This window comes from Canis lupus, chromosome 4 (genome assembly GCF_011100685.1).
Source record: "Canis lupus familiaris isolate Mischka breed German Shepherd chromosome 4, alternate assembly UU_Cfam_GSD_1.0, whole genome shotgun sequence".
Lineage (NCBI taxonomy): Eukaryota > Metazoa > Chordata > Mammalia > Carnivora > Canidae > Canis > Canis lupus.
The window spans coordinates 39,329,595-39,473,773 of NC_049225.1; the positions used below are offsets into that span (position 1 = coordinate 39,329,595).

General features: G+C 43.3%; 2 protein-coding genes across 3 annotated transcripts in view; both read right to left on the reverse strand.

The window, feature by feature from the left end:
* Window positions 1-50,271: 50,271 nt before the first annotated feature.
* On the reverse strand, window positions 50,272-107,504 carry NSG2 (neuronal vesicle trafficking associated 2). Its single transcript, XM_038533742.1, has 5 exons — window positions 107,336-107,504; window positions 106,273-106,423; window positions 89,683-89,766; window positions 53,151-53,261; window positions 50,272-50,575 (listed from the first exon to the last, which is right to left on the reverse strand). Exons 2-5 carry the CDS (start codon window positions 106,399-106,401, stop codon window positions 50,384-50,386), a joined length of 516 nt encoding a protein of 171 aa, XP_038389670.1. The 5' UTR covers window positions 106,402-106,423; window positions 107,336-107,504; the 3' UTR covers window positions 50,272-50,383.
* A 22,786-nt stretch (window positions 107,505-130,290) lies between these two features.
* Window positions 130,291-144,179, reverse strand: part of C4H5orf47 (chromosome 4 C5orf47 homolog) — a 15,235-nt gene continuing 1,346 nt past the window's right edge. Inside the window, exons 2-5 of one of the 2 annotated variants that reach the window (XM_038534724.1) lie at window positions 136,237-136,322; window positions 134,810-134,909; window positions 133,300-133,338; window positions 130,291-130,694 (exon numbers count right to left, since the gene is read on the reverse strand). In XM_038534724.1, the coding sequence (XP_038390652.1) occupies window positions 133,319-133,338; window positions 134,810-134,909; window positions 136,237-136,322 (206 nt within the window). In that variant the 3' untranslated portion in view covers window positions 130,291-130,694; window positions 133,300-133,318. The remainder of the gene's footprint in view (window positions 130,695-133,299; window positions 133,339-134,809; window positions 134,910-136,236; window positions 136,323-144,179) is intronic. The other variant, XM_038534723.1, reaches the window with a different exon arrangement.

The following is a 144,179-nucleotide window of genomic DNA, read 5'->3' on the forward strand; positions in this document are numbered from 1 at the left end:
TCAACCCTCCCTCTGCAGGGCTGTTTTGAAGAGCTGATGAATTACACATTTGGAAAGGTTTGTCAACTGTGAAGCAGCTTGGGTGGTGACGAGATAATCGGAGATGTTGGCATCTCAGACGAGCCCCTGGCACAGTCCCTGCAGAGAGCTGGGAGCCCAGAACAACTTGGGTCCGCTCACGGTGCTGGGTGTGGGTGCAGGCTGCCAGAGGCTGCAGAGAGAATTCCCTCCTTCCTCACTGCTCCCTGCTCCTCCCCCATCTCCTTGTTATATTTGGGTTTGGATGTGATTCAAAGGAAGGGGAACAGAGATGGCTCTGAAGAGGGCCCTGGGTCCCCCCTGACAACAGCTTAGGCCCCCTAGTACCTTCTTCGCCTCCCAGGGCTGGGGCCTTGGAAAGACATAGAGCAGCATCTCCACCACCCCCACCCCCAATCTTTGCAGCCAGCCCTGCTTCCTGAGCAACGGGGGATAAATCTGCAGCCTTCCAAGGGCTAGAATTCTCGGTTCTCGCTGGCACCCGGTTCCCATGGCAACCCGAAGCTCTCCTTTGCCACCTTCGGGAATGTCATTAGGATGCATGCAAGGGGGAGCAGCAAACAAAGGGAGACTTGTCGGGCTGAGGCAGTGTCTGCTCAGAGCAGAAGTCCCGTGTGTAGCAGGGGCTTTTTCTTTCCTCGTAAAGAAAATAATACAAACCATTTCATTACATCAGATCCACCAAGGCTTTTCTTTCCTAAGCAGAAAAAAAAAAAAAAAAAAAAAACAACAACAACAACAACAAAACTAATAAAATGTACCTCTGAGCCCAGTCTGAGAACTGGAAAATACATGCTGATATATCAACCACAACAGCAATACAGACACAATAAGGACTTTACATGAAACCTACCCAACCTCCTCCTCACAGACGAGGAAACTGAGCTCAGGAAGGGCCAACAGCCCCCTGGGGCACAGAACCAGGGAGGGGAGGGCAGGGATGCCAGCCCAGCTCCGGGCCTGCTCCATCAGCACCAGCTGCCTCGCCAGCACGCCCTCCTGGGACCCTGTGATGATGTCATCAGTGCCTGATTTAGGAGCCAGTGGCCATGGAGGAAAGGAAGGGATGTTGAATGTCTTCTTGGCCCTCCACCCACAGGTGTGCCGATGCAAACCTGGACATAGACCAGATTCCAGATATCTCTGGAATCCACCCTCATGCCGTCTTCCAGCTGGATGCCTTGAGTTTCCTTCACTTTGGTCTCCCTAACTTCTACCTCTTCATTCCAAGCCCCCCTTCACCGAGGCCACAGAATCTGTGCAAACATACTCTGGTCATATCCTCCCACCTCTGCCTAGACAGCACAAGGTGAAGTCCAGTCTCCTTAGCATCAGCCTCTGGGTACCCCAGCGCATTCACCACAGACCTCCCGGTATCACACTCCCACCCCCCATCCCCCCCCAAGAAATGAGCACATTGCTCCAGCCACACTGAGCTCCATGTGGCTAACCAAATGGTTCCTGTTCCTTTTGACCTCTTTTCCTTTTATTTAAGTTGATTCCTCTGCCTGGAACAGTACCCTTCCCTATGAGCCACATACACTCCTGGTTGAACATCTAGTTTGCCTATGCAAGCCTATGCCATTTTCCTGGGGAGATCTTCCCTAATTTCTGGTCTCCTCTACCTCCATACAGACTTAAGTCCATCTTTCCTCTCAGCCCTTAAAATATTTTGACTCCTAGCACCTTCTTCATTTACTGAGATTACCTACTTAGATATCTACCCTGCCCCATGACTGAACAGTTTGAGGCCAGGGACTACAGCTGCTGCACGACTGGCATTTATTTCGGCATGCTGTACACACTGAGGGATTTGTAAATGCCCGACTGGCACCTCCCTGGACACGAACATGCAGACAGACAGTAGAGAAAGGCAAGCACGCAAACATGACTAAAACTTGTTTCAAGCTAAACCAACAAGAGGTAGGGCTGGAATGAGCTACTTTGTGATTTGAAACTCTCTTTGCAGTTGTTGGAACATGATTTGCATGATATAAACAAGTCTGATCTAATGCCGACCAACCACTCAGCTCACGGCATGGTTATCCAGGCAAGTGCAAAAATTAGCAGAATTAATTTTATCTTGTTCAGCATCGTTAACATCTCTGGCCAGTCAAACCAATGAGAGAAAAATCTATGGCCTTAAATGCATTTATGAAGAATTGCAAAGTTGGACAAGTAAAGGACTTAGCTTGCATCTAAGAAAGGCAGAAAAGAACAAAATAACTCACTCCCTAAACTGAAGGAAACAATTAAGAAAGATGACAGCAGAAATTAATAAAGCAGAATACAAGCAAAATGAAATTAGTATATTCGATCAATACAAGTTGACATGTTTTTTTGAAAGGACCAGTATAATAAACAAATTTCTGGCAACTCTTATCAAGACAATCAGAGAGAAGATACTAAAAAATGACTTTGGAAATGAAAGAAGTCAAAGAACTGTAGATAAGAGTGATAAAAAAATACATTTAGGAATGCTAGGAACAAGTTCATATCCATGAATGTGAGTCTCTCCATAAAATGAATGATGTTTTAAGAAAATATAAATTATTAAAATTGATTCAAGAAGAGGTAGAAAATCTAAATAGATCAACCAACAGAAGAAAAGCTTAAAGTAACCTAAGGCCTGTCCCTTAAAAAAAAAATAAACTCAAGTGGTTTATGATGAGTTCCACCAAATTAAAAAAAATGTTATCTATGATAGACAAACTGTTCTAGAACATAGACTAAGAGGCAAATTATTTCTCCTTAGTCTCTAAACAAACCCTGATATTAATATTTTGAAAAGGAAATAGTAGGCCATACTCATTCCGAAATGTACATATAAATGTACTGAATAAAATATTAGCAAATCAAATCTGGCATATTAATAATTCCAAAGATATTTTACTATTCACTATCTATTCAATACTAGAAAATCTATTAATATATTTTATCAGCTTAACAGATAAGAGAAGAAAATCGTATATGATTGTTTTAATAGATGCTACAAAAGCACAATAAAATTAAACACCTGTTTCTGCTGAAATAAAGTAATGATGTAATAGTTGATGTTTCACAAACATCAAAACTCTAAACAAAGAAACTTGTCATTATTTGTAGGCAATATTATTATCTCCCTAGAAAATCAGCTAATAAAATAACAGAACAAGAGACATCAATAGGGGAATAGGTAGATATTACACAGCATTTAGAAATTAACAATTTCCTTTACTACATAATAATCAACTCTAAGATGTAATTAAGCTTCCCATTCATAACAAAAAACAAAGACATAAAATATCTAGGAATAAACCTGATAAGAGCTGTGCAAAACCTACATAAAGAACATTATTAAACCTAATTAATTAAGTGCTAACAACAATGAAAAGCCCTATATAATGGAGATTCATGCCATGATCCTGGATAAAAGACAAATCTAAAGATGTCAATTCTCTCCATATAATCTTCATATTTAATGTAATCCCAACATAATTTCAGCATGATGTTTAATGAAACTTGTAGGTAGATTCTGAACTTGACATAGAAAATGCATAAGACTATAAGGAAACTTTTCAAAAAGAACAATGATACAGAATTTGCTATACCACAGATTAAAACACTCTGTAAAGTTATACTTTTTAAAACAGTGTGTTTAGTGGCTCTGAAATAGACAATAAATAGAACAAAATAGAAAATATGAAGACCAACCTATACATACTTGTCCATATGATAACATGTGGATTACTCAACAAACAAGTTGTCTTTCACAGTAGGAAAAAGTGAGGATGATATTTAAAAATGTATGGAATGTAATCATTAAAAAATAATGAAAAAGATACTTATGGATATGGAGGATTTCCAATACATATTGTAAAGCAAAACAAGGTAAGTTATGGAACAATATACCTGCTTTAATTGAATTTCTGATTTAAGATGCAGGTCATGTTGGAACATAAAAGCACAGAAGAGTCTAGAAGATGGATGCGAGCCTGTTCACAGCAGAGACTTTGAGGGAGGGAATTGGATTGGGGAAGGGGAGTGTGAAAGAATTTCCCACTTTGTTCTGTTTTCTAGATTATTTTAATCTTTCGTGATGAAAATGTATTCATGCATTTCTTGATTCTATGCATTCAATAATAAGTGTTCAGGAAATTCTTTTTAAAAGAACAACTCCATCATACACCATAGAAAAAACCCTAGAGCCAGCAAAATAGATCTGGAACTCTGGGGAGCTCAGGAAGCTCTCCCCCAAGCCTGCCAGCTGTCTGCTGCGCAATAGGCATGGCCTATTGCCTCTGGAGACAGTTCCAAGTCTCTGCCTGGCATTCTTGAATTTGGGCCTCACACAGACCACCACCCCGTTCCTGGAACTGCCTTCACCCCTGGGCTCCATTCTTCTGGCATCCCTTAGGTTTATTTCCCACTCCTAAGCTGCTCCTACCTCATCCAGCCTAAGAGGGGGAATGCAGAGCCTCTCAACTGAAGTGTGTGTAAAGTGGATGCCAAAGCCACTGAGCCTCAGACACTGTTCCCTTGAGGAGAAGCAAGAAGCCACACGGCAACCTCGGAGCATCCATCTACTGCGTGCTTCCCTTCCCCCTCCTCGACTTTTATGGCACCATTATTTAATACACCAAACTCTATGTTGCCTGCTGGAATGAGGGAGTGCAAGGACTGCATTTTGTTCACTGTCTGCCCTCTCTCCAGCACCCAGAAGTGTGCCCGGCCCCGTAGGCACTCAATAAATAGCCACTGGATGACTGTTCCTGTTAACTTGCCTGTTCGGGACACTTCCTTCCAATTGGTGACTTCCCAGGGTCAGAGGCAGACTCCCTTCTCTCCCCTGCAAGGCAAGGCTCATCTCTTCCTCCCAGAAGTTCTCAGCAATTCTTGAACCACCTAACGTGTGAGCCTGGGGCCATTTTTTTCCCTCTGGGTCTCAGTTTCTACTTCCTGAATAATGTAATCCCCAAATCCCCGCATCAAGGACAAGTCAGGACTGTGCAGCCAGCACCGTTCATGGCTTCTGGGACAGCAGTGATGGAATTTGCATTGTTCCGCAAGCTTGATCTCATAAATTCCCCCTGCACTCCCTGGCTGAAGATTCTTCAGACTAAAGATTTTCTATATCTCCTTTCCACAACCAAACTCAAGGAGAATTTCTAATTTTCTGCAGAGTGCCAGTGCTCAGTGGGGTTCTTCCCCAGGGTTTGGTCTCACCAAAAATATTGATTCTGATTTCTTGAGGAAAAGCCAAAGTTGATCCAGCCTTCCCAAAGGCATTAATGAGAAGTGCTTCTGTCAACCTGAGCCGCTGTCATTCTATGTCCCTGCAGGAATTTAGGAGAACTTTGTCACAGGATATGGCCAAACACAGTCTCCCAGGTGAGAGACTGGTTAACTGGACTCTCTGGTTAACTGGTTCCCTTTGCGCTGAGGTGACAAGGGAGGTGGGTAAACATGGAGAGAAGGCCAGGCATTTAGACTAGAGAATAGAATAAGGAAACTGAGGCACGCACCCAGCCCTCAGGCAAGGAGGCACTGCTGGCTGTAATCCTCAGAGGGATTTGCAAGGACCTGCATGCATTTAACTCCACTGCTTAAAGATTAGGACCATAATTTCATAAACCATGACCAGCAGTGATAATCATGATCACAGCTAACATTTCGGAGCATTTGCAGCATGCCAGCCATTCATGGGTTTTATCGTCTTTAACCCTTCCTGCAGTTCTGTTGTCGCAGGCATGATCACTTTGCCTACTGCACAGATTCGGAAGTGAGGTCAGCTCGAGTGCCCAGATCACCTGCCGTGCCCCAGGTTCCACTCTTTACACCCAAAGGACTTCGAATGGGGGAGGCATGTGCCTCCACATGAAGCTCTCTCACCTGAAGAAGGAAGAGAACGTGCCAGGGAGACCAGCACCCAGGCCCACAGTTGAGTGTACACTGAGACACATTGGAATCAAACGCTTGCCTTCAGCACCAACTGTATTCAGTGAAATCCAATCTAAAATTTAGCCTTGCCTAGGCCTTTCTGTGTTTAGTTATAGTCACTAAAAGTAAGAACAAAACAAAACAAAACAAAACAAAAACCTAGCTGGAAAGCCATTGGCCATACGCTCCACATCCCCCAGGCCCTGAAGGCATGTTTTTGCATTTTGCATTTTCCCCAGTTCAGTTAAAATAGTTGTTTCCGACAGTTGGTAAAGAACTTTCCCTCATCCTCAGAAATCCATTTTTTCCCCTTTGTATCTCCATGAAAACAGGGTGTGTAATTATAAGAATCTAATTATCCGCTTTTTCAAAAGAGTCAAGCTGCTCAGGCTGTTTGCAATGTTGGACTTCACTGCCCTGAAAACTCTACTTGCGCAATATTATAATTTTCATAATCAATCCCGCTACCCTCAAGGCACTAAGTGGGAACTTTTTTCTGGAAGAAGACAGATGAAACCCTTTCTCAATGACAAATAAGTAGCAGAACAGGAGGCAGTTAGCTCAGTGGTCTGACTCCCCCAGATGACAGTTCCAGTCCCGGTCCTGTCCTGACCAGCTTTGTGACCTTGGACAAGTCATGTGACTTTTGAGTCTGTTTCCTTATCTGTAGAATGGGGACCAAACAGCTTCTTTCGTACCATCCTAGGAGGTTAACCAAATAACTCATGACAAAGCACGTCCTGGCATGTCTGGCACAAGATAAACATTCACTCAATGGTAGCATTATTTCTACCTCACATCTTTGTGTTTGTATTAGCCCATCAAATTAAGATGATAAATTATGCATGCTCTGGGTACATTGTCAACTCCTCTCCACATGCTCTCCCCCAGGGTCCAGATAAGGTCACGTCTTGGACTTGGAAGTCACTCCCTTTGCCTGGGAGAGACTCAGATTATAAAGCACAAAGAGGCACGGAAAGACCATCAGCCTAGACTCCCAGACCTCAGATTTCCGTCTGTAAAATTGGCTGGTCACCTCTAGCTACCTCACCGCTTTGTTGCGGCTATAGTGAAAATATATGAAATGTCCTCCTCAGTTGCCAGCACGTGGTAACTGTGGCATAAATGAGTTTTCTTCCTTCTGGCACCCACTAAGCAGTGTACTCTGCACTTCTGGGAGGGAAGCAGGCAAGGATCTGCGTTCCCACTGGAGCACAGAGAGACGCTGGCCCATCTGTGGTCACTCGGCTGGAAAAGGCTGGAACGTGAACTCTGTCTCTGGGTTTCACTCCTGTGCTCTTTCCACTGCTCCACTCACTGACTCAGTAGAAGTCCACTGAGTGCCTCCTCCATGTCAGGCCTTGGACTGGGCTACTGCAAAGGTCCAGGCTTGATGTAAAGAGGGCCTGACCAAGGCCAGTGCAGGAGAGAAGGGCAGGGGGGCAGCTTCTGTGCCTCCTCCTCTCTCTTCCCTCTTCATGCCTCCTCTCATTTTCTTCTCTCCAGGGCTTCACCACCCACACAGCCAGCCCCATTCTCATGAAGTTAATAATCAGGGTGTCAGCTTTAAATACCAGTTAACTCAAGGGAGAAATCCTACTTGCCAAAAAAAAAAAAAAAAAAAAACCTAAGAAGAAAATTCCAATTGAGCTAACCCTATTACCACAGCTCACGCTGCCCGGTCTATATTACATGGTTACGTGCCATTCATTCACTCATTCATTCGTTCACTTATTCTTAAAACAAGTAGTTACCAGCATCTAGCACTGTTCTAGGACAGGAGTCAGCAAACTTTTTCTGTAAATGGCAAGATAGTGAATTTTGAAGGCTTTGTGGGTCATATGGTTTCTTGGCAACCACTCACGGCTGCAGTCATAGTGCAGACACTACAGAAACACAGGGGGGTGGCTGCGTCCCAGTCGGACTTTATTTACAGAAACGAGAGGAGGTGGGAGTGTGCACACCCCCCCTCCATGCACTGGGAGGCAACGCGGAAGACCCGGGTGCCCTCACAGAGGTGTGAGCGAGGACGTGAGGACAGACCATGGTGCACTGTGGTAAGAGGGAGCGTAAAGGAGGGAAGCATGGTGATGAGGAGTAGCTTGTTATGTACGGAGCACCTACTATGTGCCAGAAACTTTACCTAAGCCATTCAATGTATCCCCCAACAGCCCTGAGAAGGAGGTATGGTCCTTGCAAAAAGCGAGGCTCCGATGGAGGAAATGCCTGCCCGGACCACACGGCAGTGGCCAGGCACAGGGCCAAGAGTGAAGACAGGCACATCTGACTCCAAGGTCACCCTCCTGGGCGCTGCCTCTCTTGGAGGCTTCATGGAGGAAGGAGTCTGCTGATTTGGGCAGGTCATGGGAAGCTTGCCCATGTAGGTGATACTTAACATCTTCAAAGACTTGTTGAATGTTCCCAGACAGGAGGGCACAAGGAGTGGAGAGAGTAGACCAAGCCTCCAATGGTGAGGTACTTTTTTAATGTTACCTACCATGTACCAGGCTCTATTCAGAGAACAATATAGCAGTGAACAAAACAAAGTACCTGTCCTTGTGGAGCTAATACTCTTGTGGTGAGGGACATACAACAAATGAGTACAAATAAAATAGGTGAGAGGGTGGCACGTGCTTGTCAAAGGCAAAATAAAACTGGTAAGGAGGCAGAAAGTAATCAGAGAGAGCCTCTAGGAAGGGCTGACACTGGAGACACAACATGAGAAGGAGACACCTAATCCAGGCAGTGAAAACAGCATGTGTGAAGGTCCTGAGGTAGAAGCATGCTTGAGTACTTGAGCAGCCAGGAAGGGTCAGAGATGAGCCTGACCTTCCACTGCCCAGAGTTTAATCACAAAACCATGCTGCCTCCACCTCCAATACCCAAGGATACGCCAGCTGAGTTGGGCACAGCCAGGAATGGCAAGTGGCCCCAGCACTTCCCTGGACATCCCTCCACTACCCACAGGGTGCTGAGAGGGGAGCAGCCTTCATGGAAGCCCAAGGCAGAGGAGAGGCAGACGTGTGGGCCCTGCCCTCAGGACTAAAGGCTGTATCTTGGTTCCCCTTGAGAGGGGCCAGGAGCAGGGCATGTAGCCTGCATCAGTCTCTGCAGCCTTAGCACAGCTGTCAGAAGAGAGGGTTAGGGAGGGAAAGGAGACACACACACACACGCACACATGAACACACACACCAGAACATTCATTTCCTAGTAAATCCTAACTGGTAAAAGCCAAGTCAGCCAACACTTCCGTAAATAAAACATCACATTTGTCTTCTGTGGATCCATTCTGGCTTCACTCTTCCCCAGGACTACACACAGATTTGCATATAGTAGAAATAACCTTCTAGGTCTGCTTATTCCCTTACTTTAAAAAAATGTGCAAGGCACCTGGGTGGCTCAGTGGTTGAACGTCTACTTTTGGTTCAGGGCATGATCCTGGGGTCCTGGGATCGAGTCCCGCATCGGGCCCCCTGCAGGGAGCCTGCTTCTCCCTCTGCCTGTGTCTCTGCCTCTCTCTGTGTGTCTCTCATGAATAAATAAATAAAATCTTCAACAAAAACATGCAGAAACACAGGAGCCTGGGAGGCTCAGTTGTTTAAGCATCCCACTCTTGATTTCAGCTCAGGTCCTGATCTCAGGGTCATGGGATCAAGCCCTGCATGTAACTCTGCCTCAAGCCTGTTGTTGGGCTCCACACTCAGCAAGTCGGCTTGTCCCTTTCCCTCTGCTTCAGCCCTGCCCTAAAATAAATAAATAAAATCTTTTTTAAAAAAAATGAGCAGAAACAGTAATCAATTTTTTTACCAATTAGAAATTTAGCCTTCAAAAATTATCTTCACTAAGGTCAGAAATGAATGAGTCAGGTGAAATTACTTGTTTTTTTTTTTTTGTTTGTTTGTTTTTTCTGTTTTTCACCCTGCAAGGGCACTTTTGTGAGTTTCCTAGGCATGAAATGGAGTACCCTCGGGTCCCATTTCCAGCCCACGGCATTGATTATGGCGGAGACTGCTTTCCTGAGGCATGTGCCGTGTTGGGGTGAGTAGAGAGATATGCAGGAAGGGGGGGCGGTGTCTAAAGAGGGACACATTTTAAATCATTGACTTTGAGCTTGCTGCCAATCTGTTTCTGGATAAATTCATGTATATGTCACAGAAATCTGCAAGGAATTTTAAGAAGATAGAAGATGCTATATTCCTTTTGACAGTATCTGAATGCCAGAAATAAGTTTCTGGACCTTGTCTCAAGCAATGGGCCCGAAATATATCATTACCCTTCAGGACTCTTAGCTAAAGGGCTGTGTGCAAGAGCATGTGTGTGGTAGGATTTGGTCTGTATTCAGAAAGAAGAATGTAATGCATTCATTATCTCAATTCTTCTCTCTAGGGGAAAAGCAGGCTGTAGGGATGCCAAAAACTGGAGCTGTATCTGCTTGCGAGCCTTTTCTCTTGCATATTTATCCACGGAAAGCTATCGTGAAGGAGCCCTGAGCTTATCACATTTTCTCCCTCATTCTTTTGTACCCGGGGATGCTTTTCCCTCCAATGCTCTTTCCCTCCATTTGTACATAAAGATCTTTTCCTTTTCTTAGAAAATCCAGCTCAGAATTCTGTCTAGATTACAGTGAGTTAATTCCTAGTGGACATCAGTCCCCACAGAAATAGTAACTTTAGGCTGTGGACACAATACAAAAGCTATTCGACACTGAAGATCCTGGGGGTGGTCAAAGCAGCCAGTTTGGGAGAGGAGCCAAAGTGTAGCAAGGACAGGCACAGGGTGAGATCCTCGTGTTTGCAGCTTTGGTCTGAGGATAGGCTGGAATCTTAGAGTGGTCTGGGGCAACTGTAGCTCTGATTTAAAAACAAAAAACAAAAAACAACAACAACAACAAAAAACACAGGCACCCGGGTGGCTCAGCGGTTGAGTGTATGCCTTTGGCCCAGGGCGTGATCCTGGGGTACTGGGATCGAGTCCCATGTCGGGCTCCCTGCATGGAGCCTGCTTCTCCCTCTGCCTGTGTCTCTGCCTCTCTCTGTGTGCCTCTCATGAATAAATAAATAAAATATTTTTGAAAACAAATAAACATAAGCACCATCTTTATGGCCTGAGGAACAAGAAGACAGAGCCTAGGGTGGCCACAGCCACCAGAATGTGAGGGGAAAGTCAGGAAAGCAGGGAGCTAGGGAAGGGGAGCCCCCAGTTCTGTGTTTAACTGGAACCAACCAGGTGTCTGACCAACCCACGTGGACGAGACTTGAAGCAGCTCAGATGAGGCTTTGATATGGATGTGAGGATGGAGCAGCCACTGCCACAGACAAGCCCCCCTCTGCCTCCCCCCGCCCCCCCCATGTGTGCAGGCATGTGTGTGTGTGTGTGTGTGTGTGTGTGTGTGTGTGTGGCGATCACCCCGTCCACCATGGTCAGAACCCTGTCCTTGGCTTAGCAACCAGAAACATGAGCCATTGAGAGTACCTGCAGCCCTGGGCTCGAATCCATCAGACCCACCAGGGCTGGAGGTGTAGACCACCAGTACTCTGTCATCTCCTGAGACAGAGGAGCTGGGCCACTTGTGAAGAGACTCTTGAGGGTCATCAGAAGCCAACTTAAGGCACAGCAGGGCCAGAGAATGGACCGATCTCAGCAGTAGAGCAAGAGGAGAAAAAGGGCGAGCCGCACAGTGAACATGTGTGGAAGCCCTCCTAGGGCAGGAGCCCTTTCCACAGATTTCCTCACTGTTCCCTCACTCCAACTTTAGGAGGTGAGTGCTATTCTTTTTTTTTTTTTTATTTTTTATTTATTTATTCATGAGAGGCACACAGAGAGAGGCAGAGACACAGGCAGAGGGAGAAGCAGGCTCCCTGCAGGGAGCCCGAGGTGGGACTCGATCCCGGACCCCAGGATCACGCCCTGAGCTGAAGGCAGCCGCTCAACCACTGAGCCCCCCAGGTGTCCCTGTGAGTGCTATTCTTATCAACATCCAGGAGCACAGATGAGGAGTCTGGGGGCTCCGAGGGGTGTGTCCTGCTTCCCGCCGAGTGCCCCTCGTGGGTTCAGAGTGTGCTGAGATCGTCATGATGCCCTCCGTGCAGGCGATAGTCCGAGTCCACGCCTGGGCGCAAACTCATCTGTCCTCCCCAGGGTGACAAACAGATCTGAATTTTCTCCGTGGGGCCTTGATATGGGAATTGGCGGGAAGCAGCAGGGCAGTTTGTTCCCTTGAGGTCACTCACCAGCCGCGGTGGAGGGGATTCAAAGCACAGCGGGGCTCCCAGGCCCACCCTCCAGGGCTGTGTGCGCACAAGCCCGGCCCCAGGCTCTCTCCATGACTACTCAAGTCTCCTTGCCTCCGGCGGGAGAGGATAGTCAGCCACGACCCCCTCAGCCTTCGCACAGGCCCGGTGGGCCAGACGGGATCCCACTTGCTATGCAGACCAGGACACTGGGATGAGGGCACCCCCTCTCCCCACACACAGAACTTTGTTCTATGCTTTCTCTGCCTACCTGGGGCAGGGCGGTAGGGTTGAGTAGCTGATCCTTGATTCCAGAACCTCCTGGGGCCTTCAGTCAGAAGCTACCCCCTCACCCAGTCTCCCAGGTGAGGCTCAAATGTCAGACCCCTTTGTCTCACCATGGAAAGAGCTAGTGATTCTCTCCTCGCACCCACGCTCCTTCTCAGCAGCTCCCCCTGGAATTACACTTGGCTATGTGCCAGCAGCATCACCTCTTAGAAGGAGCGCAAGACCTGCAGGATGGGGGCCAGGCACAGGGCCGGGCCTCACTGGGAGCAGGATGCACAGAATGTGGAGATGAAGTAGACGTGGGACGCTGGAGCAAAGAGGCCTGAATGCTCCCAGCTGCGTGGTATAAGTTAAGGTGCAAGATGCTGCCATTTGCTGAGATGAGGTGAAAAAAGGCAGCTGAGAAGGGGACAACTTGAAGCCCCCTGAAGGCAGGAGTCCTGGCATCAGTGACTGCCGACAATCTCACAGCAGAGAGATCTGGACAAGTACGCAAAACCTTTGGAGGCGGAGTCACCCCCCTGTCCCCTTGCGCTCATGTCCAGGCTATTACGTTTCCAGGACCCTCATTGAGATGGTGGAAGCACCTGGAAAGAAGTGGAAACAAGGCTTATGGGAGCCCTCAGCTGGCCTCAGATGGCTGGGAAATCACCCTCCTTTTTGATCCCAGCCAATGTCTAGTGAGAGCCCAGGAAGGCGGAGAGATGAATATTTCAAACACCCGGGGCCCTGGACAAAGCAAGGCCATCCTCGAAGTCAGGGGTCTGGGCTCTGGTCCAGAGCCACCCCTAATGATCCTGGAGTCACCTTCTCCAGGCCCGTCCCCCAGAGTGCCCCCAGCCTGCCTGGAATCTCTGCTTGTTCCAAGGCCATTTTCTGTGACTCCCGTCCTGCTCTCAGCAGAGGTAGATGTTTTCGGCCTCATTCCTCAGCATCCTGCTCGTTCCTCAGTTACAGCAACTGCCCCACTTAGTTATGGTCATTCCCGGTCATTGTCACAAAGGAGAGAAAAGCAGATGAGATGGTTTGGGGCTCCCTTTCCTAGCGCTACACTACCTCTCAGTACGCATGACCTTGGGCAAGTCCCCTTTCTTCCTTGAGTCTCTGTCCCCAATTGTTGTGAGGTTTCAGATGTGAGAAGAAAATATACATAAACTGCTTGTCATCATGACTGACACATGTGGACTGCACAGATCAGGCCCCTGCCCCAAGAAGATGGCGAGCTCTGTCAGGACAGGGGCCCTCTCTCTTGTGCATCTCTAAGGACTTGGACTTTGTCATCAGACCAACGTGTGCTCATCTCCTAGCTCTGCCCCTGACTAGACAGGTGACCTTAAGAGAGACCATTTTACTTCTCTGAGCCTCCATTTCCTAATTTGTAAAAGGGTGGCTTTTGTTAGGAAAAATGTGGATTATATATATGTGAAGTGTCTGTTAGTGTCTGGTACTTGGTATCATAAAAGGCTCAGATTGTTGAATTTGGCCCATTAAACTGTACGGTGTGTGACATCAGGAATTGTTTCTTTCTTTTTCAGTAACGTATGCCCAGGCCTGCCAAATACAGTTGTATAAGTTGTGCACTGCACTATGCCAGAGCATCTTTCATACAGACTTTGATGTGAATCATGCTCCCTGGAGTTATACAGTCTATCAGCCCTGCCTGCGTAGTGCCTGGCATTGTTCTAAATGCTGTAAACAGGGCCAATTCCTGCTCTCATGGAGCTTATATCACAGTAGAGAAGGGGACTAATAAAGACAATAAGTAAATTCCCAATAAATAAAATAGGTCTATGTAATAGTTCCTAGGATAGGAATGCCCTCATGGCTACAGTGATACGAGCTGAGACATCAGTGTCAGCTGTGCGAAGATTGGGTGGTGTGTTACAGGAAGAACACAAAAGCAGGGGCTCTGGGGCAGGCATGAGTGTGCCAGGAGGTAGTCAGAAGGCAAGGCATCAGGGCACGCAGGCCTGGATGAGGACAGCACGCCTTTCTAAGTGCTTCCTGGAGCCATGGAAGATTTCCACCAGTGGCTGGACATGATTTGTGATCTCTAAAGGGGTGGGAGGAGGCAGAGGCCAATCGGGGGACTGATGCAGTCCCCTTGGCTGGGGATAGAAGCCACCGAGAGCAGGGAGGGGGTTTTGGATTCAGGGAGAATGAATCCAGGCCTTCGGGATATCAGACGTAGAGGGAGCCGTAGAGGCGAAGGGGCTGAGTGTGGAAGAATGACGAGCGGCCCTCAATCCTGGGGTTCAGATGGAGAGCTATGTGCGGAGCCCAGAAGACTGGCAGTGGGACAGGTTGGGGGAAGAGTCTGCAGTGAGCAGAAGGCACCTGAGTGGAGATGTCCAGTTGTCAGCTCATGTTCAGTAGACTTGTCAGATGCATGAATGAGTGATCAGATGAGGCTCCGGGTCCTCTGCAAATAGGAATAATAGGGTTCCTTTGGCGAAATTAAATGAGCTCATGGAGATGTTGGAGAGAGGAGTTGCCTCTTGATGCTGCCCTGAAGAGGCACAAAAGGTCCCTGTGGTCTGACCCATCCCCCTCTCCTCGTCCACCCACCCCTCCCCCTGCAGAGCCCCCTGGCCATCCCAGAGCCCCCCACCCCGAAACACACATAGACATGCTTCCCAGGCACCAGGCATCTCTGGCCCCACTTTCTGAGAACAGCTCCTGCAGCCCAGGGATGGCTTCTCAGCCGGGGTGGCCCTTCTCCATTCCTGGGGTGCAGGGTCAGAGGGCCCGAGGCTGCACAAGCAAAAACAGTGGCGCCAGGCCCGTTGATGGATCGTTGTGTGGCACATTTTCGTTGGGGTCCCACTGAGTGTGCTGGGTGGGAGGAGGAGGGTGCTCCTGGGATCTTGGGGAGGGCCAGCCCCATGCAGGGCCAAGCTGCACTTGCCATGCTTTTCCCAGAATCCCTCACCCTGCTCTTCTCCACACTCCCCTGCTCCCACCCTCAGCTGGCCTTTTCATTCCTGGCAGGTGTTGTCTCTAAATGGAAGGTGTCTGGGAATACCAGGGAGATATGAATATGTCAAGGCTCTTATTTCTGCACCGTTGCATTTTAAATGCTCTTCAGAGGCCTGGAACTTCACAGCCGAGCTATGGGACCAGATCCACTGGAGCTTGGATCCCCGGCTCTTTTAATCAAAAGCTGTGCTGTCTTGGGCAAGTGGCTTCCAGTCTCTGAGCCTCAGGTTCCTTGCCTGCAAAATGGGCTATTTGTGAGGCGTGAGTGCTTATCTAGGGATGTGCCCAGCACAAAGCCTGGCTCTAAACAGAGGCAGATTAACATTAATGCTCTGCTTTTTCCCAAAGGAAGATAAGACCAAAGACAGAGGTTGGGGTGGGGGCGGGAGCGGGGGTGGAGAGTCATTTCAGAATCAAATATCCACTTTTCATGTGTTAATTCTTTCAGAAAGGACTTTATTGGGTCAGGTGTCAGTAGATAAAGTAGAAATCAAGGTGGGGAATCCCAGTGCCTGGTGGAGCAGAATTGCGCATGGCAGAGAGGGTAAGAGGGGAGCAGATGTCCCCAGGCCTGGCCACAGGGAAGGCTGCTGGAGGAGAGAAGGGGGTCCAAGCTACAACCTGAGGAATGATTCCCAAGGTCAAGGTGGGGGATGTCACCTGCTTTGAGACAATAGAATTTGAAGCCTAGAGGAAAGACAAGTACAAGAAGGAAGGAGCAAAGAACACCCGGTGGCTCACGCAGTTTCACGCATCTGCCTTCTGCTCAGGTCATGATCCCGTGGTCCTGGGATCGAGCCCCTCATCGGGCTCCCTGCTTCTCCCTCTCCCTCTGCCTCTGCTGCTCCCCTGCTTGTGTGCGCTCTCTCTCTGTCAAATAAATAAAATCTTAAAAAAAAAAAAAGGAAGGAACAGGAAGCATGCGTGGGGAGGGGAAGCGATGCCACGGGGTGGCTGGGCTGCGTCAGGCAGCTGAAGGAGTGCGCTGAGGGCACCTGGCAGCATGGGTGGGCTGTAGCAGAAGCACGTGATCTGATTTCTGGTGGCTTTGCAGAGAATGAATTGCAGTGGACAATGGATGAAACACGCGATGCTGAAATCAAATCAGGTGAGAAATCAAAGCCGAATCCCACTTCCTCTCTTGGGCCTGGATCAGAGAGGCCCGGGTTCAAGTCTCAGCCACACCGCTTAGCATTTGGGTGGACTCGGATACGCCACTTTCCCTCTTTAGGTTTTGAGTTTCTCATCTATAAAGTGGGAGTAGTTAGAACATGCATCTTGGGGTTATTATAAAAATTAAATGAGCTAATTCATGGACAGAGGGTAGCATAGAGCAAGCACCCAATAAATGCAAACCATCACCGCTGCTGCCTTTTCACCCCTATCGTACAGGAAAACGCCCATAGCCCTAATATACCCTTGGACTTGCAGATTAACCCCTCCCTGTTTTTATAGCCCATTTCAAATCAACCACCGTCAGCAGCTCTGGGTGGAGGGGTGAGTGGCATAGAGGCCTCGGAGGATTTGTGCTGTAGCTCGGTTGCCTAGCAACAGCATCAGCATCTGCATCACTGCAGAGCCAGGCCACATCAGGCACTAGTCAAAACAAAGGCAGCAGCGATGACTCACAGCCAGTCCTGGGAACTGGTGGCAGAGGGGCCTTGTTTTGGCAGGGATCAGGGATACCCAGAATCTAGCTCTAGGCCGGGCCTAGCCCCCTCCTTCTCTCCTGCGAGGCCCAGCCCCTCACAATCCCCAGGGCCTTCTGGGGCAAGGAGGGGACCTGGGGTTGATTGTGTGCCCACTGTGTATGCCAGAGACACTTTGCAACATGCCAAGCATTCCTGCCCCCTCCCCCCAGCTGAGCCGTGGGCCCCTCCCTCAGGATGACCAGAGCTGGCCTCCTCATTCCCCCCTCATCCAGGTCCTCCTCCACCTGGGCCTTCTTCTCTGTAGTGGCACCGACACTACCACGTGGTGCCTAGTGAAGAAGCTGCTATTCTGGGCCCTTCCCATCCTCCTCGGCCTCAAAGCCAAATGGTCACGAAATCTCAGCAACTGAAGGCACCTGGGTGGCTCAGTGGTTGAGCGTCTGCCTTTGACTCAGATCATGATCCGGGGGTCCTGGGATCGAGTCCCACATCAGGCTCTGCATGGAGCCTGCTTCTCCCTTTGCCTTTCTCTGTGTGCCTCTCATGAATAAATAAGTAAACCTTTAGAAAAAAATCCCAGCAACCGTCCCCTTCCCTTGCTCTCCTACCAGGCCTTCTGTGCAACTCAGGCCTGAGCCGTGGCTTTCCAGGCAGAGTGCACTTGCCCCAGCCTCACCCACTGTCCTCCATGCAGTAACTTCCAAATGCTACACGAGACCTCAGCGCAGGACTCCTGGCTTCGACCCCTATGTGGCTCCACCTACCACAACCCAAAGCCTGATTTTTTCCAGGGCCTTACAAGGCCTCACACAACCCAGTCCCCATGGCTATCGCTCATCACATGCACACACACACACACACACACTCACACAGACACACAGCACAACCTCACCCTCAAAGACACACGTGCACACACACACACCTTTCCCTCTTGACAGCAGGTGACAGAGCTTCTCTTTGCTCCCTGGTGATAGAAGAGCTGAGCATAGCGGGGAAGCCTAGTGGCCACAGCCCAGCAGTCTTACAGTGAAAACATGTCCTAGGTTCCAGGTCAGGGGCAGCTCCTCCCTGATTCTGGACCCTCCTGTCACACTCAGAGCAATCAATACCCTACTTACCCCAGTGAGACTGGCCACCAGTGTCACATATGTTCTGTGGGGGTGGAGGTGAAGAAGGACCTCAGGCTTGGGGGCCCGTGATGACTTAGGCTTGAGTCCCAGTGAAGCAACTTGCAGGTACTGAGGACACTGTTGGTTTTAACATTCTTTGATAGTCCTTCAGAAGTGGGAACCGAATGCCCCTCCCCTAGTATGTGGGCTGGACTTAGTGATCTGCTCTAAGAAACAGAAGAATAAAAATAAAGAGGAAATGACAAGATGTGACTTCTGGGACTAGGGCATCAGAGGTGCTCCAGTTTTGCCCCATCCTTGGTCTTGGGTCACTTATGCCAGAGAAAGCTGCCATGTCATGAGCACAGTCAGTGTCCTGAGAAGAAGTCCCTTGAGCAGACGCTGAGGCCTCCTGCCAACAGCCATGTGAGTGAGCCACCCTGGAAACGGCTCCTCTGCTCCATCAATCCTTCAGATGATGAACGTTGATGACCGCCTTAGGAGAGACCCAGCTCAGACCCACCACCCAGCTTAAGCCAGTCTGGGACTCTTGACCCAAAGAAACTGTGGGATAGTAGACGTTTGTTGTCAACTGTCAAGTGAGGGGCAAGGCGGGGCGATTGGTCTCGCAGCAGCAGATAACTCACTCCTACAGTGTCTGAGAGTAAATCTCTTAACCTCACCCTAGTTCCATTTCCTCAGCTGGAAGATGGTTTAGTAAGAACATGTGTTCAGTGTCATTGAAAAGATGAAATGCGTTAACAATCAGGAAGTGGTTAGCACGGTGCCTGGCATGTATTAAATATTCAATAAATATCAGCTATTATTATTATTATTTCCTATAAATAATAATTTATTTTTTCTTTTTCATTTTCAAGTTTTTTCAAGTTTCTTTTTCATTTCCAGAAACTTGAAATTCAACCAAAACATCAAGGGCTTGCCCTGTATCAGCTGATTACGCCTGCTGCAAGAAGCTAGGTGCTGTGATCACTGCAAGTCAATGTGCTTGCTTTGTTAGTGAAGAATTTCAGCCTCATGATTCCCAAAGCTGTAGAGTCCAGAATCACAGTACTCCCCAATAACAACAGCAATAATCACAGGTAGCCACTACCAGGCACCACGCTCCTATGCTGCTGAGAGCCCAATGTACACGGATCCTCGCATACAGGAACATCGGGTCTGGTGACAGATGCGGAACAGGAGCCCAGAAGGCAGAGCGCTATGGCCAAGGTCCCCAGTGAGTAAGCAATGGAGCCAGGGCACAAACCTGCTCTGTCGCAGCCACTGCTAGGAATTGCTTGGAGAGTGAATACCCTCCTCTCACCTCCCACCTCAGGGATGTCCAGAAAGGCGAGTGCTGGCTGTGGCAGGAGCTGAAAGCCTGCCCTAAGGGTCCCACATCTGTAGAACACTCTCCTACCTGCATTTCAGGGTCATGGAGACTCAGGGACCCCCAGACGCCAGGGGTCCTGTGTTGCTGTAGGGTGCCAGCACATGGGGGTGCTGCAGTCTCCCCGATCCCCATGCCACCCACTGCCCTGTATTCATGGGAAGGCCTCCAGATCTGAGTAAGGCCAAAGGCCCCGAAGTGAGTGAGAGCGCCATTCGGTTATCTCTGGGTGACGCTGGTGCCTACCTCACTGAGATGTCACGGTGGCCCGTGGAAGAGGGAGCACCAGAGGGGCCTGCCTTCGTGGCTCTGTTCTTCCCATTCAGAGCACTACAGTGGCCACCCTCCCTGAACATACCTGTGTGACCAGTTCCACTACCCACCCCACCCCCCAGACGTCCCCAGAGGTGGCAGTCTGTAGCTGGGACTCAAATGGTGGCCAAGAAATCTGTCTCTTCTGGCCCTTTGTCCTGGGTCTTACCAGTGCAAGGATGATGGGATATGCTAGATTAACATGCCATCATCTGTGTGAGGCACATCAAACTCGAAAATTCAAAGGCTTCGGGTCCAGCTGCCAAAATGTGGATTGGTTTTCATAGACGTTATTAGTCCCTGCAGAAGGCCCGAGTGCCCCTCCGCCAGAGGTTGGCAAGGGGCAGGCTCGCTTTTTGGTTGATCTCCAGAAAGCAAGGGAAGGGTGGGGGGGTGCATTTTATGCACCTGGTGATACATTCTTTGCAGTGTCTTGGGATGAAAAAGCCAGCATCTGAGCAGGGTCAGAGAGGGCACAAGTCCCACCTCCTCTGTCTCCTTGGTGAAGGGATGCTCAGCCTCTCCTTACATACCTTTACTGATGGAAGTGATTACTCACCTCCCAAGACAAACCTTTCTAGAACCAGATTCTGGAATTTGAGCCCTGGGTTGGCCATCCAGTATAGTGTGTGACCCTGGAAATGCTGCTTCCCTCCTGTGAGCTTCAGCTTCCTTTTCCATAAATAGAGCTCATGATCTCACAGGTCCACAGGGAGATTCAAATAGGATATTGGCTGTGGATGTAATTTTTAGATGGCAAGCTGCATGCGGATGGTGAGGGTTATTTTTGTCATAATTGCCATTATTATGAGGTTGTCACACTAATTGTTCCGGAGCTTTCTCTGAAATTGAATCCATATTTGCTCCCCTCCGGTGCCTGCCTATGCACTAGGTCTTCCCACCCATGGGCTAATCACAGTGGTTGTGGTGAGAAGGAGAAGCCTTTGTCAGCTTTATTAAGACTCAAATCCACACTGAGAAAAATATTGACCAAGGGCGCACTCAGCACCCATGACTCCCCACTAATGAACTTGCTGCTGGTCTCAGGGCCATGGGCATCAAAAAGAGGGACGTGCTCCCATCCTCCCTCCCCCTCCTCTTGCTTTCTGTCCACAAGCATTCCAGTGCCTTCTATGGAGGATGCAGAGAGGCTTTACCAGCTTGCCCAACACCCCTCTCTACTCTATCTCCTACCGGCATATTTCTATCTCCGGTGCCTATCACCATCAGACACTTCTTACTCAGTCATTTGTTTACTATCTGCACTTCCCTGCTAGAACAGGGGCCTTCTCCATTCACCCAGTGCCAGCGCCAGCCCAGGGCCATGAGATGTTGAATCCATGTCTATTGAATGAATTTATAAATAAATGGTGAGCAAAGTGCAGCTTCCACCCCAAAGAACTTCTGCCTGACGGGGAACAACAGTCAAGTCTAAGGATGGTATCGGTTCCCTGTGATCAGTGCTGTGATAACAGATGAACAAGGAATGGTAGGAACAAAACAAAAAGAGGTAGGAATGCTGCTTCAGTGGGGTCCAGGAAGGCTTCCCTCGGGAAGAAGTTGAAATGGGCCTTGAGGGGTGCATAGGAGTTAGCCAGGTGGATGAGGAAGCTGTGTGTACAGAGGAGCAGTGTTGAATGGCAAATGCATTTGTGGTAGGACACATTCTGGAGCATAGGGTTCCCAGGATCCCACTGGGAGAGGAGAGGCTGGAGGGCTCATCTGAAATCAGGTCAGCACTTCAGCATGAGAGCCATAGGGAGCTCTGAGAGCTGGGCAGGAGCGTGGTGGGGTCAGATGGCCGGAAGACCACTTCCGGGAAAAAACTGTCCAAGTTTTTACACGTAGGCCAGGACTCAAACCCGGTTCTTTCTGACTCCAAAACTCAATTTCCTTACCATAGATCACCTCCCTCCCAGAAGACTCAAGGGGGACGGGTGTGAAAAGGAGGGAAAGAGAAGAGAATAGCAAGGGGGCAAAAACACGCTGCCTCCTATGGTCAGGATGTGTTCCCCCAAATTCATGTGCTGAGTTCCTAATGTCAACAGTAAAGAGAACAGGTTATCTTTTTTCTTCCATGCTGATTATGGTAACATCAAAGATTTTAAATTCTTCATTCCTGGGTTCAGGCACTATTTTCCTTTTTGTGCCTATAAAATGAGTTCGTGAAGACCTAAGCTTTGACTGGCTTTGATCCCTCCCTTCTGGCTCCAATTGTTAGAAAAAGCTTTGGATTTAAAATGAGGATTGCAGAGCAGAGGTCCACACTTCTTAGGAAGGAAAAGCCCAGTAACTGAACCCCCAAGAGAGCGCTACCTCTCGAGGTGCCTTCTGTGCAAGATTGCTGAATTGTGACGTATAATCATCTTCATTTTACAGACGAGAAAGCTGAGAGTCAGAGGTGGACTTTTTCACACAAGCATCACACTAGGAAGTGAAGACCGAGCGGATCAGATCCATCATTTGGGTCCATGTCACCATGTGGCACAGCCCATGGCAATTTCTTCATCACTGGGCCCAGCATGGGTACTCAACAAATGTTTGCAAAACACGTGTTGAGAGATGGATGAGCGTGATCCTGTTCACTGTGACATCAGCTTCTATGCCTGTATGTTCATTCCAAGTATTGTGTCTGTTTGCCCAACGCTTACCCCATAGAAGTTGATCGAGAAGACTGAACAATCCTGCCCTCGCAGTGCAGAGTGGCAGTACCCTCTCATGCTTGCCCCCACTGACAGACCCAGAAATGAATTGTCCCAGCCCAGCAGGACACAATTGACAGAGGGTCAGTGTTGTCAAGGTAGGCTGCATAGTGCCACTGTGGAGAAGACAAGCTGGGGGCTCCCCAGACCCTTTTCTCCCTTGCCCCAGGGTATGTAGGGAGGCCATTTGCACCCAAGCAGCATTATGTGACTGGAAGGGGGCACAACAGGGACAAAGATCGCAGAAATTAGCAGTATGGGTGTTTGAGGTACAATAAGAAGGACAGTGTGGCTGGAGTCTATATAGAAGTATCATGATTTTTTTTTTTTTTTTAACCTGACAAGGCTTTTGTGAGGGTGAGACAAGGGCAGAAAAGAAAGAAACTTCAGGCATCAGGCTTCTCTTTGCTTCCCTCTTGGACCTCTCACAGAAGGATGGACTGCCTAAAAGGATGGGCAAGAGCTTGAGCCCAATGGGAAGTTGAGGATGATGACATTGGACATGACTCTCAACAAGCACTCCACTGAGTGGCTTCCAGCTGAAGTGACAGAAAGCCATATTGGCCGTGGCTCCCACACTGAGGACATTGATATCTCTCTCATTAGAGGAAGTCGGAAGGTAAGTGGCTCGGGGTTGATGCATCAGCTCCACAATGTTAGTGAGCTACTACACCAATATCCCTTTGTTTCTCTTGTCCTCCTCATGGTTGCAAAACAACTGCCATGTACTAAGCATCATGGCCTCAGTTGACCATAGACAGAAGGCAGAGAGCAGTGGCGGCAGGGGCCAAAGAGTTTACCCCCACGTGCCTCCTTCTTGTTATGGAGAATATACTCTGCAGGAGCTCCCCAGCAGATTGACCAGACCTGGGTCTGGTCAGACATAGGGAAGGGAAAAGGTGAAGCAGCGGTGGTCACGATGCCTGTGAGGTCACTGCTCAGCCTCTAGAGTGATTGGTTGATGGAGGAGAAGCAAACAAAAGACACATTTTTGAACTAATCAATCAGCTCTCAGGAGTGACAACTCACCTTTGAATGGCACCTCACGATTACAGAAAGATTTACGTGCACTGGCTCATTATACCCTCCCAGCTGACTTCCAAGGAGAGAGTATCATCCGCCTTTTGTAGATGAGAATAGGGAGGCTCAGGGAGGCAGTGACTAGCACGTGGCAGAGCTAGGGTAGCCTGTTTTAAAATTCCTCCACCGCACCTACTCTTCTTCCTCCAGCCAAGCCCACAGCCCTACTGACTGAAAGAAGTGCTTGGTTCATGGTCCCCAGAAATCCTCGGAAGCACGGGGAGGGGGTCACAGGTTGTTGATCCCCTACTGTGTGCAGACAGCAGGGACACAGGGAGCAACCAAGTGATGTGTCTGAACAGCCATTCGGGGTGAGCTGACGCTCTGGACACCACAGGCCTTCCCCCAGACAGTGAGACGCCTCCACGTTGTCTCAAGGGGAACTGGGCTTGTTGGAGCAGGACACCCCAGAGAGCACCATGCTCCATGTGCACTTGATTCCCTCCCCAAATGGGCACCCAGGAACCAGCAGAAGAGGCCCTGCAGGAAGCTTGGTGCAGAGTTTATGGACTGAGATTTGGGACAGAGCAAGGAGGGACATCTAAGCCTCACCTGCCCCTGCCTGGGCCCCCAGCCCAGTGGGAGGGTCTGGAAGGGCGTGGAAGGTAAGGCGGAGTGCAGCCCTTAAACGGCTCAAAATGGAGGAAGATGCTGAGGCCCATCTGTTAAATTTTCTTCCCTTGGAAAGACTATTCTGAAATCACAGCATGCTCTTCTCATATCATCCATTTTACTTATTTATCATTATTTTCATCAATTATATATCATTGTGACTATATCTTCTTCACTTTACAGAGTAGTGGTCTTCCTTCAGGAATTAGGATATGCCAAAAAGCAAAGATACAGAGGAGAATAATCCAGTTTGCCTTCCTTTTCCCTAAATAGACTCTCAATCCTCAAACTCTTGAGGAAAGACCCAGAAGCCTGGGGGCGGGGACCACCTTCGTCTACAGCTGCCACGGCTGGATTCCTGCCCTTTGCAGCCTCCTCCCCTGGGGGAATGGCATTAATAATCTACTTTCTTTCAAATAAGAAAAACACACCAGCCTTGTGGCCAAACAGCGAAGTGTATTTTATCTGACAACCAAGTGGGTGAGCAAGATAGCCTCCGACTGCGCGCGCAGATCCAAAACACCCTCCGCCTCTTGCTTTTCAGGAGATGATCTTTGGACATCGAAGCTGACACCAGCCTCCCGTTCCTTTCCCTGCTCCCTGCCCTCAGAACCTGGTCGGCCTCAGGGACCAAACCCAGTGCCTAAGACAGAGAAAAGGAGCTTCCTTCTGGTCTTTAGCTTCCAACTTTCAAAAACCTAAACCCCCAGGGGAAGGGAAATCTCACAGCGCGGACCAAGTATTTAGGAGGAAACTTGAGGCTGTAATGAACAAGGTGTCCCATTTCTTTGTAGCTTGCCACCCCTCAGAGCTGAAGAACTGATTTCTTCAGACTGGGGTTGTCTCTCCCCCAGAGGGAAGATCTCAGAGGAGGAACACAATGCTTTGGCTGGGTCCTAAAGAAAGAGCCCTGATACCTCTCCAGGCTGAGCACCGCATCCCAACCAGGGTGGCAAAATCCCTACGGGATTTGCAGAGAGACAACACCTGCCCTGGCTTCGCATCAGAAACCCTAGAGAGGTCAGAGAAGCCACAGGATGGGATGCGGGCATGTCTTAGAAACAAGGCTGTGGACTCCTCACATGGACATGCCAGTGACCAGGAGCTGTGGAAGCAATGAGATGACCTCCAAGCATCCAAAGACATAAGGCTGAGCCAGGAGCCCAGCAGATCTGGCACAACTGAAAGAAAGCAGCCTTAACTCCCCTTCTCCCTCCCCATCTCTACCTCTCTGTCTGTCTGTCTCTCTCTTATACACACACACACACACACACACACACACACGCACAATCAGTAAATCTTGCCTTGATCCTTAAAAACATAAATAAAAAAAGGATTGTCCCACCAGTATTATAATTTCTCTGTTGCTTTTCTCGCCATCCTCACACCCCGGACCCTACCACCATCTCTCACCTGACCCGCTACAGTAGTCTACTAACTTACTTCCACCCTTACACTACTCCAGTTCTTTCTACCCACAACAGTCAGGGTGATTTTTTCGAAACACAGTTTAGATCATGACAGCCCTCTCCTGCTCAGGATCCTACAGCAAATACTCAGTTCACTCAGTACAAAATGCAGATTCCCTCCTCTGTAACATGCAAGGTCTTACCTGGCCACCCCTTGGACCTCATCCCCTAGTCATCTCCTTCTGGGGAATGAGGATCATGTCCTTCTTTCAACACACTGAGCTTATAGCCCACCTCAGGGCCTTTGCACATGAGTGAGAATATTTCCAGCTGACATGGGGCTTGCTCCTTTAATTCATTCCTTCTCAGACCCTACCTGAGCACCTGATCAGAGAGTATGACTTTATCTTTCTTCCATATCTGTATCCCCGATACTTAGGACAGCACTTGACATTCCATCCATGTGACTGATGGATATTGATGGAATGAATACATTTCCCACGTTGACAGCTAACCAAGGGCTCATCGAGTGGAGTCCTGAGTCTTGATGGATGTTATCAAAGACCAGAGGAGCAGCTCCTCCACCCCTATATTTGAGTTCTCCAGACTTTGAGTACCATTCGAGGAAAAAGTGGGGAAACACTGATTGTGGCCACCATCCTAGAAAGGGAGCTAAAAATAGAATTAATACAAATGATAAAAAGTGAAATTATGTTTTGTGCACCGAGTTTGTGGCCTGGCATTCACAGTCGGCCCACCTTCCTTGAAACAGAAACCCCCAGCTCGTTTGAGGTGACCCATCCACATCTTCAATGACTTTGCTGCTGGACAAGCTCACCTGCTTCCTTCAGCCCTGGGCATTCTTAAATAGCAGTCCATCCTTTCTCTGTGCTGCACCTGGGCTGGTGGTCACTCGGTTACAATGAATAATAACCGTTAATATTTATGGGGCATTTACAGTTCCAGAAATCGTGCTTAAGTCTTTATCTGGATGATCTCCTTAATCTTCCCAACGACCAGGTGAGGTTTGCAAGGTTTGCACTATTACCAACCGCATGTTACAGATGGTCCCTGACCTAGAGGCACTGCGAGGCCTGTGGGGGAGCCAAAGACATGAATCAATAATTACCATATGGCACGAACTGGAACAGAAGCAAGCACAGTGCTGTGGGAACACAGATGGGAAGCTGGTTCGTTCTCTACAGGGTGGGGCTCAGGGAATTTGGCCTTCTACAGCTACCAGGATCCTCTCAGACTCTTCCTTTTTGGGATCTCCCAACCTGTAGTTCTCCTCTCTGGACACCCTGCCCTTGGCTCTTCACGCAGCTGGCCCTTCCTCCTTCAGCTCCAGGCACCCTCCAACACCTCCCCGCAAAGTAGGGTCCCCGTTTGCCCTGCTGGAATGTCAGCTCCCCGAGAGCAGGAATCCTGCCGCTCTTGTCCATCGCTGCACGCCCAGCCCCGGAGGGGCGTTTGACACAGCAGAGCTGCTGGATAAATATTTGTCGAACAAATGCCTGTAGGAGCATGTGAGTGAGTTAAGTCATTGAGATCAAGAAAGGCAGGACGCCTGGGTGGCTTAGCAGTGGAGCGTCTGCCTTCCACTCAGGGCGTGATCTTAGGGTCCTGGGATCGAGTCCCACATTGGGCTCCCTGCAGGGAGCCTGCTTCTTCCTTTGCCTGTGTCTCTACCTCACTCTCTCTCTGTCTCTCATGAAAGAATAAATAAAATATTTTTTAATCCCCTTATTTAAAGAAAAAAGAAAAGAAATCAAGAGAGCAAGAGAGGCTCGGTATGCTGGAAGGGAGGAAGGGAGGAAAGGAGGAAAAAGAGCAGTCCAGACAAAAGAGATGTCATGGGCAGAGCAAAAAGTTTGCCAGAACTGGTGGCAGCAGGGAGCACAGGGACCGTCGGAGACATCCTCTGCCTCGCTCTGCTTAGAGAACCTCCTGCTCTGCATCTCCCCGCAGCTCTCCCCCAGGTCACCCCCCAGCAGAGGTCTTAGGACACACTAGGTTCTCCTGGATGTCTGATGAATGAGCGAACGACTGGGCATCACCCCAGCTGAGCAAATATGTAGCTGAATGAGGTGGTGCTGGCTGTCCCTCGTGTTCCCTCCTCAGCGAGTAGCGGTCGCTCCACTGTTTATCTGCATGGCTCCTTCACTGGAGGTGTTCGTGTCAAGCAGATCTGGACTGGAACCCTACCTCCACCACGCTGCCCGAACCCCTGCGCTCCCCAATCCGAGTGCGAGCACCTGTACTGAAAATGACAACATCTCCGTGCTGGCTGCCAGGATTGCAGGAGAGGGGTCTGCATAGTGGCTGCTACAGAGTATGGGCTCCGCAAATAACCTGTCAATGAATGAGTAAATCAGCGGATGAATGAATGAATGACAAAATAAATAGGTATTTTTGGTGAGATCTTGGAACTTGATAAATTTAGTGAATTTGAGACTTCCAGATGCAAGATAGGCTGCAAATTCTCTTCTCCAAACATCCAGAGAATTCACAGACATGAGCCCTGCTAGAGCTTTACCCCTACACCTATCCCCGCAGTGGTTTAGAGGGTGTGGGCCAGGGAAGCTTGTGTGAAGGTCACCACACACGACCTGAGCTGTCCTGTCCCCATGCCCATGAGGGAATAGCCAGTACAGCCAGAAGGGCCCCTTGGCACATGGAAAAGGGGCCCCCCACAGGGGCTGGGAGCTTGAGGCAGGTCCCAGAGAGCTTGTTGGACCTTTCCAGACACAGCTTAGTAGCTGATATTACTATGAACCCAGCTGTCTGGGTTCAAAAGTCAACCTGCTTCTTATTAATTGAGCGGCCCTAGTCAAGTCCCACGAGCTCTGTCCGCCTGGGCTTCCGAATCTATAGACTAAAAATGGTAACAGCATCTGCCCCACTGACTTATGGGGGTTACAGAATCGCTGGGTAGGAAACATGAGAGCAGTACCTGGCCCACAGTGGGTTCCCAGTAGAGGTTGCCGGGAAGTGGAAATAAAGAAATTCTAGCTTTATCACCCTTACTTAATGTCTGCCCTGTTCTGGGTTCTGGACAGGGAGGACATAGAGATGAACAGGGTGTGACCCCAGCCTCCCTGGTGCTCCTAGTCTGGTGAGGGAGGCAGCTGTGTCAGCAGGCAGTGGCTCCCAGTGACATCACTGCTGTGACAGAAGCATAGGTGACAGGCTGAGTCCCCACAGCAAGGACACCCAAGCCAACCTGGGACGCCAGAGAGCCCTTCTTGGAGGACGGGATGAACTTCTAGGGGCAAGGGAGACTGAGCCAGGGGGAGGGGAGGCAAAAGGCTGTGTGTGGCGCGGCCCAGGGGCAAGTGAGCCCGGGACAGCCCGGGTACCGGAGGCTGAGAAACCCACGGGCTAGGTGAGAAAGGATCACCGTCAGAGATTTGCAAGGCTCACCCTGTGCGCCGGGCCCCAGGCCCAGCACTGAAGGTAGGAAAAGCAGACAGGAGCAGCTCTCAAGGGGCAGACATTCTGGGAAGAGAGACGGAGACCTAGATAAGCAGTGACCCGGTGATGCTAGTAGTGCCGCGGAGGGTGCCCGGCCTGCCCGGGGGTGGAGGAAGCCCCGGGTGAGCGCTGGAGGCGTGTTTTGAAAGACTGTCAAAGGACACAGTGACTGCCACAATGTTCCTTCTCCCCTGCCTTCCACCAAGACGTAGTATGGGGTGGTGGGTGAGAGGGCCAGCTCTCGGCTCAAATCCCCTCTCTGCCACTGAGCCGCTGTGTGACCTTCGGCCAAGCCTCTTAACGTCTCTGCGTCCTCACGGGGTTGCTATGAGGATTAAACAAGCTAACACATTTATTTATTTATTTATTTATTTTATTTATTTTTTTTTTTTAAGGTAACACATTTAAAGCACTTGCAACCATGCTTCACACAGAAATAAATGCTCTATGTGTTGGATACGGTAGACCCACTTATTCAGTAAATGGATTAAGTGTCTTAAGCTCCCCTGGGTGCCAGGCATTGTTCTAGTCCCCGGAGACATCACAGTGGCCTAAGCAGCAGTGCCTTCACTTGCCTTCCCAGGATGTGGGGTTCTCAGGGTTAAAGCTGGAACAGTCCTGGACAAACAGAGGCAGCTGGTCACCCTACTGTGAGCTGTGGAGCCTCAGGAGATGATTTTCCCTTTCTGAGCCTTCTCCTAAAAGCCCTTCCTGAGCCCATTGTCCGAGTCACCCTTTCCTGCCTACTGGCCACCTTCCTACTTTTTAAAAATTTCTGTCCTAGCACTTACTGCTAGCACACTCTGCATTGCCTCATTCGTTTGTTTGTCTGCCCACTCTGGAAGGCAAGCTGCATGCCTTATACTTTCTTCACTTAGAAAGCGAGCCATCGCCCTGTACGCGCGACCTTACAGATGTGACAAGTGATCAAGGGAGACCATAACAGGGAAATTCTTTGTAAAGGACAGCACGCATGTGAGTCAATTTCGGACACAATTTTAGCACAGAAGGTTAGGGTACAGCAGAAAGAACTGGAGTCAAGTTGGGGGAAATCCCGGACACCTTAGTGTTGAACAAGCATATCCTGTAAATGAGGAAACAGGAAACTCAGGGGACTGCAGGGAGGAGGTGACTTGCCATGAACACTGGAGGTTCACAGCAGACCTGGAACCTAAACCTCTTAGCAGTGAGCTCAGAGCCCTTCCCCTGCTTCTCATGCAACTTCCCCTTTGCTACCCACCATCCAGCAAGACCCTTGTGGGGTCCAGGATATCATCAAAAGATGAGTCCTCCTTGTGGGGGAGGCCATTCTTATGGGGGGATTCCTTGCAAATGGTCAAGTTCATGTCCCCCAGGCTCTCAGCCCTAGCTGTCACCAACTGCTACAGGGATTGAGAATTTGGGCAATGAACTTCTGATCACTGTCATGAGTATTTATTTCCTTCAGTAAACTCTGGCTTTATAATAGGAAAGCTCTAAAATATTGATATTCCTCATGATTTGGAGTCAACGGGGAATAAAATACTTTGCACAAATCACAAACTCTGAGATTTAAAGATCAACCCCAGCATCTCTGTTTACACTTGAAATGAAAATCTCTTACTCGTCCTGGCCTGCCCAATTTCTAACCTTCACTGGAGTATAAATACTATTTGGTTTCTTCTTGAGTCCAGAAATTTGTTTTACTAAGTCGTCCTAACCAGTTCTTTAAAAGGCTAATTTAGCACGGCAACATGTGTAGTATTAGACAGGGAATCTGCTCCAATGTGCTGCCCAAATGTTTACCCGCAATAAAACATTTAGGCACTTCGTCATGGACCATCACGTATTGACAACCAAAAGGGAATTCATTCTTTCCACTCCAAACCTGGTTCTCCTTCTGGTTTCCTGTCCTCATCATGCCAGGATAGTTCCCTTTGGTGTCCAGAAACCAAAAACTATTCTAGACTCTTCCCTCCCCCTCACCCACCACATCCAATTTGTTCTGTGTCCCATCATTTCTACTTTTTCCCATATACCTCTTGAATCAATTGCCATCGCTCCAACCTTACTATTTACTTAGTTGGAGTCTTCTTTTCCTTCATCTGGACTATTGTCATGGCACCCTGACTGGCTTCTCTGTCCCAGCCCCTGTCCATACACCACTTAATTCATACACCGCCCAGGCCAGGGGTTGGACATCTTGCTGATTGTCTACTTTTTCTTGATTTTCCTTTTCTCTCTTTCTTCCTGATTCTTTATGAACATTACTTATCTTGGCACCAGCCTGATGTTTCTCATATACGGCCTTAACTATGCATCAATTCTTATCAGCTAAGTAATGTTGCTCTGTAGGGAAAGTGTTTTAACTTAAATAAATAGTATTATGCTATTAACACCACTGGGCTTCCCTTCTCTCCCTCAGTTTTGTTGCACAGAGATCTTTCGATGCAGCTGTATATGCACCTGTTCTGTGGCATCTGGCTCCCATATCGTATGCCACAGTACACATCCACCACACTTTCTATTTGCACTGGCCCCTCATGGGCACTCAAGATCCTCTCCTCCCCTTCTGCACAGAGCCTAGCAATGACTATCTTAGTACATGTTCCCCTGCAGACCTTGGAAAGAACCCATCTGAGCCATACACCGAGGAACCTACTAACTGGAACATATGGCACATGCAGTCCTTAATTTTGCTCCATGCTGCAGATCACTTTCCAGGACTCTGCCAACATACGCTCTTGCTTCCAAACACAAGTGTTCTGGTCTCCCCACATCCTCACGGGCACATGGAATTACTCACTTACCAACGCCTGCTGCACTAATACACACACTGATTCTCACAGTGTTCTTCTCACTTCCATTTCCCTCATTGCTAGTGAGGTAGAGTGGAGCCCTCCTTCACATACTGCTCAGCCATTTGGATTCCCGTTCAATGAAGGAAATGTTCATCTTTGTCCTATGTCCTCAGTTCTGTATTTTCACTTTAATGGGTTTGTAGGAGTTCTTTGCATAACACAGGTACAGTAATTTGTTGACATGGGATACTGCAAAAATCTTTACTCAGCCTGTCATCAGTTAGTGACATTTCTGGTGAAATTCTTCATTGAGGGAGCAGCCTCCATTTTAAACCCAAATTCATCCACTTTTGCCCTTGGTTTGTTAGGACCTCCTTTGAGCCCCTCAACTAACTCCTGGCCCCATGTGACTTCAGCTGAGACAGCCACATGCCTCCAGCATCATCCTGCCTAGGGAACATAAGTGATTGGCACACAGACTGGCAGGCACCTGACCCCCCTGCACCAAAGATCCCATTCCCGGGGAAGGTGATGTGCGCCTGAGCACAAATTAACCAGTGGTGGTCAGATTTGGGAGCTGTTGATGACTACCTTCTATTGTGAGAGAGCTGGCCTGCAGGCAGACACCAACAGAAGGAGAGACAGACAGGGGGAGAGCAGCAGAAAGAGGACAGAACCTGAGGCTGTCAAGATTTCCCTTCTTATCCTCTGGCTCCTGAAGCTCAGCCCCTCCCCCCGCACCCCTACCCCCCTCCAACACAGCTCAGCAGCTGCCAGACCTGGTTCCCCAATTACCTTACAAAAGGCAATGTTGTTGGGCATTCAAACACTATCTTTATCTTGCCGTATCCTTCGACCCCGTCCACTACTGCATACTTAATACTTCACATTCAGTGGAGCAGATAGTTCGGCTTACAACTTTGCCATTTCAAGGGAAAACTTTGTATAGAGACTGTGAACAAAAAATAAGCACCACTCACTGTACCTTGAGTTTCTCTGGGAGCATATTTCTTTTTTTTTTTTTTAAGATTTTATTTATTTATTCATGAAAGACACAGAGAGAGAGAGAGGCAGAGACACAGGCAGAGGGAGAAGCAGGCCCCATGCAGGGAGCCCGACGCAGGACTCGATCCCGAGTCTCCAGGATCACACCGTGGCCTGAAGGCGGCGCTAAACCACTGAGCCACCGGGCTGCCCTGGGAGCATATTTCTAAGCCATATCATCTTCAAGAGCTCAACTAAACATCCGGTATCACACACTGGGGTGTGCGTGTGAGCTGGTTATCAAAACCAGTCACAGAATAAAATGGCCTGGCACTGAGAATTACTTGGATGTGGTCTGAGTTTCCGAAGGCTGCTGTAACAAAGTACCACACACTGGTGGGGACTTACACAACAGAGATATATTGTCTTATAGTTCTGGAGGTCGGAAGTCTGAGACCAAGATGTTGGTGGGGCTCATTCCATCTGTCGGCTCGAGGAAGAACCTGTTCTTTTCATATGCCTCTCTCCTGGCTTCTGGGTGTTTTGCTGATAATCTTTGGCATTCCTTGATCTCTATGTACATCCTTCTGATTACTGCTTCATGTTCACATGGCATGCTCCCTAGGGACATGTCTGTCTCTGTGTCCAAATTCTCCTTTTTATTGGGACAACCAGTCATATTGGATTAAGCCCACTCTAATGACCTCATTTTAACTTGATCATCTGTAGAGAGCCTATTTCCAAATAAGGTCACATTCCAAGATTCTAGAGTTTAGGGCTGCAACACACGAGCTTGTGGGCAACACAGTTTAACCCTTAAGAGTCATTGTCTCAAAATCAGAATGTTCAAAAGAGAAACAGCAGGGGCCATGTTAGGGAACATAATGCATGCACCAAAGTCAACCAGCCTCTGTGAAGTCCTCACAGTCCATAGCTAGAGAGCAGGAAACACGTTTTGATTTATCCAACTTTCTTTCCCAGAACTTAAAATAGCTACTGACCTCTAAAAGAATGGGCTTAGTGAGATGACTAGAACATGGGTGCCAGAGGCAGAGCCCCGCACTGCAATCCAGGCTTACATCTGACCAACTCTATGACTTGATACATGAGCCTCTGTGTTCTCATCTGTAACCTCAGGTGGTACGTGCCTTATAAGATGGTTAGGATGACTCAATGAGCAAAATGCCAGATAAGTAGCTCATAGCAGGCATCGTGCTAAGCCCTGGCTATAGAATGATAGACAAGTGTACTTTAAAGGAGTTGCATGGGATCCCTGGGTGGCGCAGCGGTTTGGCGCCTGCCTTTGGCCCAGGGCGCGATCCTGGAGACCCGGGATCGAATCCCACGTTGGGCTCCCGGTGCATGGAGCCTGCTTCTCCCTCTGCCTATTTCTCTGCCTCTCTCTCTCTCTGTGTGACAATCAAAAATAAATAAAAATTAAAAAAAAAAAAAGGAGTTGCATGGTAGACAGCCACACACCCACTCTCTAGAGGTAACCAGCCCTTTGCTACATTTCCTTTCTCACGTATCTCTCCAGCCAGCCATCCTCTCCATCCAGTCATTATTCCATCTTGTTTTTTATGCATTTTGAAGTACACTTCCTCCTAAACATTTCAGTGTGCATATCAATAACCAGTGTTCAGTATCTATTTATACTCATTTTTTTTTATTGCGAGGTAAATTTTCATATGGTGAAATGTACAGGTCTGAAAAGTCCCTGTTGATGGGTTTTGACAAATGGTACTGTCGTGAAACTTAAGCAACTGTCACGACACAGAACATGTCCATCACCCCAGAAGCTTCCATTATTCTCCTTCCCAGTCAGTCTCCATTTCCACACACCCACCCACTCTCCAAGGCAGCCATTATCCTAAATTTTCATTAGGGACTAGTTTGAGCTCTTGAAAAACTTTATATAAATAGATGAGGCAAGTTACTTTGATTCAGCGTAATGCTTCTGTGATTCCTCCATGTTATCATGTAGGCCAATGTTCCCTCCTTTGGCTTCCTGGAAGTGTCCCACCGTGTTCCTCCACCAGCTATCCCACTGATACACACCTGGGCTCTTCCCTGTGTCTTGGTTACTGTGAAAGGTGCTGCTGTGGAGAATCTTGCATGGCTCTTTGTGTGGATGTGTGGCTTTGTATTTCTTAAGAGCACCATTGCTTGCCCTAGGGTAGGGTTATGTTTAGTTTCATTTAAAAAGTTCCAGAACTTTTTCCAAAGTAGTTATATTATTCTATAGTCCCACCAAGAATTTCCTGGAAAAAAAAAAAAAAAAAAAAAAAGGAAGATCACTCTGGTGGCCTCTGAGGAAGATGGACTGGAAGAAGAGAGAGTCCAGACCAGGCAGATGACCAGCTGGGAAGATTTTGCGATGTTCTGGGGCAGGGTGACAGAGGCTGGACAAGTGCTGGTTAAGGGACAGGTGGGGCTTGGTAGGGAGAGATAGATAGGGGGCTATGGGATCAGGCTCACAGAAATCCCAAAAATGCTGAGGTGTAAGGAAACCAGAGATAAGGGAACAAACCCAATCACCCTGCCCTAGGTGTGGGTGGGGAGTATGTCTTTTTTTATGACAGACATTTGTGGCCAACAAAGAATAATCAGACCCTAAAAAGAAGGAAGCCATTAAAGATGTTATCACCAGTCCTTACTCAAACCAAGACAGCCCAAGAATGATAAGGCCACAAGCATCCTGGTCAGGTCTAAATAAAAGGCTGTCAGTGGGGGCCTGAGTTGGCAACCCTGTCGGGACCCCTCTCACTCCTGACAGCTTTTTCTGTTTCCTTGCTTAATAAACTTCTATCGCTTACTCACTCCTCTGTCTTCAAGATTCATTCTTCGACTCTGTGAGACAAGAACCAAGCTCTCCAGCTTCAGTACCTCCCAAATCACCAAACCTATGTTAAAAAAAAAATTAAGATTTTATTTATATTCATGAGAGACACAGAGAGAGAGAGGCAGGGACACAGACAGAGGAAGAAGCAGGCCCCATGCAGGGAGCCCGACACAGGACTCGATCCCAGGACTCCGGGATCACGCCCTGAGCCAAAGGCAGATGCCCAATTGCTGAGTCACCCAGGTGTCCCTGTTTAAAAAAAAAAAAAGTATAAGGCAGCATAACCTTGATCTTCCGTGTATGTTCTAAATAACCCCAAACTACTACCAGAACACCAGACACAGCCCAGAGAGAGAAAGCTCCATTCTTGCTTTAGACAGTAATTTCTTGGAACAAAAAAAAAAAAAAAAAGGCTTACAAATGTGGAATATTTTAACATCCATGCCAGCACATTCTTTTATTAACTCTAAAAATGTTTGACCTATTTAATACGGGGTCGGAACAGTCCAGGCTGAGAGCTGAAGGTCTTTCACTGCTGTTTCTGCATCCCCCCTGCCTTGCAGCTGTCACAGTGAACTGAGTCCCTGGCATCTGGCCTCCCTATCGCTGCCCCCACCAGTAGCATGATTTTGAGTGCTGTCCAGAGAGCTAAGCCTGGAGTTGGGGTCTCCAGGTCTCTCAATGAATCTGTGAACCTCTTAGCAAATGGTAAGCAATCCCTTTTTTCAAACTCCTTTTACTATCTGGGAACCTTCAAACTGGGGTAGCAGGCCCTGGGTGGGTGCACAAAGACTTGAGTGTGTTGGAGGGAATCAGTTGCCAGATCTTCTGTTTGCAAAAGCCCGTGCTTCTAAATTGGGCCCTCTGCCAGCCTCTAGGGTCTCTGCTCCCCTTTTCTGAACACAGTCCTGCGCCTTGCAGAAGAAAGGCTCGCTTCCCCTCCAGCCTGTTACTGTTAGTGCTTTGCCACAAGGGGCCAAGGTTCCCAGGCCCAAAGAAAGGGATAGATTGGAGAAGGAACAGCTGCAGAGGGAGAGTCCCTTAGTGAAGAACACTGGAACAAATTCCTTACAGAGCTCCCTTCTGACTTCATGCAACGGTCTCTCTGTCTATTTGGTCTATCTTTCTGGCTGGCTGGCTGGCTGGCTGGCTGTCCAACTTAGAATTGGAGTTCAGAAGGGGGATAGTTGTGTCCAGGTCAAGTTTTTTTAACTAAGTCATGAAGTCAGGTGTTTTCTGATAGTTTGATTTGGCCGAGAGTTTAAATAAGTGGCCTTGCCGTTTAAGCAAGGTGGCAGATATTTTCAAACCTGGAAGAGCATAAATGTGCCGCTTCAAGGTACCGAAGAAAATATATTTTAAAGTGTGTACTTAGCATACAATAAACAGTAAGCTGCATCTTTTGCAATCATTCAAATTTGTGATTTACATATCAACCTAAAAAGTTACAAGGGAACATCAAGTTTTTAAAATTATTATTGTCCTAGGGGGACTTGGAGTAAAATACTTTGAAACCCTCTGCCTTGGGATGTCACCCTTCATCCATCTGAGCTGTTTGCTCAAGGTGTTTCTTCCAAATAAATACAGCGCTCTTCTTAGAAGGAAATCTGGCAAATTGACTTCTCCCTATCTCATTGTAGTTGGAGAGAAAAAAATAACAAAACTGTCCCTTTGCTTTTGGAAAAAGAAATTCATTTGCAAAAGATTCAATCAGCCACAGCAAAGCTGCCTGACAGGCCAGATGAAAGACAGACCTATCACAGAGGCACAGACTCACAGGGCTCACCTCTGGGCTATACGTCTTTTCCAGGCCTCAATTGAAAGAGGCTTTCTTCCCAGCACCGCAGGAAGGGGCTACAGGCTGAAGCCCAAGCCAAAAGCAGATACAGAGTCTCAAGCCCCTGGCCATCTTCCCTTGGAGAGCCCGCTCTTCCTTCCTCCTCCCCAGGTGACAGCCCCTGCACCTGCTAGGGAAGCTCAGAGGAGATGGGGCTGCCGGAGTTAGGGGAGCTGGCTTGAGCCCAGCCCCACCAGGTTGCTGAGGACAGAGCCAAAGAACAGCTAATTAAAAGCATCACTACTCATGCTGGAGAAAATGCAATAATGACTTTAAAAGATTTTCCTGTGTTTTCTTTCCAAGCGCAATTAGATGCCAACTACCTTTGCTGATTTCAAGCCCAAATTGCTGATGCTATTTTATCTAACTCATGATTGCCAAGGCATCAGAGAGCTAACGGCAGATATGTGAAAGAGAGGGTTCGTTTTCAGCTCATCTAGTCCAAATGAAGTTTCGCTATTTTTTTCCCCCGGCCAGCGGCGGGTTGGCTGCTGTGGGTGTGCCTGCCGGCACGATAACAGTTGCTGTCATCTGGGGGCTGTGTTCCCTGTCACGACACTGTGAAGCCCCTGGCACCGGAGGGCGTGGTGGAGGCCGGGTCCTCCCCTCCATGAGTTCCCAGCAGCTGCTCCAGGCGGCGTGGGCACTGCTTCAGTGGTTGTAGGGGATCGAAAAGAATGCGGGCATCACTGGGGAGCTGGACGTGGGGTGATACATTTTTAGGAGGGGTGGGGTATGCATTTTTAGGAGGCCCTGCCTCCCCAGTTCCTAGCAGAGGTCCGGCACGTGGTTCGGCGGACTGAATAGACTCACTCAAGCCTACATTTGTTTATTAGAACAGCCACCCAAGGAGGAGCTGTTGCACCCCGCTCAGAGAAAGGGCACAGCCTTGAGGTCTGTGTTAGTTGGCTAGGGCTGCTGTCCACAATTCCGCAGACAAAGTGGCTGGAAATAACAGGAGTGCGTCTCACAGCTCTGGAGCAGGAGTGTGGGGTCAAGGTGCTGGCGAGGCGGTCGCCTTGGGAGGGCCCGCGGGGAGGGTGCCCAGGCCTCTCCCCGGCTTCCGCTGGCTTGTAGGTGCTCCAAACCTGTGCCTTCGCGACGTGCTCGCCCTCTGCCTGTGCTTCTGTATCTAAATTCCCCCTTTTTAGAAGGACACTAGTCACACTGGAGTAGGGTCCCCTTTAATGACCTCATTTTAACTTGATTATCTCTGTACAGACCGGATTTCCCAAAAGGATCACATTCTGAGGGCCAGGGGCTGAGGTTTCAGCATATCATTTTGGTGGGGGACACACTTCAAGCCACAACATAGTCTAAGAGACCCGAGTGAGGTCATGACTCTGAGTTTCTAGCAGCGTGACCATAAGCTCTAGAGTCTTTATGAGGAGGCACAGACCATGTGTAGGTTTTTCTGCAATTTAACATGAGGGGCTCTTCTCCTTGAACTTCTACTTCCATAGTGTCTTGGAGTCCCCAAAACATTTGCACCATACTTTCTCAAATGACCTTCCCAGCAACCCCAAGAAGTAGGGATTAAACCCTCTCTCCATAGGTAAGGAAAGTGAGACTGCTGCTGTTCAAGGTCCCAAGGGCAGGAATCACTAGAGCGGGGATTCACACCCAAGCCCAGGACTGTCTGGATGCCACCGATTTGCTGACCGCTCCTTCATTTTCTCTTTTCAAGAGCTCACTGGTGTGAATTGTGTTGGTTTTTTTTTTTCTTTATTAGTTAGTTGGACAATTTGCAGAGAAGGGAATACATGCTAACATGGAGAGACACATTCTCCTAATTAAATGTGTTTGTTTAAAGCTGCCGGGGCGGGGGGGGGGGGGGGGGGGCGGGCGGGGATCCCAGCCCCTGACAAGGTCAGGGGATGCACTCCATCCTGCAGGAGAGCAGGACCAGGGGGCCTCCAAGCCAGATGGCAGAGGGCCATGAGGAGGATGGATGATGGCACGGGTGGGCACCAACGACACCCCACAAGGGTGCCAAGGCCCGCACCCATGAGCTGAAGCAGCAGTGCAGTTCAAACCCCACACTTTACCTCTCTGAGCCTCCATTTCTTCATCTATAAACTGAAATCCTAATGATAATAGCTACCGCATATTCTGTTAAGTGAATAAACAATTATAAAATAAGGAATACACTAGAAGGATAGATGAGATGCAGTGGGGACACAGAGGAGGGGCTCACACAGAAAACACCTGTCCCCAGTGGGCCCTGCAGAGTGAGCATGGAAGCGATGAAGAGCTGGAAGAAGTGAGATGGCCCAAAAGAGTGTGAGCCTCACTCTGGACATTCAGGTGGGCAACATCGCTCTTTTTTGTCCTCCAACCCAATTAAATCCCTATCCAAGCCCCCATTCTGCTAAGCCAACAGGAGAGGTAATGTCAGTCCTTTGAGGAATTTGGTTCTGGAATCTCAGGTATCTCTAGGGCCTCTTCCAGTCTGCTTCTGAGCCACCAGTGGGCGCCTAGAGTCTTCAGGAGCCCATCCATTCTCGCTGACATGCTGTAGCCATTTCTCTCTGGGGCCTGCTGCTCCTTGGTGGGGGTCCTCCCTTGGCTGGGGTGAGCAGCACGCCCAGCTCTCTCCTCTCCATGACCCACAGAACTGTCTGTTCTATCCCCTGCTCCCTTCAGCCCAGAGGATCCTTTCTGGAATAAGGTAAATCTTTCTCCGTGTTTCTTCAAGACACTTCATCTGTATGCAGTAATTATCTCCCCTCTGTGGTAGAGATTTTGGAAACAAAAGCAAGAAGGCCAGGAAGGCACTTTCTGCTTTACGCCAGGCTATATCTCTTTCTCACACAGTGAACACAAAGGCCATTATCTATTTCCATCAGGCATGGTGAGGAGGTTGGAGAAAGGGGACAAAATGAAACCTTAATCTCCAAAACATGATCCCAGCTCTTAGGGCATTTGAAGCTGTGGGTGGGAAAGGCCAGCTTGGTGGGACTGAGTATGGGTGGGAGGGGGGCTTGTCCATGGAAAACATGAGAGAGTAGGAGGAGACAGGGTTCACACTGCGATGGGATTCTGATGACAAGGCAAAGAGGCTGGATTTAATCCTGAGAGCCAGGAGAAGCCAATGAGACACCGTAGCCAGGAGAATGACAGGATCGATGTGAACCCTTGAGAAGGGCAGAGGGAGACTGGGAGGCTGTGCCAGGGAGAGGTAAGCAGGACCTGAATGCAGGTTGCATCAGAAGAAGGGGCATACCTGAGTCACACTTTGAAAGTGGAATGGGAAGAACTTAGCAGCTGACCAGATATTGGCTGATCTGGGTGTGGGGGCGTGGAATCTAAAATGACACGCAGGTTTTCAGCCTGGAAAACTTAGTAGTCGATGAAGTCATCACTCAATTTAAGAGACATGAAGAATGAATAATTTTGTAAAATATGATGAAGGTTTTAGGGGGTCATGTTGAGTTTGAGGTGCAGGCAAGGGTATTCAGTTAGAGATGGGCAACAGGAAGAGGCATACATGGGTGTGATTCTCAGGGGGAAGATCTGAACTGGAGTTGGACATTTAGGAGTTACTGACATGGAGACTTTTTTCATCCATTGATTTAACCATCCCCTCCCCCCCCCCCCCCAGGAGCTCACAGACAAGTAATCTGATGATAAAAATAGATTGTGTACCTCTGTGATACAGGCATGCACGGGATTTGGCGGCATTGCAGTGGAGGATCCAACCCATTTGGGGAGGGATAGGAAGACTTCACAGAACAAGTAGGTCTGAAATGCTTCCTGAAGCATAAACTAGAATGTGCCTGATGGGTGAGAGAGCTTGGAGGCTGAGGAGCTTTCTGGAGAGAGCTCACCTGAGGGATCATGGAGCTGGTATTAGGAGCCTAGCCCAGTGTAAGGCTCAGCCACTGTTGCAATTAATCCTAAACAAGGTATGGTGTGCAGGTGGAAAATTGATTTCATTTGTGTATTGGTCTGGGCAATTCTTTCTATCATAACAAATAAAACCTAGAACTTTATTAATATCACCATAAAACTTGTTTTTCATATGTAATAACCCAATGTAGGCAGGTGGCTCTCCTCCACATGGAGATACAGGAATCCAAGCCTTAAGACGTTCCAGAGTAGAGAAGAGTGCGAAGGAAGAGAGTAGAGAAGCCCTGTCACTTGCTTCAAAGTGCCAACTTAGGGGCACCTGGATGGCTCAGTGGTTGAGCGCCTGTCTTCGGCTCAGGATATGGTCCTGGAGTCCCAGGATCGAGTGCCACATTGGGCTGCCCCTCTGCCTAAGGTCTTTGCCTCTCTCTGTGTGTCTCTCATGAATAAACTAATAAAATCTTTTTTAAAAAGTGCCAACCTAGAAGTGACACACATCACTTCTACTTATATTTGAATGGTGAAAACTAGTATGTAATCAAGCTTGGATATGAAAAGGGCTGGGAAAGATGATCCCTGACCAGTCAATCCCCCCTCCCCCCCGCCCAGTGATAACTCCATGCTCTGGGAGGGGATCATGGGACGTTTTAGAAAGCCAGCAATCTCTGTCACTAACAACATCAAGTCAAGCAGTAGAGGTAGTGTAGAACCACTGCAGGGAGAGATTCCTTAGCTGCAGCAGAGTCCCATGAGAAAGAGCAACACAAATGATTCACAGTCTGCCATGGGTGCAGACAGGAGCAGCTATGGTGGTGGCCATCCACCTAGCACCCAAGCACACTACTCCCATTTGTCTTTCAGTGCAGATACAGTGGATTCACATAGTGGTCCCACATAGAGTACAGAAGAGGTGGGAGTGCTGAGATTACAATAAAAGAATAAAAAGAATTGTTTTGGTTAAAGCTCTGTAGGGCTTTGGAGGCACAAGCAGTCCTGCAGTGGCCCCTGATAATAGGGTGAAATTCAAAGTCAGAGAACACTGTCTCCCCTTACTTCACCAGAGCCTGAGGAAACAAAACCACATGGACTCTAGGGTGTGTGTGACACTGCCCATCAATGTCTCAGAACATCTGGGGCATCCATGGAGCTCAGCAGAGCAGCAGAACCCAGCAGGTTCACATCTGTCCTTAAGCACACAGGAGGCTCCACCTGGGCTGAGGAGGAAGGTCTTGAGAAGGACCTGAATCCTCCATGAGAAGATGGAGGCATGTGTTTATGACATTTAAGGTACTGTTGTTAATAAGATCCCATTATTCCTCTCAGTGGTGAGGCCTTGGGAAACTCAGCTTAAATATAACACAATGCATTGACCTCCGAAAGTGCTAACCTTCAGAAAACAAATAGCTCTACCTGTGAGTCTTTATAAATAAAGCACAAAAGAAAGTGATATACTCTAAAACACAAAGTTAATGATTCAAAAATTGTCTTTAGTGATGTCAGAAATTCCAAACCTCAAAAAAATGCATGTACCTGAAACACCTTTACCTGTATACTAGAGACAAATCAGTAAATATATGGTAGATAATGGAGTCATATTTCCCACTGTCGGAGATAGAGGTTACAAGCAACTAAAGAAGGGACACTAGCATGAACCCTTTGGTTTTGCGTTGGAAAGACAGGTATCAAAATAAATTCATGTTTGTTTTATTTTTATAGATGGACAGATGACAGATGATAGGTAGATGGTAGATAGACGAAAGGAGACAGAGAGAGAGAGATACACATGAGTTACTATACATTTATAGTTTCCTGACTCTGCCCACTGAGAGGGTCTGAAAGGAATGGCACCCCCATCCCCCCAGCAATACACATACCTAATACACAGACCTTGGCTTCTAAATATCATTCCTCAAGAGGGGAACCAGGGCTCCTTGGCAACATGGTTGATTCCAGGTCTAGGAAAGGGAATACAAGATGGGTGTGGAATATCCCGTGGTGCCAGAAAACAAAGAAGTGCTCCCACCCCCAAAAGGACATGTGTAAAAGAACGCAGGAGCTAACCTGAAAGCACTCCCAATGACAAAAGCTGAAACAGTTAGAGAAACAAAATAATGACAGTATTGGATTCTAACAAGTACAAATAAATATACCTTTATAGTATATACTAATATATACTATATTAACATATAAATGATTGAATCAGCAAATAAATGAGGAGAAGGGACAACTCTTCTTTACAGAAGAATTCCAATTAATAAACATAGAAGAAATGGGGGAAATAGAAAATGACTATGAGAACACTACAGTAGTAATTGCTGCAGGCGAGATCTACTGATGAATGCTAAAATTAGTCTATGCAAATGTAAGGAGAAATGGGTATTTGTACATTCTCAAAGTACCTTCCCTAAATTTTTACTAATTAGTAAAATAGAAAAATAGTAATATCGCAATGGAGAAACCTGGCAAACAAATACCACCTAATGTGAAGATCAGGGTTAACATCACCAAGAACAAGATCAGTGTCATGCACCCTCTGATGTGATGCTCTGAGAACAGTAAATCACCCCGGTGCAATTCTTCCCCCAAATCCATATTCTCAGTGTAATCATGGGAAACGTTAGACAAACCCACACAGAGGGACAATCTACCAAACACCTGACCTACACTCTTCAGAAAGGTCAAAGTTGTGAAAGGCAGGGGTAAGACTGAGGAACTGTCACAAATCAAAGGAGACTATGGAGACATTGAATGCAATGTGGGGTCCTGGGACAGACCCTGAAACAGAAAAAGAATATTCATAAAAAACTGGTGAAATCTGAATAAAGTCTGTAGTATGGTATTGTTTTAAAAATACGTATAAAGAGTTTGATCAAAGTTGCCAAAATGAATGTTATCATTAAAAATGACACATTTGTGTGACTACATTTACAAATGAAAAATTGTTGGAAGACATGAGGAAAATGGGCACCTGTGGTCTGTGTTAGGGCACCTGGGGTGACAAGGTAAGGGATGTCAGGAATGAAGGGGCGGGGCCCAAGGGCTTCCTAAGGGCAGGTGGGAGGTAACCAATTTCTGTGTCATGGGCACTTCACAGCACTGCCTCATTTTTTTTCCTATTTTCTGAAATATTATTTATTTATTTATTTATTTTTATTGGAGTTCAATTTGCCAACATATAGCATAACACCCAGTGCTCATCCCATCAAGTGCCCCCCTCAGTGCCCACCACCCAGTCACCCCCACCCCTTGCCCACCTCCCCTTCCACCACCCCTAGTTCATTTCCCAGAGTTAGGAGTCTTTATGTTCTGTCTCCCTTTCTGATATTTCCCACTCATTTTTCTCTCCTTTCCCCTTTATTCCCTTTCACTATTTTTTATATTCCCCAAATGAATGAGACCATATAATGTTTGTCCTTCTCCGACTGACTTACTTCACTCAGCATAATACCCTCCAGTTCCATCCATGTCGAAGCAAATGGTGGGTATTTGTCGTTTCTAATGGCTGAGGAATATTCCATTGTATACATAGACCACATCTTCTTTATCCATCATCTGTCGATGGACACCGAGGGTCCTCCCACAGTTTGGCTATTGTGGACATTGCTGCTAGAAACATTGGGGTGCAGGTGTCCCGCACTGCCTCATTTTAAACCACATCAATCCTATGGGGGGGGGTTAAATAAATAATTCCAATTGATAAATAAGGAAACTGAGCCTGAGGAAGCCATATTCAAGATATGGTAGCTATAATTTGTTGAATGCTGCCCACAGGTAAATCTTTAAATACTATTTCATTGAATTCTGACAAAATAAGGTAGGTACAATTATTGTCCCCATGTTAAAGATGGGGAGGCTGAAGCTGAGAGTGGGGAAAGGGAGTTAGCCAAGGCCACAGATCCAGGAGGGGCGGTTCCAGGAGAGTGTGCCCCCCAGGGACTCGGTCTCCCAGTCTGCCACATGCTCACCCACGCTCAGCACTGTGCTCACCTGGGGCCTTGGATTGATACAAAAATTACATCAATTCAGTCCACAGCCTCCAGACATCCTTTCCTTGGATGGAGACTGAGAGGCAGAGACAGAGAAAGACAAAGACAGAGAGAAGAGAGAGATGCAGAGTGTCCAGAGAGGGGATGGCCACCTTGGAGGGCAACTTTGACTAATGAACTCTGGGTCTGGGTTCTCAGAAGCAGATCACTTCTGACAAAAGGACAGAATCAGATGAACACCCTTCTGTGCCAGATTTGAGTCTGATCTATGGGGAATGACATTGATGTTGCCATGGAAACCAGTCTTGTTCCCTCTACTGTTCAGGAGTGCAGTTTTTTTCTCAAGAGATGGTGATGGGCACTTCTTGGGAAAATTACCCGGAACTTATTTCTCCTCCTCCTCCTCCTCCTCCTCCTTCTCCTCCTTTTCCTCCTCCTTCTCCTCCTCCTCCTCCTTCTTCTTCCACATGACTTCCCAGTCAGATTAGAACACAATGTAGGGTGAGGGGGGCAGGATAAATTGATCAACAGCAGCTCTGGCGGGTAGTCTTTTGATTTTCCAAGGAAAATGTACATCTCGCTAAATATCTCTGGACCTGCTTGCCTGCTGGGGTAACCCTGGGGCCAGCAGGGCATCTCCGAGGAGCAGCAATGGTGTCTCCAGGCCTCTCCCTCCCCACACCCCCTGGACCCAGAGCCCCAGGGGGACAGCAGCTGCATCCTGTGCGTGTTTGATCTTTGCACCCCGCACAGGCCCAGAGAGGACATCCCAGGAGCATGTGTGAGGAGCAGCCCTGGGTCCTCTCCCCTCCGCACCTCTGTGATGCTGTTCCGCTCACCTGGGAGTGCTATCTGCTCTGAGCTATCTTTTCTCCACCCCCGAATTCTCCCTTTCCAAACACAAGCTGTTTTTAAAGGCCCAGCTCTAAGGCCCGGTCCTCCAAGGACCCGTCGCTGGCCCCCATACGCCATGCCTTCCATCTGTCTTATCTCCCTATCTACTGTGAGCCCCTCAAGAAAGCCGTTCCCAGTGTCTGCAAGTATGTTTTAAAAGGGTGGGAACCAAGGTGCTGTTTTATAATGATTTCCTGCCTTCCCCTGACTCTCCATCAGCCAGCAGTGCTCTGCAAAACCCTATCCTCCAAAACCAGAGCAGCTTTTCCCTGACCAAACCCTCTCTGGTTAAGCTCTTCTAGAACTAATCTTCCACTCCTTGGGTATTGTGGGAAGAGTTAGGTATCCTCTTCTTTTCTGCTGGGAGAGATTTGACTCTACCAAGAAGAGCACATGGCCCCAGGGGTGACCCTGAAAACAGAGGTGTCCGTTGTCCATCACCTATTCCCTACCACTTCCTTCTTTCTGGTCGCACTCCCATAGCCTGTTCATTCCAGAGAAAAGATGACTTTGGTCTATTTTTTGAGGCAATGGAGTGGCAAATCCATTTATGACAGAATGTTTGAACATGTGTTCATTAAGCCTTTAGTGGACTTTGTGTAATTGAAAAAAATAGTGGGTGTTTACACGTTGGCCATATGGATCAGTCTGCCTCAACGAGTGAGCTGCCAGCCCAGATCCCTGCCCTGGCTTCACCGCGCCCTGAAGAGAGGCTGAATTCCTGGGCTCTGTGGGTATGGGTGGGATTGCCTAATGCCAGAGCTCAGCAGCATGGGTCTCCCCAAAGGACCGGAGCTATCTTCCTTCTCCTTCCCACCAGGCATACATGAATGGCCACAATCCCCAGGGCAGCAACAAACCTGGAGCCTCAGCCTCCAACTCTGTCCAAAGTCAATCCCAGTCTTTCCCTCAAACATTCTGTCATCTAAGTTTGAGAAGAACTGTGAACACAACCCATAAACTACCAAGCAAAATATAGGGATGAGCAGTTACTGCTGAATGGAACCATGGTTGGGACACTGATACCAAAACCTATGGGTTGGAATCATGGGTCGGCCACTGCCTAACCACGTGACCTTTGTACAGGCTGCTGCACTGCTCCATGCCTCTGTTCCTCCATTCCAAAGTGGGGGTGAGGATGACAGCATGACAGCAGTGACACTGATGATGATACTTATCTTATGGAGCTGATGGAGGGTTATACATCACGCTTAGTAATCGGCACATAGCAAGGGGCATTCACGTGTTTGCTATTCAATTTTGGGACAGGGCTCAAAATCACAACCCCAAGATCAAGAGTCGCATGCTCTTCCGACTTTCGCCAGCCAGGCACCCCACATGTTTGCTATTATTAACATTAACAATTGATACTGAGTTCTGGTGGGGAATAAGCTAGTTTGCTTTTATGACAATTGACTTGACTTTAGGGTGGAATGAACTATAACCTTGACAGGGTTGCCCAGGGTCTTAGAGAAGCAGACTGGGAGGCAAGGAGCCATACGTACCTGGGTTTGAACCCCAGCTCATCTGCTATGGCCCTAGGGCCCCTCTCCATCCCTCTGGGCCTCAGTCTCCTTACCTATAAAACGGAGTCAGTTAATACCCCCTGCCATGGCTATAATAAACCTTAAAGCTACTTACGAAGGGAATCCCACTGATCACTCATCACCTTCCTCCTCAAGCTTTTGGCTAACAGCCAATTGTATTATACCGGTGGCATCCTCACACTCTTCTTTGCCAACATCTGTGTCCACGTCCAACTCCATCTCCAGATGTCAGGATGGTGACTATGCATCATTCATCACTGAATGCTGTGTGCCCAGCACCTCCTGGCCCTCCATGGCTGCTCAGGAAATACTCATGGTATTAAGGACATTGCACTGTAAGATAAATGGCTAGGTGTATCTCTTAGTCCTTGATTTTTTTAAATTAATTTTATTTATTTATTTATTTATTTATTTATTTATTTATTTATTTATTTATTAGATAAAGACTGCAAGAGAGAACACAAGTGGGAAGGAGAGGAGAAAAACAGGCTCCCCTCTGAGCAGGGAGCCTGACACAGGGCTCAATCCTAGGACCCCAGGATCATGACCTGAGCTGAAGGGAGACGCTCTACTGATTGAGCCACCCAGGCGCCCCCTTAGTCCTTGTTTCTGACCCTCCCCACACCCCCGACCGGGAGCCCCAGGGGGTGGGGCATCATTTCAGGCCCCACCTGCCTAAGGATGGAGGTCTCCCAACAGCCCAATTCCAGCCCTGGCCTAATGAGACCCTCTGTCCCCAGAGCCCACCCTATGCTCAGGAACCAATCCTGGCCCCCAGCATCTTCCCACCAAGCTCACTGAGCAAAAGATCAGGAAAGTTGCAAAGGAAGGTCAAGAATTTCAGACACATCTATCTTTATTTGTTTCCTGTCAGAAAAATTCAAGAATTACACCAAAAAATACTTCAGCCTCTGCTACCTACTGACAAAAATACACCACAAAATTATAAAGCGCTCAGCAGTTTTGCTAGGGACAATTTGTTATTCCGCTTCGGATGACAAATGAATTTACAGGTGACTCGAGGTGGTGGGGTGGGAGGAGGAAAGTCAGATGATAGCATTTGGCAGGATAGTTTGAGCTATGATAGTCTTATTACCCAGCTGTTGTGTATGATAATTTCGGCAACATAGCAAGCCAGGAGAAAATGTCCTTTAAACAGCCTGTCTCAGCTTTGTGGGGAAACGGTACTACATATCAAATAACCAACTTTCCCAGCCAGTTCTGGCCTGCAGGCCTGGAGCCACATCCCACAGAGTGGGCCTCCTGGGCACCTTTGCAGGAGAGCCGTGTGGGAGTACCTGGTGTGGTCCCAGGACAGCAGGAGCCCTGGTCAATGCCAGATGCTGCCCCCTAGTCAGGGGCTTCTAGAACTAGATTGGGGACTTTGGGTGCTTGGCTGACAGCTGTCAGTACAACAGGTGGGCAAAAGACCATCACGTTTTTCAGCTTCCTTTAGGAGTGATTTGGCATTGTTGCAGCTCCAATCTTAAAGTCTCCCTGGCTGTCACCTGAGGTTCCTGGTTATGGCCCTTATCACTCTTCCAATTGTTATTAGTACTTTAGGAAACAAACAAACAAGAATTTTAAAAAGTGGTGCCTGTGCTTATAGCTTGGCCACATGTGATATGCCTGTCCTGTGCCTTGCTTCGTCCTGCATCCTGTCCTCTCCTCTCTCCCTTCCTACTCCTGTTGTCTCTTAAATACAGGCAGTATCCAGGTGTAGATCTAGAAACTCAGGAGAAAGTCTGCCTGCTGCTCAGTGTTTGCTTGTACCTATACATCCCCAGGCAGCCACATGGGTCGGCCCAAGCCCCAGCTCAGATTCTCATATGAATAATTTGTGCTAACTTGGTAAAACACACCCGTGGTGGGTGCTCTTCACTTTGGGTTGTGTGTGTCCAGGCTTCACAATGCCAAAATCAGCCCTCCTCTCCAACTATGCTGGTTCTGACTTCTTGTCTTTCTCTCCTGCAGGGCAGAGGCCAACCACATAGCCCCAGCCTGCCTCACTCACATTTCCTGTACCTTCCAAACCCCCCAACTGAAGCTACAGCTTCTCATCTAAGAAGTCCAGAGTCTGTGTTCTCTACTGCCCGTCAACGTCTTCCAGGTGCAGCCAGTTTAATCCTTCTTTGTTCATTTTGTTTCTTTTCCATTTTTAAATTTTCCTAACAAGTAATAAGCAGTGGCTTTGAAAATATCTTACATGGGAACAATCAACACGAAACATGCCTTTGTACATAATCCTGACTTGGGGACGAATCAACAATACCAAAGGACAAAAAGAAATATCAATTCAGACAACTCCAGTGCACAATATTTTCGGTGAGTTCCCCACCCACCCACCCCGGCCCCACCCCCACCCCCATATCCCAGGAGTACAGTGGTGTCTTATAACTGGAGCTTGGCTTAGCCAACAGGGGGTCCCCCTGTGTGCCCCCCATTCTGGCTGGGGGTGGGCCTCTAATGGCCCTGGGTCTTGGGAGGCTTGGGCTCATGGATGACAGCAGCCGCCGACAGCCATGGCCCAATGGCCCGAGCAGTGCTCTGCTTGGCCACGCTGTAGTGGCTGATGACCGTGTAGAAGCGGCTTCTGGAGTTGGGGTCCTGGGATGAGTAGTAAGCATCCAGGGAGGCCGGGATACAACGCTTGTGCTGAGGAAGAGAAAGACATAGTCAGGGGAGCTCAACAGACTACTTCCAACCCAACCTGTACCACGGCCACCCCATCTGGGGGCCACAGCCACAAGAGGCTCTCAGCCAAAGGGCAGGTGATGTCACCTGGCCTGGGCCTGGTACTCAGCACTCTTTGCCCAACATCATCATTATCACCATATCAAAGCTGCCACCTACTCAAAATCAGAAAAAAACAATGCTAGACTGGTGGTTGCTAGAGGCTGGGGGATGGGGTGAGGGTGAAGGTTGTAAAAGTGGTTAAAAGGCACAAACTTCCAGTTATAAAATAAATAAGCCCTGTGGATGTAATAGACAATGATGACTCTAACTAATAACACTGTATTGTATATTTGAAAGTTGCTAAGAGAGTTGATCTTAAACATGCTTCTCATAAGAAAAAAGACTTTTGTAACTGTGTAGTGATGGATGTTACCTAGACTTTTTAAAAAAGATTTTATTTATTTGAGAGAGAGAAAGAGCAAGAAAGCGGGAGAGCATGAGCAGGGGTGGGGGCCATGGGGAGAAGCAGACTCCCCACTGAGCAGGGAGCTGGATGATGGGCTCAGTCTCAAGAACCTGGGATCATTACCTGAGCTGAAGGTTGACGTTTAACCAAGTGAGCCACCAAAGAGCCCCTGATGTTACCTAGACTTACATTCAAAAATATATGCAAATATTGAATCATCATGCTGATTCTTGAAACTAACCTAATGTTATTACATCAGTTATCCCTCCATTTACAAAAAGAAAGAGAAAGAAACCTGATGCTGATACCAATCCAAGGTCCTCTGTTCACTGACTGAGGCTATAGAGGCCACTACTAACAGCCCACCAGACCTCTCAATCCACTCATTCACCCATCTCCTGGTTGCTGCTCTGGGTCATTACTCCAGCCTATGGCTGTCTATTTTATTTCTTTGATTTTATATTTGTAACTCCTCTCTCTTTTATCAAAATCTTTCATGCCCAACATTGATTGAATTTCCTATTTGCATTATCCTATAATATATATCAAATGGTCACAAAATAACACTAATACTATGCCCAAAAGTTAGATTATTGAATAAACTTTAAGATATCTCTTCAACTTTCTGTATCCTTAGAATATATTCCACTGAGGGTGTACAGTCAATACACTGTACTCATTTGGAATATTTTCTTTTGTACGTTTATGCCCCCAAATTGATATAGAGCTAAGTTTCTTGTTAAACTTGTTTTTAATTTTCAGGAATGACTTCTTCTTCTTTATTTTTTAGATCTGTCAGACATTTACAGATACCAAGGATAAATGGATACATCTTGCTCCTCTTCCCTGTCCCCTCTACTCCCTTCCCTTCCACCCATTTTCCTAGTTTTTTCATTTATCCTTCTAGAATTCCTTTCTGAAAATATAAGCAAATATCTTTCCCCTCCCCTTTTCTCACAAAAAGGCAGTGCCTTTTTTTCTTCATTACTATCCTGGGGGATATTCCAGATCCAGGTCTGGAGACCTCCCTCGCCTGTTTTCATGGTTGCACAGAAATCCCTTGTGTGAGCGCGGCATCATTCATTCAACTGTTCCCTCCTGAGACTTTTGCCTTTTTGAGAATCTCAGTTTTTAACTACTAGGAATGTAGTCTGAGAAAGTCACATTGTAGACTGAAGGACATGTGTTTCCAAGGCAGAACATTCCCCATTTGACTCCTTCACTTAGGAATGTAATGTGATGATATAGAAAACTCTCTTACCCTACACATTCTTACCCTATTTCCTCATATGTAAAATGGGAGCAAGAAAACCTATTTTTCAGAATGCATGTGCAGCTCAATTGAGATAATATTTATGAAAATATCTAGGAAAGGGTGTGACTTAGATGCTCAGTAATGCTCAGTAATGGCAATTTATAAATACTTGTATCACCTGTTTTTGCTGTAGAATATATTCTGTCTTTATTACAACTAATATTCATTGAGAGCCCATTGTCTAGTAGGTCCTCTGCTAACTTAAATTCTCTCCCTAAGGCCTCACAAAAATCCTGCAGGAAGGTATTACCAGTGCCCATTTTGCAGGTAAGAGAACTGAGGTTCAGAGGGATAAGGAGATGCCCCAAAGTCATGCAGCTGGTTGGGTTCTTCAAGGGAAGGAGATCCGAGCAGAGTTCAGTAGAAAAGGCCCAACAGAAGGACTCAGGACACCTCTAAAGCACACACTCCTACCACAGGAGCTGGGAATCAGACATCAAGCCAGGAAGAATGGTGCCAAAGCAGAGCCTTGTGAAGATGGACCCACCTATGTCAAGCAGAGGCAAGCTCTCCCTGACTCCTGACCTCCAGCCTGAAGCTGGACAACCTCCTGACTCCTGACTCTGGAGGGCACCATTTGGGAGGAGGAACTCTACTGCCTACTGGAAGGACACCAAGTCCTTTGTGAAAGTCCTTGCCTGACACATACTACATCTTAAATAGTCTGCAGGAGGTTGCCTGAATTTGGATTCCAGTGAAAAGAAGACACTGATAAACCCTTCAATTGAAGTTGGCCATCACCTGGGGCCACTCACCTGCCAGAAGCCCCTTACCTTATAGACAAATCCCTCTGGGCAGCTGTGGTCATAGGTGAAGGCTTTGTAAACCACCAGAAACACGATGCAGGCAAGGAAAGCGAGGGCCAGGCTGACAAGAATGGTGACCTGGAGGAAAACAGAGTTGAGAGTCATCCAGCCTCAGCCCTACCTGCCTTCAGCCTGGCACACAGGCAGGCTTGGAATTGTGGAGCTGGTAGGCAATGTGGTAGGTCAGAAAGAACAGGAGCAGCCTGGGGCCAGAAAAACTGGCTGTCTCACTCTGTCACTAACTTGGGGTATGACCTGGAGCAAAGCACCTGTACTCTTTAGGCCTCAGTTTCCCCCTTCTGCTACATACTTTCTGAAGCTCTCTCTTGGCCAATGTGTGATTTCCCCCCTCGTTTAGTTTTCCTGATTTTGTTTTCCTGATTTTGTTCACTTTTCCTGTTAAGTGTGTGTGTGCTCAGGTGCAAAGGCTGCGGGGGTGGGGTTGGGGTGGGGGGAAATCATTAATCTGTCACTGTAATCATCTGTCACTTCCAGAGTTTCTGCCTTCCATCACCACCTCCCTCCCTACACTACTGAATTCCAATCTCAGATGCAATTGCCTCTTTCACCTCCACTTGGACATGCAGTAGTTACCTTAGACACATTACCAAACCAATCCCCTGCTCCTCGCCATCCCACATCTGTTCCATCTACATTTTTTACCCACCTCCACCTTTACAGTCACTCAGGCCAAAAATCTTGGAGTCATCCTTGACTCTTTTTCTCATATTCTACACCCAATCTGCAGTGGATGCTATGGTTTCTGCCTTCAAATACATCCACAGCTCCCGGCCATCTTCAACCCAGCCGAGTCATCCCCACCTCTCACCTGCAGTCCCAAAGCAGCCTCTGACTAGCAGCCTTCTCAACCCCTACAATGTGGTCACATGCAGCAGCGACCCAGGAGGTTCTTTCAAAATCTAAGTCAGGGCATGTCTCTTCTCCCCTCAAAAGCACCTCATGGTCTTCAAATTGCTCACAGTGAAAGCCTGGCTCCTAACCATTATCTACAAGCAAGATTTAAAGAAAATAATACAACACTAAACAGACAAGATTTACCAGAAAGGAGTAAATGGCTAATTTCAGAGGCACCTCCAGGCTTGCACTGGCCCCTTCCCACTCCCCATGTAGAAAGTGGTAGTGTAGTCACCATGACATGGAGCACCTAGTGTAACAAGCAGGATTTTTTTCATGCTGTTTTTAAAAGCTGGTGGCTTTTTGAACAAGTTGGCCCAGAAATATGGGAGAATTACCTCTCATGGAGAGGTTTCTTCTGATTCAGAAGAAAAATAAAATCAACCTTGAGGATCCCCACCCTCTCCTTCCCATCCCAGGGCATGTTTATAAGACCAGAGGAGACAGAAGTCTATGTTGTTCTAAATGAATGGAGTTGTTTGTTGGCAGCATTATTTTTTAATTTTTATTTATTTATTCATGAGAGACAGAGAGAGAGAGAAGCAGAGACACAGGCAGAGGGAGAAGCAGGCTCCATGCGGGGAGCCCAATGTGGGACTCGATCCCAGGACCCTAGGATCACAACCTGAGCCAAAGGCAGGCACTCAACCACTGAACCACCCAGGCGTCCCTGACGGCAGCATTAAATATTGGGTGGGAGGCATTTGAAAAGGACAAGTGGAAGATGGAGATGGGAGGTGTCCCTCCAAACCCGATGGGCAGACCCTGTCTGTGAGAAGTACCCTATGCATATATGTATGAAGTTCTAGGACAATGTGCTATTATGATATAAGAAACATATATATTTGGGTCTTGTTCACAATTCCTGGCACACAGCTCCTAAAAAGCTTATAATTTCCTAAATTATAGGAGCACTAGAAGCATCTTTTGTTCTAATATTTGGGTTTTATGCCCAGTCCCTGAAATAGCCCAGATCCAAAGAGATGAAAGGAGTGTCTTTTATTATTCATAAGGAGCCCCTTGCAACCACACCTGAATTTGTTAGTGACATGACTTTTGGAAAGCCTCTAAGGATGGGGGCCATTTGTAAGGGAGCCAGCCATATGATTAGGGGGTTGGAACTTTCGACCCCACCTCTTCACCCATGGGGAGAGGAGAGATTGAGTTCAATCACTAATGGCCAATGATTTCATCAATTATGGCAATGATTTCATCAATCATGTAATGAAGCCTATACAAAAACCTTAACTGAAGGGATTTACAGAGTTTCCAGGCTGGTGAACAAGAATGCGTCCATATTCCGGGAGTGTGGCTCATTCTGTTACTCTACACAGGGACAGAAGCTCTCGTGCTTCCTTCCACACTTGGCCATGTGTATCTCCTCAGGGGGCTCTTCATTTGTATCCTTCGTAATAAATCAATAATACTAAGTAAAACGCTTTCCTGAGTTCTGTGACCTGTTCCAACAAACTATTAAAACTGAGGAGGAGGTGGTAGGAGCTCCCAGTGAAGAGCCACTTGTTCAGGAACACAGATACAGCCTGGGACTTGGAACTGGCATCTGAATCAGGCAGTCTGTTGGGACTGAGCCCTTAACTTGTGGGGTGGGCACTCACTCCAGCACCTAGTGTCAGAGTTGAGTTAAACTACAGAACATCTAGTCACTGTCCACTGAGAATTGCAGAATTACCTGGTGTGGGAAAAACCTCACACGTTTGATGTCAGAAGTGTGGTGGAAGGATGGAGAAAAAGTACTTTTTCCTTTCAGATGGTGACATGGAAAATTCACTTCTTTTTTTAAGATTTTTTATTTATTCATTTGAGAAAGAGAGAGAGAAAGCACAAACAGGGGGAGAAGCAGAGGGAGAGAGAGAAGCAGACTCCCCACTAAGCTGGGAGCCCAATATGGGGCTCCACCCCAGGACCTGGAGATCATGACCTGAGCTGAAAGCGGACACCCAACCATCTGAGCCACCCCAGTGCCCCTGCAATATTCACTTCTAAACTCTTGTCAGCACAGTGCGATGTTTGCTCTCTCCATTTGCACATTGAACTCTCAGTCTGTTGCACACTCATCAGCCTCCTGCGCAAGATTGGGGTGGTGGTGGGGTGGGATGGGGGAGTGCAGAGATCAGACTGGAATCACCCATGTAGGATGTGGAGAGAGATAAAGATGTCAGAGGAGGCTGGAACCTGAAGCAAGAGATGCCCCAAATATGCATACACCCCCCTAGGGACCTTGAAAATAGTATCTGATTAGTAGAGGGAAGGGCGCCACCACAGACCACTAGCTATGCTAAGGACTAGGAATACTTAGTCAGCAGATGTTTGGAGTATAGAGGTAAAGAATCTTAAATGCCCAGATTTCCCAATAGCCAAGGGTAGAAACAGCCCAAATGTCCATCAACTAATAAATGAATAAGTACATTGTCCATCCATATAACAGAATATTATTCATCCATAAAAAGGAATGAGGTACTGGTAGATAGTACAAATGTAAACATGGACCTTGGACCTTGCAAACATGCCAAATGAAAGACACCAGACATAAAAAGCCACATATTGTATGATTCCATTTATAGAAATATCCAGAATAGGTCAGTTTGTAGAGACAGAATGCTGATTGGTGGTTGCCAGGGGTTGGGGGTGAGGGGAAGGGGGAATGACAGCCATGGAAACAGTTTCTGTTTGGGGTGATGTTTTGGAATTAGGTAGGGGTGGTACTTGCACACTATTGTGAATGCACTAAATGGCATTGAATTTTTCACTTTAGTTAATTCATATGTGAAATTTACCTCAATTTTTAAAAAGTTCCCAGAGCCCAGGTTGATTCTTTCCATCAAAAGGGCCTTAAAGTCCTGCTGGTATGCCCTACCAGAGCCATGTATGAGACTGAGACACAGACATGCTTGTAGGCATGTCCATGGACAAAGGACAGCTGCATACCTCACCTGTGCCAAGGAGAGAATAGGGGCCTGCAGCCCCACCCTACCACCACCGCCAGTTTGATTCAGGGACTGGGGCAGCCCCTGGAAAGCCCCCATCCTAATGTGACCTGAGTGAGCAGAGACCCAGTCTCTTGCCTGACCCAGCAGGGGCGTCCCCGGGTCAGCAGCGTGTTGGTGAAGAGGAGGAGACACTGAGATCTGGAGCAGGGCCCAGCACCCCTGTCCATGGGGCACATTCCCCTTAAGGGTAGGGGGGGCTCTTCCCTTCCTAACACCCCTGAGTTAAGCCCTGTTATGCCCCCACCTAGTAGGGGTAGGGTCTGATTCACCACAGTACTCCCAGAACTCAACAGGTAACCACAGTAAATGTTTCTGGAACAAGAAAAAAGAGGGAGGGAGTCAAGGAGAGAGGGAGGGAAGGAAGATCTTGTAAGATTCAATGCTGAAATGCCAAGCTTGCAACCACTATGGTAGACTCCGATTTATTGGCTCAGGGATGGTAGGTCCAGGACATGGGCAGTCTTATGAACTCTCAGAGTATGATTATAATATACAATCAAGGACGAGGACCACCGCTCTAGTATGACTAGGTATGAGTGGTTCTCAAGCTGGCCACACTTTCTTAGAATATCCTGGGCAGTATTTTAAACAATCCTGATGCTCTGAACCTGCCCCAGAACAATGACACCAAAGTCTCTTATGGGAGAGTCCAAGCCCCAAGGTGGTCGTCATGCACAGGCAGTGCTGAGAAGAGTGTAGTACATAGACACCGGGCACAGTGCCCTATATCACTGCCAGAGACAAGCGTCTGGTACTGGAGGAGGATGCCAGGAACACAGCCCACCCAAGGGATTATGCTGAGCGAGGCTAACTCCTGCCATGTGTTTCAGAGCCCCGCAATAAGGCTGAGCAGAGACCATTTAAAGGAAAGTGGGCTTTGCCTCCCTGTCCTGAATCTTGATAACTTCTGCAGCAGGAGGTCCTAAGAGCCTGTGGAGGTCAGAAAATACAGGGCTGTGACCAAGCACAGGCCCTCCCTTGGAGCCTCACAGACCACAGGGTGAGGGAAAGGTGGACAGATGGATGTGGGCACATGCAGCACATGGGGTGGCACCATGAGTGAGGGCATCTGCAAAGGGGAGCCTGGAGGTAAGGGATCCTGGGAGGCCTCCTGGGGGAGGCAATGTTGGAAGTAACTTCAGGGAAGAATGCTACGATAGGAAAGGAAAAAGGTTCTGAGCAGAGGAGAAAAAAACATCATATGGTTTGACATGGCTGGCCAGAGGATGCAAGAGAGCAGGAGAGAGGTCTGGGGCAATGAGTAGGTGGCAAGAGGACAGAGAAGGAGGGACAAGGCTAAAACTTGGACTTTATCCCCAGGGTAACAGGGAGCCCCTGAAGGTGTTTTTTTTTTTTTTAAGATTTTACTTATTTATTCATGAGAGACACAGAGAGAGAGGCAGAGAGACACAGGCAGAGGGAGAAGCAGGCTCCCTAAGGGGATCCTGGTGCAGGACTCGATCCCAGGATCCCAGGATCACCACCTGAGCCAAAGGCAGATGTTCTACCACTGAGCCACCAGGTTGCCCCCCCCACCCCCACCCCTGGAAGGTTTTGAGGAGGGAAGTGAGAGGATATAAATTATGCTTTGGAAATATGTCTCTGGAGGCAACATGGAGGCAGGCTTGCAGGAGTGTGGCTAGAGGCAGAGAGGCCAGTGGGAAGGCTGATGCACTAGGGCATGCCTCAAATGCTGAAGCTGAACTTGAGGCAGGGGGGATGGAAGGGGTGCATGGTTTGAGAAGCTCCTAGGAGGTGAGCAGAGTGATGTGAGAGGGGAGGGGGGGGATGCTGACTTTGGGGACAAAGGGTGACATTTGCGCTGGTCTAGATTCTTGGAAACAGCATTGTTGGAAGAGAAGCAGGGAGTAGACCAAGGTTTCTAATTGGGTACCTGGGTGAGATACTCCCTGAGGAGGGCTCCCAATGGGGCCTCCTGTGGAACTGGCCATCCTCAGCTGGCCTCTCCCTTTCTGACAGATAATTAGTGCTTTGGTCCCTACAGTAAAACTCCCAGCACAGAGAGGGGAGCCTCGGAGAGGACCCCAGAGAGAGGCTCCTACTTCCCCACAAAGCATCTTGCAATGTGAAAGCCTGGCTGCAGATCAGTATTGACTGGATTTGTACAACCTCAGAGAGGTCCTACAGCCCTCAGCTTCACTTCCTGATGTAACAGCCTGGATCTAGAAATGGGTCCCGTGCTAAATTTGGGTTTCTTGAGAGGTGCGGTCCTCATCACTGGACATAGCTCCTTCTCCCTGACTCCAGGCCCACCCTTCACACACTCATCCATGCATCCACTCAGCACACTTTTATGAAGGGTGCACAGGAAGCCAGATGCTGCTATATAGTCCTAAATTGGGGAACTTATGGCAGAAACAGGGTCAGACTCTGAACAAGCAAAATCACAAAGAAATAATTATAAAACAAGCCCTGAGTGGGATCTGGAACAGCACATACCAGGGGTAGGGTGGTCCAAGGTGAGAGAAGGAGCCCTGCACAAGAAGTCTCTGGCCAGAGTGGTTCAGGATGAGGCACCAGTCCAAAGACCCATAAAAGGAGTAGCTGGGTCCTAGTGGATCTGGAAGGAGCAGTGTAGCTGAGACAGGGAACAAGGGGAGAGAATGCCGGGATGAGGTGCCACTGGGCTTTGAGACCTAAGTCACCTTTGTCCCGCCCAGGAGACCCACTTTCCACAACATCCATCCCATGCTTTCAGGTAACATTCTGCTCAGCCTGGCCTTTTAGGGTCAACCTGGCCTATCTCTGCCACCTCCAGCCACTTGGGCCACCACTCCCTGGCTCGCATGGTCCTCTCCAGCCATGTCCAGCCCACCGAACACTCTAGCACTTGTGCTTCTCAGCCTGGGACTCCTGCGTGTCCTTTCTCATCATGGTGGATGGCTCCTCAAGCCTTCCAATCTAGTCCTGCTATCCTTTCCTGGCCCAGCTCTGAACCAGCACCTGCTTCGGCTGCTCTGAGGGTGCTCCTTCTGTTATCATGACCTTTTCATACCTCTGAATCCTCCCTTTGCTGGAGAATGCCTTGGGCAGCAAGCATATCTCATCCTTTACTCTGTGCTCGGCACCAGGACTCCTACAGAGTGGGGCCAGTAAACATCTCCTGAACTGAAATGCTGAATCAAAGTAAGGCCACACAGTGTGTGTGTGCACACACATACACAAACACTCTTCCCCAGATATGCACAAGCAGATGGATGTGCGACCGGTCCAAACCACATTGTGTTTATCTAGGATGGAGCACTGAGATACCTGCACTTGGCCTTCTGTTCTTTTCCATCTCCTATTCTCAATCCCACCCACCACAAACCCTAATACATGTTCAAACAAGAGCATCTTACCCTTGGGGCCAGAATCTAGGCTGGGATCTGCTAAGGCCTGTCTAAGATTTCTCCTTATGTTTTTGAGCACAAGTCAGAGAGAAAACAGAGAAAGAGCTCAACACAGAGTACGCAGTTCACAACTCCAGCAAATCTGTGCCAGGACAGGAGCCATAATGACCACCCACCATGGGCTGTACATTCATACAGTGATAGTAGCAGCAGTAGTAAGAATGATATTAATCATATAAATAATAGTGAAAGGGAATATAAGGGAAGGGAGAAGAAATGTATGGGAAATATCAGAAAAGGAGACAGAACATAAAGACTCCTAACTCTGGGAAACGAACTAGGGGTGGTGGAAGGGGAGGAGGGCGGGGGGTGGGGGTGAGTGGGTGACGGGCACTGAGGGGGACACTTGACGGGATGAGCACTGGGTGTTATTCTGTATGTTGGTAAATTGAACACCAATAAAAATTATTTTATTAAAAAACAAACAAACAAACAAACAAACAGAATGGTATTAATCATAGGTGCTGGGGCACCTGGGTCGCTCAGTTGGTTGAACATCTGCCTTTGGCTCAGGTCACGATCACAGGTCCTGGGATTGAGCCCCACGTTGGGCTCCTTGGTCAGCAGGGAGTCTGCTTCTCCCTCTCCCTTTGTCCCTCCCCCTCACTTGTACGCTCTCTCTCTCTTTCTCAAATAAATAAATAATATCTTTTTAAAAAATCATAGGTGTTAAGAGTTATTGGGAACTTACTGTATACTAATATTGGCACAATCACATACTGTAAGTAGAATTATTATGCCCACTTTGCTGGTGGAGAAACTGAGGCTCTGACAGGTTAAGTGACTTGCCCAAGGTCCCACAGTGATTGGTAAAAGATAGGTTCAGACAATACACAGAGGCATCTCAGTAACACTGTGAATGCTTCATTCCAGGACCAGTCCTGGTGTCTTCTACTTCAGTCAGATGTGCGTTCAGCAAACCTGCCCCCCACCCCCACCACCCGGGCCTCAGCCCTTGCCTCCACTGTCTGGATGCACCCTTGTTTCCCCACTCCCACGCCCTTGTACTTGCTGGTCCTGCTGCTCATTCTAGGCCCAGATCAAGCATCTCCTCTTCCAGGGAAGTCTTCCCCAAAAGTCTTCAGGCAGTATTCAGCACCTCCCCTGTCTGCTCTCAGCTCCCTGACACTTTTCTCAGTGCACCATAATAAACCACCATGGTCTGCTTTCCCTCTTGAGAGGTAGTATGGAATAATATGGCACATTTCCATTTACTAAGCACTGTTTATGTGCCAGACACCATTCTTGGCACCGGACATGGATTTATTCTTGTAAACCTCACAACAGCCCTTCATCTTCATTGTTTTATTTTTTTAAGATTTTATTTATTTATTCATGAGAGACACAGAGAGAGAGGCAGAGGCAAGGCAGAAGGAGAAGCAGGCTCCATACAGGGAGCCTGATGCAGGACTCCAACCCGGGTCTCCAGGATCACGCTCTGGGCTGAAGGCAGATGTTAAACCGCTGAGCTACCCAGAGATTCCCCATCTTCATTGTTTTAGATGAGGTGATGAAGGTACAGAATGGTTACCCAATTTTCTCAGAATCACACAGCTAATTAAATAATATAGTCCAGAGTCTAATTCAGTGAAGTATTAATGTGGGCTCTTAGCCCATGCTGTATTCCTTGTTAAGCATTTATTCACTAAATATTAGCTGAGCCCCTACAATATGCCAGAAATAATTCTACACATTGGCATAAGCTGAGGAAGACAGAGAAAGACCCTGCTTTCATAAAGTTTACCTCTCATCCCTTTGAGTGAGGCTCCTTTTCTGTAAAAGGGAATAATAATAGTATCTGCCTGTCAAGAGTTCTAAGATTAAATCAGATAATGCATGTGAAACTTTGTTATGAGTCGAATAGTGGTCCCCCAAGACATACGTCCATGTCGTTACCTCTGGAACCTGTAAATATGGCCTTATTTGGACATGAAGTCTTTGTAAATGCAATTAAGTTAAAGATCTTAAGATGAAATCATCCTGGATTACGCAGGTGGGCTCTAAATCCAAGAACAAGTGCCCTTAAAAGAGACATCCAGAGGAAGACAAACACACAGAACAGGGGGCCATTTGAAGGAAGAGGCAGAAATTGGAATACAAGCTGAGGAGCACCTGGAGTCACCAGAATGTGGAAGCAAGGAAAGACTCTTCAGAGAGTGCAGTACCCTGTCTGGATTTTGGACTTCTGGTCTCCAGAGCTGTGAGAATAAGTTTCTATTGCATTAAGTCACATGGTCTGTGGCTATTTGTTATGCCAGCCCTAGGAAACTGATATAGTGCCCTCCCACAGCCTGGCAGCGATACAAATGAGAGCTCCTTGATTTCTCCATATCATCTGCCATGTTCCTCCACATGCACTCCAAAAGCTCCAACCCCTCAGGAAGACTGCCATTTTCCTCAACATGTGTTGCTCTTGTGCACCTTTTCAGCCTTTCCTCTCTTAGTGAGCTCCTAGTCATGCTTCAAAACCCAACTCACAGCATGTTGCCTTCCCTGACAAGCCTTCCATTGCCTACTTGTGCTCTCACCACACTGTTTTTCCTCTACCACTTAGCACTCAGCCTGCATATCATGATGGTCTATTCTATTGTGTGTATCGTGGAGCAGGAACCATATCTTGTTTGCCTCTGTGGTCCCAGCTATTGGCTCATGAGCTGGCACTGGGTAGAGAGGATGCTAATGCATATCCCACATTCCCTACCCCACATCCCCTTTCTCATCTTTGGCACAAAGCACTCCAAGTAGTGAATTTTTCAGGGCCCTTCTTAACTATTTCACAGCTTGCAGGATGACTGGATAAAATCACTGCCTAAGGTTATCTGGAGTAGTTCATCTGGTGCGGGAAGAATTATTGGTCGCCCCTGAAGCGATCTCCTTGTCTTTCTGCTGTGCCCATCAAAGATGAGAGGCTTCTCTCTGATGGCTGGGAGGACTGGCCCTGCATTCTCGGCAATATCCATGAAGTTCTTTACAGTAGTGGTGGCCTCATCTAAATAGGGCTGTCCGCCTACATCTGCCTCTGATGAACTGTGGGATCTTGGGCACGATGCTTCACCCCTCTGAGCCCATTTCCTTATCTGTTAAATAGGAACAAAACTCTTAGCCTACAGAACTGCTGTGAGGATTAATTGAGATGATGCCTGTAAAATTGCCCAGGGTTGTCCTGGTGTACAGACTCAACCAACAATAGCAACCACTTACTGATCATTCAGTAAATGCACCAGGTACTATGTCCAGCACTTTGTATGTATTATCTTTTTAAAATCTTTCATGAGAAACCTATAAGCCCAGTTATTGCCCCCATTTTACAGCTGTGTAAACAAAGGCACAGGTACACAGTGTAGCCTGCCTGAAGCTGCAGAGCTTGATTGGAACTCTGGAATATCTGATTCTGAAGTTCTCAGTACTAACCACTGCTTTAAACACACTTTTGGTAAATATTTCTCTGTCCTGCTGCTGCCTTTGCTTGCAATAATGCAATGAAACATGACAATATGTACTATAAATTCATTCTAGGGGGTATGTCACCTACATGTTGAAATCCCAGGAGTTAGGAAGACAGAAGAGAAGAACAAAACCCTCTCACTGTCTGCCAAGCTAGGATCCTCCTGATGGCAGGAAATAAAAATTTCATTCACATTCATGTACTGCAGCCTCATGGCATCACAATGCCCAGTAAACCACCCTTTTTATGAAGAATGCAAACCCTGGAAACCTCAAAGCAATTGAACCACTCACATCAGGGGAATTAAACTTTGTGGGGAGATAAAAACAGAGCTGTCTGACAGGCATTCATCTTTTGTATGTGACAGCTGGAACCTCCAGAGACAGAATTAGGCCACCCAGTGCCTTGCTCCTGGCTTGGTCCCAAAGATCCTGACAGTAGGGCTTGAGTGGAAAGTGCAAGGGGATGGTAAATTCTCCATCAATTCTGCCCCAATGACATCTTGGTTTCCCTAGTCCTGTCCCTAGCATTAAGCACTTAATGGAGTAGAGCTTTAGACCCCAATTGTCTAGACTGAAAACCCTGTTTCCTCACTAACTTGTTGTGTGACCCTGGGTGAGTTGCTTGGCCTTTGAGATCCCTGACCTACTTCTCTCTAAAATGGGGGTGATACTGATGGCTACCTCACACTGACAATGCATGAAGCCTTCAGGATAGGCCTGACCCATGGTAATGACCTTACTTAGCATGACGGTGCACATATATGGGTTACATCATTTCATGTCCTCGAAACCCTATGGGAAAGTTACTAGTGATGTGTCCATTTTACAGATGTCAATGACTTTACATATATGAAGGCAGAGTGAAGATTTAAACTCACTCTATAAATAAATAAATAAATAAATAAATAAATAAATAAATAAATAAAAATAAACTCAGGTCTAACTCAGAAATACAGCTGCCTTGTCATATGTTATACTGCTGATAAATCTATAACTGTGTCACAGTTTATTTTTATTCAAAGTGTGCTGCACCATTATAATAAGAACAACACTGGAAATCCGAGAGGAAAACACCCATTATAATCCTGCCATCATCTGAAGTCTGTTTTTACACACTTTCTATTTATTCTTATCCACATGTATCCCTGCATAAATCTTGATTCCTTCCGCTTCTTCCCATTTTACCCATTCGTGGCCCATCCAACTTTCTATGATCACATAGAAAGTACCTCCACATACCAAGTCTGGCTCCTCCCAGCACAAAACAGATCTCTACTTTGCCACCTGCCAAATGGCTCTAAGTCATTACACTAATCTATGCAAAACTGTCACGAACCACAACCAAGATGAATAATGCAAAAAGCCAAAGTGCCACATAAATGTGAAAGTGATAAACTAATACTTCTTGCGGCCATCTCTGTTATTGTTACAATTGTGCATCCTTTCAGCTGAATTTGGTCTAAGTGTTTCTGCAACACGAGGACTATCACGTGTTACACTGTGTTGCCATCACCTGTCCTCCCTGACTGACAGCCCCTCAAAGGAAGTGCCATTTGCCTTTGGGCTTCCAAGGGCCTAAAGGTCCCATGGGTGATTCTTGTTGATGGGACAGAAAGGCACCTCTCATGGGGGTCATCTTGTCTCTGGTTTCTCCTGCCTTCCCCTCCCAATCTATTATCTCTGCTGGCCTCCAGAAGGATCTTCCTAAATTATTCCTCAGCACATTTTGTGAGAGCAGCTGCAGATCCCATCTCAGCCCACTACGGGGCTGACCTCACATCCAGACACAGTACATCTATGATTTACTAAGCATCAGAGCCATCTGAGGAGACTGATCAGATATGGGGTCCTGGACCTTACACCTAGAGATTTTCATTCCCTCAGTGTTCACAGACACCCAGAAACCAGCATTTACACACAAGTCCAACAGTTTCCATGTTTCAAGTGACCTGGAAACTATAGTTAGATCAAGGCAAAGACCAAAACTCTTTGCCTGGCTTCTAAGAGAAGAAAGCAAGGAGCTCACATCTTTGATTGGCAGATACTCAGCACTTTACAAATGCTAGCTCATTCAGTTCTACCCAGTATCTCAGAAGGTGGGTATGGGGGATAGTCCTGCCTTCCAGATAAATTGCTCAGCTTTTCCAGCCCATCAGTAGTGGAGCAAGACCTAGAAGTCAGATCTGTTTGGAACAAAAACACATTTTTTCCCCCTCAGCACTGCACTGCCTTTGTTACCTGCTTACCTGTCCCACATTGCCAACGACTACTGTTCCAGGAACCCTCACACACATGTGCACACACACACACACACACACACATACCAACATACTGACACACACACACACTCTCCTTCCCTGTCTCTCATTCTCCCTGTCTCCCTCCCTCCCTCCCAATCTCTCTCTCCTTAGTTCCTGAAAGTTTTAGATTTCCTGCCACTGGCATGCCTTTCCACTGCCTTCCTCCTGCAAGCTGTCTCCTGGCTAGCCTTCCCAGACCTTTCCCTCAGGAATGAGGCCTCTGGTGAAGCCCCAATTTGCCGCGCTGGGTTCTGGCCATGGTCACTTAGCGTTCTGCGTTTTCATGACTTCTTGCCCCATCAGCCTACCCCACCAGACCATGAGCTTTTCAAGGGCAGGGGATATGCCTCACAGTGACCTGCCCGATTCTCATCCTGGCCCTGCTGCAAAGAACATAGGAGTGAGCTATGAGGGACTCACACCCATTTGGTTCAGCCACACCTGGAGCCAGGCCCCAGAGCAAGGCAGTTCTCCTCCATCCAAGGGGCCCTCCATGCACTTCACAGCTACAGTGGGAGGCACAAAGCTGTTTCTCTGCATCCCAGCCAATCCCTGTCTAGACTCTGCCTGCAACCCCATCTCCATGGAGACACCAGCCCTGCAGCCCAAATAGCTGGTTCCATTAAGCTACTTCATTCCTCAATCCCCTTTCTTGGCAGAAAAGTTGATTTAAAAAAAAGAGAGAGAGAGAATTAGGTCAGCAAAATTGGTTTGGAAAATTAGAAATCATCCTCCAAGTTCCAATGAGTGGCACTGCTAGGAATGCCTGTGGGATTTCTGAGCCAGATAAGCTATACCACATCTTCCTATAAATCTTACAAGGGTGAGAAATTGTGCCTGCCTTTGCCACAACTGCCACCCAGCAGAGGGTCCTTAGATAGAAGTCAGCTATGCTTGATGGAGGTAGTTTTCTGCTCCTCTCCTCAATTTGCTGCCTTTGTCCGTGAGGAGGAAGGAATCTGTATCCCATCTTCTACTTCCTCTCCTCTCCCGCCCCACACACATACACACAGACAGCACAGACACATGTACCATCCCCACCTGGAGGAGTCTTGGAAAACAGACTTACAGGAAAGAGTTAACACCCAAGCCTTAGACCTGTACCTTTAGAAAGGTCTACTTGCAAGGTTGGCACTTGGCTGGTGCCTGGGAACTTGCACAATTCCAGATAATAAGAGTGGTTCACTGTACCTAAAATATGTAAACAGTACAGGTGATATTGAACACCTGCCACCCTTCTGGGGGTCTGGAACATGTGTACGTACTGGTCAGGGGGTGCCTATGTGACCAGATCCCAGTAAAAACCCTGGGTGTTGAGTCTCTAATGAGTTGCCTAGAAGACACCATTTCATGCATGTCACAACTCATTGCCGGGGGACTTGTGTCCAGCGTGACTCCACGAAGAGAGAAGTCTGGAAGCCTGTGCCTGACTTTGGACCCTTTTCTTTTGCTGACTGTGTCCTGTATCCTTTCACTGTAATAAGCAGAGTGTGCTCAATACAGCTATAGACTGGGTCCTGTGAGTCCTTCTAGAGAATCGCCAGTGGGAGGGTGGTCTCAGGGACCTTCAGCACGTCTCCCCTCACTATCTGCCTTTCTGGTTCCCCTAAAGGAGAGGCATCGTGGGCACTATTTTCCAGAGCCTGGCAGGAATGTCTGCTTTATTATGGACCCTCTACCTTAAAGACAGGCACCAATATCCAAGCTTTAACCTTTCCCTTCCTGCCCGCCCCCCATTTCAGACCCCATGAATATCTCTTCTTTACTTCTTGCTTCATGGATCAGGACAGGGTGGGGGTCTTCTTCTTCCTGCCCAGGAGGAGCCTGTGCCATCTCTTTTCGGGTCTATACCTCCTCTCCTTGTTGCATCCTGACTCAGGTGATCATGGGGTGAGTGTGATGTTAGGATCTGGGAACAAACACTCTCTCTCATATCTTCCAGCTCGTATCTTTTCGCTCCAGTGGTGGCAAATGTGATTTGGATTGCCCTTTTCTCAAATTGAAGTAGAAGATCCCTCTTTGGGGTGAGGGTGAGCAAGCCAAGATGAGAAGCCAGAGACTCTCCGAGGCCTCCCACCCACAGCCTCACACTCCCTTTGCTCACAGAAGCAGCTGTCTCTCAGGTTTGCAGGGATTCACCAGCTACTTTGCCTCCTTATGTACTGACATCCTTGGAAGGGAGCTTCAGAAGGAAAGAGTGAAAGGATTCTGGCACCAGAACGTCTTCCAGCTCTTGGCCACACAAAAATGTGGATATGTAAGCTGGCTCTACAACCACATGGCCCAATGAAGATGCTCACTATTTCACCTTTACATCACACCTAGGAGCTGAGTCCACCCTCAAGGTCCAAATATTCTCTGGTCAGCCATGTATGTTTCGGTGTGACCTCAGGCAGAACATTTTCCAGCTGTCTGTTCTGTCCTGATAAGGAGAGAAAAATGCAGTGGTCCCATTTAGATTTCCCAGGCCTCAGCTTTCTCATCTGGAAATTGGGACCATAATAACTACCTCAAAGCACTGAGATGAGGACAAGATGAGATCACTGTGTGGAAATACTGAGTACAATGCCTGGTGCAGGGTCAGTGCCTGAGCTGTCCAGCCCATTCTTGAGTTCTCACCAAAGATCTGGAAAGAACGAAGACGCCTCAGGATTCAAAATCTGATTTCCTCTGACTGTCCCACAGTTTCATGTTTTGAATTATTTTTTTTCATGCCAAACTACATTCATTGAACACTAATGAATTCATTCTCCTGTTTTGGATTCCTCAAGGACATCTTGTGAATGAGAGATAATCTGAGTGACCAAAACAAAGACCCCTGATATTTTTGTGGGTTTGTTTGGCCTAGTCAGAAGAAAAGAAATTGTTTGGGTTTTATGAAATATCTGGACAAGATGGAAGACAGTCATCACTATTGACCAGGGCTGGTCTGAAGCCAGTGCAGACTCAGAATAGACATGCTCTCCACTTTCAGCTCCTCCCCCTGTTTTCTGTGTGACTTTAGACAAGTTCTGCAATGTCTCTAAGCCTCATTTCTTCCATCTAAAGATGGGAGTTACAATGATTCTAGCTCCTCAAAGTACTGGAAGATTCCAGGAGATCATATAGATCGCCAGCCCAGCTTTGCTCCGAAGCAGTACACATTCAACAAACAGCAGAACAATTTCTGTCCTGTTTCTTCTTGGATAGAAACATTAACCTAAAATGGCAGGAGTCTGAGGAGTGAGCATTTGTTTTGTTCACTCCCATAATCTGTTCAATTCCTCCGTTGGAGTGGGAGTTGGCTTTGCTTATGGGCTGTGCTTCCATATCCAAGATGACTTCATTGGAAAGATTTAAGATGGACAGTAAGAATTATTAAACATTGTATAGTTGTTTTAACTTTATTTCTTACCAATGACTTCTAAAACCAACCCTATAAGGTGGGTCTTATCATTTTTCCGTTTTATAAATGAGGAACATAATATCCTAACTTAAACTCAAATAATGACCTAGGAAGCAGAATTTGAACTCAGGTCTGATCCCAAAGGCTCTGAGTATCCTCCACTCATGCTACTTCCTCTGGAATGGCTGCTTGTAGCATGGTTATTTGGAATACAAAGGTTCTCTCCATCCCTAAACCAAAAAGATTGGTATTTCATTGTTTGGCTAGCTCCCTGTGGAAGCCCCTAGAAACCCATTAAAGAAGCCTATCCTCTAGGGCGCCAAATGAATCCCACTAAGTAAATTGCCTTTTGAAAGGAAAAGGAAAATGAAACATCTGTGGCCTCAAACTTTGTATGAGCAATAATTCAAGAGTCTCTTTCAGAACCCAGGAAGAGAAACTCCCCACAGAAGGAAGAGTGGTATAGAAATGTGGATCCAGCTAGAGTCAGGAATTCATTAATATTTGTGGAACCCTTGAAAGAGAAAAAGCACAATTTAAACTGGAACATTCCAAAGCAATAGTTTATTTCTCAATGTAATTTGCTATTGGCATAATCATTAGAAAGAAGAAATGAGGGTCTGGGGGGCCTAGCTTATGTGGGAGACAAATCTCTGGTCCCCTGAAGTATTTTTCATTTCAAAAGTTCAAAGCATTGGTCGACCTGGACCAGAGGACAATAAGACAGCGCTCTTACAAGATGGAGAGGTGGAGGCCTTAACTCAAAGGTTTGTCTTTCTAAGCTGATAAATTAAAGACAAATGCAGAACAGAGATATAAACAAGTATGACTTGATCTATAAATGACCTATCAAGGGGGAGGGAGTCAACATTCTCTAGTCTCCCACTATGTGCAAGCTCAGAGCAGACAAGCCACATAAATGAGGGAAGAGGGCCAGGGGTGAGGCACTGGAGGGAAGGCAGCCCATCCACAGGCAACAGCAGCTGCTCAGCCCCAGGAAGTTGCTGTCAAGGACAGGAAAGAGGGCCTATAACAGCTGGTCTTCTGCTTTCTCAAGACAAGACAGAGGTTCTGAGCTTTAAGTGAACTTTCCCAATGTTTAAATTGGGGGCAGCAGATACAAAACTATGTTTTCTTTCATTATTCATTTTAAATGTTCCAAAGACCTTATCAAATTGGCCTTTTAAATTCTATTTTATAGACAATCAGGTTCCAAAAAGTAGCTGGTTCAGGGTCAGAGAGCAGCAAAGGTTGAAACAGGCACTTGCTCCCAATCAGTTGTAGGAGGAAGGTGATGAGATCCAAGGTGAGGCAGGGAGTGTGACTGGTTTGGGGCTGAATGGAAAGCCAGGTCCCAGGTGGCCCCATAAGCATCTATGACCAATTACTGCACAGCACAGGGTAGGGGACTCCAGTGGTCTGGAGCATGTGCCCACAAGACATCTCCAAAGAGGCCCAGCATCTTCCATCACTGGGGAGGGAGGGGATGTGGGGGCATGGAGAAGGACCTAACATTTATTGAGCTTCTGCTATAAGCCAGGCACTGGGTTTTACACACATTGCTTTACTGAGTTCACACAATAACTGTTTGATGAAGATGTTATTGTCCCTGTCTTACTGAGGTCAAGCTAAGGAACTTCCCAGGGTCACACAGCAAGACCAGGTAAAGGATTCCTTTCTAACATTTGCTCAGCACACCGGGACCTTCCTCCTGCCTGAGCTGCTGAGAAAGGGGAGCCCTGGGACTTTCCCTGAAACCTTGTTACTCACCAGCATTTTGTAAATATGGTCCAGATAAGAAGATCCTCATAAATCTTGCCAGGGTTCTTTTGCACCAAGAGAAACTCAGTAAATTAAGATGTCATACAAACCTTTCTGCTTCCTCAAGGAGTGATTGTAACTACAAATCTGTCCCAACATGCAGGAAAATGGGCTTTGAGAAGATAGGTCATGAAGTTGATTTACTGCTGCCATGATTATAATTTTAATTTATTATGAAGAAAACGAAAGGCTTCCAAGTCACTAGGGTACAAGGGTATAGTAGTTATAGTTTCAGCTTTACAGAGACTGGGATGCAAGGGTTTAAAAGGGAAGCAGTGGGAGGCGGGAGAAGGAGCCAGTCTCTGCTCCACCATTTTCTGGCTGTGTGACCTTAAGCAAGTAGTGCCACCTCTCTGAGACTAAATCTCCTATCTGCAAAAATGGAATTATCATAACAGCTACCAACCAGGCATGTTGGAAGCACTCCCAAAGACTCCCAAAGCTTCCAACAATGCTGGATATCATTTCTGTCATTATTACTGAAATACATTTCTTAAGCAGTGGCCTGTACAGCCAACTGCTTGACTTCCTGTCACTGAAATAGTTGATGCTTAGCTGAACCTCTTAATTTCATCAAAATGGTCTGCTGAGTCAGAGCCTTAATTAACTTTTGCATGGTAAAAAAAAAAAAAAAAAAAAAAAAAAAAACTTTTGCATGGTGCTCTTGGGGCAGGAATCAGACCCTTGCATCTTGCCCACTCTCTCTGGTTCCAAATAATAGAAGTGTATGTCCCTTATAAATTGTTCTGACTCTACAAAGACAAGCAAATCACCCAGTAGACACACAAGGTTGAGCACACAACCAGCCTGCAGAGCCACGGAGAGACCTCTCTGCAGAACACTAACACAAGGGCTTGTAACCTAATGAAATTACCCTCCCTCTGCTGAGTTCCCCGCAGGGATTGCAATCTGGGTCCCCATTGGTGTGCTTATTCAACAGTGACTTGAAATAACTCAATCGGAGAAGGACAAACATTGTATGGTCTCATTCATTTGGGGAATATAAATGATAGTGAAAGGGAATAGAAGGAAGGGAGAAGAAATGGGTGGGAAATATCAGAAAGGGAGACAGAACATGAGAGACTCCTAACTCTGGGAAATGAACTAGGGGTGGTGGAAGGGGAGGAGAGCGGGGGGTGGGGGTGAATGGGTGATGGGCACTGATGGGGGCACTTGATGTGATGAGCTCTGGGTGTTATTCTGTATGTTGGCAAATTGAACACCAATAAAAAATAAATTTATTATTTAAAAAAATTCTTCAAAACAAAACAAAACAAAAAAAACAGTTACCTGAGTCCTACCCCTCCCAGCAGTCCCAGTAGGATGAATTGGGAATCATGACCCAGAGTGAAGGGTCAGTGTTATTTCCTATATGCCACTCTTTGCAGGATTACGGAAAACTAAAGGAGTGAGGTTCAGGTCAGGGCTGCTTCCTGGAAACAGAAATCAAGCAGGGCAGAAAATGCAGAGTGTAGAATGTTCTTAGTGACAGTCTCCGTGGCTAAAAAAGTCAGTTTGACATTTGTGCCATTTGTTTCTTGAGGCTCCCCAGCCTTGAGGATTCATCTAGACAGCCCCTGAATCAGGCCAAGGCTTGACTACAGTAAGTGTTTAATAAATCTATGCTGAGTAAATAAATGCCATCTAACTAGTTTTATTCATCTGATTTTTATTTCACCCTCTATCTTTTTCCAGAAATGATTTAAGGGAACTTACGAGCTACATGTTTTAGCAATCACAACCATTCATTGAGTGCTCACAATGTGCCAAAGTTTGCTTTGAGAACGTTACCTGGTTTCTCCAGTGAGTCTTCATGACAATCTTTTGTGATAGGTATTATTATGATTATCCCCATTTTACAGATGAAGAAAATGGTAATGACATAGTGGAAGGAACAAAGATGGGCATAAATTGGAAGCAGGTGTTATAACAGTGCCCATACTCAGAACAGGGGGGCAAAAATCGGCTCAATGTTTACTAGCAGCCTGACTAAAGAAAGGAACTGGATCTGTTAGAACATTCAGAGTCCGAAAGATAAAAACAAGCTGGTTGCTCAGAAGATGCACAGATGTTTCCTATCTGATTTGTGTGGCCTTGGGCAAGTCACCTTTCTCTCACCCTCAGTTATTTCCTCTATACAAAGAGAGTGATGACAGTAATGTCCCCAGCACAGGGTAGTTGGGAAGGTCCTGGAGATGTTAAGACAGCAAGCACAGTGCCCGGAACCCAGAAGACACTCCATCAATATTTGCCCTCCTGTCTCTTCTCTGGCCTTTTTGCCCCATCCACTTATTGAAAGAGGAATCTTGGAGGATGGGTGTTTAACTGTAAAGTCATTGGTAAGTTTGCCCAGCCAGCTCATTATTACTTAAAAAGAAGAAAGGAGCTGTGCAAGGCGTCTCAGGGCTTTTCAAGCACGCCTGCTTCTGAATTTCATGAGCTGTGGGTGGTTGAATGGTTTGTGAGTTCCAGCTTGAACCCTGCTTGAAATCCACGTTAAACGAAAGGTGCCTCCAACTCCCCATCATAGTGTCGTGCCCTGGGAGGCTCGCGAAAGTCATTCTTTTCCGTCATCTCCTGCAGCCGAGAAATGCAATTGATTTTCCTGGCCTCATTTTCGTGTCTTAGAGAACTATTTCCTCAGGGCTCTTCTGAGAAATGAAATGGGGAAAATCTCATTCATATTTTAGCATGTAACCCAAAGACTAATCATGCACCTAACAACAGATACTGGCAAAACACCTAGTCCATAGCAGACCCAGGGCCAGGTAGATGGGACATAAGGATGACAGATATGTAGTCTCTACCCACAGGAGAGCCCTTTAGAAGACAAGCCATGATAAAGACAGCACCAGGCAAGAGGGCTCCTGAGCCAGTCTGGAAGGAGAGGGGAAAGGGTGATGTGGGCAGAGAGAACAGCCAGTGCAAAGGTATGGGGGTCTGGATGCTACATGACGCTGAAAGGGGAAGCTTGAAAGGTAAACATACTCCAGAAGGGGCATGGTGTCAGACTAGAGTTTATTGGGAGAACCAGAGAGCTAATATGTGTTTAATATCCAGTATTCACTGATGTGGTTCTATTTGAGCATTAAATATTACTCTGGCAGTTTGGATGGAAATTGAATTGGAGGTGATGAAATCGGGAGGTAGGAAGACCAGTCAAGGACTCTAAAATTAATCCAGACCTGAACATATATTCCACGAGTGGCTTCTTCACAGCCTCCTAGTGAGCTAGGTATTTGGGGAAATATCAAAATAAGGAGATAAACCCAGGTTTACTGGGTGCCCATTTCATTTTGATGTTTTACAAATGTTTTTCCCATCTAAGTATTGTAAAATAAGATTGGTATCTCCATTTTACAAGGAAAAAAAAAACCTAGCTCAGGGAAGTAAAGAGAAGTAACACCAAGAGCTCCACCCACTGAAGATCAATGCTGCCCTACTATGCAGACCAGCATCAGAGATGGCAGCAGGCTCCAACACAAAAAGGAGAGACAATTTGCTGTATGATGGAGTGAGATGTTGCACTCCAAGGCCAAAAATAATTCATGTATGCCTACAGGGTAAACTGTAAATACAGAGCTCTGAGCTCTATATACAGCTCTGAGCTGTATATTAATACTCAATGATAAATGATATTGCTTTAAAAATCAAATAAATGAAAAAAAAAGAAAAAAATCAAATAAATGCCCATGAATGGAGGTTTTAGCTGTATGCTGAGAACATCAGATTGTGGGCCACGTCTGGTACTTCCATGAATCATCCATATCACCTACCTCAAAGCCTGGGTCATGGTGGCTATTCTGTAAATATTTATTTACTGAATAGGGCCACTTAGAGAAAAATTGTTGAAGTGAGTTACAATCAAGAGAATGACAATGGGCACATTTCAAAAGATAAGTTTTCAAAGCTTTATAGAGGAATCTGGGTACAAATGAAATTTGTGTATTAGTTCTTCATATATTTACTGAAAACTACCCATACCCTCCCAATGAACACTAAGCCAGATGACTTTATGTGTTAATTCTTTAAGAAAAAAAAAAAAACCTCAAAGAAACAGAATATTTCTCTATTCTTTCAAATTTTCTAGAGCACTGAGAAAGAAAAAGGCATGTACATTTTCTTTACAAGGCAGCATGATAATACCATACCGAAAGATAGCACACACACAAAATTACTCAATACAACCTCACAACATTACTAAAGCAAAATTTCCAAAGAATATAGTATCAAACAGAATTCAGCAGTACACCATGACCAAATGTGAATAAGTAAGAATGGCTTGGTATTTAAAAATCTACTCATATAATTTACCATAATATCAGGCCAAAGAAGATAAACCATATCATCCTCACCATACATGCAGAAAAGGCATTTGGGGATAAAAGAAATCCCTCAAAATAAAAATGACAAAGGGGTACCTGGGTGTCACAGTTGGTTAAGCATCTGACTCTTGGTTTCAGCTCAGGTCGTGATCTCAGGGTCGTGAGATTGAGCCCTTTTTGGTCCCTCTTATAATATCAACAAAAAGTAGATAAAATGCTTTGGAATAAATTTAATAAGAACTGTAAAGATGATTTTAAAGTTCAACTAGAACCTCTAAAAATGACTTCAGCAGACGTAAAGTAAAATTTGTGTATCTACATAGACTCAATGTTTTAAAGATGTAGCTTCTCTTCAAATTAATCTACAAATTCTTAAACCCAAAATGAAAAAGTAGCATGAGTTTTTAGAACCTAAAATATATATTTGTATTTATCTGGAAAAGCACACATGCTAGAATGGATAAAGGATTTCTGAAAAGTCAAAGGAATAAGAGAAGAACAGTTTACACAGGTTGTAAGATACATTATAAAAATATGTCATTGAGGGGCACCTGGGTTGCTCAGTCAGTTAAGCGTCTGACTCTTGATTTCAGCTCAGGTCTTGATCTCAGGGTTGTGAGTTCAAGCTCCACATTGGGCTCTATGCCCAGGGAGGAGCCTACTAAAAATAATAATAATAAATTAAAAATAAATAAAACTATGTAATGAGGCAATTTGGTATTGTCTCAATTTTCAATATCAAATAATTGTCAGATCAATGGAAGAAAAGAGAATCCAGAAGTAAACTAAAATACAAATGGGAATGCAGTATATAAAAATGGTGGCATGTCAAGTCAGAGAGAGGAAGGATTAACCAATGTAGAACAAGTGGCAAACCACCATTCATAAAGAAAGAAAGTTGGAGTCTTACCTTACTCTTTGCAAATTCCAGATGGATCAAAACTATAACATAGAAAATAAAATCATAAAAGTACCAGAAGAAAACACAAGTTTAGGGTAGGAGAAGGTCTCGATTTTTTTTTAGAGTCAAATGTATCAGTATTTTCCTTTATGCCTTCTGGAGTTGGTGATTAAGATAAAGCAAAAGAAAAAAAAAGATAAAGCAAAAGTAGGAAATCTTGCAGCCTTAAAAAAAAAAAAAAAGAGTTATACCATAAACAAAACCAAAAGGCAAAGGGCAACTAAGAAAGTACCGAATAAGTGAGAATGACTGAGTTCTTAACTTTGGGAAGAGGCCACACAAATCAGTAAGAAGGTCCAACCAAATAGGATGTTTTCCAGGAAGGAAGTAAAGGTCAATCAATTAGTACACAGAAAGGGCCTCCATCTCACTGATAATGAAAGACACACAAACTTAAACAAAGGTGAGGTGCCATTTTCTATATATCAGATTGGTAAAGCTTTTAAAGATTGTTAAGACTAGCAATGTGGGGAAGAACACACTTGTAGGCATGACGGAGGAAGTATAGGTTGGTGGGAAAAGTATGGGTAGTTAATTTGGCCAAATCTATTAAAGCTGAAGATCCACAGACTCTCTGGTAAAGCGTGTAAAATGAAGCTTCTTGCAGCCTACAGATATACTTGTAAAATATATGAAAGATGTGTGTGTATGTGTATGGAGATACACACACTAGGAAGTTCACTGCAGCAGGGTTTTTAACAACAAAAGACCGAAAGCTAGAAGAACAATAAGAGACTGATTAAGAAAGATTATGAACACCCTCAGTCTACAGTAATTAACAAGAACAAAAAAGGATCTCAATGTGCTGATGCAGAAAGATCTCTGAGCTATATATTTTTTTAAAGATTTTATTTATTTATTCATGAGAGACACACACACACACACAGAGAGAGAAAGAGAGAGAGAGAGAGAGAGAGAGGCAGAGACACAGGCAGAGGGAGAAGCAGGCTCCATGCAGGGAGCCAGACGTGAGACTCAATCCCAGGACCCCAGGATCACACCCTGGGCTGAAGGTGGTGCTAAACCACCGAGCCACCTGGGCTGCCCTCTGAGCTATATTATTAAGAGAAAAAAAAGCAAGGCACAGAAGAATATATATAAAATGGTCCCATTTGAGAAAACAAAAAAGATATCAAATGTATAGATGCGTATATATATCTATATATGCTGACATGTATAAAATGTCTCTAGATGGGAACACAAACTATTCCTGGGCCATCCAATGGAGCTGTCTGCAATGATGGAAACAGTCCTGAAAATCTGAGCTATCCAATATGTAGTCACTGGACTCCTGTGGCTATTGAACACTCGAAATGTAGTTTGTGAGACTGAGGAATTAAATTCTGAATTTTATTTCATTTTGATAAATTTAAATGACTATAGCCACATCTGGCTGGAGGCTTCCAACTGGACAACACAGACATAGATGATGGGTATTTGAGGTCAGAAGGATTACGAAAGGAGAGAAAAGGAGACATTTTTCAGTTTATGCCTTTTCTACATTGTGGGAATTTTGCACATGTAGGTGTGTTACTCTTATTTAAGAAGAAAACTTACTGGCCACCTATTGTTTTCAAGGTCCCAGGGTCAATAGCCATAGGGGATGTAGCACTCAGCCAGGGGTGGCATCTGTCTCCAAGAGCCCAGGCTTTCACAAGGCCATGGAAAATCGCAGGTAAGGAAATAACTGCATGAGGAGGTCAAGTTGACAGGCTCTCTCTAGTGAGGAAGACCTCAGAGGAAACAGTTCTACATCTGAAGGTGGGGAAGAGAGGATGGGCTACTAGGACGGGCTTCACCCACAAGGTGATGTTTGAACAGGCCAATGAGATTAACAGGTGTGCACTAGACCGTGGGGGAGAGGAAGTATTCAGGGTGCAGGAAACAGCTAAGCTGAGGAGTGGAGGAGATAGGGTAGAGTATGCCCAGGATTCCTTGGGTAATGTAAGTTGGTGGGAGGAGTGTGGAGGCAGGAAGGAGGGGAAATTGAAGAGATGAGCAAAAGATAGGTTCGGAGAACCAGGTACAAAAACTAAGGGGTTCAGATGTCACTCTGAAAGCAAGGGAAAGCCCCAAAATGATTTTAAGCAGGAGTAACAAGTGATCACAATGGCTCTGAGAAGAGACACACAATGGCTGTGACTTAGAATGTCAAAATCAAAGGCTGAACCTGGAAATGGGGGTGCAGTTGAAATACATACAAGACTTATTTTTATCCTCTATAGAGAAATAATAATAAAACTATTTATGAGTCTAAAATTACACTCTGCTCATAAAACAATCACATTTGGTCTGTTTAGAGTTATGCAGTACCCAGGAAAAAGAAAATTCAACAGGACCATATTTTTCCCACCTCCCAAGGCCATCTCATTATTTATTGAGCCCCAGGGACCTTGAGAATTCTTTGTCTTTACCTTAATTAACTTTTCTAGGGCTTCAAATCTCCAGGAGATGGCTAGGATAAGAAACTGAATACTCTACAAAGCTGACACATCTCAATGGGGCAACAGTGGCATGATTCTTGTTTTTAGACCAAAAAACATGGTAAGTCCTAGACTAATGTTTCTGTCTTGGCACTCATGACATTTGGGGCAGGATAATTCTTCATTGTAGGGGTCATCCAGTGCATTACAGGATGTGTAGCAGCATCTCTGGCCTCTACTTACTAAATGTCAATAGTATGCACAAACATGTGTGCACACACACCACAGTTGTGACAATTGTAAATGTCCCCATACATTGCCAAATGTCCCCTGGTTGCAAAACCATCCCTACTTGAGAACCACTGTAAGAACATCAAAGACGGGAGAGCCCTTGGGGGCCATCCCACCCAACTGCCTCATTTTACAGATGGGAAAACTGAGGTCCAGAGACTAAGACTAGAAGCTAGGTTTCCTCACACAGGTTAGAGATTTTTGGAGACTAGAAGTCTTTTTCTTAGCTTCAAAAAAATGTAGTTAAAAAAATTGGTAAAAGTTTCATTTTGTCAATTTCACCTAGCTGCATATTCATTTGTCTTTTCTCTCCCTTCTCTCTCTTTCCATCTCTTTCTTTCCCTCATATACACAGAGCATCCTAGAATTTCTATTTACTAATTTGGTTTTCTAGCCACAAATGCTACCAAAACTATTATTATTATAATTCTGTTACTAGCAAAACAACCACCCTCTCTAATTCAGCATTTTTCATTTGTTCACAGTGAAGAGGTTAAGGGGAACATGTCTAATTTATATCAGGGACTACTGTGTGCCAATCCCCCTGACAGGCAGTTCACAAACATAATTATTGTAACAATCTCCTGAAGTGGACATTAAGATCCCCATTTTGCAAAAGAGGAAACTTAGGCTCATGGAGGTGAGGTGACCTGCCCAAGGTCAAACAGCCTGTGAGTTCTAGAACCAGATTCGAACCCACATTTGTCAAACTGCATAACATGACTGAGTTCAAGTTGTGGAGAATTAGAATGAGCTCACGATTAACACCCAAGTAAGAGTTGAATGTCCTCAGAGAACCAAATTCCCTCCCAATTTCTCGGATCACGGAGCTGAGGAGCTTGTCAGCATCGCCAGGAGGAAGCTAGGCCTCTATGGCAGTTGCTATGACAACTAGTTTTCTTATAATTATAGAACATGGTGGTGACACACAAGCTGCACATACAGTCACTTTGTGAGGACCTGTCTGCCTCTGACAGTTCCAGGAGCTTAAACACCATAATTTTTTTAAAATCACATTTAATATAATCATGCATTGCAGCAGTGGAGGCCCAGAGAGCGAGAAAGTCAGGAGATTAACCCTCCCACCATGTGATGGGACCATGAGGCAAGCCACATGACAAAGGGTGAGGAAAATGGCATTTCTCCCTTGGGAGATTTTGCTTCTCTTTTTTTCTTTTTTGGATCAACGTACTTCAGGGCTTGGCCAGAGTATTCAAAGAAAAGAAAGAAGAAAAGAGCCAAAGCAAAATTAGCCTAATTCTTGGCAAATAGCAAGGAGAGGCAAAATTTAGAATTTTAACAACCACTTTTCAGTTTAGCTTAATTTCGCCAATTCCCAAAATGTGCAGGTTTTCCCAATTTGGAAGATGGATATAGACAAAAGAGTACATACACACACTCACATATACATTCAAAAACATCCAGAGTCACACATACCATTCTGGGTCAAAAAAGCCTGATTCTGCCCCTTATTGGCTGTGTGATCTTGAATACCTCAACTAACCTCTCTGATCCTCAGTTTTCTCCTCTGTCCATCAAAAATGATGCTTACTTCATGAGCTACAGTAAAGATGAGATGGAAAATGACTACAAACTAGTTATTGTTATTTATTAATTACAAATAATAATTTGTAAATACTATTGTACTTTCCATGAACATCTTCCTCTTATTACCCCCCTCTTGGGATTTGAGAAAACATTACGAAGCCCTGCCTTCAATGCTACCTTCAGCAACCCAGCCAGGCAGCAGAGGAACCCTGCCCAAGCAGTGACAGGTATAGGTACTGAAGGTTATGCTGGGACTGTGGGACTCCCAGATGAGAACTGACTTGGGGAATCAAGGACTGGTTTCCACTGGAGCTGACATTTGAGCTGGGTCACAAGGCAGAGAACATGGGATACAGGAGAGAGGAAACTGCATAGGCAAAGACCTGGAGATGAGAAAAGGCATGTTAACTTTAAAGGACCATGAGAAGGCTGAAGTCCTGGGGGTACAGAAGATCAGTGGCAGAGGTACTGGACCTAGCAGCAAGGCCCAGCTTTGGCCAAGCCTGCAATGCCATGCTAAGGACCTCATGTTTTGCCTGTAGGAAGTGGGGAGACACTGAAGATTTTTCAAGCAAGGTCAATGATCCAATCTGATGTTGTTCATCATGAGTGGAAGTAGGTGGGATGGAGATGGAAGGTCAAATGCTGATACCATGGAAAGGGTGAGTGAGAAGGGACAGATGTGCCAGGGCAATGTCAGTTGAGATGGAGGTCCTATGGAGATGGAATGAGGCAGGGCTGCCCACTGGAGGTCCCACCTAGGTGGATACATTCCATCCGGTCAAATGACCAGCTCCCCGGATATGAAACTGTTATGCAAGTACAAAAGGAAGCTCACATTTACACAAGCTCCCATGGGACAGTGCTGGTTTATATTATCTCACTCAGTCTTCACACCAGGTTTATAATGTAGACAACACTATATTTTACAGATGGAGAAACACAGGTTCAGACCAGTGAAATGACCTGTTCTAGTTCACACAAATTCCTGACCCATGTATCCGCCTTCTTCCATGTTGCCTTACATGTCATTCTTGGGGTGCAGGGGGCTGATTTGTCCTGTTTGCCCATTTTCATGGGGTAAATACTCCCACTATGGTTGGCTATAACTATAGCCAACCATAGCCATAGGTTGCGACAGTTTAACAATGGTTTGCAGACTTTTAGTAACCTGCCCTCAAGACAAGGTGGAAGGCAGCTCTAGCCCTCAGCTGCAGGAGCCCCAAGGGAAAAAAGAATATTCACTAAATTCTAGCAGACTTCTGGTACAACAAATATATTAACAAGTCACTTGCTTTACTGCAGCATTTACTTACCAGTGTTTGTTTGAATCAACAAAAATGAGAAGCCACCAATAAGAGCAGCTTTAGTTATTGGGCTATGGAGTGGTCATGGAGCCACCCAGGCTCTCCCTGAAATCCTGAGCACATTCCTTCCGACACAGCGCCATGGAGGTTTTTGTTAGAAAAAAAAAATTAAAAACAAAAAACACAACAACCCACATTTGCTTTTCAATGACCAATTGATAGCCATATATATATATATATATAAAACAATTTTATCATTCTTGTAGAAAGTGCCCAGAGAAAAACATAGGCCAGCATCTTTATTCTGATTTTCAATAAAACCCTAGCCAGAAATACAATAATAAACATCAAATACTATCATGGCCTTCTCCACCAAGTACTCATAATGCAGATTCTTTCCATGCCGGATAATGACTCTGCTCTTACCCCAGCAGGCAATGTTTTTAATAACTCACCTAAACTGTTTCTTAGAATAAAAAAATTTTAAAAAATAGGAGAGCAATAAAAAACCAAGACAACAGATAATGAAGTAAAATGTCTTATCTCCATTTGCTGCTGTCAGTAAAGATTAGAATCCCACCCAAGGAAGGCTGCCCCAGGGGTTTTGATGAAAAACTGGCAGAAGCAAATGGCAAAGGTATAAATGGGGTCTCACCTCCCTCGGAATGTGGCATCAAGAGGAAGACATTTATGAGAATGTGTCATCATCAAGAAAGGAACAGAGATAAGGTCCCGATTTTAAATAAAGATATTGAAAATGAGACAGCCAGAGCTCTGGTGTTATTTAAATGTAGAGTTTCTAGGCCAGCCAGGCGGATTTTTTGTTTGTTTATTCATCCACCTGTTCATTCAGCTATTAAAGGCATCTTTTGGTTCTTAATGTGGCCAGGTGCAAAGGCTCTTGAGGTGCAAAGATGAAGAAGATATCATCCAGTCCCAAGTCAGTGAGAGACATGGCAGGTAAGTCGATGATGCCAACACCACATAACTGGTCCTAGAACGGAAGCTAGTACAGCAGGTGCAGGAAACCCAAGGAGGAAGGACAGACGGCTTGAGCAAGCCAGCAAGACGGCACAGGCCAGGGGCCATTTGGGTTGGATGTTGAGAGATGAGGGAACATGTCCAGTGGTGAAGGCAGGAAAGGCATTCCATCTGGAAGGGACAGCACAAACAGAGAGAGGGAGGCATACAGTATATCATAAGGGAAGTGCTTTGGGCAGTCAGAAAACTCGTGGGAGAGGCAGGTGAGTAGTGGAGCTTTAAAGGTGGCAAAGCCCTCAGGGGATATGCACTTTACGGAGAGTACTCTTCTGAAGTGGTGAGAAGAATGGACAGGAGCTTGAGAAAGGAGGCAGAGGTACCCAGAACAAGGCTGGGCCATGAGAGGATGGGTGAACAGAGAGGAATGTACAGTTATTGGAGATTTGCTGTATGGAGAGAGGCCTGGACTCTGCGAGCTCTTAGACACGGCAACTGACCCTGTCAAGGTTGGTTCTGGCACTGCACTGTGTCTTTTCCCATGTTGGTGTGGGAGAGAATGCTAGTAGAGCAGAGGCCTGAGACAGAGTGCCAAGGTCCTGTCCGTTGGCCAGACAGAAGACAAGGAGAAGGAGGAAGGGAACAACTGGCAGGTAGGCTGGTGCAGCAGCATCCCCAGGAACCTACTCACTGGTAGTCTAGCTCCCATTCCACTGTAAGCAGGCTTTTCTGCTCTTTACACCCTCCTTAGGGCCTGGGAGTGCAGCCCAGCCCCATAACCTCCTAGTGTGGATCTTGGGGAAATCACCAGCTTCTCTGAGCCCTCACCTGTTTCCCTCACCTGTACGCAGGGTGATGAGCTCACCAGCCCCGTGTGCTGGGATCTTTCAGGTATATAACATACAAAAGGCACTAATCACAGGTCTAGAGCAGAGCAGAAATCCAAAGAACTGAGTGATAGATGAAATAGTGAAAAATCAACACCATATAAGTTTCAACTGGACTTTTGTTTATTTTGGGTTTGTTCATCGTTGCTTGTTTTTAGTAATAATGCACAGACCTCTGTTCTCTAAGAATTACCAGCTCTTCCACTTCCAGCCCTCCCCCTTACTCCCTACCTGGCTTCTTGTTAATGTGTCCATTTGCCTGACAGGAATAGTGAGTTCTGGCCCCTTGGCACTAATGCACCCCTCCCATTCTGGCTTCTCCCACTGATTGTGTTCTGGGTCTGATCTTCAGACATCCCCAGGATCTTTCCCCATGCACTTGGACAGCCCCCATTTGAGTTTGCCCAAGCCATAGCCTCCAGAGCCAAATTTTCTGGACTCTGAATAGGAATATGGTCAGAGACAAATACTGAAGCAGTCCTAAATGACTGGGCCTCCAGTGGCCACACACCAGACACTCACTCTATGCCATGCCCTCAGCTGGGAAACTGGAGATGTGGGTAGGTCAGAAGTGACCTTGCCCTGCAGGCATCACAGACTAGGGGCAGGGCTGCATGCAGCAGCAGCCAGGTACAGTATAGCAGCATTCAAGGCCCCCGTGTGACCTGCAGAGCCAACAGGAGGCACCAAACCCAACTAAGAGGATCAGGGGAAGCATTCCAGAGGAGCTGATCCTACAGGAACAGTATAGCTGAGAAGGTGGCCAGAATGTCCTTGACTAATCCACATTTGTGAGCTCCTCCAAAGCAAGGGTTTTGTCTTATGCATGTTTGTGTCTCCCAGGAATAGGCATTTGGCCTAACCCAGAAAAAATATTAATAAAGACAAAATAGAAAGGGGAAGAAAAAAAGGAAGGAAAGAAGGCAAGCTAGCCATAGAATGGCAGCGTGGCATCGAGGTGTGACAGAGAGAATGGGATATAGTTAGGTTCTCATCTTGTTCTAACACATCCAGGCTGAATGGCCCTGACAGCCACTTCACTTCCCTGAGCATCAGGCTTCTTACCTATAAGATGAGGATGACAATAGGTATACCTATTGGTTGTTATTAAAAAGTGGATTAAAAGCATTTTTTAAAAGAGTTTATTTATTTGACAGAGAGAGAGAGAGAGTACAAGCAGGGGAAGTGGCAGGCAGAGGGAGAGGGAGAAGCAGATTCCCTGCTGAGCTGAGCAGTGGTGAGTCCTGACTCCATCCCAGGACTCTGGGATCATGACCTGAGCCAAAGAGAGACGCTTAATGGACTGAGCCAGCCAGGCACACTAAAAGCATTTTTTTAACAGATACCAGGATTATTCATGTTATAACTGATGTGTTGAGAAATAGCCTACCAAAAAAATTGCCTACACTCCCCAGGAGGCAAAGAGGTGAGTCCAGAGGTCACTGTAGACAGCTAGGGGTTGTCCATGAATCCTGACATTGAACTGGCTACCCTCGAACAATTCTGCATGTTTCCCCAGCCACATTCTCAAGGGGGAAAGCCAGAAGGGAAGGCCCAAGTTTGTCTCAACCAACAGTCAAAAGCTGGCTAATTACGCAAGAAGCTAAGAACCCAGGAAGAAGGAAGACTCTGAACAGGAAAGAAATAAAATGATCATTCTTTAAGATCTAGAGTGTGCCAAGGACTTACACTATTTGTTATGACAACAGTGTGTCCTGGTTTATGGATGAGGAATCAGGAGTTCAGAATGGTGAAGGGACCTTCCCAAGGTCATGGAGCTAGGAGGTAACAGAGCTGTGATCTTAGTTTCCCAGGTCACTCTGGCCCCAAAATCCGAAAACACCTGTCATAAACTAACACACTGTCCTCTAAATGCAACACTCAGTTCCTTCTCATACCAGCCTGGGGAACAACCAGGTCTGCCAGTGTGGCCAGATGCACCAGCACCCTGTACGGCACCTTCCATGGCAAAATCAGCTTTAGAGGAACACCCAGCTTCCAAGACCAAGAAAGAAGGAGGGGCTCCTTTCTGCATGCTCCTGTGTTCTCAAATAGCCTGCTGAACACCTTCTCAAGTCTGTGACCTCTCACAGGAGTCTTCTTAGTTTTAGAAAAGACAGAAATTTCAGGCAACTCTTTTAGCTAATCTTTCTCAATTCATCTCCCCCTGCCCGTTCTCTCCTCTCATTCTCTCTCACATTGCTTTGAGCTGCTCTGTCCAGGTCAGTTCTGAAATATGAAGTAATGAGCTGTACCACTTCTGTGAGGGTATTAGAATGAGGGGCAGGTGCATCTCTGCCATCCCCATTGCTACCTCTGCCATGAGCAATATCCTCAGGAGGCAGCCCAGCTACTGTTTCCTAAGCATCACACTCTTAAAGACTAACTGGGAATTCTCTGACTTCCACTCTGGTTTCACCAGCACAGAGCTCAACCCTGAGCCCCAGGCCATTCACATACAAGGGTGACTAGACCATCATGCAGGGCCCATATGCCCCAGGCACCTCTCACTCAATGCATGCCCCCAGCCTACGTTCTCCAGTTCCTACTAGAGTGGACAGTATCCACCAGCCCAGCTAGCCAAGCCACATACCAAGGATTCCCCTAACTGTCCCTCTTCTTCCTACCAGGAACAAGTCCTATAAATTCTATCTTCAAAACAGCCCACCTGGGACCCCCAAGACCTGCTGCAGCCAACAGCTCAGACCCTCAGACTCTCCTCCAAAGCCTCCTCCCAGGCCCTCAAGCTACCCTCACCCCAACAGATACATCCTACACACAACCCAGAGGCAGCTCTCTTTAAGAAAGCAGAAAGAGGCTAATGCATCCTCACATCTTTACATAGACAGATTTGCTCCCTTCCTCTCATTTTGTTCCTTGAGGCAGGGCTCTCGGCCCACATCTGACCGTCAGTGCTGACAAAGGATTACTGCCCCCAAACCCAATGCCCTTCCTTCCTGACCCCCAGGATTACTCGAGTCAAGATGCATGGAGGGCTTCTGCAGCCCCAGAACCTGACTGAGCCCCTCCTTTCTTCTTAGCTGACTCACTTCTGTCAGAATGGGTAGTGACCACCACAGGCGGTGTGGCTAAGAAAGAAAGGCTGCTTTGGCTCAGCTCTGAGTGCTGGCCCTGCTGCTTGTTGGCTAGAGGAGCAGATCACGTCACTGCTCTGAGCCGTGGCTCCCCTTCGAGAAATGGAGGGTTATGTCAGTCTCTGGGGGCTTTTGGGCGTTAAATATGATTAAATAGCAACATCACCAAAAGTGGTCAAAGGATAAAAAAAAAAAATTATCCAACACTACTTCTGTAACATGGCCACAGATGGCATATGCTGATACATTTTTGCCATGTCGTTTCTCCTATGTTTACTTGTGGTTTTTTGCATAGTTCCAATCCTGTAAAATACTATTTTAATCCTGGCTTTCTTCACTCAACTTTCCCTCTGAAGTATTTGCCCAAATTATTCTGTGTCTTCATAACCATCATTGGAAAGCGACTGATAAATAAGAAATAATTCCATCAGAAGCTTGTAACACTCTATTTGATTTAAAAAAATTATTTTAATAATTCTACTTTTTTTCTGATTATCAAAATCCTGCATGGTCATAGCAAATTTGGAAAGCACAGGACAGTAAAAAAAAGATGAAAATATCTCAGAAGCCCATAATTCAGAGTAAAAGAAATGCTTTCTTTTAAAGAAAGGAAACCTTGAGAAACTGCTAAAATAGTCCATCATTTGGATGTGCTTTTATTTACAGAATCATGAAGAAGTTCTTGAAAGTGTAGCATTATTTCCAATACCTTGATTTTCTAAATAACACTGCAGCAAACCTTGTTGTACGTAAATCTGGGCATATTCTTGACGGTCTCCATTGCCAGGAGCACAAGTCAGCTTACATATACTTTATGCACCAAGGTACTCTCGACCTCCTCTTGAAGCTCTGAGTACATTCTTGCAGGGATGCAGTTCAGGCCAGGTCCATATTTATTGGGCCCACACTGTGAGCCAGACACGGAAGCTATAGCTAACAATAAGAGGAACCCCTGCCCTCAAAGAGGGTGGCAGTGTCCAGGGATCACCCATTCTCTGAGGCATGCATACAGAGGGGCCACAGTCCCTCTCAGGCTCACACACGCAGCTGCTCAAACCCAGATTTAGCAGGGAGATAGGGAAGGACAGGAACAGACCAACATGTTTATTCATGTACACCCTCCAGTTCCCAGATACCCAACCAAAGGCTGTTTTCACTTTCAAAGCCCCCAGTCATGGCTGACACTAAAGAGCTACTATTTGTTGTGTACTTACCATGTACAGATCGAAGTGCTTTGCATGACTTCTGTACTGCACCCTCACAGCCACCCTTCTACTACCTCCATCTGATAAATGAGGTTTGCAGACTTGTGGTGGCCACTTGGCTGGTATGAGGTGGAAAGAGAGCTCATACCCAGTCAGACTGCTCCAATATCCATCTAAGGAACCACTTGTTCTAGTAAAACCATGGCTGATTGGCTGATTTTGCCTCCTAAGTATCTTTTAGGTCTTCCCATGTCTCTCCATCTGTTCACCATCCTTGTTCAAGCCACTGTCTCTACTTAGACTATTGCAGTAACCTAATAGTCTCCCCACATTCCCTCTTGCCTGCTACAGTCCACTGGCCACATAAAATCCAACATGCTTTATTTAAAACCCAATTAAGTCATCTCTCTCCCCTTCTTGAAGTCCTTCAGAGGCTTCCTTTATGCTTCTAGCATACAACTCAAATTCCTCCATATAGTCTACAAAGCCTAGAACTGTCTGTTTTCTGCCTACTTCTATGGTTTCATATTTGCCTACTCTCTATCCCCTTCTAGAGCCTAGCCTCACTGCCTTTATTCTTATTCAGAGTTGAGATCAGCCTCAGGGCCTTTGCACAAGCCGTGCTCTTCTCAGCCACCTAAGTGACTTTTCCAGGGTACTTCCTTGAGGTTTCTCCTTTTGTTCTTGTAGAGCATGTTTCATGACTCCTTCATGAGACTTACCACAGTGATACATATTTATCAGTTCTCCTAATGACCCCTCCACCAAGAAATAGATGGTCAGCCGTTTGGGTTTTTTCCATTAAGAAGTCAGGTTTTTTCCCCCTTTGTCTTTTTTATATTTTGTTACAATCATCCACTGACTAAAATTTGAGGGTTTTAAAAATACATTTCTGTCATATTTCCTGGAGATTTTGATGGAAATGTAGAGAGATAAGGACAAGAGAAAAAGAAGAAAGGAGGCACATTTATCAATCATCAAATTATCTGAGCATTCCAGAGCAGAAGTAGTACTCAAGAGGCAGAGCTTTTGTTATCTGATTAGACTCAGTGACCCAGACAGTGTGACCTCAAGAAATCCTCTAGAAATATCCTAAATAGAAATAGCAGTAGCACCTGCTCTACTAGTGCCAGGAGTCTTGAGCTGGCTGAAGCCAGCCTTATCTTTACAATTTGCATAAAGACACTGACCGTAAATTCGGCGATTTTCGGCACCCGGAACTTCCCTTTGTTCTTCTGTTCAGGCTGATACTCTGTTCTTGTCTTCACAATCACCTGAAATGTTCAACCAGTGTTAGCGCAAATGGAAACTTGAAACACTTCTTGTTTTCTTTTCTTTTTCTCAGTAACTGGAATTTTTGTACATTGCATAAGGATCAGAAAACAAAGAACTTCCCTCTCAAACACACAAGAAAGCAGAGAGTTCAAATTACCCATACTTCCCCATTCCAACAGAGATAAACACAGGTGACAATTTGGGTCACACTTGTCCAGATGTTTTTATATGCATATAGATGCATATATTAGATATGTGTGTGATATTTATATAAATGTATTTTCTTTTTATACAACAGATTCATACTCCATGAATTACAACCTACTTTTTAAAAAGATTTTATTTATTTATTCATGAAAGACACAGAGAGACATAGGCAGAGACACAGGCAGAGGGAGAAGCAGGCTCCCTGGGAGCCCAATGTGGGACTTGATCCCCAGACCCTGGGATCACGCCCTGAGCCAAAGGCAGAGGCTCAACGACTGACACCCAGGTGTCTCAAACTACTCTTAACATATAACAACATACTAGCATTTTTTATGTAGACAAATACACAATTGTATTTTGCCTTTTAATGTAGCATATTTCACCCTATGCATATGCTACAATTAATCCAGTAACTGTGTTGTTGAACATTTAGGTTGTTTCCACAGTTTGGGTTATGTAAACAAGTTATGATGAACACCTTGTAGCTCAACCTTTATACATATACTTAATTCCAATTTGACTTAGAGACTTGCACAGATAAAAGCATAAAGGTCTTTGAATCTTTTGTATCATCTTACTTTTTCTAAACTTTTCTAAAGTCTGAATATTTTGCAGAGGTGGTTAATATCTTATCAAGATACTCTGTCAACCTGCCAAGACATTTATGGAACTCCAGCCCACTGTGTAGGCAAAGTGGAAGAAAAAAGAACCTGACAGATAATCAATAACCATGGCCAAGTGCCACAGTGTCGGGGTAACACAGAAGCTGTCTGAGACTCAGGGACTCACCTGTAAAATATGGGCAATAATCATAATCATAATCCCTATTTAACAAGGTTGTTTTGAGGGTTAAATGAGATGACAATTGGTAATATTTTTGTAGTTACTTATTATGTGCCAGAACTAGATCAAGCACTTCATATGCTTTTATCTATATACCACTACTATTTCCATTCTTCTGACAAGGAAACTGAAGCTTGGAGATACTAAAATACTTGTCCAAGGTCACAGCTAAAAGGAAGCGGTCTTCTAACCATGATCACTCTTACTTTTCACTGGAGTTTAATTTAACTGAATCTTCACTGAAAACTCCCACCACGTGTTCCTGGAGATAGCAGTCAAGTGTACTGACTCAAGCAAAAAGTTCTCCAATGAAGAATATTCTTTATGTCTTTGAGGCATGCCATTGACTAAATGTAGCTCAAAAAGGAAAGGGTTAGGGAAAGGACTACTATTACTGAACATCTCCCATGTGGCATTTAAATATGTTGATTCAGGAGGCTTGGGGATCAGCCCATCTAGCTGATCCCTTCTCTCCTGCCCCATCATCTAGAACCCATTTGCAGATGTAAGGTCTGCTCTTGTGTCCTACCCCTCTCTGTCATCTGCTCCTCCTAAACAACAGAAGTGAGCCCTGGCTCCTTCAAATAGGGAAGTGGGGGGTAGCCAATTAAGGGTGAGGTTTTATGGGAGGTGGGGTGGGTTGTTCTGTTATTTTTATTTTCTTTCTATCTCCTATTCCAAAGAATAGGAAAGCAGAAGCCTCTTTGCCACAAGTAATAAAAATAAGTCTCATGCTTTGCAAACTTACCACATAGCAGGCACTGAACGTTTGACATGCAGATCTCACTTAATTATATCTTATGCGGCAGACACTGATACTGTTAGTACTGTAGGAAGGTGTAAGGGTATGTACTGGGTTTGAACAGTAGTTTCACTATAAAGCCTTCTGTGTCTTTGTTTTCTCATCTATAAAGTGGGACAATAAACACAAATACCTCGTTGCATTGCTGTAAGGCTTAAATGAGTTCATACAAGATAAGCACTCAGACCATTCAATAACAAATGCTTATTTGAACACTGCCTCTTAGTGCTGCCAAATTTTCTTCCATGGATATTCAAAGCAGATGTGGAATGGAGCCTGGCCTGCGCCTGTCAGCCTGTAGGTCCTCCCTACTCAGTCCATCAAGAGCAACACGAGAACTTCTCAAGAATAATGCTGTTCAAGCATGCTCCTGACCTCCTTGTCTGGGGAAAAAAAAAGGTAGGGAGTGATGGATGAACAAAAGTTAACTGAGTGAAGGGAGCTAGGGTGGCTCAGTCAGTTAATTGTCCTACTCTTGGTTTCCGGTCAGGTCATGATCTCAGGGCCCTAAGATTGAGTCCTACATTGGGCTCTGCACTCATTGGAGATTCTACTTGAGATTCTCTCCCTCTCTCCCTAAGCCTGCCACTTCTAAAATAAAAGTTTACTGGGTAAGAAAGCCAAGGAAAGACATTTTCTGCAAAGTGAACCACATGGCCAAAGAAAGAAAAGTGTGACATAACGTAGTCTACAAGGTTTGCTATTTGCTGTCATGTAAACTTCCATGGGTATGCAAGAATCAGGAATTAAAGTAGCTAAGTAAGCAATACTTACAGCATAGCCCACAGGCTAGATATTTATATTACTGCCTAAGTAAACATTCTGGGAAGGGCCAAATGGAGTAACGTACGTATAGATATGTTGTGAACTTAAAGGCTATTCTACAAATTTTAAGGATTCAAAATATTTTGGATAGCACTAGATCAACTGTCAGGTTATAAAGTGGTACAGAGGGGATCCCTGGGTGGCTCAGCAGTTTAGCACCTGCCTTCGGCCCAGGGCATGATCCTGGAGTTCCGGGATCGAGTCCCACATCAGGCTCCCTGAGTGGAGCCTGCTTCTCCCTCTGCCCGTGTCTCTGCCTCTGTGTGTGTGTGTCTCTCTCATGAATAAATAAATAAAATATTTTAAATAAATAAATAAGGTGGTATAGAAAATGTAGATGTCTGATCATTCTGAATCCACATTTTTAGAAAATATTCACAAGTTGAGAATTATAATTTCTTTTCCCTATTTCTCCATGTTGTATGTATGTATATATTTGATAGGTATGTGCGTATATATATTATAATGCATCTCAGTATCCATTTCTATGCAGAGGTAATTTCCTGATCAGTGTGTCATGTGATCCTAAGCCTTGGGGCAATAACTGCCTTTGCCTTTTATGGTAAGTAGCATTCTCAGATAGCCCCCCAAGCTCCCACCCCAGTGCAAATGTCCAGCATAGTCTTCTCCGTCAAGACTGTGGACAGGATAATTGTATATGATGGCATAGTCACCCCCACAATTACATTAAGCTATTATAAAACTCTATCATAGCAGACTGGAGAAGGATTCTCCTGATGGCCTTGAAGAAGTAAGCTGACATGTTACAGGAGGGCCATGTAGCTGGAACCTGAGGGCCGACTCTAGATGCTGAAAGTAACTTCAGCTGAGCCAGGTCATTCAGGACGATGGGGACTTCAGTACTACAACCACAAATAACTGAATTCTGCCAACAACCTCAGTGGGCTTGGAAGAGGACACTGAGTGCAGATGAGAGGGCAGCCTGGCCAATGCCTTGACTTCAGACCCCTGAGACCCCAAGCAGAGAAAACAGCTAACCTGTTCCTGGACTTCTGACTACAGAAACTACAAGGTAATATATTTGTGCTGTTTTAAGACATCACATTTTTGGAAATTTGTTGTACCATGACAGAAAACTGATATTCCTTCCCACATTGTCAAGTCCATCTTGACCATCAACCGTCTCTGTGATTGATCCTTTTGCCACTAGATCTTTAGCCACCAGATCTCAGGCATCAACACACCACACAACAAATGTTAAGAAGCATTTGCTTCTTAGTCCTTCCCTCTGCCCCTCAATTTCTATAAACATTTTTTCTAAAGCTTCCCCAAAAACTCAAAAACATCTTCATCATTCCACATAAATTGAAAAGACCCTATGCATAGCTGACATTTTGAGACAGGTGACAGAACTTTTAAAATATGACTGTCAGAATGAGACAATGAATAATCATTACAGGCAACATCATTCTAATTATCCTATTAAACATTTTGTGGTTGCTTCCCTAACATCCATTTAGATCAAAAGTCCCCAGATATTCCTTTTGGGAAATCACCACCGCCCTTTGTGTGGCAGCCATGTGGTTTGGTGAGATTGATGCCTCCCTTCATGATAGGAATGGTCCCTAATTAGGTTAAGCCAATCAGGGCATACTATCCTTTTGATCACAAAATTTAATTAACTCAAAGTTTGGACCAATTAGATACAAGACAATATTGACTAAGAACATGGGGAAAGAAGCCTCCTTGCTCTTTATGGGGGTTCCCAAAGAGCATGTTCTTCCTCTGCTTGGTGTGGTGAGGACTTGAGTTCTAAAACGTCTGTAGAAATTTCTGACACAATAAGGAGGAGCCAAGATGAAGACAAAGGTGGCATATGAAAGAGGGTAGAGCCAAGAGAAACCGAGAGAAATGGAGATGGACCCTGATGACACACTGCCCTCTGGATCACACCTTGCCTGAAGTCCACATTGAACTCTGCAGTTATAGGGTCAAATACATATTTTGGGGGCCCTACTCCAATTTGGGTTAGGTTTTCTGTTATATGAGGTAAAAAGTTCTATCTGATAAAAATGTGGTCCAAGAAAAATGAACTAAAAAGCTATTAGACTTTAGTAAGATGGCCAAATACTAAATAAGCTTAAAAAAATCAGTAGATTCTTTGGTGCCAGAAAAACAACAACAAAAACAAAAACAAAAACAAAAACAAAAACCTCAAATATTGTAGGTCCACCAAAAAATACAAATAAAAATATTCATAGCCATTTTTTTCATAATATCCCAGAACTGAGAACAATCCAAATGTCCATTAATAGAATGCATAAATTGTGGTTTATTCATAAAATGGAATGCCACGCACAAGTGTGAATCTTACAAACATTACCTTGAAAAAAAGAAATATGACACAAAATTTTTTGTATATGATTTCATTTAAATCAAGTTCCAAATATATACAGAAAAATTTACATATTAATTATTTATATAATTTATATACAATATTTATAATAAATACACAAATAACTGTAATATGTGTGTGTGTGTACTTACTATTTCTTTTTAAAGTATCTCATTTACCACTTGCAGTAATGGAGGGCTGATGAGTTTAGGCAGAATTAGGGTCACAGCCTTCCTTTGAATCCATGTCCTGCTTTGCCTGAACCCTTATGGCAGGCTGCTTATGCCCTGAGTGACTTTCTAATGGTTATTTTTATTTTAGAACCCCACTCCTCAAACCACCAGTTCAAACACAGGCCACAGGTCAAGTGGGTACCTGACCCAAGTTGGTCCTCAGTCTTTTCCTCCTCTCTTTAGCTAAGCCACATTTTCCCCCAAAGCAACCCAAGTTGCTACCCAATATCTTCCCTTCCCTCCTAAGGACATGTTAGCTCATTAGAACCCTATCTCCACATCAAAAGCAGGTCTTTGCCCATTGCCTAGAGCAAGTAGACAGTCCTCTGGTATCTTCTTTGATCTCTCAGTAGTAGGCTTGTTTGCTCCCTACCCCTTTAGATGTCCTTCTCCCTTGGGTCCATAGCCATATCTCTCTTGGTTCTCCTGTTCACTGACCAGCTCTCTTCAATTTCCCTTTCAAGATCCTCCCTTTCTGCTTGACCTCTCAATGTTAGAATTTCTCAGGGTGAGGTCATTGGCACACTTCCCTCCTACATGTACCCTCTGAGTATTCACACTCCCATTACTTCTAAGTCCATCCTTATCCTTTTAACTTAATTCAGACCTCAGCCAGCATTCAGATTACCCTACTGGACATTTGCCCTTGGACCAACCTCCCTAAATATACCACATCTGCAGCAAAGCTCTTGGGTTCCCAGATCCATCTGCCCCTCAACATTTCTTCCCCAAGTCACCCCCCCCCAAATAGCAGCATTATCTATGCCAGTGCTTATGTCAAATCAAATATAGGAATTCTTCCATGACTCCTCCCCTCCCTTCACTCTCCAAATCCACATCAGTACCAGCTCCTGTTTCTCAGAAACTTCTCTCAAATCAACCCATCTGTCCAGTCACAGTGCCACCACGCTAATTCAGAACACTGTGATGTTTCCATGAATGGTTTCTCTGGCCAGCTTCTTGTTTCCATTCTTGCCTCCCCAAATTCAGGGAAAAGAATTTTCTAGACCAAGGGAACCGCATATACCAGCACACATTCAGAAAACACTCAGGAGGCTGGCACGTGGAGGAGCCACAATGAGTGATTTTGAGTGGCCACAGCACAGGGCGGGTGAAGTGAGGGGGTAAACAGAGGCTCTGAATGCCATACCAAGCATCCTAAAAGATGAACCAGAAAGCAGTGAAAAGCCAAGGAAGGATTATAAACCACAGAGTGGCTTTCCAGATGTATATTACAGGTAATGGTTAAGCCTCTGGCCACAGTGAGATACACTGGAAAGATGTAGAGAACTGGAGAAATACTGTAGAAATACTGAGAACTGTAGAAATAACTACAGAGTTACTGGAATCAACCAGATATTGGGCATGTCATGAAATTTGGTGTTCTGTTCCCATGGAGGGGAGCCAGAAACATTTCCCTTCTATAAAAGAAGATATGGCAATAGTCACTTTTTTTTTAGTACTATGAAGGGAAAGCATGAGAAATGTTAGCCAATCATTAATTATACCTTGGAGGAATCAGCTTACATAAGCAAAGAAAGAGAGAAGAGAAAATATATTTGCAATGAAAGGCTCTATTCTCTGCAGTTGAAAAAAAAAAAAAAAGTAGGGAAAAATGGAGTCCTAAGCTCTTACTAACAGAAATGAGGGAGGAGTGGAGAGAGAAGAGGAAAAATTTGTTTCTACTCTTTTTATCATTTAAAGTGGAGTTTTACAAATATTTGGAAAAATGAACCTCCAGATTTTCAAATACCATTGTGGATGTGGGCAAAGATATAAATTTGTTTTCTTTTCGTATTTTGACATCAGTCCCCATTGTCCTGTCAGTGGCTGATATGAAGAACATAATTTAACATAATTGGCATTGTGAAAATGGGATAAATTATTCATCCCAAAAGGACCCCTCATCTGGATATATTCCCCCTTCACTGGCAAGGCCAGATAATACATGGTGGTTCAGATGGCACAAAGTACAGATCATAAAAATTTAAAATACTACTTTCCAGGATTATCAATAATGAAGAGGTTCCCACATGGAGAGGCCCCAGGATTGGCAAGAACAATAAATAAAAGTGCAGAAGTGCTGACAAGGAGCAAGATTGTATTTTTATGAGCTGGACTTGCACAGGCCAAAAATAGATCTAAGCTGTATTCTGCAGCTCATCCCTGCAGCTAAGAGAGAAGTTCAGAGCAGGACAATGAATCTGCTGAGCACCTACTATGTGCCAGGCACTGTTCTCAGGGCCCCCCTGATCTGTTCTCAGTTAATTCTCATAATTCTCCTCACAATGTTTCCAGTCTTTATGTATCTCCTTTAAAATCATTATTACTCCATTTCTCAAATGAGACAATTTAGGCTCAGAAAATTCAGTCACTTGCCTATGATCAAATGACTTATAAGCGGTTGAACTGGCAGTTCAAACTCAAGATTACCCTGCTCTTTCCTATCATTGTTTTAAAATTGGTACCCAGGAGCACCTGGGTGGCTCAGTCCGTTAAGCATCCAGTGCTTGATTTCAGCTCAGGTCATGATCTCAGGGTCATGAGACTGAGCCCACCATCAGGCTCTGTGCTCAGCATGGAATCTGCTTGAGATTCTCTTTCTCCCTCTGACCCTCTTCTTTCTCTCCCCCCACCCCAGAACAAATAAAATCTCTAAAAAAAATTAAAATAAGATAAAATAAAAATGAATACCCACTATCACTGTGCCAAGTTTTATATCCTATATCACTGGAAACCTCTCAATCACTCGGAATGGGAATGATTACCCTCATTCTACAGATGAGGAATCTGAGTCTTAGAGAGCAGAAATGACCTCGTAACCTCAACACAGCTACTAAGAAGCAGAGCCAAATCTTGAATCTAAGCTTCTGGCTCAGATCCAAGTGCCACCCACAAGGAATGTCACCATTCAAGAATTATCACACTCAAACCCTGATCTTGTGGCACCTGGCACATAAGAAGGGATCCATAAATACTGTTGAATGAATGAATCCTATCTCTAAAGAGACAAGTTGGCCAGATGGAGTCTGAATACTTAGTTGGGAACCTTCTCCCATTTCCCCTGCTTACCTCTCAACCCATACTCCACCTTTTTTGGGTTTGAGTCTTTCTCTGGGCCCTCAAAGTTTGGTAAGGGCCCAAACATAGGGTAAAATGTCAGTGCTCATAGGACATTAGTGGTAGTATTGTCCAATCCCATTAACTCACAGATGAGGAGATGGGAGCCCAGAGAGCAGAAGGGATTTGCTACAGATCACACAGAAAGATTGGGTCAAAAGCAGGACTCTAGTAAGGAACTGCTCACTCCCAGACGAGGGCTCCTTCCACAGGATCAGATATCTTTTCCTTGTTGGGCATTTACTCTTCAGCAGCAGAATGGAAGGTGGACCAGTATGGCCTTAAATGCACCAGCCAGCCCACTAAGTCTATGATTGTCCAACTGCATGGCAGAGCATAGTGTGTGGAGAGATGAGAGACTCTCTGTATGGTCCTCTACAGGGGAGAGGGAGTTCTAGCTTCTGCTCTGAGTGGAAACTAGACACCTAGGCTGGAATCTTTATAGTAGAGCTCCACACATCTGCCTCTGGGCCTGTCCTCTGTGGTCCAGAGGCCCAGCCCACTTCACTGCTCAGCACTCCTCATGACCTATACTCTCCACAAACAATGATCCTGATTCTGGGACCGAACTGATGAGAATGGTGATAAGCAACAACAGTAATAACAACAGTCTTGCACTATCATCTACTCTGTCCTAGACACTGGGGTGAACACTCGACATACATTTTCTCATTTCACCCTTAAAACAGTTCTTAGTAGAAGAGATTATTGTCCTCATTTTAACAGTGAGGAAACAGAGGGACAGTGGTTAATAAACCTGCCCAGGGTCACACAGCAAGTAGTGGTAGAGTTAGGGTTCAAATTCAAGGTGCAGTACTATAATGCTTTCCCTTACATGCAGGGACACCAGCTTGCTTTGTTTGAGTGTGAGCAAGTCATTTCCGTGCTTTAAGACTGTCTCACCATCTGTGAGAATGGGCGTGATTTACTTTGAAGTAGAAAATTTGATACATGCTCATGGTAAAAAAAAAAAAAAAAAGGTATGAAAAATATGGAATGGAAATCTTCAAACAGGCTATCCCCCAACTCCTATCCCCCTACTTCCTCACCATTTAATGATTTCTTGTGCAGGTCCAAAATTGTTTTATGAATGATAAGTACAAAACATACACACAGACATGTTTCCACAAATGGGATGACTCCATGCCATGCTCTTTAAAGCTGTTTTAACAGAGCGGTGTGTCTGTTGCTCCTCCCACATTAGCATAAGCAAGAATGCTTCATTCTCCTAGCAACCACTTAGTATTCCACATCCGTGCGCTAGAGTTCATCTAACCAGCCCAGTCGCATGGAACATTCCAGTTGTTCACAGGTTTTCTTTATATATAAGCCTTTGCATACTTGAAAAATATACCCATCGGGTAACTTCTTACCAATAGGAAACATACCAATTGATGGTACATATAGTTTAAGTTCTATAAACAATGTCAAAACACCCTCTGCAAAACATTGCACCAAATTATATAACCAATAAGAGTGTATTGAGAAGATCTGCTTTGCCTCGGTGCTAGCAACACTAGGCATTATCAAATGTTGTGCGGTGGGTTTGCTTGGTTGTTTTTTACCAATCTAATAGGTAAAAAGTTATCTTTTATTTAAAATTATATTTTTAAATTAAAAAGAGTTTGAAATAGGCTTAGTGGCCATTTTTATATCTATTTGTTGGAATTGCCTGGTCAAAGTCTTTGCCCCAATTTGTGGTGATTTATAATCTGTCTCTTGAGAGTGTCTGAAGAGCAGAACAAGGGGGCTCTGTGAACCTCAAATCTGCAGAGATGTGCATTTTCTGCTTCTCCCTAGGGAATGGCTGAAAGTTCTCTGATCCTGTGCTTTAGGGAGGAAAAGAACCCTCTGATAAAGCCACAAGAGAAGCCAAGAAGGTACACAGGATGTGATGACAAGAGAGGCATCTCCTCTGGCCACACCTGTCCAGGTTCACCCTGTCAAATCCCTGTACCTTAGAAACCTCATTTCTGGCATGTTTCATTTTTACAGTCATCTTCTGAAATGCGAACTTCTGGACACATATTCTGGATGCCCAGTGAAATACAGAAACTATATCAATAAAGCACCATCTGTGTTCCATAAGACAATTTTCATGCTTTTTCCTCACAATAGCCTGATAGGTAGATATTATGCTCATTTTACTGCTGGGAAAAAAACAAAGCCCAAAGATGCTAAGTGACTTGCCTAAAGTCACACAGTAAGTAAATAGCTTAGCTGAGATCTGAACCCAGGCCTCTAGGACTGCAAAGCACATGTGGTTTACCATGCAAAATACAAAGTGTATCAAACCTCAATACTGGATACCCAAACATCTGCAATCTTTTCTTCCCACAGGCAGGTAAGCCAATCTTATCCAGGACATGTAAAGACTTAGTAATCAGTAAAAAGGAAAGGGATATTTTCCCAGAGCTAGGTTGCTGGCTTGCCAAATACATGATTCATCTGGGGCTTTGCCAAGGTGGGGTTGTGCCCATTTGTGGCTTGCTTTCCGCAGACCTGCCACCCATTAGTTGGCATCTCCCAGCACACCTGTGTGCAGATCTTGGCTGCACTGTTTTCTTTTAGGTGTCCTGGGACAGCATTTCACCTCTCTGAGTCTGTTTCTGCATCTGTAAAATGGCAATAATTGGTTGTAAGGTTGCAACCTTACAGATGGGTTGTAGGACATCTGGGTTACTGCAATCACTTAGATACACCAAAGGAAACAAGGCCCCAAAAGCATGTCCCTGAATTTGGTATCTGTAGGATGATATTCTGGCTTTTCAAGAGCTTATGTTCATGGGCTGAAAAAGTAACCCAACTGCTTAGATTCAAGTCTATTCCCACATCTGTCAAGTGGAGAAACTAAGCTCAGCTTTAGGCTCTGCAAGGGACAGGGAGCCTTGTTCAGCCAGCATTTCCCACTGCCCACTGCATGCCAGCCAGGATGCACAATGAGGCAGAGCCAGGGCCTTCAGGTCTAGTGGGCAAATCTCCTCACACCCAACCAGACACCAAGTCAGCCTAAATTCACCCACCTCCCCATTCCCACTGCCACTGCCCTAGTGCCCACCACCACCACCTCCTTCATGAGTGTAGCAGTGGTCTTCTAGGTGACTTCCCGCCTTTCAGTCTTTTCCCTTCTTCTACCACTCATGGTGGGCATGCTGCAGGAAATACAGTCACTTCTGTCTTGGAGAAACTACTCTGGTGCTGCAAGGGGGCTACACTAGAAGGAATGAGGAAGAGGAGACCAGGAGATTCAGCATGAGTCCTTCATCACTAGGGTGGCCCACAGCAGCCAGAGGAATCTTCCTTAAATAGAAATTTGATCCCATCACTCCTGCTTTAAACCACTTCAAAAATATACACTGAGTCCCCCATGAACTGGTGCCCACCTCACTTCATCATCTCTGTCCTTCACTCAGGGTGACCAGCCCACCTGCTTTCCTGCTATTCCTCCAACTCCCTCAATGCCTGTCCACATCCTGGACCCTATGTTCCTATTCCCTTTATCACCCATCTTCCAGGTCTCAAGCAGGGCTCCTTCCTCAGGATGACCTCCCCAACTAGTCTCCAACATAATTAGGCCTCTTGAGTCTTATCCTCTCTCACATCACAGCTCTGTATTCTTTCCTAATAGCCTTTCTCGCAGCTTGTGTCTCTATATGGCTGTCTGTATAATGGATAATTTGAAGTCTCTCCTCCCCATTGGACTGAAAGCTTCATGAAAGCAGTGGCCACATCTGACTTTTTATGTCTGGATATGGATAGCCTGGTACAGTGCCTCACGCATAGAAGGTGCCCAACAAGATGTGCTGGATGAGTGAGTGAGTAGATACCTTCCATGGTGATAAGTAAACCATAGGTATAATTATAGGTGGCCAGGGAAGGTGCTGCCATCTGAGCTAGGTTTTAGGAAGATCAGTACTGGCTTAACAGACAGGCAAGGGGTGACAAGGACATTCTAGGAAGAAGGAATAGCATGTTCAAGGAGGAGGGAGCATGAACCACCCTGGAAAGTGTGGAAAATTCTAAGGCAGAATTTCTCAACCTTGACACTGTTGACATTTGGGGCAGGATAATTCTTTCAGTTTGGAGGGGGGATGTGTCCTATGCACTGTGGGATATTTAGCAGCATTCCTAGCCTCTACCCACTAGATGCCAATAGTGCCCCCCCCCCTAAAGTTTTCACAACCAAAAATGTCTCCAGACATTGTCAAATGTCCCTTGAAGGAAAAAAATCATCCTCCACTTCTCTGGGTAGGTTTGACATGCTAGTGTTCAAGGTATAAGTGGGAGCAGTGGGAATAGAAGCCAATAGGGCAGATAAGGATTTCCCAAGGTAAATATTTGGGATTGTAGCCTGTGGAGATGACTGAAAAGGGTTTCCATGGGAGAGAGACCCGGTCCCAACTCTGGGGATGCTCCCTCACAGGATGCAATGTGGAGGATTTGATTAGAATGATAGCAGAGGTGGGCGGCAGGCCCATCTCCTCTCCTGAGGCAGCCACCAACCCCTCCAATACTGGACAGGGAGGGAGCATTGGAGGTTAGGATGTTCTCTCTGGAGTATCATACCCAGACCCCACCAACTGGTCCAGGGAGTCCAAGGAGGAGTGTGGCCACAGATGAGGGGTATAGAGTTTGAGAAAGCACTCTTAGAGGTGGGAGGCTTCTTGTTATTGAGGGCAACACAGTGCAGTGGGGAAAACTGGGGTTTCAGGTGCACTGGGATTCCAATGCTAGCTCTCTCATTTCATCTGTGAAGCTGGGGCAAGTCACTCCATTGATCTGAGAGCCTCAATTTCCCTATTAGTGAAATGGGTGCACTAAACTCCCTTCACAGGGCCATTGGGAAGATTAAGTGAAACAACAGCCATGAATGCCTTGTGTGGCCCATTCCCAGGCCAGCACAAGGACTTCAGACTTGCTCATTTCTCCATTTGGCCTCCAAAAAGGTTTTCCCCCTAAGGCTCACAGACTCCATACTAAAGCACATTTGGTGATCAAATCTAAAGATGATTAACAGTATCACACACTAAGCATACTCTGTATTTTACATTATGAAAAAACCCATAATTTAACATTGGGGTCAAATATACTTCTTTCTGATGAACACTTTGGCTTCAAACACTCACCACCTGACTGGAACCTAACCCAAAAACTGATGACTGTGTCAGGACTCACATCACCTTCCCTATGACCTGTGATCTGAGTCCCAATATTCTTATCCCCACTTTATAATGAGGAGACTGAGGCAATTTAGGAAACTCATTTCAAGTCATTAGCCAAGGTAAAAACAGTAAAAGTTGGGGCAGAGATGTGAACCCTCCTAGAGAGGTAGCTTCAGCGTCTCTGCTGCTAACTATGCATTTGGAGGACCCATTTGGCTGCTTGAGTGGAATTCACTTCTAACACATCTGTTCTAATGTCAGGGTAAAATTTGTTTACTCTTGTAAATATTATACAATCAAAATACTAGTACAGAAAATCACTACTAGAGTTTCCCACTCAGAGAAGAGAAGACAGAGGACTGAGGGAGAAGAAACAAGTCACACAAGTCTCACCATGGGTTGGCAACTGAGCTCAAGCTAAAGCCCAAGTCTGTGGACTCCCAGGCCAGCTGGCTCCTTGTTCCTGCTGAAGTGGAAGTTTCTGGAACAACACTGCCTGGGTTCTGTGTTCTCTAGGGATTGCCAGAATGCTTACTATGTGCTTTGGGAAGTTACTTTTACCACTCCATGCCTGAGTTTTGTCATTTTTAAAAATTGGATTAAAATAGCAATTCCCTTATTGGGTCTTAATAACTACTGAAAGGGTGAAAAAACGCATGCACACACATGTGCACGCATGTACATATGGCTTAGAACAGAATCTAATACTTAGGAAGCACTTGAAAATGATCATCATTATTCTTTTATAGTTACTTTTGTGCCAGGCACTTTACATATGAGGCCATATCTAACTTTGTTCAGACCACTGTTGAGGCAGGGATGATCATCCCTACTTCACAAGGGAGGAAATGGTGGTGCCTAGTAGGACGACTTTGTCATGAACATCAGAAAGAGTCTGTAATGTACCCTTGTGAGGATGTGTCCCTGTAGGGATTTGCATCTTTTGGGATGCGTTGCTTTCCCTTTCCATGCATGCAGGTCCTCAATATATTTGTCTTTCAGGCTTTGGGATAGCTTTTTGGTACATCTGGACTGGGAACTCAGTGGTTATTATGTCTTTTCCTCTCTAAAGAAGAGGAAGTCCTCGAAGGCAAAAGGATGGGATGGGGGGAGTAAGGGGAGATACATCTGGATGACTTGCAGTGTGTCTAAGGATAGGGGAGGGGTGATCTCACCACAATCCCTTTTCCTTGCACACCTTTTAGGAACATAAAGATCTTCCAGGCTGTAGCTGTTGGCAGAAGGATAAAGAATCTTCCTGAAACCTCACAAAACCTCAAGAAAATATCCTCCTGCTCCTCCTCAATTTCTGTTATACCTGGGTTCAAATTCCAGCATTGCCACTTACTCCTTCTGTAAGCTTGAATAACTAACCAAATTTCTCTGATCCTTCGCCTTTTCACCTATAAATTTGAGTGCATAATCCCTGACTCCCCTGTGGAAATGTGCATACAGAGCAGTGGTTCTCAACTTTGCACACATGAGTCACCTGGGGGGATTTAATTAATACTGATGCCTGGGTGTCACCCCCAGAGCTCTGACATAATTGTTCTGGGGAGTAGCCTAGATATCAGGATTTTCAAAGGCCCCCTCAGGTGATTCTAATATGCAACCAAAAACTAAGAGCATCTGCTATATGCATAGCAGATACCTAATTAATACATTAATACTGGTTTTTTTTCACATTTCTTTAGTGTTAGGTCCTGTTCACATTTTATTTTTAAAAGCTTTATCAGTCTCACAGGATGGCTCAAAGATTCTTTATTTCTGCCACCCCCATACACATTCTCATATTGACAATCTCCGCACTTTCAAAACAGATGACTCAATCCCCAGCCAATCATCCAGGCCCTTTATCTAGCTTTGGCTCCTCTTCTGTTCATTGGATAGAGCCAATTGGTTAAGACACACAATGCCCTCCTGGAGATGCCAATGAGAAAATCAAATAGATGGAATGATCCATTGTTTGCTCTTCAGCCAGGGAACTCCATCATTTACCTCCAAATCTATCTCTTGCAGTATGCAAAAGCTCACATTATAAAATCTCAAGTTCTTTCAACTGGATCTCACACAATAATGTTTCTCCCAGCTCTGTCCATGGGATAACTTTTGTATCCGTGCCCACCTTTATATAAATGCCCACCTCCATTCTTCATGGACTACTCCCATGTCAGGAGATGTGCCATCAGCCAGTCATTCATTTCCAGCCACGCCTCCCTAAAAACGCTCTACTCTAGTCACGCTATTTCTCAAAAGCTCTCCATGCTTTGCATATGTCTTAAATGTCTTTTCCTCCTATGGTCTATCTGGAAGGTTTTTACTCACCTTTACAAGCCAAATTCAAATGTTCTTTTCTGCAGGTTACCTAACCTGTTCCTTCCAGTCCCCTCCCACCCCAACAGAATGTAATTGTTTTCACTCTTATGCTCTCATAACCTGTGAAATTCTCAGGTATAACATTTACCCTGATGCATTATATTATGCATTATACAGAGTAGGGATTTTGTAATTTGTCTTTTCATAACTTGTAGCACAGGGATATGGCCTTAGCAGGTGCAAACTAAATGCTTGTTGGACTGCATCCAATTCTCTGTCCTCAAATCTATACCACTGAATTCCTGAAACACCTCCCCCAAATAATCAAGACAATTATCTCTGTCATCATCTACAAGCTTATTAGTATTCATCTGCTATGATAAAACTTTAACAAAGAAAGGTGAATTGTCTTGCCCATGTATGTATATGTGAACAAAAATTGAGTAAACACTTACCATAAACCTGAAATAACACAAGAGATGTCATGTCTCTGAAAGGAATGACTACATTTTACAGGAAAGGAGACATATTTGGCTGAGGGTATGAGAGGATTTGGGGAGGTGGAATTTTTGCTGCTTTATTTCCTGAGATGGGAGGTGGGGAGCATGAGGGTCTGATGGGGAAAAGAGCAACTGCTTTACCTTTTCCGGAGCAGGCAGCTGTAAGTGGTTAACCTCCAAAGGAGTGATGAGAGGGACGGTCTGGAAGCCATCCTCAACCGAAGGCGGCTTGGTTCCCTTCTCACTGGGGTTACTGTTCAGCTTCACCATCCTTATGCCTTTCTTCCCAGACCTAAGACAAGCAGTGGAGTTCTAGTTACAGTGGGAGGTGAGGCAGGGAAAGAGAAGGCTGATGACAGAGAAAACAGCAGCGTTCTCAACGGGTCCACTCGGCTTTCAGTGTAGAGATCAGTCATCTATCTATCCTCTGCTAGATTTCTTGACATGAAACTCATTATCCAGTGAAACTTCTTTCATCATCAAAATATGCCACCTTCCCATGGGGTTCAATAGCCCTCAAATTCAGGAAACTCAAGGAAAATCCCAGACTTACACAAACAATATACAAGCTTTCAAAAAAAAAAAAAAAAAGACATTAGAGCTAATACAGTTATATAACCTCAGTGAAAAGCTAATTCTTACTGAAAAATTAAATCCTATTATTCTGGGTCACCCTGCTGTACGATAAATTTCACCTTACCACCACACCTTACCCCCTTGCTATTTTATTATGCTAGCTTTTCTTCAGCCATCTCCCTAAAACACAATAAATACATTAAATGTCTCTATGTGTACTGTACCCTTTCACATGAAATGTAAGTGGTACAGGAGAGACAATTTCATAAAACAAAACAAAACAAAAAGGTTGTCTTGAACCTGATTCTGTTATTCAGCCATGGAATGCCTCCATTTCCTCAATAGTGAAGGGCCTTTTTTTTTTTTTTCTTCCATGGAAAGTTAGCAGCCCCCATATTGCAAGATTGCCAACTAAATAAACAAATCACATTTATTTCTCTCAAGCTCCTTTGGAAGTCAAACGGTGCTCCCACCCCACCCTTATGAAGCCCATACAACTGAATTTCTCTTGTCAATCCTGCTGATGGAACATTATTAGGCAAAATAGGATTGTTGTGGAGGTGAAAGGGATGGTAAAGGGTCGGAGGATATTAAGGAGTGATTATAGCAAAAACAAATGCCTACTTACTGTGCTGCACTCTTGGGGGGTCAAAGCAGATTCAAGCCAATTTGAAGAGGAGGAGGACGACCAGGAGTCCTCCCTCCTCAGCCCGAGCTTGTGGTGCTGAAAGGACAGCGCCTTGCCTGTGTCTGGATTGGGAGTTTCTGAGAGCGAGGCGCGAGCGAGAGGAAGAGCTCCTGGCAGCTGCCTGCCTGCTCCCTCGCTCGCACCCCCTCCCACCGGGGAACGGGCTCCCACACCATCTGTCATCTGGCACCACCTGCTGTTTCTCATGCATGGCCACAACCAGGGCATGAGACAAAATGGTTTCAAGAAAGTGGGAGGGATTCTGGCAATAATAATAATAATAATAACAACAACAACAACAACAACCATATAATAAGCAATCTTTCAGTCTTTAGAAAAAAAGAGGAAGGAGACATATTCATTAGGAGAAGGGACCACCTTTTAAAATCTTCCAGAGCAATATTATAAAACCCAAAATGGTTCAGGACCTGCACTATGCTCTGACCTGAAGTAAAGGGGAAACTATATTTATTGAGTATATCCCATGAAGCGGGCACTTTTCCAGGCTCTTTCAGACTATTTCCTTCATTTGCAAAATGTGATAGGGTTAGTGTGAGGTGTGAATGTGGTAACAGCTCAGAGGCACATGGCTAGCCCTGCATGTGAGAAGCTACTATTCTCACAATACCACCATAATCACACAGGTCAGCTAAGGTTGCACAGCTGGTATAGCACCATGAGCTGGAATTTGAGCCTGGATCCATAGCCACTGATGTTTTCATGCAGTTCACAACTTTTTATGGCTTCCAAGTTGGTGTCTGGAATCAGGGGAGGAGAAGTCCTAGTGTCAGCTCTATGAAGTTCTGACTGTGGAGATCTTGGACATTTTATATTCCCTCTCCAAGCCTCCATTTCTTTATCTCTGATATGCGAATAATAATACCTTCCTTGCAGAGTGGTTGTGAATAAGATGAGACTGTGCTCAGGGAAACCTCTTTTAACTCAGAGACAGGGTTCTGAATGGCTGAATTATTTCACCTCTGGGGATTGCCCTTACACTCTTGGAATCCTTTGAGATTAAGACTACTGCCACAGGTTTCTCCTCACTGTGATTCAAATCACTGTTGGTCACTTATCCCCAGCTGCAGTGATGTTTATGATGCACGTCATAAGATCCAGTGGTTTTGGTATTAGTAATAGCATTCTCTTTCACTTTCAAAAATATCCTGGTTCCCATGATAAATTGTTTGGTCACCTAAATTAGTGCTCACATGATGAGCATACATTCTACTGGCTAAAAAGCCAGAAGAAAACATGCTTTTATCTGTATTGTTCAGTAATGAAATGGACATGTATGTGCATGTATGCGTGTGTGTGTATGTATGTATGTGTGTGTGTGTGTGTGTGTGTAAACAGAAATGCTTCTGAGACAGTAAAGTCTATAACATATCAGACCTGTACAGGGTACTATCAATATCAATAGAGGTATGTATATATATGAGAGGAAGTTACTCTAATATTAGTTTCTCATTTTCTCCTTTCCAAAGACCAAGATGATTTTCAGGTGCAAGCATAATCTAAGGACAACACAATGTAGACACCTACATGGAGTCAATTGTGAACATTTTTGTTCAATTTAATTATTTCTGCCTCCAGAGGGGGAAAAAAAACCTTCACACAGCTATGGGTAATTCACAAGCAGAAATCAACACTTTAATAACTCCGAGCCAGAGATCCTGATAGTTTAGTAAAAAAAAAAAAAAAAAAAAAAGGTCCAGGAGAAGTGTCTGTCTCATGGCAATAAGGAATCCAAGCTTTTGGGTAAGTGAAGCCAGGAGAGAGGCTGCAGGAAGAAACAGGGGGCTGGAGTGATGTGAGAAAATCCCTTATGGGAGAATATGATATTGAAAGGTGCTTAATATAATAGACTATTATTCTCCTATTGAGTTCTGGGAAACATGCTTGACAGTGAAAACACAAATAGGACATTTTTATGAGGTTTTCCATGTGTAGATGTAATATATAGCATAACTGCAACAAAAAGAAGAGAATATAAAGGGGCCACTACAGTAGTAATGTATCTGTACTCTACACGGTAAATTACTGATTCCCACTGAACAGTGAAAAATTAGTTATGTCTATTCCCCATAATAACCAAAAATATACAAAGATAAGGTCAAAACTGCAATAAAGAAATATAAATGGAATACTAAAAAAAAAAAAAATCCAAAAAAGGCAGAAAGGAAAAACAACAACAACAAAAACAAAGGAAATAAGCAGAAAACAAATAATGAAATAGTAGACTAAATCCAAACTTAACATTATCATTCAGAGTTCATAGTCTGCATTAGAGCTCACTCTTGGTGTTGTACATTCTATGGATTTAGACAAATGTGTAATGTCTCCACCATCAGACTATCACACAGAATAGGTCACACTGCTGTAAAATCCTCTGTTCTTCACCTGTTTATCCTTCCCACTCCCCTAATCCTTAGCAACCACCGATCTTTTTATTGTCTCCATAGTTTTGTTTTTCCAGAATGTCATGTGGTTGGAATCATATCATAAGTTGCATTTTATTATGTGAAAGAACCAATCTTTCACATAGTAAAATGCATTTATGTGTCCTCCATGTCTTTTCATGGCCTGCTAGATCATCTTTTTTTTAGCACTGAATAAGATTCCATTGTCTGGGTGTTCCACAGTTTATCCACTCGCCTACTAAAGAACATTGTAGTTGCCTCCACATTTTGGGAATTATGAATGTGGCTGCTAAAAACATTTGTGTGCAGGTTTTTGTGTGGACATAAATTCCCGACTCCTTTACAGAAAAACAAAGGAGTCCAATTCCTGTATCATATGATAAGAGTATGTTCAGTTTTATAAGAAACTGCCAGACTCTGTTCCAAAGTGTACCATTATGCATTATGCATTCTCATTCACGCAATGAATGAGAATTCCTATTACTCCATATCCTTGCCAACATTTGGCATTGCCAAGTCTCTTGAATTTGGCCATTTTAATAGGTACAGAGTAGTATCTCATTGTTGTTTAATTTTCATCTCCATGATGACATATGATGTGGAACATCTCATTTGCTTATTTGCCATCTATATATCCTCTTTAGTTAAGTGTCTATTAAGGTCTTTGGCTCATTTTTAAAAATAGGTTTTCTTATTGTTGAGTTTTAAGAATTCTTGTATATTTGGGGTAATAGTCCCTTATAAAAAAACATATCTTTTGCAAATACTTTCTCCCAGTCTGTGGCTAATCTTTGCATCCTTTCGAGAGTATCTTCTGCAGAGCAGAATTTTTTTTAATATTGATAAAGTCCAGCTTATCAATTATTTCTTCCATGGTTCATGCCTTTGCTGTTGAATCTAAAACACCACCACCAAACACAAGGTCATCTAGATTTTCTCTTATGTTATCTTCCAGGAATTTTATAGTTTTACATTTTACATTTAGGTCTGTGATCCATTTTGAGTTAATCTTTGTAAAGTATGGAAGGTCTGCATCTAGATTATTTTGCATGTGGACATTCAATTGTTCCAGCATCATTTGTTGAAAAGACTCTCTTCTGTCCATTGAATTGTCTTTGCTCTTTATCAAAGATTGATTGACTATATTTAGGCTTATTTCTGGGTTCTCTATTTTGTTCTCTTGGTCTATTCTTTCTCCAATAACACATTGTCTTGATTATTGAAGATTTATAATAAGTCTTGAAGTCAGATAGTGTCAGTCTTCCAACTTTGTTCTTCTTTTTCAATATTGTATTGACTATTCTGGATCTTTTGCCTCTCTATACAAACTTAAGCATTAATTAGTTGATATCCATAAAATAACTTGCTAGGATTTTTATTGAAATTACATTGGTCCTATAGATCAATAGAAAATCTGGCATCTTGGGAAAAATTGACACATTTACAATATTGAGTCTTTTCTATCCATGAACATGGAATATCTCTCCATTTTTGAGATCTTCTTTGATTTCTTTCATCATATTCTTGTTTTCCTCATATATTTGATATATTTTGTTAGATTATTCTCTAGTATTTAATTTTTTTGGTGGTACAGTAAATGGTATTGTATTTTTAATTACAAATTCTACTTACTCATTGCTGGTGTATAGGAAAGCATCTGACCTTTGTATATTAACCTTGTATCTTGCAACTTTGCTATAACTACTTATATTAGTTCCAAGAGTTTTGTTGTTGATTCTTTCAGATTTTCTACAGAGACTCTCATGTCATCTATGAACAATTTTATTTCTTCCTTCCCAATACGTATTCCTTTTATTTCCTTTCCATACCTTTATTGAATTTTATAGGACTTCCTATAAAGTCCTATGTTTAGTTTCAGTGTGACACTGAAACATAGTTATAAGATATCCTTGCCTTGTTCTTGATTTTAGTAGGCAAATTTCCAGTTTGTTGCCATTAAGTATGATGTTAGCTGTTGGGTTTTTTTTTTTTTTACAATGTTCTTTATCAAGTTAAGAAGTTCCCCTCTTGTCAAAAGTTTTTAATCATAAATGGGTGTTGAATCTTGTCAGATGCTTTTTCTGTACCTATTGAAGTGAATATGCAATTTTTCTTCTTTAGCCTATTAATGTGATGGATTACATTAAGTGATTTCCAAATGTTGAAGCAGCCTTGCATACCTGGGATAAATGATTGCATATATAATTAGTTGTGTGTATAATTGTTTTTATACATTATTGGATTCATTTTGCTAATATTTTGTTGAGGAGTTTTGCATCTATAATCATGAAAGATATTAGTCTGTAGTTTTCTTTTGTAATTTCTTTGTCTGATTTTGCTATTACGGTAATGCTGGACTTACAGAATGAGTTAGGATGTTTACCCTTTGCTCCTATCTTCTGAAAAGATAGATAATTGACATGATTTCTTCCTTTAATGTTTGGTAGAAATCATCATTGAATCCATCTGGGCCTGGTGCTTTCTGTTTTGAAAGGTTATTAATTATTGATTCCATTTCTTTAGGAAATACAGATTTATTCAGATTGTCTATTTCCTTTTGCATGAATTTTGGCAGAGTGTGTCTTATATGGAATTGGTCCATTTTATTTACATTATTAAATGTGTGGGCATAATATTTGTTCATAGTACTCCTGTATTATCCTTTTAATGTATATGGAATTATGGTGATGTCTCCTCTTTCTTTTATGATATTAATAATTTATGTCCTCCCTCTTCTTTTTTTTCAGTTAGCCTGGTCAAAATCTTTTCAAAAACCACCTCTTAGTTTTATTGATTTTCCTTACTGATTTCCTTTCACTTTACCTCTCCAGATATGTATTGGTCCTGTTTTCGCTCTTCTTTTCTGGGATGCTAATTACATGTATGTCAGACCTTTCCCCAACATCTCCTATGGCCTTTTCTGTATTGTCCACCTGTTTTCCTTTTTCCTCTTTATGCTTTAACCTAGATATTTTCTATATGAACTACCTTTCAATTCTCTAATCTATTATGAGAGGGTTTTTTGTTGTTGTTGTTTAACTTGTACAATTTACTGGTAAATTGTCTATTGAGTTAGTTAATTTTAGTTATTTAGAGATAGTCTTAATAGTTCTTCTTGTAGGTTTCAGGTTTTTGGTGATATTTTGCATTTTGTCACTGCTTCCTTAATAATACCATTCACAAATATTTTAAAGTTTGTGTTTGATAATTCTAGTATCCAGATCACATATAGATCTGGGTCTATTACCTTTTTCTTCTCCCTTAGTTGACTCTGACATGCCTGTTATTTTTTTATTAATTATTTTATACTATGTATGAAAAAATTATAGAGGCTCTAGATTACATGATCTTCCTAAAAAGATAATTTAATTTTATTCAGACAGGTAGTTAAATAGGGGCAAATTCATTTTGATCCAATTAGGGATTGAGGTAATTAGAGGCCAGGTTTCAGTTCTTGTAAGATCTGGTCTATTTTGGGTTTTAACAGTCCCTTGGGGCTCTCAAATGAAAACCTAGGGTGTTAATCAGCCCTTCCTCCATGCCAAACACTGACCTCCAGTTGTTTCTCTGTAGCACCATGAGGCTTCAAAGGTTCAATTTAGTTTCTTAGCCTCTTCATATCCATTTTCTATTTGGGTCATCAGCTTCTAGGACAGATTAGAAATCAGAAAATATCTTGAAGGAAAATATGGAAGAAAACACTGGGCTCTCTCCCCAGCAGTTCCCTTTTCTCTAGGATCTTATTCCTTCCAGTCCTGGATATTTTTGTAGCAAACAACTCCAAAGTTTGTCTCCCCAGCTCCAAGAGACTGATGAAAGCTCTTGACCATTGCCTTCTGCTAAACTTCTAAGTATTTCATTAAGAATTAGTAGTGTGAAGGGGGAAAGCACTGAAAATTTGGGGTTTGCCCCAATCTATTATTAATTCTCTTAGAACCCTAGCACCTCAAGTCCTTGCTTCACTGGTCCCTTTCCTTCAAACAGCTGTTTTATTTGTCTTATTTTTAATCAACACACTTTATTTTTTTAAAGCAGTTTCAGGTTTACAGAAAAACTGAAAGTGCAAAGTTCCCAAATACTCCTGCCATCACCCACCCTATGCAAACACACATACAGTTTCTCTTATTATTAACATCTCACATTAGTGTGGAACACTTATTTCAATTGATGAGCCAGTATTGATATATTATCATTAAGTAAAATCCATAGTTTACACATTAGGGTTTACTTTGTATCGTACACTATTAATTTTGGCGAATGTATAATGTATCCATTAATAATATGCATATAATACATTTATCATTACAATATCACACAGAATAATTTCAAAGCCCTAAAAATCCCTTGTGCTCTACCTATTCATCCTTCCCTCCTTCTCTCCAAACCCCTGCCAACCATTGATTATAAATTTGCCTTTTTCAGAATGTCATATAGTTGGAATCATACATTATATTGCCTTTCAGATAGGCTCCTTTCACTTAGCAATATGCACTTGAGGGTCCTTCATGTCTTTTCATGACTTAATTGCTCATTAGTTTTTACCATTGAATAGTATTCCATTGTTTGGATGTACCACAATTTATTTATTCACTTACTCAATGAAAGACATCTTGATTGCTTTCAAGTTTTAGCAATTATGAATAAGACTACTTTAAACATGTGTGTAGGGGCTGGGCTGGCTGCGCAGGCATGGTCCCCAGCTCCAGTAAAAAAAAAATAAAATAAAATAAAAAATAAACATGTGTGTACATGTTTTTATGTAAACATGTTTTCAATTCATTTGGGTAAATACCAAGGAAAGGGAATGAAGAGTATGATCAGTTTTGTAAAAAACTCTCAAGTTCTTCCAATGTATTTGTATTATTTTGCAACCCCAGTAGTAATGAATCAGAGTTCTTGTTGCTCCACAACCTTACTAGCATTTAGAGTTGTCCGTGTTTTGGCTTTTTTTCAAAGCTGTAGAGTAGTATTTCATTGTTTCAAATAGCTGTTTTCTATTTTAGCCAAAATTTTAGTTGTTCTCAGTTTAGAAGTATTGCTAAAATAAGCTTCTCCATCATACCAAACAAGAATTTGAGACTTTCCCTCTCAGGTCCTAAGTTCAAAATTCCCAGAGAAGGGCTCTGATGGGCCCTAGTAGACTCCAGAGCCCACTCCTAACAAGGAAAATGAAATTTGAAAGAGATGACTACTTCCATCCAAACCACTGGTTAATGTGGACAAAAGTACTTCTTAGAAGAAAGAAGGGAGCATTTCCAAAAAGTGAGAACAAGTGCTGATCACTCAAAACAACAATTTCATGCTGAAGAGGTTAAACTTTAACAACTTCACCCTTAACCTAATGTACCCTTAAGACAGTGTATTGACATTGTCCTGGATGAAACAAAGAAATAATTATTCTTTTGAACATTATGTGACAATTCTAGGTGTCTTGCACCATAAGTTACTTATAAAGAATATTTTTAAATCATCCATATTTTTAGTATAATGTCATAGGCATTTTTTTCACCTATAAATGTCTTGGTATTTATTGTTTCTATGAGTTTGCAACTATTTTCCTTAATAATTGTGGAAATTAAGGACACAGTCTTTAGAGCCAGACTGCCTGGGGTCAAATCTCAGCTTTGTCACTTGCTAGATTTCTGGTCTTGGGTAAGTTACTTAATTTCTCTGTGCCTCAGTTTCCTCATCATAAATTCAGGATACTGCTAATACTTACTACATAGTGTCATTATAAGGAGTTAATATATGCAAAGTGCTTAAAACAATACCTGTAAGTGCAAAACAAATATTTATTCATATTATTCAATTATTAGATACATTTTTTAAAATCTAGCTCCTATGTTAATCAATTTTTAGTTTCCTCATTTATACTTTTAATTTTTTTTCTTCTTTCTGATTTCCTTAAATATGTCGCATTTGTCTCTTTTGAACTTCCTGGAACAAATATCTAGTTTATTGATTTGCTTTCTTCCTGTTTGAAGAATGGGGAATTAATGCTATTATTTTAATTTTCCTCTGATACTGGAGCTTTTTCATTATTATTCTTCAAATATCTTTTAACTGAATATTTGTTTCTCTGACTCAAGAGTTATTCAGTGAAATAGATTTGTTTTATTTTAATTTCTATATGCTTAACTTTTCATTGTTACAAATTTGTATCTTTTGAGACCTGTTTCTAGTTTTATTGTATGTAGTTCAAGAGTGGCTTATGTAAATTTTCTATTATGCAGAATGTAGTAAATTTTCTTTGTGGCCTAACATATGAACTCTTTTAAATTTTCTGAGTCTAAGGAAATAAGTCATTTTCTATATAAATACATACAATTTTTACACATAACTATTAAGTCAGATCTGTTGCTTAAGATATTTAAATCTCTATGCCCTGATTTTTCACTTGCTTGATCTGTCAAGAAATGAAAGATAAGGGCACCTGGCTGGCTCAGTCAGTTGGGCATCTGACTCTTGGTTTCAGCTCAGGTCATAATCTCAGACTCATAGAATTGAACCTCAGTGAGGCTCCATGCTCAGCAGGGAGTCTGCCTTTAGATTCCCTCTCTCCCTCCCCCCTCCCTTCATTCTCTCACCCTCTCTCTCTCAAATAAATAAATCTTTTTTAAAAAAAGACATGAAAGATAAGTGTTGCTATTTTCTATTACTGTTGTGACATTCCTCCTTGCATTAAAGCTATGTTATTTGATATATAGCTTCATTATGTCACATCTTGTTGTGAATTTTGCTTTTATGGAAAAAAATGATCTTTAAGTCCTTTTTAGTGCCTTGTAGTTTGAATTCCTCTCTATCTAAAATACAAATGCAAACTCTTTTCTATTATTTGTATTTGCTCTTCTCAGCCTGTTATAATTGGACTTTATTTCTTAAGTAGGTCATTATAAGTAACCTTTTTAATATGGAATTTATCTCCTTAAAATTAAGTCCTATGATAACATGTATTGTCTTACACTTGTCATGTTTATTGTTTCTTGTTATTTTCTTCATTTCCTTCATTGCTTTTTACATAAATTTTTTCTCCAATAAATTGGAAAGCACATATAATGTTTTAAAATTGTGTCTTCAGTTATTTTTTAATATACCAAAAACATATTTGAGTCAACATTCATCTCTTGGCCTCAAGAATAGAACAACACATTTTGATATTTTCCCATATAAAATGAAATGATTAGCACACATCATTTTTTTCACATCACATCTTTTCTCCTCCTTTTCCTGGTGCTTATTTTTCCCATATTTATCAGATATTAAACCCCTCTTTATTTTCACTGATGTACATTTTCCCATTTTATTTCCATTTCCTGAGACACTATTGTCAGGATTCATAGTGGGAGAAAAGTGAATACAGTGAGAGTCTTTTCCCAAAGGGCTCAATGATACTTTATCTGAAAATAATTACTTTACATACATAAGTTTCAAAGGATCTGTGATGCTTCTGTGATAGGTTTTCATTATATCTTAGCATTTAATGTTTTGTTTTCTTTCCATGCATAAGATATACCTCCAATCAAAGAGATGATAAAAGCACTTTAAACGTCTCATTATAAATCTTCTTAAGTTGTCAGTTTAAGAATGTTATTCAAAATGTAATGGTGTGATAGAAATATAAGCTTTTTAGAAATCTGTTCTAAGAATCTCCCAGAGGCCAACATAAAAGGAAGCTATGCTCATACTATTGCTAGAAGCTCTATATTTAAATTTCAAACAACAGCAGTCAGAAAGCTATGAAAAGCATGAGATCCTTTCTTCTTAAAAAGGGAAGACGATGTTGCCTACTTTTAATTTAAAGGATAAATGAACACTAGAGAGGCCAAAAGGCAAATGACAGAAAGGCCAGCCCACATTTCTCCCCGGATTGGCTAGAAACACATGAAGAAGACTTTCTAAATAAAGGAGGCAAGCTCTGGGGGTTAAAATTGACATCAGCTTAATTCAAGCAGGATGACTTATGAAGAATCCTTCCAATTAAGTCTGAGATCTACTTAGAAATAAGTTGATAAGAATAAAGCCTTTTTTAAAAAAAAGTTTTAAGTTTGCCTAGAAGTATTTGTCCTTAAAATGCATTCCAAGGGACTTTTTCCTGTTAAATGATCCATTCATCTGTCTTTTCCAACAAAAGTTTTCGCAGTCTATGTTGTAAAATGTTTCACAATTGAGTGGAAAGTTTTGGTTGTAGAACTGGTTCCCCCAGAAGCTGATTCTGAGTGTTCTGAATGCAGGAAACTCATTAAAGAATTCTTGGGATGAAGAAAGGAAAGGAAGGAAGCAGGATTGACCAGAGGGAGAACTTGAACTGTGATACAATCTCAACAAAGCCCTCAGACAATCTCACAAGTACCTGTGAAGCTGGGATGGCCTCTCTTAGTTGTCCTGAGTTCAGATGCAGGTGGACACCCTGCTCCAAGACGGCAAGATCTTTCTTGGGCAAGGTGGCTGTCTTCAGCCAAGGGCAATTCCTGGCTAATAGATAGCTATGGCTGCCAGCCAACACTCGAGGGGCAGAAGTCTTTGAGTCCTATAGGAGGATCTAATTGGGCAGCACAGCACCCAGCATAGGCTCTATCCTAGGTTGTCCTCAGGCTTGCTCACTTGACAGTCACATTCTGTGACTTCAAATACCATTCATATATCGATAACTCCTAAATTTATATCTTGAGCAACAGAAGTTTCTTCTGGACTCCAGACCCATATATACAACTGTGGTCTTGACATCTTGACACCTTGACATCTCCATTCAATGGTTCACAGGCACTTGAATCTCAACATATCCAAAACTGAACTCCTGACTCAAATGTGCTCCCCTGTGTTGCCTCTTGGTGAATTATACCATCATCCATCCATCCATTATCCAACTAGAAAACTGAGAAGAATTCTTGACATCTTATTCCCCACTTCTATATCTAATCACCAGGTCCTCATCATTCTCCCTCCTAAATATCTCTCACATCAGTTGACTCCTCTGCATGACTCCTGAGTCCACTCTGTCTCCTCATCTAACAAGTCTCCTGGCTTGTTTTCCTCCCCACTAATATATTCTTTATACTGTAGTCCAAGCAGTTTCTGTAAAATGAAAGTCTAGTAATGTTATTTCCTTGCTTGAATTCTTCAGAAGCTTTTTTTTCTCCTTCTCCTTCTTTTTCACCCCCCACTCCTCCTCCTATCCTCTTCCTCCTTCCCCTTTTTAAAGATAAACGCCAAAATCTAAAACTTAGTCTGAAAGGGTCTTTATGATTTGTCCCCTGACTGTTCCACAAGCTTTACCTCCTGCCACCATTCCCTTATAGCTATGCTCCAGCTTCCCTGACCTCCCAAACACACTCCTTCCCATCCCAGAGACTTTCCACATGATGTTTCCTCTGTGACTCCCTCTTCAGGGAGTGCTCTTTCCTATTCCTGTAATTAATTTCTTATTCTTCTTCAGAGTCACTTAAATATTACTTTCTCAGAGAAGTCTCCCCTGAGAGACCTCAGACTACATTTGACTCCATTGTATTCCCTTAGGATCCTGTTTTTCTATGTTGAAATACCTATCATTCTTTAAAAATTATATGATTATTTGTGTAGTTATGGTTTAATGAGAGTAGGGATTGAGTTCTTCCAACCTAAATATCAACAAACAGGGGGTAGATGGATAAATTGTGGCTCATGTCATATGATGAAATATTATGCAGTCATTAAAAATGATCTCAGAATTTTTGGTGACATGAGAAACGTTTATAATGTTGAATAAAAAGAGGAATCTGAATTGTAGAGACATTATGATTTTTGACTATGTGAAACTATAAAGACTGAATACCAACTGTGAAAGAAAAAGAACAGGGAACCTGGGTTGCTCTGTCAGTTAAGTATCTGACTCTTGATTCCAGCTCAGGTCATGATCTGACCTGAGGTTGTGAGATTAAGCCCCATGTCAAACTCCATACTAGGCACAGAGCCTGCTTAAGATTCTATCTCCCTCTCTCTTTGCTCCTCACCCTCCCTTTCTAAAAATTAAAAGAAAGAATAATTATGAAATCTGACAGAGGTGCTAATTATTGCTACAATGACAATCATATTACAATATATAAATGTATCAAATTAACATGTTGTATAATGTAAATTTTTGCAATGTTATATGCCAAATATATTTCAATAAAAAAGACTGAAAATTATAAAAACTTTTATAGGTTTTTCTTCTGGGTTTTCATTCTTTTCTTAACACTTCCTTGCTCATCTCCCCAAAACATTTATTTTTAAATCAGTGAGGAAAAATGAATAATTTTATGCTAGAGGGAAAAATCCACTGAGTTCTAAAAAACAAGCTTTTTTAAAAAACAGTAGTGTATGAGAGATAAGTTAGCCAATATGGTGAAATCAAATAGTTGAATATAAGTTTACTGGATGTTATGGAACACCTTGCAGAAAATTCCTTTTATTCCTCTCTAAAACACCAGAAAGGATTATTGGGCTGTAACCATCTATTGTTATTTTCTTCCAACCTTACTGAGATATAATTAATACGCATTATAAATGTTTAAGACATACACTGTGCTAATATGCATATACATTGTAAAATGATCACCACAATCAAACTAACATATCCATCACCTCAACCATTTTTTTGTATATGTGATGAAGATATTTAAGATTTACTCTCAGGGAGCCTGGGTGGCCCAGTTGCTTAAATGTCTGCCTTCAGCTCAGATCATAAGCCTAGGGTCGTGGGATTGAGCCCCTCGTTGGGCTCGCTGCTCAGTAGGGCATCTGCTTCTCCCTCTCCCTCTGGCCCTCCCCTCCACTCATGCTCTCTCTCTCAAATAAATAAAATATTTTTTAAAAGACTTATTCTCAATTAATTTCAAATGCATAGTACAACATGATTAACTATAGTCACCACCATGCTGTACATTAAGTTTCCAGAATATGTTCATTTTGCATAACTGCAAACTGCATCATTTTACAAACTTTGTATCCTTTGACCAGCATCTCTCCATTTCCCCCACTCCCCTGCCCCGGACACCATCATTCTACTCTCTGCTTCTATGATTCAACTCCTTTAGATTTCACATATAAATGAGACCATGCAGTGTCTTTCTGAACCTGGCTTAATCACTTAGCATAATGTTGTCCAGGTTTGATCAGGTTGCTATATATGCCAGGATTTCCTTCTTAAGACTGAGTAATATTCCATGAATGTGCATACATACATATAGCTGACCCTTGGACAATACAGGGATTAGGGGCACTGATCCTCCCAACAGTCAAAAATCTATGTATAGCTTTTGACTCTCCCAAAATTTAGCTACTGTACTAATAGTTTACTCTTGACCAGAAGCCTTACTGATAACATTAAGTCAATTAACACATATTTTGTATGTTATATGTGTTATATAATGTATTCTCACCATAAAGTAAATTGGAAAAAAGAACATTTTAGGAAAATCATAAGGAAAACAAAATACATTTATAGTACTATCCTGTATTAATTAAAAAAAATTGTGTAAGTGGACCTATGAAGTTCAAACCCATGTTGTTAAAGGGTCAACTCTATGTGTGTATTCTACATCTTAGCTACAGTGAATAATGCTGCAGTGATCATGGGAGAGCAGATATCTATTTGAAACACTGATTTCATTTCCTTTGGATATATACCAAGAAGTGGAATTGCTGGATCTTACAGTAGTTCTATTTTTAATGTTTTGAGGAATCTCCATACTGTTTTCCATAATGGCTGTACCAATTTACATTCCCACCAATAGTGCACAAGGGTACTTTTTCCTCCATATGCTCACTGACTTGTTATATTTTGTCCTTTTGCTTTTAGCTATTCTAACAGATGTGAAGTGATATTTCATTGTGGTTTTTATTTGCATTTCCCTGACAATGATGTTTAGCATTTTTTTACATATCTGTTGTTTTTAAACGAAGTGTAAAAAGGATGTGAGTGTCCCTTCTAAAAATATGGACTATTGCCAAAAAAATGAAAACTTACAGTATTTGAAAATTTCCCATGAAAATTTCCTTTTTGTAGAGAAGTCCTACTTGCTTGATTTTTATATGTTTATATTAAAGAACTGAGGAAAAATCATCCCTCACCAACTCATAAGGTAAGAAGGCCCTTGCTTCCTCTCAATCCATGCTCAAAACAGTTGCCAAGATTGTTCCATTCAATGTTAGCTGGTTCATGTCAATCCTTTGCTCAAAATCATCCAGTAGTTTTTCATCTAACTCTGAAGAAAAGCAAAATCCTCAAAGTGGGCACAATATAACCTGGTCTCTGTTACCCTCTCACCTCATTTCCTAATACTCTATCTCTCACTCCTCTGGACCTCTTTCCCCCCCATCCCCACCCCCAATCTTCAGGCCTAAAACATTGGCCTCTATGCAGAATGCTCGTATGGTCTTTCCTCATATATCTGCATGTCCAGCTTTCTTACTTCAAATTTTTACTTAAACGTTACGTTCTGTGTGAGGCCTTCCCTTCACCTGCCTACTTAACACTGCATCCCTTGACACACTTTCATCTCCTCTATTTTTCTCTGTACTATTTTTTTTAACGTTTATTTATTTTATTACCTGTCTCCCCTTGAAGACAGAGATTTTTGCCTGTTTTGTTCACTTCTGGTCCCCCAGGGCCTAGAACAGAATCTGGAACATAGGTACTCAATAATTATTACATAAGTAAATATTGAATGAGTGAAATGAATGCCCTACCAGAACCTGACTCACAAAGGCAGGAAACTTGACTGCAGGTCACTGCTCCTCCACAACCTCTGCCCTGGACTGCTATATAATTGAAGACTCCCACCTTCAGGCAGGAGTGGGTAGTACACATTTGCTAACTATATGGCACTGTCTTTTCTGGGATAATTTCAATTTTCAGCTGGTCTCTCCAGAAGATCCCATTTCATGGTGATTGTTTAAAAAGAAAACAAAAAATTACATAACTTGTATACTAAAATATTGGGACTAATAGTCACCCAAAGTTAGTGAAGCTATTTCAAGTTGTTTGAAAAATTTATCTAAACTTCACAAGATTCCTGGAATAATAGGGTCCAATGAGGACACATTAGGGTCACAGAGAGACTGACATGATAACTGACAATTACATGGAGCCATTTTAGATTCTATTGGAGCACTTCCATAAATATAAAAAATCTTCCTCGTACTCAGATTCTTAGAAAGCATATATTAAGTAAAATGTGTATATTTCATGAAGCAACAAGTCAGGTCCTTCAAGTAGGAGTCTACAGTTTAATTTTATTTCATTCTGTAGCTTTTCTAGGAATATAAAGTATTTCTATATATACAATCAGATTTCTAAAGGTATAGAAACCAGAGAACTAATTTAGGTTTATTATCATTTATCATCAATAAAATTAAGCAGATTAAGCAAGTGGTCAGTGAGTTTATAATAAGGAAAAGTCAGAAAATCTAGGCTCAATTTGTGTTATTCCAAGAAATGTGGATATTCTCCCATGCTTTACTTAACTTTAAAATGTACAGAATAAAATAAACCACAATGAAAGTCAATAATATGTATGAATGTTCGCAATATAATATGTAACATTAATGTAATATTAAAAGTCCGAAAAGATTACATCCTGCATGTCCCTATTAGAAAATTAACACCTAGATTTATAATGTAAGTTTTAAGGGACATATGAAAACAATAAAACTACATAAAAAGGAAAGGAAAGGAAAGAAATCATATGCATAGCATCAGTAGGATGGTTCTCTTGAATAGGAAAGGCAGGGAGGTGGGCAGCCCAGGTGGCTTACTGGTTTAGCACTGCCTTCATCCTGGGGCCTGATCCTGGACACCTAGGACACCTAGGATTGAGTCCCCTGTCAGGCTCCCTGCATGGAGCCTGCTTCTGCCTGTGTCTCTGCCTCTTTCTCTCTCTGTCTCTCATGAATAAATAAAATCTTTAAAAAAAAAAAAAAAAGAAAGGAAAGGAAAGGAAAGGAAAGGAAAGGAAAGGAAAGGAAAGGAAAGGAAAGGAAAGGAAAGGGAAGGAGGATGATTTGAAGGTATTGAACAATGTGATTGGATATAACTTATTTTCAAGATAGTATTTTAGGGGCAAGTTCACAGTTGCTTATTGCATATTAAAAATAACTAAATAAAAGCAGACCATGCACTGATCAATGAAAATGTCATGAACCAAAGACTAATGATTGATGAAATCTCTATCCTTGAGATCCATAAATTTGACAGAGGAGAGACATGGTGATCAAAATTTCATGATGACATGAAATTAAGTAGTCAAGAAATAGTCAATTGCCCAAATTCCTGGATTCAGTGTAGTATGTACCAAGCTGGAAAAAGCATCACTCCCATCTTAACAAAAAAAAAGCTGAGTATCTGCAAAAACTGTAATTTTTTTTAACCCATCAAAGTGCTATGGTTACAGTACAATCAACTTACTTGAAAGCTAAGGAAAGATAGGCATGTCAGCACTTGCTTACCTGGGATAGATACCAGACACTGTACAAGTTGGTGAGAATAATTCAGCTAAAAATTTAATGGATTGCTAAAAGTTGAATTTGAGGCAGTGTGAGAGTACAGAATACCCAGAAACAACAGATGTGAGAATTTTCATTTACTCACAATTCTCCATATATTTTACCAGGTGCTCACAATAAAGTTTGTGGGCAGAGCAAAAAGCCAGAGAAAGCCTCCTTCATGGTATAAAACTTGGATATGAAAATAAGAGCACTACAGGAAAGGCACATAGTTCTGTTCAGATCTTTCTTCCCTATTTCTAGTGGAAAAGATTGACAATATGCATGACCAGATGAGAAATTTCATCAGAAAAATTAAAGGTATAAGAAAGAATCAAGTGAAAATATTAGTTACCATACAGTTGTGAGCCCATTTCTTGTTTCTCTATTCTGTTCCATCAATCTATGTGTGTTTTTGTGCAAGTACTATACTGTCTTGATGACTATAGCTTTGCAATATAGCTTGAAGTCCAGAATTGTCATGCCTCCAGCTTTGCTTTTCTTTTTCAGAATTGCTTTGACTATTTGGGGTCTTTTGTGGTTCCATGTAGGATTGTTTGCTCTAGCTCTGTGAAAAAAATCTGGCAGTATTTTGATAGGGATTGGATTCAATGTGTAGATTGCTTTGGGTAGTATAGACATTTTAAACACTATTTTTTAAATTTTATTTTATTTAAAGATTTTTCTTTTATTCATGAAAGACACAAGGGAGAGGCAGAGACACAGGCAGAGGGAGAAGCAGGCTCCCCATGGGTAGCCTGATGTGGGACTTGATCCCAGGACCCCAGGATCACAACCTAAACTGAAGGCAGACACTCAACCACTGAGCCACCCAGGTGCCCTATTTTATATGTTTTTTAAGATTTTATTTATTCATGAGAGACACAGGGAGAGAGGCAGAGACATAAGCAGAGGGAGAAGCAGGCTCCCTGCAAGGAGTCCGATGTGGGACTTGATCCCAGGACTCCAGGATCACATCCCAAGCTGAAGGCAGCTGGCTCAACCACTGAGCCACCCAGGCGTCCCAAAACACTAATTTTTTTTTAAGAGGTAATATAGAATAAGCTGTGGTAGACAGACTTCTAAGATGGCCCCTAATGATCTCTTCTATAATCACTTTTTCATGTAATTGCTTCCCCTTGAATACAGGAGGAAACTAGTGACATGCTTCAAACTAATTTGTCAACATATTATTTGACAAAAGTAATGGAATATTACTTTCTTGATTTGTCTATAAAAGACTATGATTTCCACATTGCTATAGACTCCCATTATTTTAGAGAGGCCCAAATGGCAAGAAACTGAGGGTTGCCGTGAGCCAATAGCTAGCAAGATACTAAATGTTGCCAATAGCCACTGAGTAAAATTGAAAGTAGATCTTTCTCCAGTTACAATTTCATATAAGACTTAGAGATACGAAGCTGATACTTTGAAGCCTTGGCAGAGACCATGAAGGAGAGGATTCAGTTTAGCTGGGTCTATATTCTTGACTCATAGAAACTATGAGACAATAAAGGTGTGTGGTTTTAAATAACTAAGTTTTGGTTGTGTAGCAATAGATAAATAATACCTAAGCTAATAGTTTAGATAAAATGGAGTAATAAAAAATACCCTATCCAAAAGAAAAATCAAACAAAAAGAACCAAAAGAGATAGAATCAACAGAAAATAGCAATCTAAGTGACAGACTTTAATCAACCATATCAATAATTGCATTTACTGTAAATAATCTAAACATAACAATTAAAAGGCAAAATTTGTCAAATAGGATTTTAAAAACAATATAGGCTTCTATAAGAAATAAACCGCGAATACAAACACAGACATGTTAAAATAGAATGGAAAAGGATATACCATGCAAGTGCTAATCAAAAAAGGCTGACATACTTATGTTAATACCAAAGTAGACCTCAGAACAAGGAATATTACCAAGAATACAGAAAGACATTACCTAATTATAAAGTTTTCAATTTGACCTTTATCATAGGTCACAACAATGACATATATCTAACTGTGTATGCACCTAATAACATTGCATGAGAACAGCATTACCTTGATACTAAAACCAGGCAAAAATTACAATTAAAAACACTATAAATCAATATCCTTCACAAATATAAGGGTAAAAATCTTCTACAGAATACAGCAAATCAATCCCAATAATACATAAAAAATATATTACATCACAGACAAGCAGGGTTTATTTCAGGAAAGCAAGGCTTGCTTAAAGTTTTATAATCAATCAATATAATTCACCTTATTATAGCTTCATGCACTTTTTTCAAGCCCCACCCCCTCCTAAAACCCTGGAAACCACTAACCTGTTCTTTATTTCTAAAATTTTCCCATTTCAAGAATGCTACATAAATGGAACAATACAGTATTTTGTGATTGGCTTTTTTCACTCAACAATCTTCTGGGGATCCGTTCGGGTTTTTGTGTGTATCCATAGGGTGCTTCTTTTTATTGCTGAGTAGTATTCCATGATACGGAGAACACTTTAATTATTCATCCACTGAAGGATATCTGAGTTGTTTTCAACTTTTGGCTCTTAGAAATAAAGATGTTATAAATATTTCTGTATTTTTTTATTTGATGAAACCAAACTTACCCACTTTGAACTCTTTGCTTAATCCTATATCATCAAGACTTTCTCCTACATTTTCTTCTAAACATTTCATGATTTCACACTTTACATTTATATGTATGATCCATTCTGAGTTATTCTTTTATATGAGATTTATGTAGAGGTTCATAATTTTGCACATGGATATCCAGTTATTTCAGCACTTTATTGAAAAGACTACTTTTCTTCACTGAATTGCCTTTGGACATTTCCTTTTAAAATATTAACTGAAACTTGTGCTTCTAGGAAAATAAAATAGATATATGTTTCCCTAAGTATTAAAAACTAAAATCCTTGGATATTATATAAAACAAACATAAAAAGACCCTGAAATGTGTAAAGAAGAAGACAAATCAGCTAAGGACCTCAGAACCCAAGGAACAACACAGTGGTAAATTCCTGTGGTTTTGTTTTGGTTTTTAGTCTCAAATATGTACCCCAGACTTGCAGGTAGGAAAGCCAGTAGCCTGGAAATGCCAATGGGCACAAATAAAAAAGTCTCAATAAAAGCCTGCTTCATCTGAAAAAGGATAGCCTAGAAAGACAGAAAATTGTAATAACTTCTCTTCTCCAGGCAAACACCACAGAAAAAAATGGATCCCAAACAACACTTATGGCAGCAAAGCCTGAGTGGGGACCCCAGACTTCCACTTTTCCCCTGAATTGAAGTGCACCCTCATACCCTCAACCCAATCCCCAATGGGATTATGTCAGAAAAAGGTCAGGTAGAATTTTTATTTTTTTTAAAGATTTTATTTATTTATTCATGAGAAACAGAGACAGAGAGGTAGAGACACAGGCAGAGGGAAAAGCAGACTCCATGCAGGGAGCCTGACGTGGGACTCGATCCCAGGACTCCAGTATCACACCCTGGGCTGAAGGCAGAGCTAAACCGCTGAGCCACCCGGGCTGCCCTTAAGTAGAATCTTTAACCCCACTAGCAAGTAATGAGCCTTCTATTCTTCCTACCCTCCTCTGACCACCCCTCTCTTTACTGATTCAAGTGTCAATGGAGATCACATGAGGAGCAGGAAGGTAGGAAAAAGAAAACAGAAATGAGAAAGGAACAGAAAACATAAAATAAAATAGAAAAGTCAAACCTTCATACATCAAGAACTACATTAAATGTAAATAGTACAAATATATCAATTGAAAGATTGATCAAGTGGATTAAAAAATACGACCAAATTATATGCTGCATACAAGCAACATTTCAAATGTAATGAATGATGCAGGCAAATTGAAAGTCAAAGGGTTAAAAAAAAAAGTCAAAGGGTAGAAAAGATGTATTAATTAAAATAAAGTAGAAATAATTATATTATGACCCTATCAAGTAGACTAAAGAGCAAAGAAAATAACCAGAAACAGAGAGGAACATTATAATGATAAAAGGTCAATCTACCAGAAACACACAGCAATACTAAACATGAGTGCACCAAATAATATACAAAATACGTAAAGAAAAGACTGATAGAACCTAAAGAATAGAAAATTTTATAATTAAATTAAAAAATGAAAATGCAACATATTAAAGCAGTGCTGAGAAGATTATGGCACTAAATGCATACATTAGGAGAGGAAAAGTCTCAAATCAGTAATCTAAGCTTCCAGTTTAAGAATCTATAAATCTATAAATAAATAATCTACAAAAAAAAGCAAGCATAAGGAAAAAAATAATAACTGAAATGAAAGAAATTGAAAACAGAAAGACACTCAAGTTCTTTGGTAGCTGGAGGATGACAGGTAGCTAACATCAACTAACTGCTCATCATTCTGTCTACTCAGTTGTTTAGTGTCTCTTCTTACGAATGTTAGCATGTAATACAAAAATCTTCACACTTTGTGTCCTTTCCCATATGCTCATACATATGGGAAAGGACATATGGGAAAATCTGTGCCTCTACTCTATATCTTACTTTTTGTCTCCATTATACCAGTTTTTCCTAACAGGCCCCAGATAAAATGACCAAGCCATTGGCCCAGGAATCCACATAGATTCTCACTGAGCCATTCCTCCTATCACACAAAGTGGATGACTAGGTATGGGGCTTGCAATTCCATCCTTTTCCCTTTCCAGTGCTTTCTGGGCCAATCTGGAACATGGTCATAGTACTGCCACCCTTGCGGCACCTACAATTGAACCAATTGAACCCACAATTGAACCAATCCATTCATAAACCAAAGCTCAGACTTTTCCTCCTTTTTCTTCTTATTGTAGGAGACTGCTCATATGGCCATAGGTGCAATCAGGAGGAAGGGAGCTAGTATAACTGATGTGAGTGACCTGAGGATTGGACAACCTGTTCACATAGTCTGCTTGTGCTGTTTGGTTCCCACTTAGGAACTTTCTACTGGGAAGTCTTCCTTCCTAGATGTACTATTTCCATTTTAGACAGTCTGCTGCAGGAAGTTTGTTTATTTGCCTCAGGGCGAAGCAATTTGTCTCTACCAGAGCCCCCAAACATGTCAAAACTATCTCTCACATGGCATTTAATTTTATGCTGTGGACAGCATGGCCTTGATTTATAATTCCATCATGAAGTCTGTGTTTGGCTTTCCATAAGCTTTATACTACATCTTTTCCCACTAATGGTATCTCCAACACCACTGGGTCTTCCAAGTCAGAAGACACAAGCAGCAGGCCTGCTTACATGTTGGGCTGGACCTACTGCAGAGCCCTTTCCTGCACTGGTTCCCACTCAAAGTTGGCAACTTTCTGTGTCACCTAATACATGGGTTTGGCCAATATTTCTAGGTGAGGAATGTACTGCCTCTAGAACCAAAGAGGTTTACCAGACATGTGCTTTGATTTTTATGGTAAAGAATTCAGGATGCATGTGGGGTTTTTCTGTTTGATTTTGTTTTACTTGCCTTTATCATGGGCAAACTTCTTTTTGTCTTTTTCTCCTAAGTTTTCAGTTCTACCTAGGCTTATGATACAATTTAGGGAGAGAGACTGCATCAACAAAAAGCAGAAAAAAATGGTCTTGGCAATAGTTGAGTAGAAAACAATGAGACTTCACTGAGAAATATTTATAAATTCTTTTCAGAGTTCTAAGTTTCTCATTCACTGATGAAAACATAATATAATATTATTGAGGGGTCTGGAAAGGAGAAGAATGTTTCCTCTGATCTTTGCCCCTAAATTTTCCTAAAATATTCCATGTTACAATTTAGAATTTGCACAAATTTTCTAATTTTCCTTAGGACGAAAAGATGGCTTAACTAACCATTAGTTTTAACACTCAAAATAGCTATCACTATGTAAATTGTAGACTTTTGTCATAAAGCAATTGAGAAATTTAGAAAAAAAGAAGGAAGCCAAAAACAATTTAAATGGAATCCAAGTTTAATTTAAAGCATTTACATCTAAAAGAAGGATAAAGTGATGGTTGCAGATGCATTAATAAAAGGGAAAAATGGCAATTGTACATGCCTACAATTATATTACTATTTCAATTTAAATTTTATGAATAAGAGGAACTTAAAAGAATATGGGATATTAATTCACACTTGAAGAACACTTGCATAACACTCATGTGCACATGATAACAATATTTAACAAAAATCTGTATTAACTTGCAAAGAAATACTATTAATTTATAATAAAGGTAGTTTTTCTATTCAACTATGAAAGTCCCAATTCCAACAAAACACACCAAAATTAACATATAATTATAATTCAATTTAAAGTTCCACCTTTAAACTCTTCACAATCTTCTTTGGTAAACAGATCCAAAGAGAGGTTAATCCTAAATAAAAGATGACAAAATTGAATCTTGTTAAGATAAAATGTCATGGTCAATAGTCATCGAAATAACTTAACATTTCTAGGATTGCAAAGCAACAGTTAGCCATTCCCTGTATTTACTTTTTGGTAACTTTTACTTTCTCTAGTCACCATAAAAAGCTTCTAACAGATTCAATGTGTAAGTCATATTTTTCTTCTCCATTCTAGCTCCCGCAAATAATCTTGATGACTTCAACAGCTCCATCTATAGAAACTGGTCGTAAAAACACTCTATCATAGGCCTTTATCTCCAGGCCACTTCATGCCACTCATAAGCAGGGTTATTGCTTTGGATAATGTCATCACTTGGCATTTCTGCTTTAGTTCTAGGTGTTGAAACTTTTGAATTGTTCCTAGCTAACATATTTCTATACTCCTATTTTTTGTACCCCTATATTCTCACTGAACAAGGCCACTGCAACCCTTTGAACTGCCAAGCTTCTAATCTCCTGCTTCACTTGTACCCCTCTTTGCCCCCTCATTACTTCTGATTAAGCTCCTAGAATCCCTCTTTGAACTGAGAATTCCTCTTCATCCTAGACATCATCAACACTGCGTTCTCAGTCCTGTCCTCCCACTCCATCCTCATATCGAGGTTTTCATGCGCACCTACTATCACAACTACTTATGACTTCCACGTAGCATAGACTGCACACTAGCTCAAATAAGATACTTCCAAATACCCTGAATACCTCACTACAGCTAAAATTCAACATGACAAAATAAAACTCAGTAGCTTCATAAAACCAGTTCTTCTCTTGACTTCCTTCTTTCTTATCTACTCATTCTCAGAACTTGGGATCATCTTTCTTATCCCCTAGCAAATCTTTTGTCTCCGCTCCACCCACTCTGCTACTCCCATTTACTCCCATTTCACTTGGATCCTTTTAGAATCTCTAGATTTTACTTCCTGTCTTGCCCTCCATTCCAAATATTTGCACAAAATAACATCAGATTCTTTCCAAAATGCAAATCTGATCAATCCACTGCTTTAAAATATTCTATACTGATGATGTACAAGGTATTTGCATATTCTTTTATTATGTTTCCATAAAATACTTAGTAATTACAAAAGGAAAAATAAGCTTCCTGAATTTGATCATTGTTGTATGGTTATATAGAGATATCTTTGTTCTTAGGACATACACAGTAAAGTATTAAGGGGTAATGTTTATATGCTATATACAATTATATCCTACATATATATATATATGTATGTATGTATATATTTAGAGAGAGAGTGCTTGAGGGGAGGAGCAGAGGGAGAGGGAGAGAGAGAATCTCAAACAGACTCCACATTGAGCATGCAGCCAGACATGGGGCTTGATCTCATGACCCTGAGACCATGACCAGAGCCAAAATTAAAAGTCAGATGCTTAACTAACTGAGCTACCCAGGCACCCCTTAAAGGGTAACACTTTATATACATGCACATATACACATAGAGAAAAAGAGAAGGCATCTGAGAATGAAAAAGTAAATGTAACAAGATGTTAAAAATCAGTGAAACTAGGTAAAGGTTATACTGGAGTTCTTTGTATTACCCTTGTAACTTTTCTGTACATTTGGATAATTTAGAATAAAGGGTTAATAAGATGTTTCATGTTTCTTTATTGCCTACTTAATGGAGTACAAATATTACTCACGTGAGACCCTTTGAAAGAGTCTCAGTATTTTAGACTTTTCTTTACAATGACTATCGTAAACAAGGTTTGATCAAACTACACATTCCTGAACATCTTCTTGGACTCCATGAACTTGCTCATGTCCATGTCTAAAGTATACTCCCCTCCCCCACATTCCCATGTACAAAAGTCTGATTTCTCTTTCCTAACACCCATCTTACTTTTCTAGTACTTTTCAAACACCACCAAACTGGATATAATCTCTCCCTAGAAATTTAATGAACTCACATGATTAGCAAACCAAGGCACAACTGAAATGAAAGGAGGAAAGATGATACACTCGATTTAAAACATGTAATATTATCAAGTAACTACAGAATTGCCTAAAGGAATTCAGAGGTCAAAGGTAGAAGAGAGATTTAATGGTCCTACACAAAGAAAGAGTAATTGAAGCTATAAAAGTGGGTTGGTATACCTCAGAATAAATATGTAAAGAGAGAACAGAACCAATAACACTTGTTATTAAGTGGTAACAAAAGGAACAAATAAAAAATACACAGAAAATGCTGTCAGAAAGGCAGAAAGAGAACCGTGTCATAACCTCCAGGACACTAAGAAAGAAGAAAAATTGAAAGCAGTAGTAAGATAATATTAAATGTGACAAGTTCAAAGAGAAAAGGGAAGTAAGAGACATTATTAACAAACAAACAAAAATTCCCACAAAAACAAAAACCATGGACCATGGAAAGAGTAGTTTCAATAGCATTGTGAATATGGGGCCCAAATGAAGTTTATTAAATTTCAACAAATATTTATTCAGTGCTTACTATTTGCCAAACACTGGGTTTAAGGAAGGAAACAGGCTGGAATCAGCAATGGGTATTCTAAAGGTTGGAGACAGTAAGATGTAAAAGGGATGGAAATAAAGCCTATGATTCTTACCAGCAGATGATAAGAAGATTCATCTTTTGTAATTTGAGTCTAGGAACAACATAAAATATATGGGAAATTCAAGTTGGCCTCTAGCACTGGTTTTCCCATTAATAAATACATATTACAAAATAAGAGTTATAATACATTTCTAAAACATTATTAGTTTTTGTAATCTGGTTTAAAACTATCTATAATATAAAATAATGAATTACCTGGATATTTGTTTGTAACAGGCTGTTTCTGGAAAACACAGATTATTATTTTAAATTGCCAAACAAACCTTATAAGTTTACTTGGCATTTAATCGAAGGCCTCTTGCTGGGGCACAAGAGAACTGACAAGTTCAAGGTTGTGGCCAGAGCAAATTAGATGTAATCTGTTCATTAAAGTAACTGGATCTGGATTAACTCAGAACAATGCCCAGGGTCTTTGCACATTGCTCTGCCTCAAACAATCCCTTTCACCTAAAAAAACCACGAACCACTTTCTTCCTCCTAATCCCTTCTGCCTCATTCTCCTTAACTGAATAAATAAAATAGAGTATCACTAATCTGAACATTGGTTTATACGTCATTATTGCAAACAATTTATGCTATTATTAATGCAATATTACATGAACAGTGATGAGTTTCCAGAGTAACAATGCTTACAAAATGGCATTCTGTTCCAATTAATTATCTTATGAAAATAGTCTTCACAAAATTAAATTCTGTAGATTTACTGTCAAAATAGAAGTTGTCATCGAGTGACTATACTATACTACTATACTATACTATACTTTACTATACTACTAAGAACCTATCGAAGTGTTTAGCATAGTAACATGTGAAGGAAAGGAAATAACTGTTATGATTTATCAATTCGTGTGGCATTATTAGTTATATAAATTTTATCCAACTTCATTGTTTGAGAATCCAAAAGTTCCAATTACTTTAATAAGTATACTAGATTACATCTAATTTTGCTCTGCCCAAAATATCAATTCAATACTGTTGCAGCTTTAGAACATAGTTTAATTTATGAGTTGTTTTCTAGGAATGAATTCATGACTTCAAGGCCATAATTCAAGGGCAGTTTTGTTAAATGTATTAAATTAGACTGCAGCATCCATGGAAGGAAGTAACTGTATGAAATGACACAGAATGTATAAATTTTATTGCAGTCAAAATGTTTTTCTTTGTCAATATGTATGAGTTTTGTAATTTGTATTAAAAGCTGGCATTAAAATTCAAGCTTAACAGACAAGTGTGTTCCTTTTGCTCAGTAAATGCTAGTCAACATTTACCTTCTGTGCTCCTCCACTCACACTTAGGCCTGTGGTCTAGTCTATAACTCAATGGTTTAAGATGTTTTGTATGTTTAATTATGATGAACAGTGATAATATGGTAGCCGCATTTCTATAGCTCTGTACACTGAATGTGACAATTAGGAAAACTACTAGACTAATATGACCCTAGGGTGACTAAATTGTCGGGGAAGGCAGGCTTCTTTAATACAATCAAAATAGTGTCAACTTACTTTCACAAGATAATTGTTGGTATTTCAGTCTGAGTCTATATTTTTCATTTTCTTCAAGCATTCTAGAAATGACTTTGTACACTTTATTCCATACTGAAACCTTAAAAATATAAGCACAGTGTATATTTGACCGAGGCAACTGGCAGTGACTCAACCACGTTGCATGTCAATTGATATCACTATAAAGCAATATTAGCACTTAGAGACCAAAAAATTAAATGTAACTGTTTTCCCATGGTCAGTGATCTCTTCTGCAAACTTCCTAGCATTTCCTCTTTGTAGTTTAGATTACTGTCCTGGATGAAAACAAGGTCTATAAAGTCTTACCTAAATTGTTCTAATACATTCAATTTTGTTTTCAACAGTTGTAAAAATAGTGAATTTCTATTCCACTGGGAAATTATGAGATTTTTAAATGTATTTTATTCTAGTTAAGAATTAAACATTTCTCCTAGGACATACCAAAGCAAAATTACCAGATAGCATGAATACACTAGAACAGAAAGAATGAGAACTATGGAAACAAACAGATGTAGGCTCAGATCCTGGCTTTGCCACTTAACAGTTGCTTGACATTGGGCAAATGTTTTATATCTCATCTAGTAATAATTTCATACATTGGATTATTAGAATTAAGGAAAAATATATGCAAAGCACATACCCCAGTAACTACAAGTAAACATTGGCTATTACTCTGTTCTCCTCACAAAAAAGGAATTCATTCTCGGGAGAAATAATTCTTAGTATAGTGGGAAGATCAGATGCATATTCAAAATACATTTAGAGTTACTTTGAATGCTATTTTGTACTATACAGGGGTTACACCTCATAAATACTCAAAGCTCAGAAATAATACCATTTTATGTGTCATTATCAACTAACAATTTCTTTAAACCAAAGTGTAAGATATATGGTGGAAAACAAAGATGCATAGAGCTAGTGATCTTGTGTATTTAAAACACTCAAGTTACCATGACACTTAGATAACCAGTCCAGCAGTAAAGATTCATCCTTGTTAGCTTTCCTTCTACAAACTAAATGTTCATCCCTTGTCTTTAAAAGAGCAATATGGCACCAATATAGATACATTATTCTTTTCTGTGAAATCCATGATTTTCTCTTTATATTATACTATCAAAGTTATATATTCTATGAAACATATATTTTCATGCTTTGAAAAATCTCCCATTACATTTTGATTGAAATGTGTTTATATCTTCAAACACTGGAAGGGACTGTTCTCTACAGTTAATAAATATTTCCAAACCCAGTTCCATTTCTGCTAAATTAATTCTATTTTCTCATTTCAGTAAATTAAATTTTCAAAAGATGGAACTATTTTTACTGTTGAGTATCTTTACACATTTTTATTTAGAGAGGTTAATCTAAAATTCAAATATTGTTCATTCTCCTTTATAATAATATACCTTTTTCTTCTTCTTCATTATTTTGGAAGCTTCATTCAATGGGATGGGGAAATCAAACTTTTTAGCTAAATTCTTCTGGGTTAAACCTAATTTTAAAAAGAGAGAGAGAGTGAAAAGGTAAAAAGTTTAGCACATATTTTAAAGGATGCACCATCCTGAGAATAGAGAGAATTATAAATGTCTCTTGAGTCGTCTGGGGATTTTTACACTTGTTGGTATATTTCTGAACACTATATATTATCAGTTTACCAATTAGCTAAGACTATGCTGGGGAAAAAAAAAAAACAAAACAAGAAAACTAGAGACAAACTACCTTGGAAATGCCTAGGAAGTCTCTTTTCTTTATTGATTTGAAAGATGAGTCCCCAAAAAGTCAGCAACATCTAACAAATACAGAAGCCACATCTTTCTTCTCTGTTCAACTCCAGACACACATTATGCTTTCAACTCTCCCAAATACCTATGGTTTCTCAAATGCCTTGCTCCTATCCTTCCCAGCCTTTGCACATGCTGTTCTATATGGCTAAAACATTTCCCAGCCTTTGCACATGCTGTTCCATATGGATAAAACACTCTTCCCAGCCTTTGCACATGCTGTTCCATATGGATAACACACACACACACATACACACACACACACACACACACACACATATATCCTTGGCAGGCAAATTTCTACCTGCTCTTCAAGACTCAACTTACACCTTCACCTCCTCTCTATAGTCTCCCACACAGCACTAGCTCCAGAAACACTTGGGTAATGGTACTTAGCACACTTTTATATCACGTTTATAATGTGTTTCCTTCACTAGGCTGTGACTTCCCCAAGGGCCACAGCTATGTGTGCCTTAGTCATCTTTCCACCCACACTACCAGAGACACAGTAGGAACTAACAAGGGTTTGTTAAAGAGTGAATAAGTTTCCTCCCTCTACTCACCAAACCATGCTGCCTTCCCAAATATTAACTGTTAGAAGAAAACCCAAGGGCTTGTTCTGTCCAAGGACAAAATCATAAAACACTGAGCATGTGCCCCTCGAAAGCTTTTATATTTGCCTGTAATCTGCCCATCTGAACACTTACCCACCTAATTCCTGCCCTATCACCACCACTCTATGCCTGGCTTTCTTCCACTTATTCAATATTTAGCTTTCCAGGAACCTTCTCTGATTTCTCAAAGCATCCTATGCTCAGTTATCATGAGATTTATCATGTTGTTTACTTGAGGAGTGTGTTTTATTTGAGATCCAGTATCTAATACCATACACATTAAGTATGCAATAAGCATTCTATTTGTTAGTGAATTACAGTATGTTCTAAAACGGTATTTCCCTATTTGTGAAAAGCATATCACCAATTCTAGGAGGGGATAGAGACCTAGCACTAAAGAACCTTAACACACAGTGAGAAACTCATTTTCTTTCCCATTATTTTTCAATCTGATTACATCACAGAGAAAGTCTGAGTTTGGAACTAGTATGTCACTAAGATTTCTCTGACATTTGCTTCTCTCTATTTATGACTACAGAAAACCTTTATTAGACAAACGATTTGGCTAGAATTTAATAATATTGTTTAGCCTTTATTTGATTATTTTTAATTAATTTCTATTTGTGGCAAATGGTACAAGTTTGCCACTGAGATAATGATGTAAAGTGTTCTAAAAAGAAATTTAGTTGAGAAATTTAGTTGAGAGGAGAAAAAAGTTCATATTTAAATAAATATATTAAGTAAGTGATCGTACAGATGATATGCAGATATGATGTAGGAAAATAAGTCTGGGAATCTCTGTTCTTCATATACCCATATGTACCCTTCCCTCTAAATGCCTATGCCTTTGGAATACTATACTTGCATCATTTGCAAATGTTTTCCATTTCCAAGTCTTAGCTATTCTAAACATTATTCCTGGAGGTCAGGGTAGGAGCCATCAAGTCTACCTGTATTTACTGGGGATCTACAATATGTCAAGGAGTATAGAAGATGTGATAAAGAAAAAAGACAAAATCATTTCTTCTACTTGTTTTGCATACATCACTAAGGGAAGCTCCAGTGTGTACCAAAGACTTTGTCCCAATTTGGGATCCCTGGGTGGCGCAGCGGTTTAGCGCCTGCCTTTGGCCCAGGGCGCGATCCTGGAGACCCGGGATCGAATCCCACGTCAGGCTCCCGGTGCATGGAGCCTGCTTCTCCCTCTGCCTGTGTCTCTGCCTCTCCTTCTGCCTGTGTCTCTGCCTCTCTCTCTCTCTGTGTGACTATCATAGATAAATAAAAATTAAAAAAAAAAAAAAAAAAAAAAAAAAAAAAAAAAAAAGACTTTGTCCCAACTTATGTTTTCAATCTTTCTCTAGCCTTCTTTCTACACACTGTTTCTACACACTCAAAATATACTTCTAGTTCTTCCCTAATCACTCTCCATCATGGATCCATACCCAGGGCAATGTTTACACATTTTTCCCACCTGTAATTCCCTAGCTCAGCAACATGTGTGACTCTCATGGAGCTTCCACCACTGTGAAGCCTTTCCTAATCCTCTCATTCTCAAATTATTACCACTTCCAAAGCATTTATTTGTACTTCCACAATAGCACTCATCACCCTCCATTATATATCAATTATGAATATACCTCCTAAGTTCTGTGAGAACTGATTTATTAGTCTTGCTTTAAATGTTTGAAGAGTTTCCTAATTTGCTTGCCCCAGGATTTCTAAGTTCTACTACATCTTATAAAGAACTTACAATTTTATCTTCTAGAGTTTCTGATCCCTTCATCCCACCATTCAAAAATCTTCAGTGACTATAAACCGACTGCCTCCAAGGTATTCCACAACCTGGTCCAAAACTTACTTTTCATTCATTCAATAAATATTTAGCCATGCCCACTATATACTACTCATTGGGATAATACCTCCCTTCCCTCCAAGCCATCTCTATTCATTGTGCCAGGATTTACTGGTCATTTATTCTGTATCAAACACCGTGCCGGGCACTGCACACATTCTGTACTTCACTTAGTCTTTTTTGTTTTTTAAGATTTTATTTATTTATGAGAGACACACACAGAGAGGCAGAGATATAGGCAGAGGAAGAAGCAGGCTCCCTGTGGGGAGCCTGATATGGGACTCAATCCCAGGACTCTGGGATCACGCCCTGAGCCAAAGGCAGATGCTCAACCACTGAGCCACCCAGGCATCCCTGTCACTTAGTCTTCACAGTAACTTGTTCTGTTAGAAAATATCATCCCCATTTTACATATAAGAAAACTGAGAATCGAGTAGTTAACTAGCTTGGCCAATATTACACTACTAATAAATGACAGAGCCAAGATTATGTCTTTCTGATTTCAAAGCCAATGCTCTCAATAATCTCTACCTTCCCACTAGCACTTTCTCCATGCATATCCCTTGATTTCCTGCCTTTATGCCTCTCCTTTCCCTTAACTATCAAAGTCTTTCTAAGGTGTCTCTCTTACAGCATTTGTGTCTACTAACTTGCATTCATATTATTATTCATTTAGAAGTTCCTGGAGAGCAGAATATTTGTATGATTCATCTGTCACTAGCACATAATCTAGTGCCCAAAGTGTGGGAGATGTTCAATGATAAATAATTCACTTAGTTCCCCATAGAGAGCCAGACATAAACATCCTTTTAATATTAATATTAAATATATATCCCAAACTGAGTAAAATTTAAGCACTTCCTGCCTTGGTTTAAATATAAATCTGACTATTCCTGGCCTCACAAGCACAGCAGAGGGGCTCTGAAGCTCTTGGCTCCATCATCTGCCCATCCACCTACCATAGAAACTTCAGAGTTGGGATGCCTGGGTGGCTCAGTGGTTGACCATCTGCCTTTGGCTCAGATTGTGAACCCAGGGTCCTGGGATCCAGTCCTGAATTGGGCTCCCCATGGGAAGCCAGCTCCTCCCTCTGCCTATGTGTCTGCCTCTGTGTGTCTCTCATGAATGAATCGATGAAATCTTGAAAGAAGAAAAGAAGAAAAGAAAAGAAAAGAAAAGAAAAGAAAAGAAAAGAAAAGAAAAGAAAAGAAAAGAAAAGAAAAAACAAACGAACTTCAGGGTTGGCATCAATCCCTTCCTTCTCTGTCTTTCAGTCAGTCATTGATCCTGTGCATTGTCTCCATTGCTGCTGCCTTCGTTCACACCTTTCATCTCTGCGCTGGACTTCTGTGACTGCCCTCTAACAGGCTCTGGCCTCCAGTCTCTTCTAGCCCAACTCTGTCCTAGTTCTCCTTCCTCCAGATCTGATCATGTCACCCCTGCCACAAGGGAGCAGCAAAAATCCCCAAATTTCAAAATCAAACTTCAAGACAAACTATATTATTGTCTTTTCCTACCCCAGCAGAGAAGTCAACTAGAGGAAAGCCACCCTAGGTCTGTACAGCATAAAGTTACAAAAGCACAACACCGGTTTTATATTGGCTACCCAGTTACTTCTAACTGGCATAGGTAGGGATCTCCAGCACAAATTCATGCATCCCTTCCCTCACGCCTGGAAGCTTCTTCATCTGCTTTCAGTGTTCCTCACTTCTAATGCACTATCTTGATGATGGACTATTATTTGTCCTTTGATTCACGGCACTAAAACAATATAGGCTCCCAATTGAATCGATTGTATTTTTTCTTGGCTTCTTACCAAAGCTATAGAGCTCCTCATTACCACTACTACCACCACCATCACCATACTCTCTCCTCTTCCTAGAATAAACCTTGTATCCTATTTCTATTATTCAAAGAAGCTGGAAACTGAGGGCTAAAGTATCTTATACTACCCCTGGATTTTTTAGATCCCTGGGAGAGGAGCCAGAAAAAAAAAACCAAAACCAAAACCAAAAACCAAAAAAACCTGAGGCCATTAGAAGAGCTTGTTGTCCAAAGTAATGACCCTGGATAGGTAGCTCTGAAGGCTTCCTGCCACAGCTCATTTTCAGGAGCTTTCAATCAAGTCACACGGAGTACTATCTTATACATCTAAATTATCAAAGCAATCTGGAAGGATAACAAACAAAATGTTTACATATTCCTCAAATTGGGCTTCAGTCTTGCATGCCTCCAATTCTATCTCCTTTATATAGCATAGCCTGAGTAAATCTAACCCTACCACTTCTTTTATTTGAGAGAGAGAGAGGAGGAGGAGGAAGAGGAAGAGGAAGAGGAGGAGAAGCAGAGCAAGAGGGACAAGCAGACTGTGCAGAGCACAGAACCCAATGTGGGGCTCCATCACACAACCCTGAGATCATCACCTGAGTCAAAATAAAGAGTCAGACGATTAACTGACTGAGCCACCCAGGTGCCCCTCTCTTCTCTTTTTCAAAAACCTTCAGTTTTAGACTTCTGAGTTACTGAAGACAATGGGAAATGTAGAGCAACTGACCTCCCAAAAGTTCACCCCAAACAATTTCACATTTTGAAAATTCTATACAAAACTGCACCCTCAGCATTGCTTGAAGATAGAAAAATGAGAACTGCAAAGTAACTGTTTAAAGAAAACAAGAAAAATCATTCAATCGCAGAGCTATGGTCCCATAGGCTCCAGCCCCACCCCAAGGAGGGATTTGTGGCCAGCAGGGACGAGAAAGAAAGGGCACTAGAAAAAGTGCCTGCAGGAGAGCTTTCTGGCCAACAGAAAGATTAAATCCACCCTAAATCTGAAAATACTAAAACAAAACCCTACAGGTCAGAGCACAAACTACAGAGAAGGAATATCAATGTGCAATTTAAAGGGCCAGGGCCAGACACCACATAAAGTACTAATCATGCCATTTAATGGGCCTGACTCAGTTTAAAGGGGCAAGCATGATTTAAAGGGACAGTCTTCCAATTGCATGGCTTCCGCAGGAGAAAGAACAAAAAGGAAGAAGCATAAATTAGGTCACGAAAAAAGTATCAGTAGCATCCATAAAAGTGGAGACCTTACAAACAACACTCTGATTATAATGCAATAAAACAAAGTTTACTAACAAAAACAAAACAGAAAAGTCCTGGAAGCTTTTTTTTTTTTTTTTTTTTTTAGTCCTGGAAGCTTCTTAAAAAATCAAATCTATTAAGCAACTCTACAGTGAGAAGAATAACACAAACTGAAATTACAGAATTTTAAAAAAACATAGTGACGATGGAAACACCACATATTAGAATCTATGGGATTTAAAGTAGTGGTTAGAAGAAAATGCATTGCACTAAAGGCTTTAATCAATAAAAAGGAAGAATAAAAATAATTGAATGAAATGTCCTGCTGGAAAAAAGTATAAAAACAACATAGGAAACCAAAAGAAAGCACATGTAAGGAGATAAAGTTTCATCTTTATTATTTATCTTTATTTTTCAATGAGGAAGAAACTAGAAAAACAAGACATCTCATTAATAAATTGAAATCCTGTTTTTTTTTTTAATTGACAAAACACTTGATCAAGAAAAAGGGGGAATAGGGCAGCCCAGGTGGCTCAGCCCAGGTGGCTCAGCAGTTTAGCGCCGCTTTTGGTCCAGGGCGTGATCCTGGAGACCCGGGATCAAGTCCCACGTCAGGCTCCCTGCATGGAGCCTCCTTCTCCCTCTGCCTGTGTCTCTGCCTCTCTCTCTCTCTCTCTGTGTCTCTCTCATGAGTATATAAATAAAATCTCAAAAAAAAAAAAAAGAAAGAAAGGGGGAGTACATACACATGCAGAAAAAAATGACATTGAAACACAAGAAATTTCTTAAAATCATGAGACACTACTTTGCAGACCTCTATGCAAATAGATTTAGAAACACAGATGAAATAGAGAATTTCCTAGGAAAATATAACCAAAATTGACCCATTAGGATTAGAAAGCTTAAAAAGAGCAATTTCATATAAGATATAGAAAAAGTTGTAATGGAATTATTCCACAAAAAGCCCTAGACCCAGATGATTTCACAAAAGAAATCTACCAAACCATCAAACACCAGGTAGTCCCACTGTTATATAACTTTTTCCAGAGCATAGAAAAAGGAAAGTTTGTAAATCTTTTATGAAGTACGTACACTCTAATACCTAAACTAGATGAAGAAGTACAAAGAGAGAAAAACTATGGATCATGATTTCTCATGAATATCAATGTAAAATTCTAAACAAATTAATAGTGGAGTCCAAGCTACTTTAAGAAAATAACACATCATAGCCAAGTAGGATTTATTTCAGGAATGCAAAGTTGGTTCAATACTGGAAAATCCATTTACATTATATACCATAATAATAAATCTAACAATGTATCTCCATAGATCTGAGAAAGCCTTTGACAAAATTCAGCACCCACTTATGATAAAAACACTGAAGAAAATAAAAACTGAGGAATACTTTTTAGTATTTTAACATTTTTCTTTTTTTTTTAATTTTTATTTATTGTGATAGTCACAGAGAGAGAGAGAGAATGAGGCAGAGACACAGGCAGAGGGAGAAGCAGGACTCCATGCACTGGGAGCCTGACGTGGGATTCGATCCCGGGTCTCCAGGATCGCGCCCTGGGCCAAAGGCAGGCGCCAAACCGCTGCGCCACCCAGGGATCCCCTTTTTAGTATTTTAAATATATATGCCTTCGTTCCTAAAGCCAGTAACTTATTTAATGGGGAACACTAGAGGCATTCCCTCTACTGATCAGGAATAAGGCAAGGTTGCCCAGAATCTTCACTAGTATTCAACATAGTACTCGAGGTATTACTGCATACAGTAAGACAAAACAAATCTACTGCAGGCATAGGAATGGGTAAAAAAAAAAAAAAAGAAAGAAAGAAAGATGAAATTATCTCTCTCTCTTTGCATATAATCTTAGAGTATACCTGGACAATCAGCATCAATGATAAAACCTACTCTAAAAATAAAAGAATGCAGCCAGGTGCTAGGATTTAAAGTTCATTCAAAAACCAATAGGCTAAGTGAAAGAAGGCAATCAGGAAAGCTCATATATTGT

Coding starts and splice junctions, on each gene's coding strand:
- NSG2 (XM_038533742.1), bottom strand. CDS start 106,401: ATGGTGAAGCTGAACAGTAACCCCAGTGAGAAGGGAACCAAGCCGCCT. Junction 89,767..106,272: donor AGCTGCCTGCTCCGGAAAAG/GTAAAGCAGTTG, acceptor TGAACATTTCAG/GTGATTGTGAAGACAAGAAC. Junction 53,262..89,682: donor CGAAAATCGCCGAATTTACG/GTCAGTGTCTTT, acceptor GTTTTCCTCCAG/GTCACCATTCTTGTCAGCCT.